The sequence below is a fragment of the Podarcis tiliguerta genome (genome assembly GCF_965153285.1).
Source record: "Podarcis tiliguerta genome assembly, chromosome: 1".
Taxonomy (NCBI): domain Eukaryota; kingdom Metazoa; phylum Chordata; class Lepidosauria; order Squamata; family Lacertidae; genus Podarcis; species Podarcis tiliguerta.
In genome coordinates, this window is record NC_139534.1 from 58,993,665 (window position 1) to 59,123,358 (window position 129,694).

At 43.9% G+C, this 129,694-nt stretch overlaps 1 protein-coding gene and 3 long non-coding RNA genes across 8 annotated transcripts; 2 read left to right on the top strand and 2 right to left on the bottom strand.

Annotated features, from left to right (window-relative positions):
- Nucleotides 1-33,085: 33,085 nt before the first annotated feature.
- On the bottom strand, nt 33,086-86,830 carry LOC310671445. Its single transcript, XR_014508011.1, has 2 exons — nt 86,768-86,830; nt 33,086-33,734 (listed from the first exon to the last, which is right to left on the bottom strand). It is a non-coding gene; the product is annotated as an uncharacterized lncRNA (long non-coding RNA).
- LOC310671436 (uncharacterized protein C11orf24 homolog) lies at nt 35,535-61,541 on the bottom strand. Of its 3 annotated transcripts, XM_083427498.1 has the most exons (5): nt 61,328-61,466; nt 53,805-53,856; nt 42,070-42,313; nt 40,153-40,266; nt 35,535-37,593 (listed from the first exon to the last, which is right to left on the bottom strand). In XM_083427498.1, exons 3-5 carry the CDS (start codon nt 42,224-42,226, stop codon nt 36,425-36,427), a joined length of 1,440 nt encoding a protein of 479 aa, XP_083283624.1. In that variant the 5' UTR covers nt 42,227-42,313; nt 53,805-53,856; nt 61,328-61,466; the 3' UTR covers nt 35,535-36,424. The 3 variants fall into 3 exon arrangements, with proteins under 3 accessions (XP_083283624.1, XP_083283623.1, XP_083283625.1); XM_083427497.1 differs by lacking the exon at nt 53,805-53,856 and having other exon boundaries at nt 61,328-61,541; XM_083427499.1 differs by lacking the exon at nt 53,805-53,856 and having other exon boundaries at nt 60,671-61,437.
- Nucleotides 67,577-101,958, top strand: LOC310671459. Of its 3 annotated transcripts, none has more exons than XR_014508020.1 (3): nt 67,577-67,727; nt 83,944-84,033; nt 100,881-101,958. It is a non-coding gene; the product is annotated as an uncharacterized lncRNA (long non-coding RNA). The 3 variants fall into 3 exon arrangements; XR_014508021.1 differs by lacking the exon at nt 67,577-67,727 and adding an exon at nt 73,762-73,911; XR_014508022.1 differs by lacking the exons at nt 67,577-67,727; nt 83,944-84,033 and adding an exon at nt 98,943-99,185.
- Nucleotides 90,893-92,466, top strand: LOC310671469. Its single transcript, XR_014508024.1, has 2 exons — nt 90,893-91,241; nt 91,792-92,466. It is a non-coding gene; the product is annotated as an uncharacterized lncRNA (long non-coding RNA).
- Nucleotides 101,959-129,694: the final 27,736 nt, after the last annotated feature.

Genomic DNA, 129,694 nt, shown 5'->3' on the forward strand with positions numbered 1-129,694 from the left:
AAGTCGCCTACTCTTGAATGTGAAATAACTGCTGGAGAATAAGGAGAAAAGTGACCATCACATGAAGCTGGGGTGGCGGCTGCCCTGAGGAATGCATAGGTCAGAATTTGGTCGATCACATCTGTGCAAATGTTCTAAAACAGAACTGTGGAAGGGAGAGGAGGGACAACAGGGCACGCAGCAATATTGCATCATGCTTCACCACTGGGGTGGGTAGAATATAGTGGGATGTGCACCAAGAGGACAATAGCCCCAGCAGTGTGGAAAGTCAACTGCAATTCTGCCCATAACTCACACCGGAAAAGCCATGATTGTGTAGTACTAGGAGACTTCTGCCTACAAAGCATCCACAGTTATTACATTTAATAACAAAATGTGTGAGGAACTGAATTTTCCCAAGGGCTTGAAATAACCTGGAGGGAGGTGCCCAGCTGCTAGCTACAGTTTCTAGCCACAACTATACATTCAAGAGCAGCTGTGAATGGCATTAAAAATAAACCTGTCAGGATGAAATCAGCAGTTTGTTTCCCTAAAGGCCAGATGGGAGTGGGTAACATTGGTGCACCTATATTTTTTGGAGGGGGGGAGTTGGAGGGGGTTGTGTGCAGGTGATGTTTAAATTAAAAACTAGTTGCCAGCCTTCAGTTTCCCCCTCCCTTTCTGTCTTGCTTTCTCCTCTGGGTCAGGGAGATGCAAGGGTCCCTTGTCCGCGGGTCTTTCTGATGCACAGGACATAATGGGAAGCAGCTGAAGCAGACATGGCTGAAACAAAGGCTGCGTCCACATTCCTGTTGAGCCTGCCTCCTCCTTACCACCAAAACCCCTGGACTTATATTTACTACAGAACACTGAAATCATAGTCACTGTCCTTCCCCAACACTGTAATTTTCCTCCCAGGCAGCCCTGTCAGATTTTAAGATTGGATGTAGTACTATTCTTAACTACACTCTCTCCTTCCTCGCTGACCCATAGATCTGTGTGGCTGACAGGCTTCTAGCACACAAGGCCTGCCCAAAGAGTGGGGGGGGGGCACGTGCGGGCAACACATAATTTGGCAAAAGCGAGCTATCAACATTGCAAGGTTGTCCTTTGTGCCACCAGAATTTGTGACGAGGTCATAAACATTTCTGATAAAACATTTGCACCACAAAAAAAGGGTTTTACCCTTTAGGGAAGCAGGCCCGTACAACAAACCAGTCCACATGCAATCCTGAAGCCATGTACGGTGGCTCACGAGGGCCAGCATAAACCTTCTGGTTAGGATGTCCACCTAGGTGAGTGAAAAGCATTATCAGTTGCAAACACGCTGGGTGGCCTTAGGAAAGCCACTTTCTTGAAGTCTTGTTGCTCGTGGGATCTGATCTGCCTTTCAGGATTGGTGCATGGAGCACCATAACCCTGAACTGTATCGGGATGTGTTTAAACAAAGTAGTGTTTCTGAAGGCTCAGTGGCCTAGCTCAATATAACGCACCCTCTGATGGCATGGTAACTTCTCTCTAGAACCACAAAACCAAGCTTCTAACTCAGAGGGGTAATTGCTGTTCTAATTGCTTTGAAAACATTACTGCCCTGATGCCTTAGCTTCGAGGCATTTAGGTGGGTGGCCCTGAGTTCACCAAGTGTTAGTAATTATAAGGAAACAAATCTGCAAAAGGTCCAGTGGTCATTCCTGGTCTGCTTTATTCTCCTACCCATATCTTGACTTTACACAGATGGACTGCTACACAAGTTTTATTTATTCATAAAACTATTCCTATACCACCTTTCACTCCAGAGAGTGAACAATACAAAAACAACAAAAGCAATAATAAATCACAAAATGTATTAATTAAGCATATCCATTAAAAAAAATCCTTGAAACAGTAGTGTGGAAGACAATAAACTAATGATTGCCCATGATGATAACCTATCAATATTAGCATCCATTTCAGTAATCAGGGTGCTAAAAACTGGCATTATCGGCCTTGGATATAAATTCCATATATCTCACACTCCCTTCAAACTCCATGATAGTAAACAACTTTTTCCTCTTCTAGGTTGTCAGATACTGAGAACAAGGAAGACAGGGAACAGAACCTGTCTGCTCCATTACATTTATTAATTGATATTCGACATATTGCCTTCAGCAGCCCTTTCATTCTTAAGACACACCGATAAAATTAATAATTGAAACTGAATATACAGGGATTACAATACGTTAGGATTAAGGAACTACTGCAGGCATTCAGGCATTTAGCATTCAGCCTGAAAAGAACTGCCCCGTGACAGAGATTCACACCGACACTTGTTTGAAGAGCACAGGTGCAGCAGCTTTGTCCTTTTGTTTGAGAGGTGATGGTAGAGCTTCATGCTGCTCCATGCCAAACTGACTCTTCCTAAGGAAAGAGGACATAGGAAAGTGAAAGCTATCTCCATTGTCTCCTTCTTTGGAGGTCTTTAAGCAGAGGCTTGACAACCATGTGTCAGGAGTGCTCTAATGGTGTTTCCTGCTTGGCAGGGGGTTGGACTCGATGGCCCTTGTGGTCTCTTCCAACTCTATGATTCTATGATTCTATGATTCCCTCTCCCCCCTCATCTGAGGTACCTCTAGACTGGTGGGGGTGTGTGTGGATGTATCCTGTGTCATTGATGCAATAATAGTTCATTACTGGTCCATATGCACATCATTCTGCTTCATTAGGTCTTCTGCAGTGCTTACCCACTGTTGCCATATTATTGCCACCTGGAGGGCTCTCGTCCACTATAGTGCAAACAAGTCCATTCCCCACTTGCCGTAACATTTGTTCAGGAGGAAGCCATGGGACATGGGATTGGAAAGGAAAAGAGTATGTCTGCCCTGAGGGGCAGCTGGAGTGGGCCTGAGTTACCTTTTGTTAGTTGTCCACTACAGACAAGTACTGTGGGATGGGATATACGGAATATGATGCCTGTGGGTTCCATGGCTATTTAGATATGGATTTCAAATAGGAGTCTGTAAAGCAAAAATGCTATACATTGTGTGTGTGTGTGTGTGTGTGTGTGTGTGTGTGTGGTCCTGGTCCTAGCAATTTCCTATGTGAAATCCCAAATTGTAACTGACAGTGGCCTCTTCTAGATATGAACTCTAGGTTGTGTCTAATACATTTTCACAAATACCTAAATCACAAAGAGACAGACTAGGCAGATCCACCTGTCGAAAATGTTATTCCATCAACTCTCTCTCTGTAAATGTATTACAAAGCTTGGTACGCTTGTGCCTTTGGCCACAGCATTCCCACCCCACCCCACCGCCTTTGCTGTGTTAATTGAAAAGGTAAAGCCCTACAGGAACAGATTTGTATCAGTCACTTATAAAACATCACAGACATTTAATGGTATGATACAGATGGCAGAATACTGGATGCTTGAAGTAGCACTGAACGTATTACCATGAGACGTAGATGCTGTTTGATGCACTTATAGAGCTCCATTGACTTTTTGCAGTAATCAAGTAATTAAAAAGCCTTATCAGAAGCAAATATCCCCAGTTCCTTTGACTGATGATGGCAACAGTGAGTTGTGCTAAATTTATTATTTCAATTAAGCAGCAGCTGCTTTGTGATTCCTTAGCTTTCATATTTCTGTTGAGACAGTGTAACCCAACCAAATACACTTATGAACCACTGTGTGCTGAAGGAGAATCTCTCTCTCTCCCTCTCCCTGTTTGTGTGTGTGTTGTAAATGTTATGTAGAATTTATGTCTGGTTTGTGAACTTCCTCTGATGCCTCCTGAAGTCAACCAGCATTTCTCATTCATTTATTTGAGCCACAATTCTAGTGACTTGCCTTTATCATTTGGTTTTGGGTACCACCAACAGGCTCCCATTGTAGTAAGCCAGACTGCTTGCAGGCCAATGGATGGCTGACTCTCACTGCTGCCTGCACCTCCACTTTTGTGCTTTGCCTGGTCTCACTGGTAGCTTGTTATAGGGGTAAAAAGACTGAGAGGAAAGGAGGCAATCACAGTACATACATGTGTGAAAAATGCAATGTGAAAAGCTTCCCAGTGGCAAGTCCTTGTGCACACCAGTAGAAAAAAAAATAGGACTTAATCTGAAGTCAGATCACTGGTTTGTCTAGCGCACAGCTATCAACAGTAGGGCTGCCATACGTCTAGGATTACCAGGACTTAAAAGGTAGAATTGATGTCTGGGAAGTATTTCCAAAATGCATTTATTTATTTATTTATTTATTTATTTAACAAAAACAAGCTCAACAACTTTCGGGGTGTCCTGGTTTTTACTGTTTAAGATACGGCAACCCTAATCAACAGTCCTTACCTGGCAATGATGGGGACTGAACTAGAGCATGTGGCCTAATACTCTGCCAAAGTCCTTAGTTTGGAGAATCATAGCCCTGAGTAAGACTCCAATTCTATACACACCTAGACATATGGTAAGTCTTAGTAAACTCCTTAAGACTTATTTCTGAGTAGACATGCATAGGACTGCGTTGTAAAACTGCAGCCCTCAACATATTACGAGGGATTAAACCCCACTGGATTTTCAGTTTTAATAAATTGTTCTGCTCTTCGAATAAATTCACAGCACCTTATCTACAAAAGATAAGCGCAATACAATAATATAATAGAAAAATAAATGAAAGCAGCATCAAAACCAATCTGCATTCAGGTTAAAAGTTCTTAAGAGACTGGGGAGGGTAGAGAAAATGGCTTTGCCTGGTGATGAAAGGCTGACAGCATAAGCAGCATCAACCCCTAAGATGGCTCTCATTGAACACAGAGACGCTTACTTTTGAGTCAACTTGCGTCCAATTGCACTGTTAAGCTGCACTCCTATGACACTTACCTAGGAGGGAGCCCCACTGAACACAAGATTTACTTATGTTCAGAGTAAACATGCATAGGATTGTGTATACAGTGGTACCTTGGTTTAAGGACAGCTTAGTTTATGAACATCTTGGATTAAGAACGCTGCAAACCCGGAAGTAGGTGTTTGGGTTTGTGAACCTTGCCTTGGAAGCAGAACATGTTTCGCTTCCTGTCGAGTGTGTTCCATTTGTAAATTGAGTCCCCCGCTGCTATGGGAAAGCATGCCTTGGTTTAAGAACACTTTGGTTTAGGAACAGACTTCAACAACGGATTAAGTTCATAAACCAAGGTACCACTGTTTGTATTTATATATACCTACACATTTACAGGCATTTGAATTGTGTGCCTCTGTACTAGACAATATACACTCATACAGTCAAGCTCGGATTCAGCAGAAAAACGCAAGGGGCCAATGAAATTAAGTGACATATATGTTATCCTGCTACAGGCCATTAGCTACCATATTGGGCCGAATATAAGCCGCACCGGATATAAGCCACACCTTTATAATTGGAGGGGGAGGGGAGAAAAAAAGAAAAAAATACCAGAATATAAGCCGCTCCATTCCTCACTGCTCCTGGCTGCATACTGAGCGGGGGGGGGGGGGAGCTGTGCTGCATTGCCAGCGGCCTTCCCCCTTCCTCACTCTTTCCCTTCCTGGCCTTGGAGGAGAGGACGGGGACTACTCACGGGGCGGGCACCACTTTGCCATGCTCCTGGCTGCATACCGTAAGGTCACAAATATAAGCCACACTTTAACTATTCACGGTCAGAATTTGGGGGGGAAGTGAGGCTTATATTCAGGCCAATACGGTAAATAAAGAACAGAAGTAAAATATCCCAGGGCATATGCCAACTGATTGTTGACTAATTCTTGCCGCTTTTCATTATTTGCTTTTGGCCATTTGTTTATTCCAAGAAAACACTTTACTCATTTTACTCTGTTGAACAAAAAGCACCACAAAATCAAGGATGGTGAAGGGCTAATAGAACAGCGGCAGAGAATCTGCTTTGCATACAGAAGAGCCAATGATAATAATAATAATAATAATAATAATAATAATAATAATAATAATAATAATAATAATAATTTATTATTTATACCCCGCCCATCTGGCTGAGTTTCCCCAGCCACTCTGGGCGGCCTCCAATCACGTGTTAAAAAGAATACAGTATTAAATATTAAAAACTTCCCTAAACAGGGCTGCCTTCAGATGTCTTTTAAAGATAAGATAGCTGCTTATTTCCTTCACATCTGAAGGGAGGGCGTTCCACAGGGTGGGCACCACTACCAAGAAGGCCCTCTGTCTGGTTCCCTGTAATCTCACTTCTCGCAATGAGGGAACCGCCAGAAGGCCCTCAACGCTGGATCTCAGTGTCCAGGCTGAACGATGGGGGTGGAGACGCTCCTTCAGGTATCCAGGACCGAGGCTGTTTAGGGCTTTAAAGGTCAGCACCAACACTTTGAATTGTGCTCGGAAACGTACTGGGAGCCAATGCAGATCTTTCAGGACCGGTGTTATGTGGTCCCGGCGGCCGCTCCCAGTCACCAGTCTAGCTGCCGCATTCTGGATTAATTGCAGTTTCCGGGTCACCTTCAAAGGTAGCCCCACATAGAGCGCATTGCAGTAGTCCAAGCGGGAGATAACTAGAGCATGCACCACTCTGGCCAGGTTCAATCCCCAGCATCTCTAGGTCAGTCTGTGCCTGAAACTCTGCAGAGCCAGTCCTTGTAGACAATCCTGAGCTAGTCTGTCTTAGTATCTTATGTCTGTCTCAGCTTCATATGTAACTGAACCTTCCCATTGTCATGAGTTAAAACAAAGGAGATAGTAGTCTTCTAGATACAGCTGTAAGTCCTGCACCTTCCACCCGCTCTCCCTTTTGCATTTTAATGCTAAATATTCTTCATATCCCATGCACTCCAGCTGCTTGTGGTAACTCTGGGAAGGATGTGGTTGACCAAAAGTCATATTCTGCCTTTGCCCTCAAATGCTCAATTAATTTCCCTTCAACTTAAACACAAGGAATCATTTTCCACCTTCCACTCAGCATCTATTTTTAGTAAGCGGCATTTGCCTTCTGCTTAGTTACCAGTATTCCCTCCTAGTGCAAATCTGGCAATGATATCCAAGTAGTAGGCAAATGTTCTAATTAAATCTACAAGGAGAGAGAGGATATCTGAAAATCAGAAACTGGGTGCTAATTAAAGAAGGGAGGGGGAGTAAGCTACAAATTAATGTTAGAATGAAAGAACCTTCATTTCCCCTGCCCTACCATTTTTCATGTTTTACATTCCCCCCCCCCCCCCGCACATGCTCACTTCCTCTCTCATCATAATACTAGAACCTAGGACATCCAGTGAAGCAGAATGGTGGGAGATTCAGGGAAGGCAAGAGGAAATACTTCTTCACAAAGCACATAGGCAACACAAAACGTTTGGCCACCAGTTAAACAGCCATGCATTTAAGATGGGTTTCAAAGGGCATTGCCCGTCATATTATAGGAAAGGGGCAATTCCACCCAGAATAATATCTTCCTTGCTAATCAATAGTTATTCAATCAATCAGAAAAAACAACAAGTTAACAGGCAGTAAGTTCCACTGAAATTAATGGCATGTACAGCAGTTTGAGTAGAGATTTAGCAATCTGGATATTCTACATCAATGGATGTAAACCTAATCTGATGACTTTCCTCCCACCTTAAGAAAGATACATCCTGTGACCTGTTTATAAAATATGCTGCTTCCATCAGGCCTCCTCTCCCTCAGCTGTCACCTGGGGCAGCCATTCCACCAGACTGCCTCAGTGGGAGAGATGGGAAGCAGGGCTCATTCCATCAGCTTTGCCAAAAGACCAGCTCTATCAGCACCTCCTGCCCCTGAACTGTGCCGCCTGGTCATTGTCAGAATTTGTGCCCGAGTTTGATTTTCCCCTCTTCCTTCCCTGCCCTTTTTCCTTTATGGGCCTTCCCCCATGCCCATATTATAAGCCTTCGGGCAGGGACTGTCTTTTTAAAAACTGATTGCATATACAAATGCTCTGAGTAAATAAAATAAATAAAGGTGAAGTGTGATTACATTATTAGATGTGTGAACAACCCCTTTTGTACGTAAGCCTCAGAATAGCTAATTAAAATGGCAGACTTTATACTATTCTAAATTAAGACGGTTAATGTTATGTACTGAAGTTCTCACCCTGGGCCAGCAGGGGGATACTGTAGATAGTTTTCACTCAGGTCCACGTCAGTTATTTTAGGCGGGAAACCCTGGGTTGTTGTTGCTACAATGTTGACAGCCGGCTGCCTATAAAAGCAGGCCGGCTGAGCTGTTTGCTGTTCAGTTCTGTTCCAGCTTACAAAATAAAGAGCTGCTTTGGAGAAATCGCTGTGTCGTCTGCCATGTCTACCCACTATTCTACAGTTAACACAAAACAGATTGACTAGATAGTTACATAAGAGCCACATCTTTGCATACATATGGTATATTCGAAAACACTGGTTTGCTGGGATAACATGAATGTAGATATTGGTGATGGCATTAACAGTGAAGAATTGGGTGAGAGAGGGGCTGGTTATCTTCTTCTACGCCCAGTGATTTTTCTCTGCATTTGCCATCCTGAACAGTAGCTGTTGTGCCTTCAGATCCTAGTTTGGAGGAATAATTTAAACAGCTGGTGGGAAAGATTTTCAGGAAAGATTCAGGGAGGGGGAATACTTCACCCTCTCTGGCCTGCAGATTCTTGCCAGCAAATGGCTCTCTGCCCCCTCTTCTTATTAGCATTATGGAGGTTCACATAGAGGGGAGGGACCCTGTGTCTCTCTGGTAACATTTAATTCTGCTCTCAGAAACCATGAGAAACATTAGGTTTCGGCTAGCCTGAAGATCTGGCTGTGTAACCTTCAAAATCAAAGGACACCATGGTTTATTTTGGGTCGAATAAGGTGGTAAGGTGACTGCTTACAGGTAGGAAGATGATGTACAAAGAGTGATGAAGTGGGCCGAAATGATAATGATTTCTTAATCATTTATGGAGAAAGGGAAGAGATGAAAACGAAGCTGGGCTAATTAGGCTAGCGTGTGCTACTCAAATGTAATGGGACCGGCAAGTGTAAAAGACCAAGGTCAAAATGGAGATTCTTAAGTGATGAGACAGGAGCAAAGAGAACTCAAGATATGAGGGAAAGAGTCCCTTGGCACCTTAATTACACAAACTACTAAAGTACACACTCCAAAGTTAAGTTGGCTGCCTTTGTCCTTTTAGAAATAATAATTGTCTCCCCAACCCCCTCTGCATGGCAATTAGGCTTAGAAAAAACGGTTCTCTTTGTGTGAACTGAAGATTTTTTCCTAAGCATTGTTGCCATGCAGTGGGGCAAGGGGAAGTGAGAGAGAGGGAAGGTGTTTGCGAATGCAGAAAGAAAATGGGCGGTCCATTGCCAACCCAGACCAAGCCCCCTTTTGGTTTCTACCCTATCCACCATTGCCTTTGCCCCCCACCTACCCTGATATGCAATCTCCATGAAATTTCCCCTGTGGAAGTGCAACCCTCAATATAACATAACCGCTGCAGTAGGCTGATCAAGTTAGTTTCCTAAAATAGATTCAGATTAGAATCAAATTAGACTTTTTTTAAAAAAATGACTGTGTCACTCTTCTCAGACATCATTCTAGTTTTCTGAATGGTTGGGCGCACACACTCAGACTTCCCGGTGTCGCTTAGCCTATGACTCAAAAACTGGAACGCTAGTCAGCATAAAAGTATGGGGAGCAGGGATATGGAGCTTAAAATTATTTGTGCAAATCCCCCATTGTGGCTGACTAGTATGGTAGGCATGACTTGCAGCAGGGAGGGCTAACCTGTGTCTCCTCACTTTGAATTAGCTGGACTCTGTCTCCCATCATATCTGACCATTGTCCATGCTGGCTGGGGCTGATGGGAGTTGGAGTCCAGCAACACCTGAAGGGCCACAAGCCTCTTTCCCCACCCGCTCCAGGAAGGCAACATCCATCCATCCATGTCTCTCCCTCCCTCCCTCCCTTTCACCCCGTGTGTGTGTGTGTGTGTGTGGTGCTTTTTTTCTATAAAAATAGGTGTTGGAACTCACCATGAAGTTGCTACAGAAAGTCACCGGGCAACTCTGGTCAGTCCTGAACAGATGCCGGCTTGACAACAACCACATTCACTGCCCGCGTAAGTGATAAAAACTGTGGCAAGCTGTCTCCCTAGCTGGTTTGGGGGGTCGCCCCTGGGTTTGGTGCAGGTCAAATAAATACGTCTCCACCTCCCTAGTTCTCTTAGATTCAGAAGGGCCCTCACGCAAACACACACATGTGCAACAATAGAGGCCAGGCTATAAGGCTTAAAGCCCGCCATTGCTACACATGAGATGGATTGAAGAAAAGGAAATACGAATTTGCCCCACTCCGTAGCTTGACCAATTATGGCTAGCAGCTAGGTGGAGTTATAGATTAAAAGAAGTGTAGACTCACACGCACTGACCAGCTTCCATTTCGACTTGAAATGTTTGCTTGGGGCTTCTCAGAAGTACATAAAGGCAATAAGTGAGCGGGGAGAGCACTGGCCCACAATGGTGCTCACCTGAAAAAAAGCATAAATCCAGAAAGGCAGGACTCTTTAGCATGGTTTGAAATTATGTGATAGATTGCTATGATAGGAGCAATCATGCTGCCTTACTTATGTTAACTTGTGTAATTTTGTGTGTGTCATGGTTTCGACAATAAAAACGACTTGTTTGCTTGAAGCAGCATTCCTTGGTGTTTCACCTTGTTCAGTTTGTGACTCAAATATACACAGGCCACATCCATTTTTGAGAACTAACCCAAAGGAGGTATAGCCATTCTGTTTGACAGGTGTTTTTATAATTCTTTTAGACGTCCCTACCTCTGAGCAAGAGTAGCAGAAGCTACTAAAGCTAAATCACTGTTGCTGCTGTTGGATTTTTAATTAGGAATTTAATGTGTGCGACTTAATTACCTCATGATCTTTATTACCACCTGCAGCCGTGCTTTCCCTCAGGCTGCCGTCTTGTGAGATTTCAGAAGCTGAGCAACGACAGGCCGAGCCACTACTTGAATCAAAGGCACTGAAGGAAAGCCTTAATGCTTCAAGAGGGGATTCAATAGGTGGCACGCTTCCCAGACATGATTATTTATATAATGCTATGAAGTGGCCTTTCACAGTGCTAGGATCTGCTTGGCTGCAGCATGAGCCAATTTTGGGCGGATGAGATGGAAAGCTGAGATCTCAACCACTTGTGGCACTTCTCACAGGAGTTAGGGGGTTGAAGTCTGCAGACTGGGCCAAATTCCGCTGTAACCAATTCCAGTTCTTTTGGCCTAGTTAAAATTCTGTTCAATTTCCAGCTGGATTCCATTAGTATTCCCTGCTTCCCAACACTATTGTGCAACACAATGCCCAAGGTCTGTTTACACTGCAGAACTTGGCATTCTCCATACTGGCCCCAAGCACCTGGAATCAAGTTTAAAGTGCTCTGTGTCAGCAACACACTAAAATGGCGCTAACCTTTCCCAGACTTTCTCTCTACCAATATTGTTAACAATATTGTTGTATGGGGTGTTAGTGAGGCTTCATTTTGTGTTCCTTCATCAACTTAAGTATACAGAAGGAACACAAACAGGCAATCAAACTCTAATTGAATTGTTGCAGAATAGCCCCATGCACCTTATTATTATTAATTATCAGGAAATTAAAAGAAGAATTCAAAGTGACTTACAAAGACAAAAAACAAGAGCAAAAACAACTTAAGATACAATGATATGCATAAAAGAGCAAATCCAATTTCACCCCGCCCCACTAAAAATAAGCTTCAAAGGGCTGGATGAATAAAGATGTTTTTTTACCATGAGCCTAAAAACAGATAGTGATGGCTTGAGGTATCCCTCACTAGGAAGAGCATTACACAAGTGGGGAGCCACCAGGGAGAAGGCCCATTTGCTTTTCACCACCCTCTGCACCTCCTTCAGAGGGGGCACACAGAGAAGGGCCTCAGATGACAAAAACAGGATCTGGGTTAGTTCATGTGGGAAGAGGTGGTCCCCATCAATGCCAATCATCCTGCTCATTCCCCTCTGCTTCAGCCACTGAGCAGCAGGACCACAGTTGTGATGGCAATCTTACCACTCCACAAAGCCCTGCCAGAGGGACGGGGGGTGGGGGTGTTCAGATTGTGCTGGAACGCTCTTCGTATGAAGCTACCTTGTCAGACCATTTTATTTAATCCAGCCTAAAAAGTGTAGGCTACTTCCTTACCTCAAGGCCCCTCAAAGCAGTGTAAAACAAGCATACCATACAATAAAAATACATATATGGAGTTTGCCAGGCAGTCTCACAAGCAGACACTTTCCAGGCACAGACCTGCTTAGCTTCAGAAATAGAACTGTATCCATTGCTCAAACAGTATTCAGTGTGGCTGCTTTAAAATCTGTTTTCATTCTTTTAAAAAATATAATAGTATTACATGAATAGCTACTGGCAAGATAAGCCCAACTTAGTCAACAGATGGGGAAGATTCTCCCCAGCTTGCTGCCGCCACCCATTTTGCCTCATTCCAGAGAGACATTTTGCACTGCAAGATCTGAAGGCTCGAGGGAAGCAGTCTGTGGTTAACTAAGCAGTCACGAGATGCACTCCCCACAATCCTCAGACACCTTTGGGGTCAAACAGAAGCAGCTAGGAAGCACATCCCACAGCTGCCTACTAACCACAGTGTGCTTTCCTCCAGTCCAAGCAAAGCAAAAAAGCTAGGCAGGCAGGAAATTGAAACCCCACCAAGAAGGCAACAACAATATGAGGCTGTGGTGGTGATGCAGACCTAGAAAGGATAGTAAGAAAAGAAAAAAGGCTAGCGAGCATGTGACCCTCCAGATGCTGATAGACTACAATTCCCATCATCCCTGGCCATTGGTTGCGGTTGTTGGGAGTTGGAGGCCTGCAAACTCTCAAGGGCCACCAGTTCCCCTTGAGGAGGAGGTGTTGAATGGCAAGAGAGGAGATCATAGAATTCTGGAGTTGGAAGGGACCCAGAAGGTCACCTAATCCAGTGATGTGCCCTTACTGTTGTTTGCAGGTCTGTTTGAAGGAGGGAAAATGGAAACCTACCAGTCATTCATAAGTTCGTACTCCACCCTTAATAGAAATAATCTGATTTACGCTCATATTGTGAAATAAAAGCCTCATTAGCCCATCTCATCAACATGCAAGCTTGCATACCCCATTACAGTAATGAGGACAATATCTTGTGGTCATTAAAATAGGGAGAATAAAATGCATTGCCTATGGATTTGTCCTGTCTTTAAAACAATTCTCAAACCCATCACATATTAGGTGAATAAACTGACTTAATGTTATCATCCACCAAAGCACTGTAACATACAGGAAGGGGGAATGTGTAAAGGGCAAGTAACGTTAATTATGTCATTTAGCCACATATTGCATTTGTATGCAGTGCACTAGTCTATTTTAAATAAAGAGTAATTATTTATTACATGTTTATTCCATGTTTCCCCTAAGGAGCAGCATATATAGTCTCCCCTTTATTTATTCTTAAAACAATCCTAGGTCACTCAATGAATGAGCTTTCTGGTAGAGTGGGGCTTTGAACCCACATCTCCCTGGTCAATACTCTTAAGTATGATACTGAGAAGAGTGTGCATTCTGAATCAGTCTTCAAAGGCAACTCCACAAACATCATAGAATCATAGAGTTGGAAGAGACCACAAGGGCCATCGAGTCCAACCTCCTGCCAAGCAGGAAACACCATCAGAGCACTCCTGACATATGGTTGTCAAGCCTCTGCTTAAAGACCTCCAAAGAAGGACCACACTCCTTGGCAGCAAATTCCACTGTCGAACAGCTCTTACTGTCAGGAAGTTCTTCCTAATGTTTAGGTGGAATCTTCTTTCTTGTAGTTTGGATCCATTGCTCCATGTCCGCTTCTCTGGAGCAGCAGAAAACAACCTTTCTCCCTCCTCTATGTGACATCCTTTTATATATTTGAACATGGCTATCATATCACCCCTTAACCGCCTCTTCTCCAGGCTAAACATGCCCAGCTCCCTTAGCCGTTCCTCATAAGGCATCGTTTCCAGGCCTTTGACCATTTTGGTTGCCCTCCTCTGGACACATTCCAGTTTGTCAGTGTCCTTCACATTACTGTAATCAAATTTGGATGTGACTAGAGCATATCTTATTGTGGTTAGGCCTGGCCTCTCCAAACAGGGCTGCAGTTGGCATACCAGTCAAAGCTGGTAAAATGGCTACCACTGCCAAGTGGGCCTACCTAGATAATGCCAGGTCCAGGAGAACTCCCAAATGGCGTATTTGGACTTTCAGTCCCACCATCTAAGAATATTTGTAAACCATGTTGCAGAGCAAGTGATCTCCCAAGCCATAGCATGTCTTGCATGGTTTGCTTGACCATAGCCATTTCATATTTACCTCCAAGCATCAGTTTAGAATTTCTGCAACTTTCCTGGGATGACAAAATAGAAAAAAAGAGGTGGAGCTGAGTGTCATCAACAGCCCCCTCCGTGGTTTCATGTAGATGTTAAAAATATAGACCCTTGTGGAAACCCTGCGAAAGCTGGTGGCCATGGGGTGAAGTAAAGGTTCCCCAGCACTGCCTTCTGAGAGAGGCCATCCAGGAAGGAATGGAAGCACCATAAAATGATGCCAGCTGAGTCCAGGTCCAGAATGATGTCACAGTCAATAGTATCAAAAGCTGCTGAGAGTTTCAGGAGAACAAAGACTAGCCTTCCGTCAATCTATCCTCCAGCATAAGTCATCCAAGGCTGGAAATTCAGGTAATATTTCTGCTGCTGTGTAGCATTTCCACATGGATGCAGTAATATGATTGGTTTATAAAGTCTGCACTGAAGATTACAGCAGAATTGTCAGTAGCAGAATACAAAACAAAGGACTCCAATCCAGCAAAAGTTAGTGATGACATAGGCACACTTGCTGGAGAATAAGCCTCGTTTAATTTATTGGGGTGTACCAACAAAGGTCTGTTGTTAAAGCTATGGTTTTCCCAGTAGTGATGTATGGAAGTGAGAGCTGGACCATAAAGAAGGCTGATCGCCGAAGAATTGATGCTTTTGAATTATGGTGCTGGAGGAGACTCTTGAGAGTCCCATGGACTGCAAGAAGATCAAACCTATCCATTCTTAAGGAAATCAGTCCTGAGTGCTCACTGGAAGGACAGATCCTGAAGCTGAGGCTCCAATACGTTGGCCACCTCATGAGGAGAGAAGACTGCCTGGAAAAGACCCTGATGTTGGGAAAGATGGAGGGCACAAGGAGAAGGGGACAACAGAGGACGAGATGGTTGGACAGTGTTCTTGAAGCTACAAACATGAGTTTGACCAAACTGCGGGAGGCAGTGGAAGACAGGAGTGCCTGGCGTGCTCTGGTCCATGGGGTCATGAAGAGTCGGACACGACTAAACGACTAAACAACAACAACTTCTAAGTAAGCATGCATAGGACTGGGCTGTGCTTTGTACCATTGCTTTCAGTGAAAGCAATGGAACTTAGTAATTAAGAACTTTAGCTGGCTCAGAACCAACAGTTTCCCCTACACCCACCCCAATGAACCCTGTATTATTTCCTGAGGAAAATATTGAACTCTGCAGCATAATAAAAAATGTTTTGAACTTTACTTGGCCTAGTAGCGTCCAAACTTCAAGGTAGTACATCAGCCTGATGTACCTTGATTAATTTCTAATTGATTAATTGCAACACAGTTTGGGAGTTGTTCAAAATTAGATTCTATGGGTTGTATCCAACAAAGTCATTGCGCAAGTGGAGCATTTGCATCCACACAGTGGAATTTGTTGTCTCTCTCTCCTTCCCCGGAATGCCCCCTTAAATCTGTTCTGGGGGTTCCCCCAACCTCCAGTTGTGTGTACACCAGGAGAAGAATACCAGTTGCTGGAAACCAAGGGAGGGGAAAGTGTTTTTGTGCTCATGTTCTGCTTCCACATTTCCCACAGTTATCTGACTGGCCAGCATAATAAGAAGATGCTAGACTGGATGGGCTGGACTGAAAAAGCATACAGTGGTACCTCTAGTTACGAACTTAATTCGTTCCGGAGGTCCGTTCTTAACTTGAAACTGTTCTTAACTAGAGGCGTGCTTTCGCTAATGGGGCCTCTTGCTGCTGCTGCACCACCGGCACACAATTTCCATTCTCATCCTGGGGCAAAGTTCTCAACTCGAGGTAACTCTTCCAGGTTAGCAGAGTTTGGAACCTGAAGCGTTTGTAACCTGAGGCATTTGTAACTTGAGGTACAATTTTTTTACTATGGTTCTTCCTCTGCGATTACCAAAACAGTGTTCCCTCCGTGGTTCACTTGCATCACCAATAGTTCTGTACAGAAGATTGAGTAGAGATGTTAACGGCAACAACGTTAACTGACCTCTTTCCCTTTCCCCCACTGAACTGTTCAACTGTCTGAGGCTGGCAACACAGACGAAGAATGTTGTCTGGAGTTTTAGTGTAAGAGAGACCTACAGAAGTAGTGCCAGGACTCTGGGACTGCGTCCAGTATTTGGGCATCCACCCAGATAAGAAGGAAAAGGTCTCAGCAGCAAGATCGCTCTTGGGTTTCTAGGGTAATGTTCCATCTGTGAACCTTGTGTAAACTCCTAGGGCCAGATTCAGTTAACTTGCTCTGTTAGTGAATACCCACACAAGGACTCTCACTAGTAGTGCAGTGGGTCAGGATAACCCCCAGAACAGCACATGGGGCAGGGGGAGAAGCAGGAGGATCATTATGTCAGGCAAGTGGAAATGTTTGTGCTGACCAAACAATCACTTTAGGGCTACATTGAAGTCCACCCCTTGTGCTCTGCACCTCTCAGGAAGGCCTGTAGCTCAGTGGCACGGCACGGGCATTGCAATGCCAAGTACCACCTAGTAGGGCTGAATAAGATTCTTGTCTAAAGCTCCAAGGATAAATGTGTCTTGACTTATTATTTTCACCCTGGCTTTCTGCCTACGGACACACAAGAGTAGCTTGCAAGGTGAAGAGAACAATGCCCTTCTCTTTTCTATGCTGTCATTGGCCACCAGTCTCCATTGCAGTCTATTGGTTTCCTATCCTTTATCCAAGTTTGTTGCCTCTTCTGACTGGAAAGTCCAAACAGCCTCTTGGTCCTCTCCCTGTTTTGTAGTTTTTTATTTCTTTAGCTTGTTCCCAGAGAGCTATACCATGAGCCTTGAAAGTTTGAGACAAGAGGAAATGCACATGTAGGCACACAGAGATATGCCACCTTTGCACATGAATTGAAAAAGAGATGGAAGTATGGATGTAGCATTGTGGGAAGTGGACTGTCCTGAACCCCTGTCTTACCTGGTGGCAAGTCAGTATGTCAAGTCCCCAGCCCAGGGTCAATCCATGCATCCAAAGTCCTGCAGAGATCCTGAAGCATCCAAACTGAGGTCCATCGACGTCGGCAGCTGAGCAAGCACAGCACCTCAGCTCTGCCACACTTTTATACCTAGCATGCTGATTGCAGCATCTGGGCTTGATGAGGCATGTGACCCTCACCTGTCCAAGCCTACTCCAGCTGAGGATTCATACTCCTCTTCTCAGAGCTAGTGAGCTGGGTGGCTGTGGGCCCTCGCCTGCCTCAGCCTCCTAGAGCACCACGCCTGCTGCTTCCCACGCCTCAGAGCCCACTGTGTTTGTGGAAACAGGGGCCCCTCTAGTTCTGGTGATGGGTCCTGCAGCTGTGGCTCCTGTGCACTGACCCCCATCCCCTCCTTATGCTCCCTCATTCTGTGAGTACTTCCTACACCAACCTCTCCTTACCCATGCCCTGCTTGCCCCAGTGTGCCCAGTCCCAGCTACACCTCCTTGCTGGGATCCTCTTCCTCCTCCCCATTGTCCTGCCAGCGCATGACATGGATGCATAACCTAGTGCCATTTCTTCACATATGAGTCTAATTGGGCATCTAGTTGACTGCAGAAAAACAACACACTCTTAGAGCGAAGAGATCCTTGGTGGAAATGTCTGTATACTTTCGGGAATGATTCACACGGGTCAGAACTTTAATTCAAATGATTCGATCCTGTGCCCTCTTTTTATGTAATAGCTACCATCTTGCACCATGCAGCTGTCACATAGGTGTTTTTTTCTTTAGTAATGGTCTTAGCTTTTATTCTTGCTTCTGTGTCTTTCACTGGAGCTTAAGCACTCTAGCAACTTATGTTAACACCACAAGTTAAAATAATAACAGCTGTTGGCAGCAGCCTGACCTCCAAAGGGCTACAATCATTAACCATTTGGCTGCCAGCTACAATACCCAGCAAACCAAACAAGTAAAACGGCTGCCTCTGTGCATGAAGTTGCCCTGCCAGCTGCTGAACAAAGGTGTGTCAGCTAAGTTATCCTTCCAAACCACTCCAAAAGGTCTGCTCAGTGTACGAGACAATCATGGCTGCATCCCATTAAGGAAATGCCCCCTGGCAGTTTTATTTGGATTCTGCTTGGTTTTGATGAGAAACTGACATATTGTGGAGAACCTGGAGACCCTTTTCAGGTATGAAGCTTAAAAAGGCTTTGAGTCCCTCTCTCTGTCTCTCTCTCCACCCCCCTTTTATCTGAATGGTTGGTTGTTGTTAATACAAGAGAGGAAAAATAAGGAATTTGTAAGGCAAATGAACATTCTGGTTAGTACAGATTTTACATCTGAATTATCAAGCAAGTATTGCTTTGAACGGGGATGTGGGTGGTGCTGTGAGTTAAACCACGGAGCCTAGGGCTTGCTGATCAGAAGGTCAGCGGTTCGAATCCTCACGATGGGGTGAGCTCCCGTTGCTCGGTCCCTGCTCCTGCCAACCTAGCTGTTCGAAAGCACGTCAAAGTGCAAGTAGATAAATAGGAACCGCTCCAGCGGGAAGGTAAATGGCATTTCCGTGCGCTGCTCTGGTTCACCAGAAGCAGCTTAGTCATGCTGGCCACATGACCCAGAAGCTGTACCCCGGCTCCCTCAGCCAACAAAGCGAGATGAGCGCCGCAACCCCAGAGTCGGCCACGACTGGACCTAATGGTCAGGGGTCCCTTTACCTTTTTATTGCTTTGAGCATTATGTGCAAAGATGCCAGACATCAATATAAATGCTGTTCAACTGTTTTCCTGTGAAGAGAAGCACCTAGGGGGTTAGGGTAACTTATTTGCTTTCTGCATTTGTAGTGCTGCACCATAAAGAAGAGCTCCAGTCTCCTAGAAGGAAGCAGCATGACAAACCATAGGTCTTCATAAACATGTGATTGTCGGTAAATAAATATATATTTTTTCCTATTGAAAAGTACATTAGAAGTGTCCTGCTGTCTCTAACAGTAGGGGTAGAACAAAGTGATCACAGCTAGTATTCTACCTGCTTTGTGCATGCATATTTTAAGTCAGATCAGAAATGCTAAATGCACTGTTTATAAGGCCATTTCATAAGCCACATGGATGCAACCCATCATCCTTGTCCGTACTAGGGAGCTGCAGTTCAAATATGGTTCCCTAATGGTCATGTTCCTCCTGGATGATTGATTTCTAGAGGGTAGCCATGTCTCTTGCTTTCACTACAATAGTCTGAGTTCTGTAACACCTTAAATACTAACACAAGTATTATGGCATAAGCCCCTGGAAGAGAAGGCTATCAGTGGCTGCAAGCCGCAATGGTCATGCTCTGCCTTCACGGTCGGAGGCAGTATGCATCTGAACACCAGTTGCTGGAAACTGCAGGCCACTGTGAGAACAGAATGCTGGACTACATAGGCCATTGGCCTGATTGCAAACTTTCACATTGAACCATTCTTTGCAAAGAGGCAGCTTAGGAACAGAGAAGAAGGAAGGCAAAGTTCTCTTTCCTTCCTTCCTTCCTCCCTCCCTAAAGGTTAATAGGCATGCCATAACCTCTTTACTGCACCATGCATGTTTCAGTCGCAGCTGCAGCTGGGATTGTTGCTGGAGAGTAATGCGACTTCCTCCACCTGGTTTCCTGTCATCAAGCTCTCTCTCTGGCTCACAGATGAGAATCGCTTCCTTTCCCTGTGCTCTGGACAGAGAGGCAAAGTGGACAAGACCATGGTGACACATTTGTGGCTCTGGAGCTAGGGAAGAAAGCACAACTGCTCCTGAATCTGCATACCTTCATTCAGTGCATCCAGACAGGTTGCGCAGAACAAGTAGGATGGGTGGAAGACAAGCATGACATCACTAGAAGCTTATACAGATAAAAGAATCCATTAGTGAAGCTAATAAAGAGCAACAGCTGTGGCTGTGGCTGGGGGTGTGAGTAACAGATGTCATTCATCCTCTCTCAAAATAGTAACACACACTTTCCCTACATTATCTGGAAAGAAAGAAACATTTGTCAACTAGGGCAGATTTCAGAAGAGGAAACTGTTTTTTGAGGCGTTACCCACAATTCCTCAGCTAGAAAACAACTTGGACATGCTGACCCAAATAAAAATTCCTCAAACGATGTCCAAGGGCAGTTAACCACAGTTTAGGTCTGTGGTGTCTGTGAAACTGGTGCAAAGCACGTAAATATTGCTTAGATGGGGACCGTTATCTTCTACAAAGTTTCCACTGGCTCTAGAACTGACAGGTTTTTGTACTAGCCTCAAAATATTTCTAACCAAGCTCAGGTGAGCTTTAACTTTAAACTAACTTCTTTTGATATAGATATTTGTACTGTATTTTGTTAATTGAAGTGCAAGATATATATCAATAAATAAAATCAATATGTTGACAATTTGCATCAGTTTTGTTTTGTTTTGTTTACTGGCAGTGTGAAGCTTAATAATAGCCAGCCATTTTCTATATTTAAGCCTCACACATAAATAAGGCAAATAACATGTTAATATGAAATTGTTTTGGTGGTTATAGAAGCGGCAGTAGTTGAGGTCAGCAAAAAGCTTTAAGGGAAATGATAACATGTCACACTTGCTGGATCACAGGCACATTTATGGTAAGTTGCAATTTGTATGTCTCAAATTATTCAAACAAGGAGCCATTGTTCAATAAATTCATAATCATAAAACATACATAAGACATACCAAAATCGGGGCACTAGATGCAATACATGAATACACACCTGATTGGATTACTATTCACAAAGAGCAAAGGGTAGTGGATCAGAATACAGATCTGAAATGACTTCCTTTTGTGCTGTGTTTCTAGGCCCAGGACAATGCTTTACAGCTAGATGTCCAATCACTTTTCTTTTGCCCTGGTGCTTTCCCCACAAATACCATCTACGGTATGTACTGCTGAATCAGAGCAAACAACAATCTGCAGAAAACCCAAATTGCTGTTTGTTCCGATTCAGCAGTAAAAGGCAGGTTTTCATGGGGAAAGTGCCAGGGCAAAATAAAAATAAAGGGTGCTTGGACACGACTCTTTAAGGCACAGACATGTGCCTAGAAAGCGCAGGAGAAAAGGTAAGTGTGGATATTAGCCTTAGAGTAAATACCTTATAGGTTTGGTTGCGCATGAACATATAGACAGGTGGATGCAGAGACATCACTAGTCAATCCAGCCCTCCAATGTGCGGCTCTTAATGGCCATTCCAGTTGGATGCCAAAACAATATGAAGAAATAATTGGTAGAGTTTTTTTGTTAATAATTTATTGTGTGACTTTATCTCATTTTAAAATGGTCACTGCATGCTGACTTGAGGGAACTTGTGCTGAAGGTGGCTTATAAATAGTGTAAGTAAGTTTCCACAGTGCCTCACTGCCACCCCGTGCCATCTCAGCTAGTACCTCTTCTCTGGAGGATTATGTGTTGGGTGAGCCCGGCATTTAGGGGTATCTCTCTTTTCAGGAAATGCATAGCATAGTGAGAACAAATGGGAAGAGGGTTATCCTTGTCATGCCCTAGCTGCTCCGCTGTTTCTGGTTCCAATTCAGACAGGCAGTCTGGACACACACACACACACAGAGTCATGAATGGTATCAAAAACTTATAAGAGCTCTAGGACAGGAGGTACCACTTTTCGGGAGGGTGAGGTGGTAGGCATTGTGGAGGGCACCCAACGAGTTTTTGTATACATCAGTTGAAGCACCAGGTACATACGAAGGCCAAATAATTATGACTCACAGGTCGTAGCTCCTTTCAGATAATCATTTTTGTAAACATTCTTACTTTGGCCCCAAAGATGTCACAGAAACTGCATCATTGGGACCATCAAACCAGTGGCGTAGCATGGGTTGTCGGCACCCGGGGCAAGGCAAGTAATTTGCGCCCCCTAAGCCGTGGATTTGCGCCCCCTAACCCTAACCCCCAGATGTTGCGCCCGGTGCGGCCGGCCCCCCCTGCACCCCCCACGCTACGCCACTGCATCAAACACACACACTTGGTTGAAAGGAAGAGATGGCTGGTGGCTATCAATATCAAACTGATATTAAATACAGAAGACAAGACACACACACATTCGAAATAAAAACAATCATAGAAGCAGACAAAAGCAAAAATTCACATACAACACAATTTCTATGTGTAACAAGCCTTACAGAAAAGGTGTTCACAAACCTAAGAAAGACCAGCATACAGAGCAGCCCACTCCACATATTTAAAACCTTCACATTCTTAGGGAATGAAAGAAGTCAAGGTATGCAAATTTGACTCAACTCCTCACCTCCCACACACATCTGGCAGAACAGGATGCTGGACCAGACGGGCCCTTAGTCTGTGTTCATACATGAAAAGTAGCAATAGCAACCTTTAATGCATGACAATGTAAATATTAATACACAATAACAACACAAAACGTTACAAGTTTGGCTGCCTTGATTATTGTGAATGGGTCTGCCATTATGCTTTTGCATACCCTGGAACCTGATGAATGAATGATCAGGGGCTTAAACAAAAAGGACTTAAATACTTCTCTCAGCCTTCAGCTGGTGGGTGAGACAAGCAGACAGTAAGTGTGCTATAAATTTAGGAGCTGTCTTGCTATGGGCTTCAGGGTAAGCTGTGTAAGCAGGCCATCCTTGGAACTTCCTGCTGCTTGATGAACTGGGATGAGATAGACATATGCCCTTTGGTAACAGTATATTTCATGACTCCTGCACATGGAAATTGAAACTATTTCACTGAACTAGGAATAACCTTTTTACCATAGCTTCTTTCCCCCAGATATAATACGTGTTTTATCTATCAAGAACATGGGTCTCTGAGGAATAAAATGTGCAGACTCAATCTGTTCAGCAGACCTCCTACATCCAAGATCTGTGGGTGGGTGGCAAGCTAGCTCTGGACAAAGGTTGCAGGGAAATAGTTTGTGTGTGTGTGTGTGTGTGTGTGCAGAAGTCTGTAAATAGTATTTGGCCAGTTGACAATGTGAACTTAATTCTAAGCTATTCAAAATCATTGATGACCAGGACATTTTTATTTTATAATTTGAGCAGATTGTAGTAAAACCTACCCATAAAATCCTGGAAACTGTATTCAGCAGTCCTTGAGGGGTTCAAGATATCATAAAGAGAACTTAGGGGTTTGATGACATATAAAAATTTATCACGCAAAATGAGGTTCCATGTGCTGGGTAGTGCTTCTGCTAAGCTGCATCTCTTATACTTTTGGGGTGACCAGTAGATTTTTTTATCAAATAAATCTGACTGACCGACACATTGTGAAGCCCGGCAGGTACCCATAACAGTACGACTGATCTGAAGACATAGATTGTCACCTGTCTTCCCCATGACAACCTCAGATTACTAGTCATACTATGGCTGCCTGCCTGGTTCCACCTAATGCCACCCATCATTCTAGAATATTCTTCTTCCTTTTCACAGGCCTTGGGTGGTAAGCCCGCCCTTGCTTTCAAGGAGCCACCTGACCTCAACTACAATGGATCACCTAATGGAGATACAAAACCTGCTGCTAATGCAGGCACCCCATCTGCTCAAGCGACCCTATGATGGCACCAACCAGCCCCAGCTATTCATTTAAGCCTTCACTTACCTGCACATCTTCTAAGGTGATACATTCCATCATCGGCAAGCAATGCCCTTTTATCATTAGCATTGGTCAAATTGGTCAGTATCTACAGAAGACAATGAGTGCAACTGAAGCTGGACATTATAATGATAAGTCTCAGAAACCTATCTAGGAGCATTTGCTGTAGATGTGAAAACTCAGGATGCTCCAACAAAAAAAATATATTCAAAAGTGGGACTATGCTGGCTGTGACAGACAGGAGTTGTAGCTCAAAACATCTGGAGGGCGCAAGGTTGGGGAAGGGTTGGTTTACGCTGTTGATCTTGCTATGTCCCTGTTAATCTCCCCTGGCTGCTTATTAGTCCTGTAACAGGTGACAGTTAGCTTGACTGGATCTTGCTTTTGTTTGTTTGGATTCCGTATTCATGTGTGCTCTGCATGGTATTGTGATACACCTACTGCTGTACCTTTGCATTTCTCGGGACATTTTGGAGTCACTTTGTGCTAAAAAATATTATCCTCGATACTCAAGATACAAACACACATGCACACACTTAGATGACTCTTTCATGCATTTGGCAAAATGATCTTCCACTCCCACAGTCTATGCCACCATAAATGTTTAAATATTTAAGCTGCCCCAAGTCTTTGTTGTTTTTACACACTGAACTTTTATTGCTTTTTAAAGGTCTTTAACATGATGGTGAAACACACACACACACACACACACACGTGGGGAGAAATCAGTTTTGGATTTTTACCAATAATAGTGATAACAATAGAAAGTTTAACATTTTTTTCTAATTTAGAGTGCCAGCAAGTGGTACTGGCCCACGTTTTAAAAAGATGCTTCGGAGTTGGACTAAACTGTCAGCTTTAGCAAACTGGTTTGAATTCCCTGCATTGTGGCAAATTTGTCCACACCTATATAGAGAAGGACTCAGTGTTTACTAGCTTGAGCTTAAACACAGACCCCTATATTTATGTAGATCTCACAACTGAAAAATTGAACTTTTCAGGCTGGGTTACCGCCACACACATATGGCTGGGTGATTATTACAACATATTCCCATCTGGTTGCTTCCTTCTTGTTGGGCAAGGAATAACAGGCAAGATATCAAATATGACAAATCCTCAAAGCCTGAGGACAGAGAACCACCTAATAGCAGACTGCATCAGTGGGAGGGTAGCTATTATTTTTGTGTCTGGTTTTTTTTTAAAAAAAATTCATTCTGATTAATCTAGACACACTCTGCTTTCATTGACATGAAAGTGAGCAAACAGATACTGGCTCACGAAGTCTATTCTCCTGCCAGTGCAGGACGCTCTCTTCCGCTGCAGTCTTTTTGTTTGTTTTCAGAGGCCACAAGATTTGGTCCACTCGCCTTGGTAGGCAGGGCCCTGACATTGTCGTCAGCAGCCTGAGATTCTCCAGAAGCCCCCACAGGGCCCAGCTCTGCTTCTGTGATAAACATCTGAAGAGACCTTCTCTCCCTCCGATCCCACACAAGTCGAAGAGGGTGTTGTGGTTAATGTCTCACGAGAGACATGCAGTGTCCCACGGGATCAAGGCTTCCATGTGGTCACCACACTTCCTTTCTCTCTTGGCTCATCCACATGTGTTTTCCAATGGATCAGACTGCAGACATCATCCCAGGGTTGGCTATGAACAGAAACTCCAGCTGCCAGAGGGGGTTCTTTTTTGGGGTTGGGTGGGGTGGATGCCATATGAATCAATATTGTTAGTATTTCCTAAAATGTTGATATCATTGTTTCATGATGGAAAAGGATTTCGTCCTTAACATCCCAAAGTAACATACCATATTGGCCTGAATATAAGCCACACTTCTTTTCCAAATTCCGACCGTGAAAAGTTGAAGTGCGGCTTATATTCACTACCTCACACCGCCGGCAAAGCGGTGCGGCTCACCCCCCAGGAAGCAGCCTGGGTATTGTATTTTTTCTCTCCCCCCCCCCTTCAGTTTTAAAGTTGTGGCTTATTTGCGGGTGCGGCTTATATTTGAATCAATACGGTAGTTTGGATACAGCAGTACAGTGGCCCAATTCCAATTATAGGAAATCCAGTCATCAGTTTTCTTTCACTTGACATACACTCCTATGCACCTTTTTTTCCATCCCTTTGCTGTGTTGTGAGTTTTGACACAATGGAAGTGTTATGATTTGGTGTGTTGTCAAGAGCTGTTGGGAGCTTATACTAAGAAGTTTTGTTTCTGTTTGCTGCCAAGCCCTGTAGTGGGCTACTGAATTGCATCATCTGCATAGGCCCAACATCCTCAGGCCATGGCTTGATCATACCCTCCCAGGCTGGTCACTGGATCCACTAGGACAGGTAGGACTATAAGAGGGATTCTTGTTCCTCTTAAGCGAAACAACAACTCCCTGAGCTCTGGTGTGGGCCTGGCTTGTTTCTTAATCCCGTCTCCTGCTTTGTCCTTTGGTCCTTACTTTTGGCTTGCTCTAGCCTCCTTATTTGGACTTGCCCTTCAGCCTAGGCTTCACCTAAGACTGCTGCCCATGGCCCAACCCTAATATGCAGCAGAAGTAGGCAGCTCTGTGAATAGAATGTACAGACCTGCGTTGTCTTTTTCTTTTGCTGCCCACACTGGGCTCAGAATACTCAAAAGTCCTGGGAAGAGGAAGGAAGTAAATGTGCTTCTCCATCACCCAGGCACCTGGCTTTCCCTGGGGATTCCTCACTCTGCCTGCTCTGAGCCTGGGGCAAAGGACCGGAACAATTTTGGCCCACATGCCCACATAAAACCTTCCTCCTTAAATAGGTTATTACATTTTGAAAACCCTATCAAAAAGAACTGCACGGTTGTCCAGAATTTACAAAGAACTTTGTAGCTACAGAAATCTGCTTTGCAAAAAAGTGGGGCAAACCTGGTACTTGATTGTTCAATAGCATCAAGCAAAATGGATGATGGGAGCAGATAAAATGGGATGGGGCACAGGGAGAGGCTGACAGATGGGAACAGCAATGGGTGGATGTCCACTTCTACACATTTTGATGCAGACCTTGCTAAATTTCCCTAGAACCATATGCCTCTCTTTTAAGCAGCACAACATGATCACAGCAAACACTGTTTCATACGCCCACCACCTCCCAGGTATTTTCTGTATTGCAGGTCAGCTTAGTCAAGGCAACTGACCCACAGGCATGTGAGGGTGATCTGGTTGTGACATCTCTCATCCCATTGATGGCAAGGGATGATTCAGTTGTTCTGACTGGCTAGACCAGGTGCCCCCCTCCTTTCCTCCCTGATCCACATGTATCCCCCCAAACTGACCCACAGTAAAACTCCAGTTGTAGAAAAGCCCTTAACTGAGCAGAAGATCCTGCATGTGATTATTATTATGTGACTAGGCCTGTTGTACCACAATTTGGTTCTCATACAGCTTCCCCCGCTAATCTTGGTGGTCATCGTTTCTCTGAAATTAATAAGCACACTGAGCTGCACAGACAGACTAATTACTGTCCTTTGCAATTAAGTTGTTATTCTTCACTAATGGATGACTATAATTGGGTTCTAACTTTTACGAGCTATTTTGGTAACCACATCTCTGTCTGAGAAACACGTCTGAAAGTGAATTTCGAGTAGGGAATTAAATTTTACATCCAGGTCTCTCGCTCATTGCTCGCTTCTGGTAGTTTTATGGCTGGATTTCAGAGCCATTAGCCATGAAAGTTACTGTCTCACACAGACTTGGGGACTTTCTGTATGCATGCAGATGCCCTTCCACTGAATTATGGCCCTTCCCCAATAAAGTAAAAACTACAAACCCCAACCTGATCTCAGGGCTGGCCCATGTTATTTGCTACCTAGGTGGGTGGCAGAATCACTATTGCTCCTTTGACCTAGGCAGATTGCTACCTAGTTCTATCTAGGCTTCCAGGGACTTCTGACCTCTCAAGAATTAGACCAGTCAGGATGGGCACAGAGGCTGATGGATTCCCAGAGAGTGCTCATGGCCCTTGAAGATTTTCCAGTTTGGCATCATTAGATATCCTGTCAAAACTCTGACTGATCCCTGGAATGGAGAAATATCCCAGGTGACTGGCACAGGGCTCAAATAATAATAATAATAATAATAAATTTTATTTATATCCCGCCCTCCCCAGCCGAAGCCGGGCTCAGGGCGGCTAACAACAGTGAAACAGCACAAACAACACTTTAAAATCATTCATTATAAAATTAATTAATTCAAGCCACTGGCAACCATTGGGCCAGAGCTCTGCGAAGATTGCCAATGGAGGGAGTCAGGCTGTGCCCTGGCCAAAGGCCTGGTGGAACAGTTCTGTCTTGCAGGCCCTGCGGAAAGATGTTAAGTCCCGCAGGGCCCTGGTCTCTTGTGACAGAGTGTTCCACCAGATCGGAGCCACGGCCGAAAAAGCCCTGGCTCTAGTTGAGGCCAGCCTAACTTCTCTGTGGCCTGGGACCTTCAAGATGTTTTTATTTGAAGACCGTAAGTTTCTCTGTGGGGCATACCAGGAGAGGCGGTCCCGTAGGTACGAGGGTCCTAGGCCGTATAGGGCTTTAAAGGTTAAAACCAGCACCTTAAACCTGATCCTGTACTCCACCGGGAGCCAGTGCAGCTGGTATAGCACCGGGTGAATGTGATCTCGCAGCGAAGACCCCGTAAGGAGTCTCGCTGCAGCATTCTGCACCCGCTGGAGTTTCTGGGTCAGTCTCAAGGGCAGCCCCACGTAGAGCGAGTTACAATAATCCAGTCTGGAGGTGACCGTCGCGTGGATCACAGTGGCTAGGTCAGGGAGAGAGAGGTAAGGAGCCAACTGCTTAGCTTGGCGGAGATGGAAAAATGCCGCCTTTGTTGTAGCTGCAATCTGCGCCTCCATTGAAAGGGAGGTGTCGAAGATTACACCCAAACTCTTAACGGACGGTGCTGGCACTAATTGCACCCCCGCAAGAGATGGGAGTTGCCCCCTCAATCCCATATCGTCCCGTCCCAGCCACAGGACCTCTGTCTTCGAAGGATTTAACTTCAACCGGCTCCCACGTAGCCATCCAGCCACAGATTCCAGACATCTGGTCAGTGTGTCTGGGGCCGAGTCAGGATGGCCATCCATCAACAGATAGAGTTGGGTGTCATCAGCATACTGATGGCAACCCAGCCCAAAACTCCGGACAAGCTGGGCGAGGGGGCGCATAAAGATGTTGAAAAGCATCGGGGAGAGTATCGCACCCTGAGGTACTCCACACACCAAGGAGTGGCGCGATGACAATTCCCCCCTAAGCGCCACCCTCTGTCCCTGACCAGAGAGAAACGAGCGCAGCCATTGAAGGGCTGTGCCCTGAATCCCCACGTCGGCAAGGCGGTGGTCCAGAAGTTCGTGATCGACCATGGCAAAAGCTGCTGACAGATCTAGAAGAATCAGCAGCCCCGACCCACCTCGATCCAGCTGTCTACGAAGATCATCTGTTAGGGCAACCAGAGCCGTCTCGGTCCCATGACCAGCGCGGAAGCCGGACTGGAATGGGTCGAGAGCCGATGTTTCATCCAGAAACCCACCAAGCTGTTCAGCAACCGCTCTCTCAATCACCTTACCCAGGAACGGAAGATTCGAAACTGGGCGGTAATTGGATAGATCTAAAGGATCTAATGATGTTTTCTTTAAGAGCGGGCGCACCACTGCCTCCTTCAATTCTCCTGGGAATGTCGCCGTGCCAAGGGACAAATTGATGATATCCCCCAGGAGGGCCCGCACCTCGTCTGGACACGCTCTAATCAGCCAAGATGGGCACGGGTCGAGAGGACAGGTGGTGGGCTTTCCAGCTCGGAGGAGTCTGTCCACATCGGCTGGGGATATCCGGTTGAAGTGGTCCAATACTGGACCCGAGGACAGTCGAGGGGCCTCCAGTTCCTTTATTGTATCCAAATTGGCAGGGAGGTCATGGCGGAGCAACAAGACCTTCTCCGCAAAAAAGCTCGCAAATGCCTCACAGCTATGTGTCAAATTGTTATTTAAATTTGGCTGTCCCTCAAGGGACGTTAAAGACCTGATTATCCTAAATAATTGCGCCGGGCGAGAGCTAGCGGATGCAATGGAGGCCGAGAAGTAAGACTTCTTAGCAGCCTTCACCGCCATCTCGTAGGTTTTCATAAAAGCCCTATAAGATGTTCTTGAGGCTCCGTCACGGGCACCCCGCCATACTCGCTCTAGCCGTCTGAGGTCCCGCTTCATTTTCCGGAGCTCCTCGGTAAACCAGGGAGCCCGGTTTCTGCGGGGTCGCAGAGGGCGCTTAGGTGCGATCTCATCGATGGCTGCCAGGAGCTGGATATTCCAGCCCTCAACAAGCTCAGTCAATGAGTCGCCAGGGGGAGCAAGGTCCCGCAAGGCTTGGCGGAATCTATCAGGGTCCATCAGCCTCTGCGGGCGAGCCCAAATTGGCTCGCCACCTAAGCAGGGTGGGGGTGGAAAGTCAATCCTGGCTTTCAGAGCGTAGTGATCAGACCATGGTACCTTCATCGAAGGAGACATGATCACATCTATACCTACGCCAAAGATCAAATCCAGCGTGTGACCTGCTTGATGTGTGGGGCCCGAAACAAACTGGGAGAGCCCTAGTGTCGCCATGGAAGACACCAGGTCCAGAGCCTGTGAGGAGGGAGTGGCATCAGCATGGGTGTTGAAGTCCCCCAATACCAATAGGTTAGGGAACTCCAAGGCCCAGCCGGCCACCGCCTCCAATAGGCCTGACAGGGTGGCTGCTGGTGCGCTAGGTGGCCGGTACACCAGCCAGACAGCCAAGCTCTCCTCGGAGCCCCACACTAGGCCAACACATTCAATGCCGGGGATCGATGGCGATGGTAGAGCCCTGAAAGGACAATCTTCCCGGATTAATAATGCCACCCCCCCCCCCGGCCCACAGTCCGCGACTGGTGGAGGACAGAGAAACCCGGGGGCGCCATCTCTCGCAAGGTAACTGTTGCCCCTTCGCGCACCCAGGTCTCCGTCACACAAGCCAGGTCGACCCCCTGCGAGATGAAGAAATCTCGCAGGGTGGCGGTTTTGTTGCCTATAGACCTGGCATTGCACAACACCAGTGACGGAGGTGAGTTATCCTTGCTCACCCTACCCTCGTCCCTCGGGATGGGGCGCAGATTGGAAGGGGTACGAGCATATCCATATCTCGATCCCCTTCGCCTATAATATCTGCCCCCACCGCCATACCTCCCTCGCCCCTCCACGGTAGGAATCCCAAGCCTCATAGTGGCCTCCATTGATGGCAATTAATGTTATTCTTCCGCAGCCTAACACAATAAAACCTTAAAACAATAAGTACAAAAAACAAAAACAGCCCAGAAACAATAAAACAATACAAATAAAAACTGCCAAAATTACAGATTCGTCAAAAACTAACAAATTCCCAAGCCCACCCAAACATCCATCCCACCCCCATATATAAAAAATCTAAAGGGAAAGGGAGATTTAAAAACATGTTAAAAAGAACTCTGGACCCCTCCGGGTCCTCCTGGGCAGTAGCAGCATCAGAGGCAACAACTGTCCTTGTGAGGCCCCACCCTGGGCCAGATAGTAGGTGGCAGGAACAGTCCTTGTGAGGCCCGTCAGGCCCCACCCTAGGCCAGGTGGTAAGTGGCAGAAAGGAGCAGGGCCCTCAGGCACTCACTCAGGGAAGTCCTCCTGGGCAGCAGGCCGCAAGCAGCAAGCAGTCCTTGTGAGGCTTCAGGCCCCGCCCCAGGCCAGATGGTAGGTGGCAAGAGCAGGGCCCACAAGCACTCACTCAGGAGAGTCCTCCTGGGCAGCAGGCAGCAAGCAGTCCTTATGAGGCTTCAGGCCCCACCCCAGGCTAGATGGTAGGTGGCAAGAGCAGGGCCCACAAGCACTCACTCAGGAGAGTCCTCCTGGGCAGCAGGCAGCAAGCAGCAAGCAGTCCTTGTGAGGCTTCAGGCCCCGCCCCAGGCCAGATGGTAGGTGGCAAAAGCAGGGCCCACAAGCACTCACTCAGGAGAGTCCTCCTGGGCAGCAGGCAGCAAGCAGCAAGCAGTCCTTATGAGGCTTCAGGCCCCGCCCCAGGCCAGATGGTAGGTGGCAAAAGCAGGGCCCACAAGCACTCACTCAGGAGAGTCCTCCTGGGCAGCAGGCAGCAAGCAGTCCGTGTGAGGCTTCAGGCCCCGCCCCAGGCCAGATGGTAGGTGGCAAGAGCAGGGCCCACAAGCACTCACTCAGGAGAGTCCTCCTGGGCAGCAGGCAGCAAGCAGCAAGCAGTCCTGTTGCTGTTCATGACAAGAGCTTGGCCTGGAGTTCCGGAAGCTTAAGGCAATGGCTAGAGCATAAATAGGGGAAGACCTGCAGGGAGTACAGCTGATCATAGTGCAGAGTTCATAAGGCCTATGCTGTGGGAGAACCTTCTCTGGGTGCCAGGTGAGGAGCAGCTGCTACTGAAGAAGCTGTTTTGGTGGTAGCCTGCCTGGGGGGAGGACGAGGACTGCAGTTTAGTGGCAGAACATCCGCTTTGCATGCAAAATGTCCAAGGTTCAATCTGCAGCATCTTGAGATCGGGCTAGGAGAGACTGTCTGAAATCCTGGGGTGGGGCTGCCAGCCTGTGTGGGCAATGCAGAGCTAGATTGGACTGATGGTCCAACTCTCTGTTATGAAATGTCCTCCCTAGAGATGCTTGCCTGATGCCCATGCTGCCATCTTTTTAGCACTAGGCACTCAACAGGGCTAAGTTAAGTTTTCACTCTTAGTTTCTGGCCCTTGAGTTTTAGACTACAGTAAAACTGCCTGCCAATGTTTATCTGTTTTATGCCACCTGGAAAACATTTTGCTGTTGGGTGGCCTATAAAAAATAAAAGGCACATGGAACTGAAAGAACTGCATTCTCTTTCCTTGTGTACTCGCCGCCTCAACTTCTTTCCCTTCCTGTGTTCGATCTCCTGCATTAGATTTTAGATTGTAAGCTCCTAGGGGCAAAGACCCGTCATCTTGCACTTTGATGCCAAATGTCAATCACACTGACAGTGTTAAAAAAATGCTGACATAATATGTTGCTGGAGGGCTTGGGAAAAGGTGACAAATCCAGCAGCCTGGAGGCTTCAGGCATCCTGATTCCTCATTTATGGTATCTTACTTGCTGCCTATCCCAGCATGGCAGACCTAGTGCATTAGACACTGAACAAACTATGTACACAAATGTTTTGCTTTTTATATATTTTTTAAAAAATCTGTACATTCCTAACGAAATAGTTTCATTTATTTTTAATTGAGGTCAGCAGGATGTTGGGTCATTTCAATGCAATAGTGGAAAGTCTCACATTCAAACGTAGTCATAATTAGAGTTATAGTTACAAACACACATGAAGAGTCCTCAGCCAAGAAAATAAAGAGAAACAGCAGGCAAGGAATGCAGGAAGCTCAAGTTCTGGAGACATCGCCTGCTTTCAAGAATCTGTTAGGCAAGAGAATCCATATGTTTCATGAGCAGCACAGCAGTGCACCCTATTGGCTTATCCCTGTCTATACAACTAAAAATACAAATTAACTCGAGAAATCACTGGGAATTGCAATAATTAAAAATGAACAAAACAGATCGCTTCCCCACAAGGCACAAGTGGACACCTGCAATACAATTAAATAAGGAATGGCAGTGGTGGGTTAGCTTGACTGTAGTGGCTCCACTTTGAGAAAGGAAGTGTGAAGTGGTTTGGCTCCCACTTGGTCCCCACATTCTGCCTTGCAGAGGAATTCAGAACGTGTATTCCATTAGGACCCCCTCACTTCAGTCTAGAAGTAAGAGCAAGGCTCCATCAATAAGACACATATATACAGTGGTACCTCGGGTTACATACACTTCAGGTTACATACGCTTTAGATTACAGACTCCGCTAAGCCAGAGAAATAGTACCTCGGGTTAAGAACGTTGCTTCAGGATGAAAACAGAAATTGTGCTCCGGCGGCGCAGCAGGAGGCCCCATTAGCTAAAGTGGTGCTTCAGGTTAAGAACAGTTTCAGGTTAAGAACGGACTTCCGGAACGAATTAAGTACTTAAACCAAGGTATCACTGTAAAGTCATATCATACTATTTTAAACAGCCATGGCTTCCCTCAAAGAATCCTGGGAATTGTAGTTAAGAGTGCTTTGTGTTGTTAGGAGACCCCAGAGCTCTCTGAGAAGAATGACCAATCGTTAACAACCCTAGGAGTTCTAGCATTGCAATGAGGTCTCCTAACACCACTCGGCACCCTTAACTACCAAAGTGTTTTGACACAGCTTTAAAGGTACAGCACAGTTACAGGTTCTTTCTTGATGGTTATCCTTTAACAAGGTCATACCGTATAACTTTGGGGTCTACATAACTGCCACTAATATGGAACAATTTCAGAAAACTTATATGATGAGAAAATATAATTTAAGCAAATTAGGAATGGTGAGGTTAGCTCATTCAGTCTCTTTCGTTCCAAAGCTTCTAAGAAGCCCCCCACCCTTCTGCCCACGTCTTCATTAAACTAACTTTCCGGTTACAAAATTTGGCTAGCCTTTTGTAATTGGCTATATTCATCTGATTCTTCCTTGGCCAGAGGCATTAAAACTCCCCACACACGCACTGCAAATTCTGTCATATCCATAGATGATCTCATAGGATGCTGTCTTACACCAAGTCACACAATTGGCTCCATCTAATTCAGTGTTGCCAACACTGACTGGCAGCAGCTCTCCGGGGTTTTGGGGACATTCCCAGCCCTACCTGGAGATGCCAGGGATTGAGCCTGGAACCTTCTACATGAAAAAAGCAGATGATCTACCACTAAGCTATAACCTTGCCATTTATAAAACATTTGTTTGAACCAACAAGTTACATGTTGAAGAGCTGCTGGAAGAAGAAAGTGTATAGTGAAGGCATTATTAAAATATTAACACACTCATAAAAGATGGGGTGGGTAATCTAAATAGTAAAATATGATAGGGCAAAGATCTCAGGAGGACTTCCTATCCTGCCCAAGCAGCAGTCAACCTCATCCAAAAGAAATCAAGGTTGGTAGATAATCCAGTCTCTGTTCTATGAAAATGGGAATGTCTCCATGTGATTGTGGGGCTCTCTGTTAGATGGGCACACTGTAAAGTCTTTCAGGTAAATTGCTTTACTAGCTGAACTAGCCTTGTCACCCAGGACCCAAGAAGATCAGACCCCAAACTCTGAATGCTCATAAGACCTTTATTTAACACAGTGTGAGGGGGCTTGGACTTGTTGTCAAGTTCACTCCCAAGGCTGTAGCTAAAGGTTGTTTCCATTAAGCATATTCCGCATGACTTTTGCATGATGCATGCTGGTCTGATGAAGACTTAAACCATTCACAAAACTGGAACCTTTTGCATTCATCACTGGGAGTCATGATTCAGATTGGGAGCCATGAAGGCTCAGCAGCCCTGAAATCAAAGACTGCTTATATACCTGGCCTGTGCCCTAAATGCACTGGGAACAGTACACAAGACTGAGATACACAGGGAATGAGGCAGGGTGGGGAATCACGCAGCTGAGAAGAAAGTATATGAGGGTCTTGATCGAGGCAACAGGAATTACTGGATCTTAGAAACTCAGTATACTCAGTTTGCTTGCACATTCAGGTTATCAGAAGGCCTTATATGAGGAATGGGGAGTAGCAGAGGAGTGGGGAACACAGTAAGCAAACCTTCACATGCCCTCCAGGGCCTCATTTATTGAGTGGGTACAAAAATAAAATCATATAAAGATGCAGAAGCACCTCAGCGAAGAACAGTCACGATTAGGAAACAGCACAGCCATGAACATGGCTTAGTACACACATTTTAAACAAGCAGGGAGCTCACTGAAATAAGATGCCTGTTCTGCTAACATTGCCCCTGACAGGGAGCATTAGGAATGCCTCATGGCTCTAAAGAGCTTTCCGTCCAGACACTTCAGAACTCATAACCTGCAACAAGCATCGCTCCTAAGGTTGCATCTCAAGCCAGCAGCGTCTCCCGCAGCTGGTTCAGTGCTGTAGCTGGAAGCAGAAAAAAGGAAACGTACCGTATGGAAGGGGTCGCCACCTAGGCCAAGGGGGGGGGGTTTGCACCTGTTACTCTTTAGGGTTCTGCCACCTGCACCAATGCTGCCAGTCCTCTGTAACCCATCTGGACTGGCAGCAGTCAACACAGTGCCTTGCAGGCAGAGACAGCCCCTTTTTGCTCTTTGTTATGCAGGGATAGGCAGGGTATTAACAGAACTTGAGGAACAGGAGCCTAGGAAGCACCACAGTCCTCAGAGGAGGGCTGCCTGCAGCATTAGCCCCTCTTTGCAACGGCAAAACAAAACTGGCACAACAGAAGCAAAAACTGAGAAATAATATGTCAGTGGCAACCTGATGGTTAAAAAAAATACTTTTAGAAGTAGAATACATGGCATTTCTCCTACATTGCACCAAAGGTTATTTGGAAGCACTTTCAGTTGGTCTTATAGGCAGAACAGGGAACTGAAAGACAAGCCACCCATGGCTTTCGACCTCCCACAAGAAGTAGATGTATATATTGAATGCCTGGCTTTGGATTGCTATTGCTTTCACATCTCTGAGTCTGCATACATCCCATTGATGAGGTAGTCCACTTGGGTGTAGTCTTTCTTCCTGTAGCTCTCATAGGCCTGTATCACAAACAATACTACAATTGTTACAAAAAACAGGACTCCAAACAGAAGCACTGCTAAGAGCAAACTAACATCTACTGGACGATAGCTACCCTCACTACCTGTGTCCTGCTGATCTTGGCCTTGGTTTACGGTTACTGATTTGGGCGGTGCCACTGGACTTTTCGTTGCAAACACTGACAAGGGATTTGTATAAGTTGTGACAAGCACTGGTTGACTCGTAGCACTCGCAGGTTGCTCTGCAGCGGTGGTGGTTTCAGCACCCTTTGCAATCACACGAGGCGTTACCCTATCTGGAGTTGTCTTTACAATTGTGAGTTCAGCTGACTTTGTTGCTACTGTGGTTGGTCTCTTGGTTGTTTGAGATATGCCAGTGGCTGTTGAAGTTGGTAGATTCTGGGTGGCTGAAGCTAGTGGGTTCTGGGTGGTTGAAGCTAGTGAACTCTGGATGGCTGATGCTGGTGGATTTGGGGTGGCTGCAATTGAAGATGAGTTTACTGGGCTTCTTGAGCTGTTTCCAACACTGCTAGAGTTCACTGGTACAAGAGTGCCGGTTGCCATACCTGTTTTGTGGGTTGTGGGAAACACTGAATTGTTTGCTGCTGTGGCAAAAGTAGTAGGAATAGTCCTGGGAGTTTCCGTTGTTTTAGCAACTCCCAAAGTTAACTTACTGGTCTGCGCCCCTTTTGAACTTGATGTACTGTTAATAGTAATAGCACTTTCAGTTAAATGGAAAGGTGTGGGAGGCAACGATGGTTTCTGAGGGGGAGTGCTGGGGCCAGAAGTCACATTTGGGATGCCAAGAGTTGTATTACCATGAGTTGTGGTTACGTTGTTACTAGCTGTGGTTATGGCTGTTGCTCTACCTTGGGAGATGGCAGCGATCGTGGAAGTGGCGGTGGTAGTTGTGCTGACCGCAGTACCTTCTGCTACCTTCCTCTCTGGAGCTTTTGGCAAAAGAGGCACTTTTGTTTCTGTCTCAGCAAGTCTTGTTTTATTCAGCAGCTCCTGCTCTTCAGCAGACTTTCCTGTGTTGTTTGTTTGAAGGGCTCCTTCATGATCTCTCCTTTTACGGATCACAAATTCTGGCCAAAAACAAAACAAAACAAAAGACCAGAGACACAATCAGGATTGGGCTGCAGATAAAGAGTAGATCAAATGGCAGTCAATAAAAGAGTCCCAGGAATTGTACTTTTGTGGTGCCACCTCCATTTACAGTGAAGGAGAGCTATAGAATCTACCAGCTGTAATACATCATTGATTTCCATCTATAGAATTGCATAGATTGACACATATAATACGCACCCCAAATACAACTTGCAGTAAGAGAGCAGATATTGCTTTAAATAATTGGTTGCATAGATCTTTTAGACTAGTTATGACAGAAGCGAACATCTTCAGTAGCATAGCTTCATTACCACCAGTTAGCTTTATATATATGCTGCTTATACTCCGATATAACCATTCTCCATCCCCGTATGATTAACAAAACATTTTTAAAGCAGCTGCCATATTGCAAAGACTGAACAAAGGCTGAAGGACTGGTTCCACTGACTGACTCCCATACAAGTCAAGGGATCTTTAACCCCCCCCCTTCAGAGGGGACAGTAACAAAGACTTCGTTGGAGACCCACCTGATACACCTCATGTCTTGTCTGCTCAAGGGAGTGGCTGAGGCACACAAGATGTACATATATAAAAAAGAGAGCCTTGTCTTTCACACAAGGGAAGAAGACTTTTTAGAAATCACTTAGCCTTAGCCTGTGCCACAAGAGAAAGTTGGCGGAGGTGTACAGCTGAATGTCTCCAAGGAAGTGATTGAGCTCCTGGGGCACCAGTTGTTTATCCTTCTGTCACTCAAGCACAAAACACATCTTAGAAGTCCTTTCTGGATTCAAACTCAGCTAAATATCAGAGAGAAAATAAAGAAATGTATTTCTTGTCACAACTATTCGCTCTTGGCTGCAAGAACCTGTTCAACATAACATGGCAGCTAAGTTCCTGAGAAGTATTTAAAGGCCAGAAACAAGCATGAAAAGCTGTCCTTTCAAAAATGCATGTACAGCAGAACTTTCTCACACCCTTTACAAGACTGATTCCCCAGTTCCTAACATGCTTCGTTTTGTTATGGTGTCACTTGCAATTAGAGCAGAAGACTCTGCTGTTGCAAAATCCAGTGTTAGCTACGGATGCTAAAACCACTCCAATTACACACAGAGCCTCCAGTTTCTGGCTTGAAAACCAACAGGAAAGAATGCCAATATTACCTCCTTTCCTCAGGAAACAAGGGTGCAAGGATAAACAGAAAGAGCACCCAGAAAAGGAATGGTAGAGGCACTTTTAAAAGGGGGACAATCTAAATCAAGTTGTTTCAGAACCGCACAATTTCATTTCTGAGCCTTGTGTCAGGCAGGATTGTCAGACAGGGTTTTGGTGGGACCTTGGACAAAGTACTGACAGTGCCAGCTCCCACTTCCCTCCCCTCTCACAGGAGGATTGCTTCATGATCCTCAATTCCTGCTGGCCTCCCAAGCATCAGAAGGCAGGCGGACCCTTCAGTCACCCACAGGCCTTTGATGGTGCAGACCATGGTGTCATGATCCCACCCTCTGCCACTCCCCAGGAAATAATCAGATTCATAGTTAACTGAGCTAACTTTCTCTAGGATTCATGAGTTGGTCATGAGTTGGAGAGCCAGTGTGGTGCAGTGGTTAAGAGCAGTGGACTCATAATCTGGTGAACCGGGTTCGCTTCCCCGCTCCTCCACATGCAGCTGCTGGGTGACCTTGGGCTAGTCACACTTCTGTGAAGTCTCTCAGCCCCACTCACCTCACAGAGTGTTTGTTGTGGGGGAGGAAGGGAAAGGAGATTGTTAGCCACTTTGAGACTCCTTCGGGTAGTGATAAAGCGGGATATCAAATTCAAACTCTTCTTGGTTAGACCCTGGAAGGGATTCACCTAACCATCCCTGCCAGTGGAAGCCCTGAACAAGGACCTCTCTCCTCTCCTCTGCACACTGAAAATGGATTGGGAGACACCCCCCACCAAAAAAAGAAAAACAATGTGCAGGGGGAGGAGGGGGAGGAATCATTACACCTGGTAGACTGAAATGCTTCCACAGATGGGAAGATTGAAAGAGCGTGGCATTCCTAGGGTGGGTTGGGGAGCCTTTTCTAACTTGGAATCCAGATTATGGAATATTTCCCTCAGAGTATTTTCTTCATTGCCCACTGTTATGCTGAAAACTGTATTCTTTTGGAAGGGTTTTCCCCCCTTTAGTTAATTCTCTGCCTGGCTTTTTTTATCCTTCTGATTCTGCAGTTTTTAATTGTTGCCAGTTTTTTTATATTATACTTTATATTGTTACATTAGACTCCTTTGTCTTAAGACACCTTGAATATTCTACCTAGAAAGGTGGGGTATATGTTTTTAATATAAATAATCAGTCTCACAAAATAGCTTATAATCACATCAAAAGAATCTTTACCTCTCAAATGAAACTTGTGAAAAATCTGATAGAGCCCCCTTTAAATACTGTAAACATCTGGATGGTGAGGTAAGATAATGTTGCCTTTAGTAATAGCAATAGCTGCTGCTGCAGCAGGTTTTTTTAATCATGAGCAGTTCCATTGAATCCAAATTACCTCCCATTAGCTCTTTAACATCCTGTGTGCTGGCATTCTGACATGCACTCAGCTGAGGACAGCGCAAGAGGACACAGCGGCTCTGATACAGCACTGACCAGCAGTAGAGATTACCTAGAATATCACACAGGAAAGGAAGATCATCACTCTCACTGGTATAAAATGAATCACATTTTATCCTATTTGCAGAGTTTTAGTATGGTAACATTTTTACTTATTTTATTTCATAAAATGCACATACAGCTTGATTGAAGAACAAAACCTCAAAGTGGTTTACTAAAAAAAGGCAAAACAATAAAATCATTACCCAAATTTTACAACTGTGATTTAAAACATACAGAGAATGAAAACTGCAATAAAATAGACTAAAACAAATTAAAACTCCTACAAAGCTCTAATCATCTGTGAAATGAACAGCACAAATACTAGACTGCAACAATTTGTCAACAATATTATACTGCTTCCCTGAAAAAATGAGTAAACAAGGACAATAATGTCACAGATAAGGGCTAGTGTGCAAGTAATGAGTGAGGATTCAAAGGGGTCCAGTTGCAAGAAGAGTTTTGCTGTAAACAGTGTTAGTGGGACAGAAAGCTTACAACATGGGTAGGCAAACTAAGGCCTGGGGGCCAGATCCGGCCCAACTGCCTTCTACATCCGGTCCGGGAATCAGCGTGTTTTTACAAGAGTAGAATGTGTGCTTTTATTTAAAATGCATCTCTGGGTTATTTGTGGGGCATAGGAATTTGTTCATATTTTTTTCCAAAATATAGTCTGGTCCCCCACAAGGTCTGAGGAACAGTGGACTGGCCCCCTGCTGAAAAGGTTTGCTGACCCCTGGCTTACAAGCTCCAGGCAAGTCCCTTCAGATAAAAAGTAGAAGCAAGATACAAGGAGAAGGCAGCTACAAAGACCTGCATTTCAGCCATGAGGGAGGGGACCAAAGCTAAGCCACACAGCATGTGCTTTGAATGCAGAATGTTGTTGGGGCCGACCTTTGAACTGTCAGTTAAGAAAACCTCCAGCAAGAAAACTAGGAAAAGACCCACATCTGAGGACTTGGGAGAACCTCCCTGCCAAATGAAGTAGACAATGCTGGACTGGAACTTGTGTCTTACGATAACTGGGCACATTTTACTTAGAGAAGATTGGTGGTAGGGGCATGATGAGCAGCTTCGGGGTGGGCGGAAGAAGACACAAGAGAGCAAACCCAACCACTTCCTAACTTATAGCAGCATCCATAAAAACTAGGTAATGTGAAAAGTTGCTTTGGGAAACTGAAGTCCTCTTCCCTTAAGGCTTTTAAATAAGGAAACTGATGAGGATCTGTCAGGGATGATTTAAACCTAGAATGAGGTGGGGTGGGCAAAGCTGTGACCCTCCAGATGTTGTCAGGCTCCAATTCACCACAGCCCCAGACAGCTTGGACAATTGTCAGGGATGTAGTCCAGCAACATCTGGGGGGAATAATTTAGAGTCACCCCGAGTCTAGAATCTCCTAAAGTTCCGAGGGGTTTGATTAAGTCACCCGTGAAGCTCATGTCAAACTGGATTGCAAATCCATTCCGAGGACCTCTGGGGCATTCAGGTAACAGGGCAACAAGGACACAGAAGAATGTGAAACTTCGTCAAATACAGAGACATCTGGCTGAAGGGTATGTTAAGTAATCTAACACAATTTCCTTGCTAGCGTTACACACAAAGGCTCTTCTATGCTTTCTGCATTGTAAAATTGTAAAAAAGAAATAGAGAAAAGGCAGTCCCTGGAAAACGGAGGCTGTTTTCAATTTGACTAAGGTTGTGAAGTCATTTAGCTACTGCATATGTAGCAGCCATAATCAGAGATGCTGTGAAAGACCTAAGCAGACGCCTACTGCCCCAAAGGAAAAGATTCATGGTCAGGTGAGGTAATCTTACCTGATGCTGTTGGGCCTTTACAAGCTTGCTTGCAATGCTTTTCACTGCTGAGCAGATGTACATGTGTTACCTGGACCCCCCTCTCCTTCAAGATGGAGCTGCCATTTTCAGACACACATAAGGAGATCAACAGAAAAGACCCAACAGCTGCCCACATCTTGAAGGCCTGCCTTGGAAGGAAACGAAACTTCTCTGGATAGTACCTCCAGATTTAAAAGCTGCTGTCGGGTCTTAAGTAGCACATCTGCAAAAGAAAAGAAAAAACACCACAAACTTACACTTTCCAGTCATTTCCAAAACATTTCCAGGCCTTCACCCAGCTGCCTGCAAAAGCCCTCTCTTTCTATGGGTCCCGCTACACACTGGGGTGCTATACACATTGAGAAGACAAAAGGCCACAGGTGACTTCAACAATGGTAGTTTTCTCGAGTTTGGAACACTCCTCTTTACTTTCCTAGCACACTTAACAGAATGGCATATGACTTGGGCTGATGGGAGCAGTGATTCAAAACATCTGGAGGGCGCCAGACGAAGCGACAGAATGGTCTGCAAACACGTGACAGGAGTCAGCTATTGAGACCAAGGTATACAGGCCAAAGCGGAGCCTGGATTAAATTTATTAATGAACCATTGAAGTTCACAGTTGTGGGACCAATGAATAACTACTTAAGATTAGACTGACCCCTAAAGAAAAATTCTTAGAAATATTAACAGCTACAAGCAGTATTATTAACATAACCACCACGTAACGCAATCTACTACTACCTCTCTCTACTCTTGCTCAGCCACCTCCACAGTTGATGGCCCATGGAAGGCCAAGTGTCCCCACAAAAGAAAAAGCTGCCTGAGCACCTCATTGCAAGTACAGTGGTACCTCAGGTTAAGTACTTAATTCGTTCTGGAAGTCTGTTCTTAACCTGATACTGTTCTTAGCCTGAAGCCCCACTTTAGCTAATGGGGCCTCCTGCTGCCACTGCACGATTTCTGTTCTCATCCTGAAGCAAAGTTCTTAACCCGTGTTAGCAGAGTCTGTAACCTGAAGCGTATGTTACCTGAAGCGTATGTAACCTGAGGTACCACTGTATTTTCATTTTGCTCATCTGGAAATCTACACTTGGAACATAAATAAGGCCTAAGAGATCTTTTGCTTCCTTGGCTAAAATACTGCAGAATGAATTTTGCTGCTGGTCAGGGAGCAGAATTATACCACCACGGGAAAGGTCACCTCCTTAACACCTGGGAAACATGCACTGTATTAAATATCTTTTTATCAGAAAGCATTTTTTCACTCCATTTCCCATAATTCTGATAGTTTATGTCTCTCTTTGGGGTTGATTGCACTGCTTCCATAAAGTTTTAAGGTTGTTTTTCCCCTAAAACAAAACCTTTAAAATATTTAAAATTCAGATGCCCAGAAAGATGTCAATCATATAATGAAGGATTAAAATATTCTGCATAGGTGATATATTCCATTTGGAAGCTGTATTCATATCATACCTTCCTTTAACCTCATCACAAGACAGAGGCAGGATTGTATTTTGTTCCCATGTGTGAGACAGGTAGCCCACTCACTATAGGTGTGACTTATGAAATCTCCTCCTCTATATATGATTGTTTTACATGCTTTTAGATGGTTACAATCATTTTAAATTTCTTTGGATGTTTTAAATTGTTTTATGTAGTTATTTTATTTTTAATTCTCACTTTTGTGTTTGCTGTCCTGGACTCCTTTGGAAGTAAGGGCGGGAAGCAAATTTAATAAAACAATAATAACATAGGACAGGCTTGCCACCCTGCCATGGTTTTAGCAACTCTTTTTATTCTTTCTTTATAGGAGAAACACTAAGATGTACTAATGTTTACGATGCAAGAAGGGCCTACTTGCTCTGTGGCTGCATTGAGACTTTGAAAGAGACATCTGGCCTTCTTGCACTGAAGTCTCTCCAGTGTCTTAAACAGCAGAGAATAAATCACTGCATGAGACAAATCCTGAATTCAACTTCCAGGGGCTTGCAGTAGCGATATTAACCTTTTCCAGCAAAAACAAAGTGTCCTGTAGCACATTAAAGTCTAACAAATTTATATGGCAGAAGTTAGTCCACTATACCCTGGGTGTGGATGTGTAGAAAGGGTGGTGGGGAGATTATGTTTCTGAACAGAAGCACAGTGTTCAGGCTTGAATATCAATCTACAAAATGTTTCAGCCTTAAAGAGTAATAGAACAAGTCTTTGCAGACTTAATGAGGGTAGACATTTCCCATTACAGTGGTACCTCGGGTTACATATGCTTCAGGTTACATACGCTTCAGGTTACATACTCCGCTAACCCAGAAGTAGTGCTTCAGGTTAAGAACTTTGCTTCAGGATGAGAACAGAAATCAGGCTCCGGCGGAGCAGCAGCAGCAGCAGGAGGCCCCATTAGCTAAAGTGGTGCTTCAGGTTAAGAACAGTTTCAGGTTAAGAACAGACCTCCGGAACGAATTAAGTACTTAACCTGAGGTACCACTGTACGGCCTCTTTTGTGGAAGCAGCGATATAAAAACTAGCAAGCGATCTGACTGCTGGACACAGTTAAATTGACAGCTTAGTTTTACATTAGGCTCAACACCAGGCCTCCACTTGGAAACAAGGGTTTACAGTGTGCATGGGCATTATATCCTCTGATCTTCTATTTGAAGATTTTGCTGTGAACCACTAAAATTTGAGAAGGCTGTGGAAGGAGACATGCACCCTAACTTGGCCTACAGTTCCGTGGGTATTCTGACTGGAAGCTGGCCTTTAGCAATACAGGAAGCTGCTTATACTGAGTTCAGCTAACTCAGAACTATCTAAACTGATTGGCAAAGGCTCTCCAGGCTTTTCAGGCAGGGGATTTTGCGCAGCCATACCTGAAAATGCCAGGGAGTGAGCCTGGGACCTTTTGTATAAAAAGGATGCGCTTTTTAAAATTTCATAACATGCCAGTATTCCAGAAAACGAACAACGCCTCCCCCATCAGCATTTGGCTCAATTTGGTTGATCCAAATTTAAATTTAAACATAAATTATGTTCACTTTGAACCTCCCTCCTATGTCCATCAATAAACCATTGTTTCATTGGTAACATAAGCGGAATAATGACTACTACTCATACTTAATCTAAGCACAACCACAAGGGCTCCTGATTGGGTCTTTAGCTATGTGATGTTTAATGTTCTCACTTATTTCTGTTCTATCCTGCTTCTCCTTTGTTTTTGTTCAAATCAATTCACGAACCAAGAACCTATACATTGACCACTTATGTTGCAGATATTACTGAAAATTAATTATGCTAGTTTTGTGATATACAAATGGCATGAGATAACTTGGTCTATTTATTTGTATCCTACGATCCTTGTTCCTAAAACCCCAAAACAAATTGTTATTATTTTTTAAAGCAGCATGTGATCTTCCACTGGGCTGCATGCCCCTTCCCCCTCAGGACCAAGAGAATTCCATCTTGCAATCTGACAACTTTTCCATTTATTGTTGCACGATAAAGTCAATGTGCACTAATAGTTCGGGAACAAAACATAGCTTTTAGAAGGCTGTATTTAATTTTGTGCTCCATTATGCCATTAGTTTTATGCTCACTTTTCAAGGTATTTATAGAGTTGACAACCTTTGTTCTTTTTCTGAATGTTTAACTAGGTCGACATTTCTAAAATAAAAATCACCAAAGTAAGTGAAATCCAGAGCTGTGATATTAAGTAGAACTCACAATCAGTGCTTTTTTCCCCCCTAGAGAAAAAGGTGCCGGAATGTACCTCCCTTGGAAAGTCCCACCCTAGAACCCAAAGAGGCGAAGGAAGCCTTCTGTGCCTCAGCTGAGCAGCTTAACAAGCACCCAAACTAATGGTGCATTTTCACATGCATAACTGACCTACTCCTATAATTGTGTCATCAACATTCCGCTGGTTCAGTGAGTAGCTTCTATAAAGGTAAGGCACCCATGATCCATTTTCAAATACAGAAATGATCTACTCCTACAGGATGTGCAAAAACAATCAGGACTTCACGTTGAGCAACAAGCAGAATCAATATTTGCATTGGGAGATGGGATGTCAAGCAGCGCTGAAAGAAAAGTCAGAGGAGTGCATAGGAATTTGGCTCAACACTGCAGAATCTATTAGCGACACATAACATTTCAAACGTCTGTGCGGAGCGCAGTGTATTTACACGTTCATAGCCAAAGTTATACTGGATGTGGGAGAGCATTTCAAAAGATCTAATTCTTGCACACCATAAATAGCCCTGAACAGCTTTACAGCATGCCTTTAACTAAGCAGTAATCTTTCGGTCATATAACTCAGGCCCAACAATACTACAGAACATCTGCCCTTGCTGCCGGTGGATTATTTCCAAAAATGCAACATCTGCCTTTTTGGATCAAACTGTGCATGTACTGGGGAAGGGCTTGGCTGGTGCTTACATAATGTTCAATAACAAAATCTATAAGGAAATGCTATAGGACAGAGAGGACAATGAATGCAACTAACCTGCACATTGTTGTTATCTACGTAATAGCAGGGGGAAGTGGTTTTATCCTGCCCCTGCCATGGTCCTGACAAAAATTGCTCCCCCAGCTGCTATTTGCATCAGGAGGGAAGCCTTCTTTGGCATCCCATGCACAGCATAAGATAAGCCCTGCTCAATTGGGCCAAAGGCCCATTGAGCCTAGCACCCTGATCTCATAGTGGCCAACCAGATGTCCTTGGGAAGCTCACAAGCAAGACATGAGCAGAACAGCACTCTTCCCATTTGTGACCCCCATCAATGTGTATTCAGAGGCAGACTGACTCACAACATTGGAGGTAGTACACAGCTGCCACGATTAGTAACTATCAATGGCCTTCCCCTCCATGACTTTGTCAGATCCTCTTACAAAGCTCTGTCAGTAGCCATCACTACATCATGGAGCAGCAAACTGGTGCCTCAGGTTTTCTGAACATCTTTTCCTATGAAATGCTTGCCGGCTTTGTTGCTCAAGGCACAGGAAACCATGTACTCTGTTAGCACAATGCCCCTTACTTTAGTGCACAATGGCCTGGAGTGTGTAGGCTGATCTGCACTGGGTTTGGAGTACAAGAATTTAGCTAGAAGGTCTTCTGGCCGCTTCCCACTCTGGTTATAAGCCATTGCCAGCTAACATGATGTCCTGCTTCCCAGGAGGTGGCAAACTAAGAAAGGTCGCTGGGAGAAGTTAACTCTGCTTTCAAGTCTCAATTTAAAAATCTAAGGGTGCATGTGACAAATGCCTAAATGGATTCCAATACTACTAGATCACATATCCTTTGATTTGGTAGGTCAGGTCATATAACTTGGGAGAGCCTTCCTGAAGTCAGAGTTTAAAAAATGTCAAAATCTTATCTCAGATATAGCAACCACTCTCCTTCCCCCTTCAAAATAAACGTTCAGAAGTTAAATTCACCCTAGTTATAATAATAATAATAATAATAATAATAATAATAATAATAATAATAATAATATTGTTTATACCCCAGCCACTCTGGCAGCTTCGAGTTAAACAAAATAATAATAAAACGTCTGACATTTTATTATATATTGTAGTCAATGAACTGGTGTTCCTTTAGCAATATTTTTATTCCTCAGGCTTTTTTTAATTAGTTATTGTTTTTGATGCAAACGAACTAAAACAGCTACCCTCTTGCTGATTTTCTCCACTATTGAAGAGACTGGCATGTGTCAGGAAACAACTCACATGGATGCTGTGTGACATCTGGCTCTCCCAGCTGCCTTTTCAAGTTTTTCTCAACTGAGATGGTTCAACTGGTTTCCCTGGCTTCATTCCCTAGTTCATTCACCTTAGAACTTCTCTAAAGTGATCTCTCTTAGCAATGAAAGAGGAACTTTCTGGACACCACTAGAGTTTTTTCTAGGCACTGTTTCCCTAGATGGAAACAAGTAAAAAATAAGTAGACGGTAATTTGCACAGGAGAACAGCATCCCACAAATTTGCATCATGGTTGTTGTTGTTTTGGCCTTATTTTCCCTAATACTGTGCCATACCAGCCTTTTTATCCTGTAACAGCATTAGTCACTCACTCAATAATTCAAATCCTGTTCCTCCCAAACCCACTGCATTCCTGCATTTCCCGGCTGCTGTTCCATTTTGTAGCTTTATTTTTTTGCAGCTTCCCTTGCAAATGTAGCACAAGCCTTGAGGTAATGAACTGATTAAGGAAGGCAATTGTCTTGTCAGATGCAAGGAGACTGGAGCTGTAACTCCACTTCCTTGCAATACCTGCCCCCACTGCCATTACAACAGAACAGGTCTTGCCTTGGTGTAGTATCTTTTTAGAAGACAACCCAGTCAACTTGACTGCAGGATAGTGAGGAACCACGGTGCAATTCACATTCAAATATACGCTGCTTGTGTTATTTTATGCAACATACTATGGTATATTGTCAACAGAATTTTAGATACAACGTGTTTTTCAAAAATAGGTTTCACATACCTAGCTCCTCTAAATTGCTACTTTATCGATGGATATTCTCTCGCAAGGAGTGGTACACACTTGAACATTCCCGTGGGTCGTGCTGGACCATTTAATGGTTTTCCACCTGTTGTAGCAATTGTGCTGTGCTAGATGCTGTATGATATTTAATAGTATTTTTTCAGAAACACACCATGAACCACCTGAATGAAACTAACAGACCACCAGGTCCACAGACAAGAGTTTGGCAACCCCTGGCCTAGAACATACCTCAGAAAGGCCCTCTGCAATGCACTCCATGTTTTGGACAGATATTCCACAGCAGATGAAAAGGTAATCTGAGAAACACTCATAATGCTGCCAATTATGTCTGGGAAGGAGAACTATAGAAAGTCACATTGATAATGCAACCCAGATGCACAACTGACAGCCTCCATAAGAACAAAGCACTCAACCTTCACAAAACAATGCAAATATCACCACCAGAATAAAACCTTGGTTATATATATGAGGCCTATGGAAACCTCACACATGTTAATAGAGAGGGTGCATGTAAGGTTTTGCAAATGTCAAGCTTAACATTGTTCAAAGCAATGTTCTCTCTTGCTCCTTCCTTCCCCACTCTCCCAGGACACACACACACACACACACACAGCTTTGTTCCCCCCAAACACTCTAGTAGCTGCTATGGTAGACTGCACTGCTCTTTGAAGGCTTCCGTATGAAAAATTACAAGGCTGAAGTTCCATTTATGAAATGTCACTTCATTTGGAATATCTGAAACAATCCAATTTAATATAAAGAAAAATGAACTGCCAAACCCCACGTATAAAGTCAGGATTGGACAATAAATCTGTCAATGTAAACGCCTCCAAGGAATAGAAACCTGCCTGGAAACTGGGCTGTTGCCTTCCAGGGCCTAATCAGGAGTGAAAGGCACAAGTGAAATTGTAAATGCACAGCCTCCATGCCAGGACGAGAAGCTCTTTGCTTTTCACACACTGTTGCAGATTAGGAGAACTTTTAAAAGCTCCAACTCAAAGCTCAGTTCCCCAGTGGCCTCTGGGTGAAGACTGCATTCAAACAAGCAAGAAGAAGAAACAACACAGAGGGAAAAGTACTACAAATCAGGGTGGATTTAAATCACGATTTAAATCACTAGTCAGTAAGACTTGATTTAAATCATTTTTTACAGAAAGACTGATTCTTGCTGGTATATAAGGTTTCGTTTTTGGAATAATAAATTTTCAGCGTAGTTTTTACAGTTATATCAAAAATTACTGATTTGGTTATACTGTTAGAAATACAAAGATAATTATGAAATTATTGTGGATGCAAAAGGGTACTTGGCAGCCAAAAGAGCAATTAGCCATTTATGAAAAATTTCCCTAAAACCCTGCCATTGTAGTCTTAGAGCCTGCTCAGTAACCACTCCTACAGGAGGGCCACTTTAAGAAGGAATGGGGTGGACTAATCCATTCCTCATCATTCAAAGCTTCCGTTTCAGCAGACACCAGTACCACTACCCTGCCTGTCAAGCAGCAACTGGCAGACCAGGTAAAACCCCTCAGGAGGCCAGATTTGGCCCAGGAGTCTCCAGTTGCTGATCCCCACTTTAAAGAGACCCATCTCAGGAAGGATGCATATTGCCTCTGATGAAACTTGTGCCTTCACCCTCAAAAATAACTATATTTCCTAAGAGCCTCATGCAATGCTAGATACAACAAATCCTTTTGACAAGCGTATGAATGCAGGAGGTATTAAACGCAAGGAACAGGACCGATGAATGTTCACTCTTCTTTTAGGAAATACTTTTGTCCCTTCAAAACATTTGGCTCAGTTCTACTTCAAAGCGAGTATGAATAGGGTCAGACTGCAGAAGAACTATGCTACAAAACAGAGGGTCTAGCACAGGGGTCGGCAAGGTTTACCTCGCCTGGGCCAGTTCACTCCAGCGGAGATCCCTCTGTGGACTGGATTGCACACGTGCATGAGAGCGCACACCCACGATTTCCAGCGTCTGCGCAGACGCGATTTCAGGCACAGCAGAAGCGAGTCCCTGCGCTGTGCTGGTTTAGCGCAGTGCACAGGGACTCGCCGAGCGGGTGGCTCGGCTCGTGGGCCGCTTGTGGCCCATGGGCCTTAGGTTGCCTACCCCTGGTCTAGCACTATGTTACCGAATTTGCTACACCAAGATGTGTTTGGAACTGTTTGCAATTCTTATAGAGTTTATCCACAACACTGAATGCACCAATGTTTGTGAATGCTGACGAGATGTGCATACTCTGTTGTTTCACAATGCAGCTACATTGAAAAAGAAAACCATCATTCATGAATCAACCTAACCACTTTATTATGTATTCTACTGTGGCATAGGCTGCAAGGTGTATGCTGACATAACAGGACTCTGGTGACTGAAAAGTCATTAAGATGATGCATAAGCCCCAGTCAGCTGACACCAATCACATCCTTTCTACACTCAGATTCCTTAGGAAATGCAGAGCCTTTAGTTAAATTATTGGGGGACCCCACAAAAAATGGCCGGGGGCACATTTGGGCCACGGATTAGTTACTCTGCTTTAATATCTGCAGGCAAGAAGGAAAAGCAGCCTCCATCTGGATCCCGGCTGACGTCAGTCACCCCCTTTCTTCACTCTGCTCTTTCCCCTAGGATGGCGTCACGCTACAAACCCTGCCCTCCACCATCCTTCTGCACTGAACAATACTGCATCCCCACATTCAGCAACTGTGATCATTATTTGCGCAGTTGCCATACAATGCTAGAGTGACACTGCAATATCCTGGATATGAACTCAATGCTGATACAATGCTACAACTAGCATTAGGCCAACACTAGGGGGGTTGTGCTATATGCACAGAGCTGTTGGCACACATCAGCCCCTGTCAGCCCACTTCTCAGTAAAAATCTAAACCGCTACAAAAACCTGGCTTAGGGAGGAATTGGATGTTGCATTAGTTGATGGAACAACCCCCCCATCTCCTGCCCTTCCCACTGTTCTGGAGGTTCTTCCAAGCCTCCCCCACAAGTCAATTTGAGGGTGAGGGGGGTAAATCCATGTTGGAAGACTCGTTAGCTAAATTCCACCTTTGATGTCTAGAGCATCCCTTTAAAAATTAAACCTCAAACTGGTTCGCCATAGTAAAGCTTTTCATATTCGTCTTGCAAGTGCCAGTTCTCTCATTAATGAAACTCCCAGCTGCCGTGTACTAAACAGAAAAGTGCACTCCATGTTCAGACTCCGGCAGTGCATCAGTCTGATCGACGAGCAACTGTGTGCATCTTAAGCTACGTGCTTTCTCTGTTAAACCTGACAGCCTTGGGTAAATCAAAATTGCTGTCTGCAACCACTATCTCGCCTTGCTTCTTGCTCAATGAACATATTTCCATTAGCCTCAAGTACTGTAACAACCTTAAGTGGCTATTTTGTATACTGTCAGGGACAGCAACATATACAACAGAGATGCACACCTTGCACTTCTAAAAATATGGAATCTTGATACAATTACAGGGGTGGAGGAGGGGAAAAGAAAAATACTGAGCATGGCTACAGATGCATTGCATTCTTACGCCTGTGCAATGGAACGTTAAAGAGAAGTTTGCAGTATTTGAATTATTAGAACTAACGTGCACACAAACTCTGAAGCCAGGGGATGCATATTCAGTTGTAAAGGAATGCGACCAGATGAGAACTTTGGCTGTGCACTTTGAACGCGGGCTCCTGCATCTTTGCGATGCAGCCTGTTTACATAGATCAAGAGTCATTTGTTGACTGTGGACTTTCCCCGCCCCACACACCCTATAATCACAAAAGAAAATCGCTGATGTAGTGTTCCAACTCATCCCATCTTCCTTCCATGTCACCACTAACATTCCTGTAGCCAGTTCAGACTGCTGCATGCTGAAGTTCGACGGCTTCATGAAATCACTTCATGGGTCCCCACACGTTCACTTCCTCGTGGCAATGGTGCAAACTACATGCACCAACAAGCAGTCAATATCCCTGGCAGACACGGGTGGGGAAACTGGCAACTATCAAGAGTACAAGGGCAGTTTTCTTGCCAGTTACCAGCAGCGGTGAAAGACAACCATCCCTACTACATAGCACCTGTAAGGTACTAGGTGTCTTGAACTGGGGATTCTGGCAGGACACTGGAGGCAGAACATAGCCATCCTGGCTTGTGGCTATTGATAAGTCTTATTTACCATGAATTTGTCCAGCCTCCTTTTGAAGTTGGGGGTCATCACTATAGCCTGCAGGGGTGAATTTTATAGCTTAACTATGTGTTTTGTGAAGCAGTACTCCTTTTGTTTGAATTATTAGAACTAATGTGCACGCGGGACGCGGGTGGCGCTGTGGGTAAAAGCCTCAGCGCCTAGGGCTTGCCGATCGAAAGGTCAGCAGTTCGAATCCCTGCGGCGGGGTGCGCTCCCGTTGTTCGGTCCCAGCGCCTGCCAACCTAGCAGTTCGAAAGTACTCTGAGTGCAAGTAGATAAATAGGGACCGCTTACTAGCGGGAAGATAAATGGTGTTTCCGTGTGCAGCTCTGGCTCGCCAGAGCAGCGATGTCACGCTGGCCACATGACCCAGAAGTGTCTCCGGACAGCGCTGGCCCCCGGCCTATAGAGTGAGATGGGCACACAACCCTAGAGTCTGTCAAGACTGGCCCGTACAGGCAGCGGTACCTTTACCTTTACTCCTTTTGTTTAACCTGAATTATCCAAGGGAACTGAATGCTGGAAAGTCTAGGGTTCTAGTATTTATGAGGGAGAGAAAAAGTTCTCTTTCTCCACACCATGCATAATCTCAAATACCTCTATCATGTCTCCCTCCCCTTATTCTTCCCTTTTCCTAAACTAAAAAGCCTCACATGCTGTAACCTTTTCTAGTTGCTCCAGCCCCTTGTTCATTATACCAGCACACTCAGAGATGGCACCTTGTTGAATCTGCATTCTGTAGCAAACCCACAAATATGTAAAATGATCTCCCTAATGTAGGTTCTCTACCCCACTTCATGCTGTTCCGAGTTAATACTCATGCTCAAGCAAAGTATCCTTTTTGCCTCTCTAAACAAGCCAGAATTCCCTCATACAAGATCTCTAAGAGTCTAAGGGATCACATAGTAGAGTTTTCCCGTTGAAGGACTGTCTTCCTGTGTACGCTTTTCCATATATTTTTATCTGATCTCCCAGAACCTGATACAGGCAGGTACCAAACCCCTTTCCCCCACAAAAACTTACCCCATCAGCACTTGCAAAAGACATTCCCAATAGCAGATGGAGCTATTTGGTCCTGCAACAGTAGGGGTGGGGGGTAGGGAAAGGGAAAGGGAAAGAGAGAGAATATACCGTAAATCAGCCCTTTCTGGAGTCTTTCAAGACAGAATAAAAAAGGTGGGAATAATTTGATAGGTCAGCTGACACACTTTAAAAAAAATTACAAATTGTGTTGTACTTATAATAGGCGCCTGATAATCAGAAACTGCCTTAAAAAGGCATGCACGTTCTCCAGATCATTTTTATCATTAAAGGAGGAGAATACTGCTGGCACAAATACAAACACATGGAGAATGCAGCTGGCATGTCTAGACATAGGAGCACTTTAGCACTCTAAGCTGCTGAGTGCTGCAAAGCTTACGTGACTCACAGGTCTGTGTAGTTGAAACGAAATACACTTGGGGAAAGTCAATAAGCTATTGCATGTTGATGCTACATGTGTCCAACTGAAATATCAATCATTTAGCCCAAATTGCTAGGAACGCACATGGTTTTCATTTTATCTTCAGTATATGCATATGAATTAGAAGAGCTGTATTTACAGCTTGAAAATGTAACAGCCATCTATTTGTTTTGAATTTAAAATGCTAAAAGCAGAAGATTCAATACACAAATTCATTCAAAAATAACTGTTTTTGCTTTATTTAGCAGGAACAAGCCCTAATGTGATATAGTTACGTCTTTGGGAGCTTAGAGTACAACCTAAGTGTGGATACACATCTATCCAAAAGTAAGCTTTGTTGACTCAAGGGAACTTCCTGTGTGTATGTTAGATAGAGAGGTATATGCAAAAATCCTTAGATGGCAGAAAGACAGGCAAGTATGCATGGGTAAAGAGCAGCTGTAAGGGAACCTATGGCCTCCAGATATCATTGGGACTATAACTCTCATCATTCCTGGCCGTTTCCCATACTAGCTGATGGGAGCTGGAGTCCAACAACATCTGTAAGATTGCACTTCCAATCCAATTGCCTTGGACACCTTCAAGTTTTTCTGCAACCTTGCCTCGAACAACATCACAAGCTGTGCGCTTCTGAAGGTTGCTTGAGTTTCAGGGACAACTTGTCAGGTGATGGAGGGAAATGCAGTCACAAAGGGGCTGGGTCTAGATACTTGACTGCAGGCACAAGTGCCCAGGGGCTCCCATGTGCACCCGCTATGCCACTGCTTTTGAAGGTTAACACGTGGCAAGGATCAGCTGCTACACCTTGAAAACCAGCCTTCTGCTGACACCTCCAGCAGTCAGCTCCAGCCACACTAGATGGCACACTTAAGTTTGACAGCACAGCAGTCAGCTTCATCCAGGTAGCAGCAAGGACAGATATACATATCGGGGTTCCTCAACCAGCTAAGTCTTTTCTCCCATGTGCCAAGAAAGTCAGGAATCCCTTTCTTACAGCTGCTGGTGATGCTCTGTATACCAGGGGTGGGAAACCTGCGGTCCTCCAGATACTGTTGAACTCCCAACTCCCATCAGCCCATAGCTGTCAACGTTTCCCTTTTTTAAAGGGAAACTTATTCCAAATAGGATTCCTCGCAAGAAAAGGGAAAAGTTGACAGCTATGCATCAGCCCCTGCCAGCATAGCCAATGCTCAGAGACCAGGGGAAACTGTGGTACAACATCATTTGAAGGGCCAGATTTCCCACCCCTACTGTATATGGAATGCCAATAGCTGCATCTTTCCCCAGGCACCAAAACAGTCCCTTCATCCATAGCACATCAGGAAGAGCAATGCCCCACTTCCTCTACTCACCAGAGCACCTTAAGAGACATTGCCTCATTGGCTTAAAACAATCAGCAGGAAACTTGGTGTGTTTATGGCCCAAGTTACGAGGGATTATGACAAGCCTAACTTGTGGCAATATCAGGATAATCACTGAATCTTGCAGACCAAAAAAAACAAAACACAAGGCTTTTTCTGTAGAATATGAGCTCCTAGAAGCAGCTGAATATATTGACATTATATTGTTTGCCAAAGGGGTGTGCCAGACTTTGAGGCCACCACGTCTTCCTTGTCCTGTGTTCTCAGTAGCACCCCACGAAAATACCCTGCTATGCTAAAACATCTTTCCAACAGAAAGTATTAAGAAAGGGCTTCTGTTGCCTTGTAACAGTATGAAAGTTGCATCCAGCACCTCCTCTCCAACCACTGCTACCTGTTCTAATTCTAGGTGCCTGTGTTTTGCTGAATGCATCTATGCCTCAGTCGGTTGCTTTCTGGCCAAGCTGGTTGTGGTGGAGCATTCGCGGCCTACCTTGGTGTTTCTTGTAGGATGAAAATAGATAATACAGTGGTACCTCGGGATGCAAATGGGATCCATTCTGGAGCCCCGTTCGCATCCTGAATAGCACGAAAGACACGACTGCACGGGTTGCGTTTTGCTGCTTCCGCGCATGACGTCATTTTGACTCTCTGCGCATGCGCAAGCGGCAAAACCCGGAAGTAACACGCTCCGTTACTTCCAGGTCATCACGGAATGCAACCCGAAAATACTTATCCTGAAGCGTATTTATCCCAAAGTATGACTGTAATTCTCTCTTGTTCTCTTAGTTATGCAAATATATACCCTAGCAGCACACAGCCAAGGCCCTATGATTAGGCAGAGTTCATCATCCACCTGAGGAAGCAGAAGCTGTGGATGGGGTCAAAGTGTTGGGGAAGACAGAGCTGTGTACCACATGTCCCCAAACCAGCTTCTTGCTTTCTTATGTAGTGAAGGATAGCCTCCCTGTCTAATTCAAGTGCCAGCCCAGTTGGCTTCTGTACATGGAATGGGGAAGTGACATCTTGTCCATTGCCTCAGGCAGCAAAATGCCTTGACCCAGCCCTGTTGACTAGTAAACACACAAGAGAAAGATCTTTCTTCTCCACAAAACGATTGCTAGTAGAACCTCACACAATGGTTAGACTCAGCCTTAAAAATTATGCTTGTGACATACAGTATGACCCCACACCGCTTAAAAGCTGTTCTTAAGAGGATCACACAAACATTGTAGGGTTTTCTTTTAGAACTACTGACCCATCTTTTTCGTAATGGCTTTATTTTTCTTTGGAAATTGTCATTTAATATGTTGTAATCCGCCTGAGTGGCGTACTCGAACAGCGTGCTATAAATGTTCTAATAAATAATTAAAATGAAACATTTTTTTTCTAGCGCTACACTGTGACTTTTAGATATGAGTCTCTAAAAATCACAGTACAAAAATACCCCAGCTTCTGCAAAGCAGACTTGCGGCTGAACACCAGATGTGTGTAGGAGGATGGAGGCCATTCTGAATAGGAGTACAGGGGGAAGCTGTTTGACAGAAATTTTCTATCTTTTGCCCAATGAAGGGCTTGAACCCACAACCCTGAAATTAAGAATCTTGTGCTCTATCAACTGAACTCTTGCTAGCCACCCTTATGATTTTAGAGTGTTGTTTGTGCTGTACTTTTGTACTGTTTTATTGTTGTTAGCCACCCTGAGCCCGGCTTCGGCTGGGGAGGGCGGGATATAAATAAAATTTATTATTATTATTATTATTATTATTATTATTATACCACTGCCCAATGTTCTGTGGCTCCCACTTCATGAAAAAAGTTTTGCTTGAAGTGATAAGACTCAACCATAAAATGCAATTTAAAAGATTCTAAACACAAGGCGAGTGTGCTTGGCTTGCAAATGTACATACACACTCCAATACACACCTTAGCACTCTTATAGAAACAGGATGCAGGGAAAGGCTGTGGCTCAGTGGCAGAGCATGCTTTGTGTGTAGGTTGTAGAAGACCCTGGGTTCAATCTCTGGCATCTCCAGGTAGGGTCAGAAAAGACCCTTCTTTGCCTAAAATCCTTGTCTGGCAAGTGCAGACAATTCTGAGCTACACAGAACAATGGTCATAAGAATAAAAACAATTATCAATAAAAAAACATACATGTCACTTTCAGAGTCTTATTCTACCTTGAGAGAGAAGAGAAATACTTCTCCTATGTTGGTGTTTACCATTTTCAGGTGTGTTTTTTAAATCAGGACTTCCGCTAAAAATGTATGTGTGTATGTTTTAAGCCTGTTCTCTAATTAGAGACACCTTTTTAGTCCTATAAACAACTCAATTGATAAATCTGATTGAACAATTGAAAGGTTAAATCTTCTTCCTTTGGTACTGAAATCCCAACAGTGGGGGCAAGAGTCCTCATGGCCACTACTGTACTAAGCTTTTAAGAAACTGTGGGTGGTCCAAATATAGATGCCCCAGTATCACATCTAATTTGGCCCCCAAGCTTCACACACAGAAGTAGGAATTTGAACTTGGGTTTCCCCATGTCCAAGGCCAACACTTTAGCCATTGTGACTACATGACTAAATGAACTGCACAAAATGAAGGCAAGGTTCTCTCTCCCCCTCCCCCCAACATCCTCACCCCATAGCTAAGAGGCATATTCATGCACTGGGTGGGGGGGGGGGGAGAAGTGCATCTTCAGAAGTTGCACATTCTTCTCCCAGGCCCCACACTAGATCACAAGGAGCAAGAAATTAAAAATACACAACTAATCACAAGCAGCAACATGATTTTTCAAAGCCTGAAGGAATTTCAGAATACTTTAAAAACTTGAACTAGAGAGAGATGATTAAGCCCATTCATCTTTTGTGAAGGGAGTGCCTGTGTACACTAACAATATAGCTTTAGAGACATGCCATCTTGTGAATTGACCTTGCAAACCACAGATTTTTACATGCAGAGCAGGATACTCTCTCTCTATAAAAAAAAAATAATGCATGAGGTTTCTGGCAGTTTCAAAAGGCCAGTGACATTGTACCTGCCCTACAGGGATATGAATAGGCTAAAAAAATAATCCAACAAACATCCTTGTCCTGCAAGCTTTTGTAAAGCACATGAGAATGTATGTATTTGTGAACACCCCCCCCCCCGAGGCATGACTGGTATTAACCAATATCTTTCAGGAAGGCTTCTAATCACAATACAAAGATCTCTTGAGAAACCCTTGACCACATTGTTCAAAGTTCCTCTTAAATACAAACCATGAAGTTGGAAGGGAGCCACCTGGACCTGTGGCTTAGTCCAGCCTTCTGGCACAAGTCAGGACAATTAACATAACAACAATATACCCCTTACAGATCAACCCATGCAACTCAGCCCCAAGTTGTCCGGAACTGCAAGTGGGAAGAGCAGTGTTGCACTTAAGTCAGCTTGTGACTTAAGCACCTGCTTGGTTGACCACAGCCAGAACAGAGTGCCTAGCTGGGCCTCTGGCCTGATCCAGCAGGACTCTTATGTTCTTGAGCATCTCCTAGCAGATGCTCTGGCGGGGAAAATCTGTTCTGGGAGGGAGTCATCTCCAGATGGCACAAGACAGCCAGCCAAGCCATGTGTTAAAAGAAAGGCAAAACTAGCCCAACATACAGGCGAATGAGGGGTGAGAAACAGGGATCGTGCTCAAAGCAGTAAATCAGCTTGGAAATTTACTTGGGTGGGGAAGGGGACCAACCTAAAAAGCAGACATATGAGTCTTGCCAGCTGAAAGGCAAATAATTATTTCAGTCTTTTCTGTTACGAAGTACAGTGGTACTTCGGTTAATAACTTAATCCATTCTGGAAGTCTGTTCTTAAACCAAACAGTTCTTAAACCGATGCGCTTTCCATAATGAGGCCTCCCACCGCTGGTGCCCTTCCACTATTCAGCTTCCGAGGTAAAGTTTGTAAACTGAGACACTACTTCCAGTTTTGCAGAGTTCTTAAACCGAAGAGTTCGTAAACAGGGGTGTTCTTAAACCGAGGTACCACTATAGCTGCATGGGCAAGTATAGTCTTCAATTTGGATTCATAATGCACTTTTGCTGAGCTGGATGAACTGCTTGCAGCTTCTCTTACAAACAATATTTTCTGTGTACACAGGCAATCCTACTTTGTCATCACTCAAATACATATTGACATTCCTGGATAGAAATGCAGCCAATCACAGATGTAGCCAGCAGGAATTCCCACAATTACATCAATCCTCCAATCAGAAACTGACGCCAATTGAACCTGTGTTACATTCACCCATGTGCAAATTCCACAGATCCCCTGCCCTGATTCTATGCCATTAGATAAATTACTGTATGAACGTACAAGAACACAAAACCGATATGGTTACTGTACCTCATTAAGTTTTTCAATGGAATGCAAAATCAAAATCTATGATCATAGGACCTAAACACTGAACTCAGAATTAAAAAGGAAGTATCATCCAGACAGACTTGTGGCAAAATGCTTGCAAATTGGCCACAAAGCACTGCAATCTAGGCACTGGTTGGCAGCCCAATTATCAGTTTTGGGATACCAGTCTGCACAGCAGATTGAGTCAACTGCAGCACCTGTGCAAAAAATAATAAATGCACTGGCTCAGGCTGGCCACAGTTTATAGAATTTTGGATAAAACATCACAAGTTAGAATTCAGTGAAGTATTACTATACAAACTAGAATTCTAAATGCAATCCTATTATATCTGACCATATAATTCCACTTATATACAGTCAATTCATTTAAAGAGATACAGCATGCAATCTGTGCTATGTCTTTAAAATTCAAGTTTAAAGAGAGAACATGCCTGAAAGAAAAAGAAAATCAAGAAGATTTTCCCTGAGTGACACTTCCCTGAGTGTCATTGTATCTTCTAAATTTTCTTTAACACCCAACTTCCACTTAAATTAGGTGAAGCAGAGTAAATGTCAACAACCAAAATGTCTTTTTATCAGGCCAACCTATCACTATTCTCCTATTACTGTTATCCACAGGGAATAGAAATAAGTTGGATAAGGTAACATTTCACCTGTATAAGACAGACCTGTGATTTCAAATGCTACTTTTAGAGTTGCAGTGACACACTTTTGAGCCAGTGCAAAAATGCTCACTCAGCAGCTAGGGGCAGTCTGCAGGCCTGTCATCCTCTTCCCCCCAAATCGCATTCCTCCTTCCCCCGCCCAGGACTTTTTGAAGGAACTTATTTTCATAAAAGGCGGGGGGGGGGAGTGGGAGGAAAGATGGGCGAGAGAAGCGAAAGGAGCTGCGCTCCTGTACCCCAGAGCAGGAAAGGAAAGGCCGGCTTGCGGCTGTGCCAAACCACGCTTGAACTCCAACCCTCAGCCAGCGTAGGAATGGCATGGTACAAACTCCAAGAGCAACATCCACGCAGGAGGGAAACGGGGAGCCAGCCGAGCAAAGCTGAGTCAGGGGGCAGGTGGCACTTCGCAAGCAGAGGAGGCGCTCGCTTAAAGGACACGGGATCCCCCGCCCCACAAAAAAACCAGCAGCCCCGGCAGGGGCGAGGGCTCGCCTTTCCGGGGTTGGGCCCTCGAGCCCCCTCAAACTTGGCAAGGCACCACCAGCCTCAGTCATGCCGCCCGACCCCCCCTCCCGCCCCACCTGAGCTCCCACAGGTTGCAAAGCCGGAGAGTAGCTACGCGCCCCGCGGAAAGAACCCGAAGGAAGAAGCCGCCATTACCCTCCCCGGAGCAGCAACATCCCACCTCCGCCCTCCGGGCCCGCCTGGAAGGAGTGCGGCCGCGAAAGCTGATGGAAAGAGAGGCGGCAGCGGCAGCCCCCACCGCTGCGGGCCCGCCACATGCCTCCGCAAAGCTCCGCCCCCGGCTCCCCCTCAGCCCCGCCCGCGGGCGGGACGGCCGCGCCCACGGGCCCTATCAGCAGTGGCGCCGTCCGGCGCTAAGGCCCGCCCACCTCCCGCGGCCCCGGCCCCTCGCGTCCTCCCATCCCTGGCCCGTGCTTCTCGAGGGAGGACGTCATCAGGCAGAACCCGGAAGCCCCGGCTTCCACGGATGGACATTCTGCTCCCGCCTCCCCCCTCCTGCCAGCTCTTTCGCTGCCTCTCTATTCACCAGTCGCGTTCCCTGACGTAGAAGCGCCGCGTTTCGTAATGCAGGGGGTGTCGCTTTAGGTGTCGGTCCTTGTGGGTTCTGCCCTTGCCCGGCTGCTCAGTGTCAGCGGCTGCTTCTTCAGCTCCCGCGGAAGACGGGCGGCTGCCGCGCCTTTTGCGTGGCTTAATGTTGGGGATAAAGCGGCTTTTTGCTGTTGGGGAACGGAAAAGAGAGGAGAAGCATTTCCATGCCCAACTCTATTAAATGTTTATTTACGCAACGTTTTTTAATCCTAATCCTGAAGGATTGTGGCTTCTTTCCACGAGCACAGCGTTTAAAGTCCCATCATTCGAGCATTATGGAAAATGTACAGTGTCTAAATCCACGTAAAATCAAATCCGCCTTAACGACTTTTAAATCCATGGCACTGGTTTATTTATTTATTGCTTCTCCTGCACGATTAGTGTAATTATATAATGTATAAAGACTGGGATTTTGTTGTTCAGAATGTAAAAGCAATGTGATTCTAAGGGCAGACCTGTGGTTCAACTAAAAGCGTGGGCCGAGAATCTCCTGTTCTCTATTTTGCAGAACAATCTCGCCTCCTTGAATACACAAAGTATAGACTTAGTTCTGTCTAGGAGGGAGAAAGACAAATCCAGTGGTATTTACTGCTGTTAATTTAAGGAGGCCAGAATCCTGTTTGTAAATAGTTACAGTAAGGAAGAATTGAACCAAAAGGTTCTGTTTGTTATTTTCTTGAAGCAACATTTAGCCTCTTCCACTTGTCCTTTTTCTTTACTTTAAAAAAAATTGTCATAAATTTCATAGATGTGTTGGAGTCCTTGGGTGCATTTGTGCCAAGGCTGGATTAACCATTAAGCAAAATAAGCACATTATTGGGGCATCAAGAGACGGGGAGTACCACAGAAATTTTCCATTGCTGGATTTTTAACATTAATGGTCATAAATTGCTCAGCTGACCATTTTCTCAGCTGAAGTATATTAAAAATCCGAGCAGAACAGCAATGCAACAAGGCAGGTTGGATGCCTTATTTAACCTTATGTAACACATCTTCTATACTTAGTAGAGATAGTTTTGAGGATCTGATCAAAGACTTTGCAAGTGGAAAAAAGGAGAAAAAATTCCAAATATAAAGTGGAAGTATATTGTTTATATTTTGAATTAGATATATATGTGGGGACACCAAAATCTTAATTGCTTAGGTCCTCTAAAGGTTTTAATCCGGCCCTGATTTGTGCCAAACCTTGGACTCCAACCTATCACATGCCTAGTTACTTGGGTCATGCTACATGTGTGTATAAGCTGGGGTTTGACAGAGACGAGCAAGCTACTTTGGTCTTGGGAGAGACAGATAAGATGGATTCTAAAAAATATTTGCTTTTGGTGTTCCAAAAGCACCGAGAGCCAGTGTGGTGCAGTGGTTAAGAGCAGTGGACTCATAATCTGGTGAACCGGGTTCGTGTCTCCGCTCCTCCACATGCAGCTGCTGGGTGACCTTGGGCTAGTCACACTTCTGTGAAGTCTCTCAGCCCCACTCACCTCACAGAGTGTTTGTTGTGGGCGAGGAAGGGAAAGGAGATTGTTAGCCGCTTTGAGACTCCTTAGGGTAGTAATAAAGCGGGATATCAAGTCCAAACTCCTTCTTCTCTTCTCGTGTTAAGGTTAGAGGGAATGTAGGGGGTGTGGAAGCACAGCTGGAGTTGTAGAAGGAAGGGAGTACAAAATTATTTACCCTCTTATGTTAAACTGTCATCTAATCTGATTGTTTTTTACTTTTTTGTTTGCTGCGCTTCTGACTGCTGGCAGCTGTTTTGTTGATTTTGTCTATTTTTGTCTTATTGGAGTGACTTTTTGCAAACTGCATTTGGCTTTTTAAATAGAAGAGCAGCATATAAATAAATACAAATAAAGTTGATAGATACCTTGAAAAATAGACAATTGTTCCTTTCCTCAGTATTTTTATGGCATAGGTTGGGATGGGGTTGTAATGAGTTGCCTTTGTTTGCTTGACCTATGTAAGGCTTGCAGTGGCAAGAGTCATAAGACCTTGCCTCCCCATATGCTTATTCTTTTAGAAAGGTTTGCCCATTAGTAATGAGGAAGGGGTATCATTGTTTTTTAGGTCTGTTTCTTGAAATTGTTTTGACTTGAAACTCTTTAAAATCATAATCTAGGTGAAGCTTTCTGCAAGGCATTTGACTGGCTATAATAACTTGTATTGTTTCCGTAACCTGTATTCTGACCTCTTAGAATAACCTGCAACAGAGACTTTAGGTCTATATTAAGATCATGTGTGGGTAGGCCAGTTCCAGAACTGGATGGACAAATTGTAAATAGAGCTGCAGAGTTCTCATTGTGCTATTTCTTTACTTTTTATCTGCAAACATTTTTTTTGGACAGGAAATGCATTGTCTGCCAACCTTCACTGTCCTCAGAAAGCCATCCAGTGAACCTGGAGCCAGTTACTTATCCCCACAATTTAAGAACTACAGTAGAATAAGAGGACTTTAGGCTGCACATCTATACTCTCTTACCTGGGAGAGATAGGGATATGATCGCCACATGCAAAGAAAAAGCTATTTTAGTTTGTGGGAGCAACATGAGTACTATTTAAACCCCAATGAAGTATGTCACTCTAAAACCAAAGGACGCTAAAGTCAATCATATCTAATTTAGAAGTCTGTACAATAAATAGCAGGATCTGGATTAATGTGGCACCCAACCACCTAATTCTTTTAAAAAAGAAGCAGCAGCAGCAGAGCAGTTGAAGTTTTACATTTTGGATGGATAGCATATTTTTTTTCCTGAAATAAAGCCACAGAAGTGAGAGGAAGCCAAGGTGGAACCTTTCAACAAACAACTGTGGTGGAGGATGCAGTGACTGTCTCAATGGGATTGTCTCTTGCAGGAAGAAGCAGCCCCAGGGAGCAACCAGAGCAGTAGCAGGGAACTTTTAAAAAACCATGTCTAATTCTTAAAAGGTTGCAAAGTAACTGGAACAATGCCTGAGGATATATCTGAAAGTGAGGTGTGTGTGTTTATGGGGGAAGAGACAGTCTTTCCATTGGTCAGGGCTGGGTAGCCAACATGGTGCCCTCTGGGCAGTGTTGGGCTACAGCTCCCATCGTCCTTGATCACTAGTATCCTAGCTGGGCTGATGGGAGTTGTAGTCCAACAATGTCCGGAAGACACCATCTTGGCTACCCCTCGGTTGGGGCGGTGCTTCACTCCCCTGCCTACTTCTCTGCACGTGCCCCCCCATGACTTGGAGAGGTGGAATAAATTACGGAAAACAAACTAGGTTCGTGAAAGGAACCTCTGCTTCAAACCTCTCCAGTGTCTAGTTCCAGCTGGCCCAATAATAGTTCCTTTATATAAGTCGCAGTGGCTCTGATGATTTGTGGGCATCATGCTGACAAAGGAAGCAGCTGCTGTGCGTCCTGCCTGGTTCATCCATGGCTGGTTCATCCTATTCCCTTGGCTTCTGTGGCCAGCATGTTTCTAATTCTCCCTCCCAACATGTAGGGGAGAAGCTTGGGAAAAGGGACCCATGAAACAACAGGGTGGAAGGCACAGCAGTAGGACATTCTTTCAGTGTCTTGGAGAGCTAAAAAAATACAATCCTTGCCGTTTCTGGACAGGCATTGTACCCAAGAGTGAAAACGGGTAATACATTTGGCAAGCTGAGTCAAGGCCTATTTAAAGCACCATGATCAATCCAGGAAAAATCCCAGGGTCTATGCATCCCCATGGAAAAGTCCCTGTGCCAGAAGCAATAACTGGCATCAATTAGGTTCAGCATTCCCACCCATCGAGGTTTTTTGGTGTGGGTTTTATTATTATTATTTTTGCCGTTTATGCAAAGTTAGTGTACCATGTACAGCAAATAAGAAGCAGCCCAACTCCAATCCAGCAAAGAAGGTGGGGTGAGAAGGACAAAAGATGTACTGTTCTGAGAGTTAGAATGTCAGAAATAGAAATGACAGGGCGTTGCAAAGGAATGGAACTGCTCAGAAGTGTTGGGTGATGTTTCCCTGAGTTGCTGTTAACCTGTCAGATTCCTTGGGATAACTTGCAATTTATAGCACTGTATAAATGAAGCTTAAATTAGAGGAGCTGGGGATAGTGGTTTTTTTATGCTGAAAACTAGGGCACTTTGAATTGCTTGATGGCTATGTTGTTTTAGTGCAGGCCTGTCCAACCGGTTGATCATGATCTACTGGTCGATCGCGATCTACCGGTCGATCGCAAGCTGCCCCTGGGCCCCCCCCAAAGCTCAATAACTCTGGTCAATCCAATGGGTAGATCACTGCCAGTTTATTCATAGTAGGAATAGATCGCAGTCTCTTGGAAGTTGGAAACCCCTGCTAGTGTATTGGTAGCAGGGCTTTGCTTAAAGCTGAAAAGAGGTCTAGAAATGCATACATCTTCTGCCATAGCAGCCCTTTGAGAAGATGCAATGGTATATATGGTAGGCTTGTGTTACCAGCATACATAGTTCAGCCAAGGGAAGGGGCCTGTGGGGGACTTTGGAACCATGAAGCATAGAACAGCCAAGACAATCAGAACATGTGAAATTGATTAAATTGACCCTGACTTTAAGGCCCATTAGCATCAGGACCATTAACATTAGGACCTACTAAATAGGAGTTTGCGTTGCTAAAACCATGTTAACGAAAGACAATCTTACTCAGCTACGAGTGATTTCCAAAGAAAAAGAAGCATTTTCCCTTGTTTTTTTGCTCACATGTACATTGAAATAAACGCGAGTGCAGTCATCGTTGCACATTAATTTTCCAGTATCCTCTTCTCCAAAGATAACCTGTCCGTAGGGACACGGGAGTGGCTGAACAGCATACAACAGTTTTAAAACCAAACATGAGAAAACTGGGAAGGCTGTATAAATTTATAATGAATCTGATTCATGAAGAAGGAATATGATTTAAGAACTCAAAGTTATTTGTAAAAATACAAATATTACTTACTGATGTTTATTCAAATATCCTCTGGAATACCAACCAAAAACATTATGTGTGTGAAAATACCAACAACAACAACAACAACAATATCTGGAAGGATTTATTAGTACTAGATTATTTTTATTTATTTAAATAAGAAAACAAGGGAGAAACTACCATGAGAATGGAGCAAGTTTGCTATGGAATCACTTGGGACAAAGGAATGAGCGGAGTCACACAATAGTACTTTGTGACCAGAACAAAGAGAAGCAGAACAGCATTCACAATAGCAAGTAGAATTATGACATAGTCTCGAAAATGTTACATTCATATTTTGGTACGTGCAGACCCAAAATGAGCTGCTGCTGCTTAAAAATAAATAAATCACACATGCTTCTATTCCTCCTTTTCCAGAAAATTATGTCTGGAACTTGAATGAGCTGATTATCTTCTGAAGTATCCTGATATCTAAATATTGTTAGTTATCTGTACTGTTATATGTATTGATCAGCTTGGCAAAGGCATTTTCCCTGCAAGTAAATTGCCGTTCTCAGACAATCCAATAAAGATACTACAAAATAAATGATCATATCCTTCCTGCCCAAACAGGCCTTAGGTTGACTTATGTTACAGTCTTGTGCCAACATCTAGGAATAATATCTCAGAAGCCACAAGCTTCCTACCCCAGAAGCAGAACAAAGCAGGGAGGGTGGGAGAACAAAACCCCTTTGTCGTTTATTTCAAAGCACCACGTGCATCTGGTCTGATTACTTATTCACTTCCCTGCCCCCAAGTGGTGACAGGAAAAATTCTTGGATGCTTTGCAAGATAATCTAAACTGGCATTACATCCTGTGAGACAAAGCAAGCAGCTGCCGCTGAAAGACCACTCCATCCCTCCTGCCTCAACCCAGCCCCCTTAGCTCAGATCACAATCAAAGTAAGGTAAAGGAGAGGAACGATTTTGCCCAGGAGTGCCCCTCACAAAATCTCCTTCCCCTTCCCTAGCAGACCTCTGAAATTGGCCAGTGAAAACACACTCCAGAAGGTTTTTGGCCCCCTGATTGTTTACAACGGGTGAGTAGAGACTTCACTTTGGCTGCATTCACACTGTAGTTTATTCCATTTTCACGTTAATGCTGCTGAACGTAGAGGAGGGAAGCTTTTAAAAGTAGTCAGAAATGTGGCACAGTAATAGTTTGACAGAGAGCAAGAGAAACCTTTCGCTGACATCATGCTACAAGTTGTTTGGAGATCACAGGCTGCCTGGGCAACATGCCATGCTGGGCAGGAAACCTCCGCGGGCAGGAGACCAGGTATATTTGAACTGTAGTAAATGGATGTGTATGGGAGATAGATGGAGCAGTTAAACTTTAACAACAAAAACCTTCTGTTGATGTTCCCATTTCATTTGCTCACCGCCTGAAATTCCAGTAATAAATTTACCAGGCAAACATCACAAGTGACAGGTTTACACATCATAATGCCACACCTCTGTGTGACCCATGAGGTTTTTGGGGGGTGTGGGAGCCACATTTAGCAGTAAACAAAGTATTTCCAACTTTCTTGCCATCCTCCCTTCCCTGGGCTGAGAAGAGTACTGTTCAGGTTGTGCTCTTCTTGTCCTGCTCAAATAACCTTTAAAAATAAGCCCAAAACAAATGATTTGCCCAGATGTGGAAAATCCAAACTACAGGACCTAAAGGCGTCATTGTGAAATTAACTAGGGCATACTATGCTTGCGTGTGTGTGTTCTTTTGAACCTTGTTGAACCTTGAGGCTGACTATAGAACTTAATTCCTTCAGACAGCGGCCCTCCTCCAGCAGCTTGCAAGACGTACTAGCTTCCCTGCATGCCTGAAAAGATGTGGTCGATTGCCTGTTGAGCAACACATCAAATCCAATAGAATAATGCAAAGCTATATGAATAAAACCACTGCTGCCCTTTGCCTTAACTGTTTGTTTAAGCTTCCTTTCTTTGTGGTGTCCTACGGAAATGTCTTGCTCCTCTGGCCAGCTTAGCAAAAGAGAAATGCCTGGCTGCCAGGATGCAAAGTGTATAAGACATCGACTTAATTAAGGCCAGGGTTGCCGTTGCAAACCACAGCAGGGCAGTTAGTTGCTAGAGAGGTCAACATTTCACCTGGAGCTGTTCAAGGGTTTGAACCAGGGGTCAGCAAACTTACTGCGTCTCGAGCCGGTGTCTCCAGCACCAATCGCGCTGCGGGCCGGAGGGCGGGGGAGCGTGTGCTCATACGCTATTTCGGGCACACTTCCGTGGCAGAGGAGCACCGGAAATAGCTTGTGCGCATGTGCACAGGCCTCCTCCAACCTGGATGTGCACCGAAAATAACGCACATGTGCAAATAATGCTTGCGCATGCACACAAGCTATTTCCGGTGCTCCTCTGACCTGGAAATGGACAGCCGCATACCGCAGCGCTGGTAAGAGCGGGCGGCGGCAGCAGGCAGTGGGGGTCGCCACGAGCCGGATAAGAGAGTCCCCCGGGCCTTATCCAGCCCACGGACCTTAGTTTGGGGACCCCTGACATGAATCTCACCAGGTGACCTTGAGCCAGGCTATCTCTCTTGGCTCTAATACACCACATTGGTTGTTCTAAGGTTAAAACCTGAGAGAATCTTGTGCATGCTGGAGGAAATAAATGGGTACAAATGGGTACAATGTACAAATGGGTACATTTGACAAATGAGCAAATGATGATGCTGACAACATTAAGCTTTAATTGAACTTAACTTCCAAGCAAGGGTATTGGGAATCAAAATTTAAGACTGATCAAGAGTAGGCTTTTTTTCATTCTTTTTTAGTATTAAAACTGATGCCTGCATGCAAATGGGGCATTCAAGGAATGCATTTGAACAAAAACATGTTTCAGTAATCCACACTATTAAAAAGTCCTGATGTGAGGGTGCAAAGAGACACGCAGAGTCATAGGGAAACGGCATGCAGCCGTTGTGTCACATCAGAAATGAAAGCATCAAGTTGCGAGAAAACCACTATAAGACCTGCTCTTCCACACCTTCCCTTCCAAAGAAAAAAAACCAACCATCTGCCTGCCTCTTCAGAGATGGTGCTTAGCTCTAATTTGTAGTTGTGGCTGTTTTAATTAAGATTTCATTTTACTTACGTTTGTTTCCTGCCTAAGGCTCAGCATGGGTAATGGTGCTTTAAACCAGACAAATATATAAAATACAAAACCACAACCATCTCTCTAGTTATTTCAACACAGCCACCAAATGCCACTCCATATAAGAGCAGCAATATGTACTGCCCAAAAACAACGAAGGGTCACTTCCCCTGCCAGACAGCAGCATCTCATTGTTTTCCTCCCATCAACTAATGGTGGAGAAACACACAGTAATATCACAATATGGGGTAAGTGATCCCTCATTTTCTTGCCTTGCCCATCATTGTTTAGGTGGAGGCACTGTGTCCAGATGTTAGCTCTGTTTTGTACTGTGTCTTCTAGACGAGACCATGTCCTAAGGCAAGAAAGTGACGCTGATTTGGATTCAGCTTCTCTTGCCTTTATATGTTTCAGTTTCCATCTTCCTGTTCTGGAAAAAGGTTGCTTTCTACCTGCTCTCGTGACACAGGCTAGGTACCTTTAACAGTTGCCCTAGAGCCTGAGTTCATTCCAGCAAGTTATCCATCCATAGAGGGATGGAGAAAGCTAAACCTACTGGATTTCTTTGTGTCATGCAGCTGTACGTGTGTGTCATGCAGCGGTTAAAGGTGCAAAGCCTCTGTAAGGAAAAATGTGGGAATGGCAATCTGGAACTCTGAGCTCTGTGTTATGCTAGGAAACAGTATTTATGAATCCTTTTCCTTTGGATAGGGTTGCCAGATTCATTAAGGGGCAAGGCTTCTGTGCTAATAGCAAGATAATTTTTTTTTTTGGCACAGCCAGCTTCTCTCACCATTGCAGTGCTGTGATGGAAGAAGCAGTAATTATTCTTGATCACAAGGCCAGAGTGAATCCATTTTGCCATACCACTCACTATGCATCAGATGAGGGTGAGATCCGAAAGCTGGGGCTGGACACAGAATTGCCAGACTGCATGTGGAACAAGGCTCATGTCTTCTGCACTCATTGTATTTTAAAAGCGTACACCTCAAAATTGCTCAGTGTTCATGTGATCAGCAAGCGATTGCAGGCAAGTGCCTTCCACAGGTACCCTCACCACAGAGCTTACTGTAAATCAGATGTGAGAAACCTGGGATTGATGGGAGGTGGAGTCCAACAGCAACTTACAGAGGCCTGCAGGTTCCAGCCCTGGTTCCAGGTTCCAGCCCTGGCTTAGATTGTTTATTGAGTGTAGCTCTGTGACATGAAGACCACCTAGAATTTCAGAATTACTAAGTAACTCCTTGCCTGTGATGAGGCAGCAATATGTAGTTGCCATTATGCACAAGTCTGTGCTCAGAGCACACTGCCAATAACTTATATTTAGTACAGGTGGTGGTGCTTTGCATAAGGCCTGATCCTTTTTTGTGGTGGCACCAGCACATGTTCAGCTCCATCTCAGTACTGGGCAGAGAGCCAGATAAGACAGCATTTCTAGCAGCTGTTGTGTGGTCCTGTGAATCAGCCTTTTATTCTCCATGAATCAGGAATGGTCCATATGACGATACCGGCAGGGCGAGGGCAGGTTGTACTAATTGGTTGCATGAAACCCAAATGTCTTCCCGCCATCTAATGCTTTTGGTTCTGTTTGGAAGTTGACCTGTACCCGCACATGCCATACTGTTCCAGCCAATACCATTTAAAGAAGTTGGTACACACACAAATATCTGCACCAATGCCACATGCCATTTAATGCTGTTTGATCTACTTTTACAATGCTGTTTGGAAGCCATGTGTGTCTCCTCTCCAACCATATACTTACCCTAGTATTCAAAGGGGGCCAACGTAATTATTATTGTTTATTAATCACTTCCCATCAAGCATCCTGAAGCAATTTAAAATATAATAAAAACATATACAAAACAGCTGTGTGGCTGTGTGTGTATGTTTGAAACAACTGCATATATACATTTAAAGAAAAAAACAATCATTTACAACACACACACACACACAGAGAGAGAGAGAGAGAGAGAGAGGGTTAACAACCACACATACCGTATATTAAATCAATTCAAATCCTATACTGATACTAGCTGGGATAATGATCTCTATATCTACCTTCCAGCAGCTCGCCTACCTGTTAAATCTGGTCAGGATATTGTGCCATATTTGGAAACCTGCATTTATAAGGCACAAAGTTTAAAATAAATCTGAGGGCACATATTTATTTGTGGCCTGGATACCCTTTGAATTTTAACCTGGCAAACATTGCACTGGAGGCATATCCGATGCCTATTGTGTCTACAACAATGTTTATCAGCGCACAGTCCTTGCTCAGTGGTAGAGTGTGGGTGTGAATACAAGTTGATGCCACTTTTGGCACCAAATCAACTTCCTCTTGCATGAGTAAGAGAGAGCAAGAAGGGATTACCAAAGCAGAACAATCACAATCCAGGAAGCGGTAGTTCTTTTCTCTCTCTGCTCAGCAGAGTGGTTGGTTTCCCTTATTCACCGACTCCAAGAGGGCAGGTGAAAAAGTCTACAGGCCCCCTGCACATTTAACAATAGTGCAGAAGAGGAAATGTCAACAGCTGTACAAGAAGTTGCACTTGCTGAAATCCCCTCTTCTGCATAACTATTAAAGCTGCAGGAGCCCTGTTCTTTTTTTATCTGGCAACCCTACTCCCCACACCCTTGCTCACAGGAGTCTGACTGGAACTGATTCAACAATAGGTGCAAACTAGGCAACTGCCCATGGTGTCAAATCTCTAAATGTACTCAGTTGCTGAAAGTGGACAGAGGCAGTTGAGCTTTGCCTCCCTTCTCCCCAGTAACACAGTAAAAACGAACCCCTCCCAGCTTTTATCATCCAAAACTGAAATCTTAAACCCTTCTTGGTTCTACCCACTAACACACACACACCTCCTTCTCTGGCTTGCCAAACCACTTCCCAAATTGACACTTTCTCCCCTGTTCACTTACATAATTCTAGCCCAAAACTGCTGATCTTTTTTATCATAATTTTAATCAAGTTTTCCAAAAATTTAACACATACATTTCAATACATAGTAAAACATTTTTCTTTGTTATTTTGGCCGACTTCCCACCCCCTTTCCCATGGTGTTTTAATTTCTCTCCCTCTGTTGCACCCTGTCTTCTATCTCTTACATCTTAACAACACTACTATAATCTTTAAATTCTTCTGTGGCTCATAGTTCAAATCTTGTTTGTGCATCATCATATAATAATATTTCTTTAAATTGTCAGAAAAAGGCTTCCATTCTTCCACAAAACCTTCGTTATTAAATTCTCTTATTTTGGTTGTTGACTTTGCCAGTTCTGCATAGTAAAAAGTGCTGGTCTTCTGTCTTACTATCCTCCGTTTGTGGCTGCCATAGCCTTTGCTTGGCTGATGGACTGTCTTGATGGGTCATGACTCGTGTCTTTGCTATGTCAGTGACTCAGCCGCTTGATGTCTGCCAGGCAGTTTCCTGGATTTTGAAAAATTGGTTTAAACTCCAGCCCCCACTAGACCCAAGAATTCAGGAGTTTGCTTAAATTCTAAACTTTTAGTGAATCCAGATATCTTAGGGCAGTCTTGCATGCCCCTGTGAACTTATAATATTAGGTTAGACACTCCTGTTTCAATGCTGTGATTAATCAAACTCTTTGGTAGTTAAAAGCTGAAGCAGGAGCCCAGAATGGACCCATATGCATGTTTGCATACTCAGATTTATGTCCAATGGGATTCAGTGGGATTTATTCCCAGGGGGTGTTCATAAGGTTCACATTGGCTTTGTTGGGTGGAGCACAGATTTCAACCATGTAGCTTTCTTTTCTTGGATGTCATTTGCAGAGACAATGTACACTGGGAAGCAAACGGAATTACCTTGCAGTGTTGGGCCATTAAAAATAGAAGGAAGAGATTTGTAGAGAGCTGAATACCTACGACACCTAGTGGTTAAAGTCCAGAAATGTCTAAGAAATTGAAATGACGATGAGGAGGGTAGGACACTATTAAGAAAGGAAGAAGGGTGTTGACAAAGATGTAGACAAAGGGAGCTCACAGCAAGTCCCTCATCTGCAGAGAGGCCTTCCCTTCATCCTGGGGGCTCAGTCATCAGTCTTGCTTCTCCCCATGTGTCTGGTGAGCTGTGTATCTTTTATTTTCATGGATTATCATGCATTTGTCATCAGTTTATTAATTTTGTTATATATGTAGGGGGAAAACAAGGAACTGGGGGTATACATCCCAAAATAAGCTTTCAATCACCACACACTCAGGGCCAGATTTAGATGAAGAGAGGCCCTAGGCAACTCCACTTGTGAGGCCCACTTGGGTGGTTTTCCCTTTGTGGCCCTTTCAGATCTGCATACTATACACAAGTCTTCCATGCTAGGCTTCTCCTCTTTAGGAGAATGATGGGCAGGTCACAGGCCTGTCGTCCTCTTATATACCTGCTGGGATTGACAGGGCATCTGACCCTCACCTGAATCTCATAGCTCTCCTGTAGCTGCCTCTGATGAGTTATCATTTAACTCTTGGGGAAAATAATTAGCATCACACATTATGTCCATGGAAGTTGCCAAACCAATTAACCAACTAGAAGGATTGCTGTTAATAGCACCAGTTTTCCTGTAACTTGATATTGCTGGATAGTTTTGATGAACTGCAAAAGCATTTTTAGTTTGCTTTCTGTTGCCACCCTGGAACTTTTATTTATTAGTGCCACTTTGTTTTGTATGATTCCTTGCAAATGAAGGGAAACAACTTTTTTGCTTGTATATGTTGATAATATAACTTTGGTTACTGAGGACAAACAAGATTGTACAAAAACAAGATTGGGTGCAGGCCTGGCCAGGACATAGGCGTTCTGACTGTGACAAAGGTGTTTGCTTGCTTGATTAACAGCTGTTGGGAACTTCAAGGACCCTACTCTCCCTTCTTATTGTCTTTGCACTGGACCTGGAGACTCCAGTAGAGAGCATTCCATGTTAAGAAGGAGGGCAAGTGGGCACTCTATCAAATGACAGGACAGGAGTTACATGGAGCAGGGCATTTCACTGGTGGTGCCCACTGTATGCTTCGCTCTTCCCAGACCTGCTCTCTTTTGGCCTGTATTTTGGAGCTTTATAATTTGGATTTTGGTTGACAAGTCTTATCAGTTGCTGATGTATGAGTGGATTTTATTTGCTGCTATTCTGTGCTTCCGGTGCACCAGGGTTTACACCAGCGTAATAGAGTTGGCCAGGATGCCAGAAGGGATACAATTTACGAGCTTTCTCCATTATCTGCACAGCAGGGGGTGTTCAGTCAACAGTGCAAAGGCTGAGCTGAAGCATTCCCTGCTGGTTACCTGCTTTCAGCAATAGGGGTCGCTGTCTGGTAGTACCCGATTAGTTAGCTGTCAGATTCTAGAGCTCCCTATTGGTGGCTCTTAGGTAATGTACAAAACACAGAGTCCATTCATAAAACACAGTGTTCATTCATAAAGCAGTAACATAATCGCCATTGCTACATATTGGGTGTATATTTCAGCAGTTGAAAGTACAAGTTTATGGTCATGCTGTAGTGTAGTGCTTATGCGACTGTGAATAAAAGGTGGCTAGACTCATTGTCTCAGGGTTGGGGGGGGGGGAAGAGGTGACAAAACTGATTTCCAATAAGTGCCCCCCCTTTATTTCCATAACAAGTCCTTGAGTCAGGGACTCCCCTGAGAAGGAGGCTAGTTCACCAACACAGGAGCCCGATATGTGGAGAAACGTGACTCAAAGAAGTAGGAGGCCCAGGGTTCGCTCTGATTGTCTAGAAATACACAATCGCTTTGAGGTCCTCTCCCCTAGCATGGAAGACGAAGAGCAGACTCCATTTGAGGATCTCTCCCTCATTACAGTCGATCACGTATATGAAGATGAGCAGCAAAGTCAGTCCTCAGGGAATGTGCAGGCGACCTTGGAACGGACCGCTCACGGAAGAACCCTGACCAAACCTAAGAGAAGGCGTGTAGTGGTGATAGGGGATTCCCTACTGAGGGGAACAGAAGCAGTGATCTGTGGGCCTGACAAGATGTCTCGGGAAGTGTGCTGTCTCCCCGGGGCTAAGATCCAAGATGTAACTGAACGACTGCAAGGAATCATAAAACCCACTGACAAATACCCCTTCCTCTTGGTTCATGTGGGAACCAATGACACTGCAAGCAATAGCCTCCAGAAGATCAAAAGAGACTACGAGGCTCTGGGCAGGAAATTGAAGCAATTAAATGCCCAAATCGTCATCTCATCTGTCCTCCCAGTTGAACGACGTGGCCCAGGGAGAGAGAGGAAAATAGTGGAAGTAAACAGCTGGCTTTGCAAATGGTGTAAACAGGAACGGTTTGGATTCTTAGATCACGGACTGCAGTTTCTTGAGGATGGACTTCTGGCAAGCGATGGGCTGCACCTCACAACGGTTGGGAGGAATGTTTTTGCCAAAAAACTAAGAAACCTCATCAGGAGGGCTTTAAACTGACTAATGTGGGGGAGGGAGACAGTGCTCCTGAAGGTAGGAGTCTATTAATTGATGAAGATGATCATCCAAATGTCATAGACCAAAGGGAGCAAACAGCAAGCAGACCTAGTGGTGGGAGGAAAAAATCCTTAAATAAGAGACACGGGGGAATGACTAATGGACTTCAATGTCTGTACACTAATGGACAAAGCATGGGAAATAAACAAGATGAGCTTGAGCTCTTGGTACAGCAAACTAAATATGACATAATAGGCATCACTGAAACCTGGTGGGATAAGTCCCACGATTGGAATGTAAAAATGGAGGGATACAATCTATTTCAGAGAAACAGACCAGACAAGAAAGGAGGAGGAGTGGCGTTATATGTCAGGGATGTGTATACCTGTGAAGAGATCCAAGATTTAGAACCTCAAAGCCAAAGTGAGAGCATTTGGGTCAAAATTAAGGGAGAGAAGAATAATAGTGACCTCATTGTGGGAGTTTACTATAGATCCCCAAGCCAAACGGAGGACATAGATGATGCCTTCCTGGAACAGATGGCCAAGCATGCAAAAGGAAGGGAGATAGTAGTAATGGGGGACTTCAATTACCCAGATATTTGTTGGATGTCAAACTCAGCCAAGAGCATAAGGTCAAACAGATTCCTCACTGGCCTTGCAGACAACTTCATTGTCCAGAAAGTGGGAGAAGCAACAAGAGGAACAGCCATTTTAGATCTGGTCCTAACCAATGTCGATGACCTGGTTAATGGGGTAGAAGTGGAAGGATCATTAGGCGCAAGTGATCATGCTCTTCTGAAGTTTACTATACAACGGAAAGGAGCAGCCAAGCATACTAGGACTAAATTTCTTGACTTTAAGAAAGCCGACTTCATAAAACTTAGGGAAGTGCTGGGTGAGATCCCATGGACAGTAATGCTAAAAGGAAAGGGAGTTCATGATGGCTGGGAGTTTGTTAAGAGGGAGATAGTAAAAGCACAACTTCAGGCAATACCAATGAGACGGAAACATGGAAGGTGCCTAAAGAAGCCAGGGTGGCTATCTAAAGAACTTTTAACTGAGTTAAGATTAAAAAAGGATGTGTACAAAAAATGGAAAAGGGGGGAAACCACCAAAGAGGAATTCAAACAAATAGCCAGCACGTGTAGACACAAAGTCAGAAAAGCTAAAGCACAGAATGAACTCAGGCTTGCTAGAGAGGTTAAAAGCAACAAAAAAGGCTTCTATGGGTATGTTCGTAGCAAAAGGAAGAACAAAGAAACAGTGGGGTCACTCAGAGGAGAAGATGGTGAAATGCAAACAGGGGACACAGAAAGGGCTGAACTCCTCAATGCCTTCTTTGCCTCAGTCTTCTCCGATAAAGAAAACAATGCCCGACCTGAAGAATTTGGAGGAAATGATTCAGCAGAGGAAACACAGCCCAGAATAACTAAGGAGATAGTACAAGAATACTTGGCTAGTTTAGATGTATTCAAGTCTCCAGGGCCAGATGAACTGCATCCAAGAGTATTAAAAGAACTGGCAGATGTGATCTCAGAACCACTGGCAGTCATCTTTGAGAATTCCTGGAGAACAGGCGAAGTCCCGGCAGACTGGAGGAGGGCAAATGTTGTCCCTATTTTCAAAAAGGGGAAAAGAGAGGACCCAAATAATTACCGCCCAGTCAGTCTAACATCAATACCAGGGAAGATTCTGGAGCAGATCATTAAGCAAACAATCTGTGAGCACCTAGAAAGGAATGCTGTGATCACCAATAGTCAGCATGGATTTCTGAAAAATAAGTCATGTCAGACTAACCTGATCTCATTTTTTGACAGAATTACAAGCCTGGTAGATGAAGGGAACGCAGTGGATGTAGTCTACCTTGATTTCAGCAAGGCATTTGACAAGGTGCCCCATGATATTCTTGTAAAGAAGCTGGTAAAATGCGGTCTTGACTATGCTACCACTCAGTGGATTTGTAACTGGCTGACTGACCGGACCCAAAGGGTGCTCATCAATGGTTCCTCTTCATCCTGGAGAAGAGTGACTAGTGGGGTGCCACAGGGTTCTGTCTTGGGCCCGGTCTTATTCAACATCTTTATCAACGACTTGGATGATGGACTCAAGGGCATCCTGATCAAATTTGCAGATGACACCAAACTGGGAGGGGTGGCTAACACCCCAGAAGACAGGATCACACTTCAAAACGACCTTGACAGATTAGAGAACTGGGCCAAAACAAACAAGATGAATTTTAACAGGGAGAAATGTAAAGTATTGCACTTGGGCAAAAAAAATGAGAGGCACAAATACAAGATGGGTGACACCTGGCTTGAGAGCAGTACATGTGAAAAGGATCTAGGAGTCTTGGTTGACCACAAACTTAACATGAGCCAACAGTGTGACGCGGCAGCTAAAAAAGCCAATGCAATTCTGGGCTGCATCAATAGGAGTATAGCATCTAGATCAAGGGAAGTTATAGTGCCACTGTATTCTGCTCTGGTCAGACCTCACCTGGAGTACTGTGTCCAGTTCTGGGCACCACAGTTCAAGAAGGACACTGACAAACTAGAACGTGTACAGAGGAGGGCAACCAAAATGGTCAAAGGCCTGGAAACGATGCCTTATGAGGATCGGCTAAGGGAGCTGGGCATGTTTAGCCTGGAGAAGAGGAGGTTAAGGGGTGATATGATAGCCATGTTCAAATATATAAAAGGATGTCACATAGAGGAGGGAGAAAGGTTGTTTTCTGCTGCTCCAGAGAAGCGGACACGGAGCAGTGGATACAAACTACAAGAAAGAAGATTCCACCTAAACATTAGGAAGAACTTCCTGACAGTAAGAGCTGTTCGACAGTGGAATTTGCTGCCAAGGAGTGTGGTGGAGTCTCCTTCTTTGGAGGTCTTTAAGCAGAGGCTTGACAACCATATGTCAGGAGTGCTCTGATGGTGTTTCCTGCTTGGCAGGGGGTTGGACTCGATGACCCTTGTGGTCTCTTCCAACTCTATGATTCTATGATTCTATGATTCTATGATTCTATGAGTCTGTACAGTGGTACCTCGGGTTAAGAACTTAATTCATTCCGGAGGTCCGTTCTTAACCTGAAACTGTTCTTAACCTGAAGCACCACTTTAGCTAATGGGGCCTCCTGCTGCTGCTGCGCTGCCAGAGCACGATTTCTGTTCTCATCCTGAAGCAAAGTTCTTAACCCGAGGTACTATTTCTGGGTTAACGGAGTATGTAACCTGAAGTGCATGTAATCTGAAGCGTATGTAACCCAAGGTACCACTGTACTCTTAATGGTAATACCAGGGACCTAGAAGGTGCAGGGCTTGTCAGTCCAACCCCTGCACAGTCTCATCAGGGCTGAACTTAACGCAACTGGAGCAATTTGGCCAAATTGGGTCCCGCGGGCCGCTCCTAAGGGGGCCCCTGCACCAGGGCAATCTAGATGAATTTTATTTATATCTATAAAATTTTGCTGTGAACTGGGACCCTACAAAAAAAAAAAAAAATCAAGTTGCGCCCCACTGCTTCAAATTGAGCCCCACTGGCTAGCCCTGAGTCTAATGGTTGCTGGGCCTGAGTTGCCCTCCCTAGCATGAAGCCTTGGGTGTACAATTTTGGGAGAGGGGAGACTGTGGCACTGGGGAGAGGGCAGGCTGGTGAGGCCCCCTAGACTTAGAGGCCCTCGGTTTCAGCCTACTTAGCCTATACATAAATCCAGCACTGCGCACACTAGAGTAGCATCTTGAACCAAGGCAATCATAAAGATAAAGCAGATGAGAAATCAAATAGTTGGCCTCACTGCATCAACACCTTCAAAAAAGCCTGGGCAAAGATGTGCGTCTGAAACCAGAGCTTGAAAATAAGCAGTGTGGGGGCCAGACATATCTGGGCGGGGAGGGCATTCCAAATCCTTCTAATCCTGTTGATTAACGTCTGCTGGACAATAGTATTTCTCTCTTGTCTAGACAAGTTATGAGTTTCAAACGTTCAAATATGTGCAAAATTTCATCTCAGCTTTTCTTTAGACTCTGGAAGAACCAAAGACAACAAATTAAGTACATCCCAATTTTCACTCCAAGAACAACTGCAGCTAAAGCAAAGTAACAGAGAACAGAAATTCCTGAGTGTGCTTTCCACAGGAATTGTAGCAGAGTTATATATATAAAAAAAATGAATGCTATATAAAAATATGGCTCACATTGAATTTTTCAGTCCTGGGGTGAACCATGGCTTCCTCTTAATTTCAGAAATGAAATGACAGATGCACCTGCACCCTGGTTATGTCATCTACCTGGACTCTTCCCCCACGCTTCAGGTGGACTGTGCCTTTTAAAAATGTTTGAAGCGTCACATGAAGATCTATCTATTCATTTGTCAAATCTTTTAAGCAAAACAAAAAGATTTATTTCTCAAAACGCATTACTGCCAGAGGCGTCCAGTTCCACCCAACATTTTTGGGGGGGACTCATCACATGACATCACACATGCGACAAACACGTGTGACATCATGTGCATCAGGAGGAGGTCGTGAGGAATGCTGAGGTCCACTGCCAGGAGGCCTGGGTCTCCAAGACTGGGGGTGGTGGGGCTCAGCTCCATCCCAACATACCGGTACTTTGTTGGGGCTGAGAACACCTCAGAGTTGGCGCCTATGATTACCGCTCCAATGACATGAGGACTAGGTTTTCTGGCGACATCAAGTGGGGCTAACCAAGCAGGGTCGTGCACTGCCTGCTTCTGCTTCAAGCTTGCAGAACGGTACTTTTTGGAGCTTAACCCTACTGAGGAGTAGGCACATTGGCCAGGAACGCAGTGAGGGTGGTTCCAGATGGGACTCGCTGCTCTAAATATGTGACATCTATCTTCAGCAAGATTGTGAAGCTGAGGCTCCAATACTTTGGCCACTTCATGAGAAGAGTAGACTCCCTGGAAAAGACCTTGGTGTTGGGAAAGATGGAGGGTGCAAGGAGAAGGGGACGACAGAGGACGAGATGGTTGGACAGTGTTCTGGAAGATACAAACATGGATCTGACCAAACTGCGGGTGGCAGTGGAAGACAGGAGTGCCTGGCGTGTTCTGGTCCATGGGGTCACGAAGAGTCGGACACGACTAAACGACTAAACAACAACAACATCTTCAGCAAAACTCTGTTTGAAAGAAAATTAGCATAGCAAAAATGTACTTGGTTTACATATTTTTTTAAAAAGGCTGCCCACATACTGTTTTAACAACAGGGGGGAGGCGAGATTTCTCCATGCATAAATTGGTAAACATGTGTTTGTCGTGTTTCCATTTCAACTAGTGACCTGGACAGGGTTATTGTGGCGCATGGCCAGGAAGTTGTGCATGGGAGAAGTTCCCAGCTGAACTGAGTTGTGTTAGGAAAGGTCACATTCATCGGACTCCTTGCAGCCACCACTCCAACTGAGAAGAGAGCTCTGGGCTGTGTACGCAGGTTTAAAGCATATCCTGCTCCCAAGATTGAATTCAGGGAACTGTAGTTCATAAAGAGCACTGGGCATTGTAGCACTGTGAGGGGTAAACTACAGTTTCCCAGGGTTCTTGGGGGGCTTGCTTTAAAAGTATGGCTTTTACCTAGCCATAGAAAAGAAAGAGTGAGGATTTCTGCACAGGCAGCTTGTCCTCACTGCCCAAGCCCCTGTTGCCCACTTGATAATTAGCTGATTTCCCTACACAAAATAATCTGCAGAGTTCACTTCCTAAACTGTAATTCAGATTAATTTAATTCCTCCAAGTACGAGTCCCAGTTCCGTAGCAGTTGAGTAGCAAAGGGTTCCATGGTGAATTACTTCAGTAAGTGCACACAGCCAAATTCACATTTGCTGAGGTAGCACAGGTGTGAGAGCTGCATTTGAAGGGATTATTATGTTTGTTTGTTATATTTATATCCCACCCTTCCTCCCAAAGGAGCTCACGACAATAAAAACATGTTAAAAACAATTCAACTGCACACGCAGACTGGGAAAGTTTACCACTTACAAGTCTTGTTGGAATTAGTAGGTGGGAGTACAGGGGACCCTTAACTCTTCTATAGGCCACAATTCTCATTGGCATATTGCCCCCCCCCCCCCCCGGAGATGATACCCCTCACTTAGTCTCTTAAGTCCAGCTTTGGGGGTGGGGGTGGAAATGTGCTAAAAATGGCTAAGGTATGAGATCTGGAGGAGAGAAGTGGTAAACGAGTTAGCACTTCAATCCGCAATCTCCACTGCAAATATTCCCTCCACCTCTGCATTCATGTTACCAGGTAAGCACTGGATTGGGAGCCCCAGCTTTACCTTGTAATATGCTTTCACCTGGACGGCCAGGTTAGAAATGAAGAGGCGGCGGCTGTACCTTTAATAATTGCACAGAAGAGGAAATTTCAGCAGGTGTAAGATTGCAGGACCAAGCTGCACTTGCTGAAATCCCCTCTTCTTTTCTTGCCAGCTACCCAAGATGCAAGAGCCCGCCCCTCCTTTTCCCCCTTAGCCACCCTGGTCCTTTCGATGCCTGAGCTATAAGCCACGAATTTCCCTGTTTGAAGCTCGCCTTTCCTGTGAGCTCACAAGGTGGCCTTCGACAAGCCTCTCTCTTTCTCAGTGCTTCCTTTGCAGCATGTAGTTAATGAATACTGACTTGTAGGGTTGCTATCAGGATTACTGCCAACGTGTATGAAGTGCTTAAGTGCTCAGAGATGCTATGCAAGTTTATAAACTCACCACAGCTCTCTTAGTGTCACTAAGACAAAGCAATGATGTAAAAGCCTTGTTGTTATTTTTTAAAAGCTAAAATATTTAATTGTTTGGTGTGCATTGAAAATATTAACTCCCACCCACCAAGAGGCAACACTCGCTCCATTGACATAAGATACAGTGTAATGAGGAGAGTTTTGCATCATCAGAGAAATTAGTGCAGCAGACTAGAATATTCCATGGTACAGGGCAATAGGATAGTTTTGTTGCTCTTCATTTTTGCTTTATAACAACAATGGGCTAGTCCATGGGTAGGCAAACTAAGGCCCGGGGGCCGGATCCAGCCCAATCGCCTTCTAAATTCAGCACGTGGACGGTCTGGGAATCAGCGTGTTTTTACATGAGTAGAATGTGTCCTTTTATTTAAAATGCATCTCTGGGTTATTTGTGGGGCCTGCCTGGTGTTTTCACATGAGTATAATGTGTGCTTTTATTTAAAATGCATCTGTGGGTTATTTGTGGGGCATAGGAATCCGTTCTTTTTCTTTCCTTTTTCAAAATATACTTTGGCTCCCCACAAGGTCTGAAGGACAGTGGACCGGCCCCCTGCTAAAAAAGTTTGCCCTGGGCTAGACAAAACACAACCACGGTTGCAGAAAGTCTTTTGGAGAGAGCTCCTTCGCGAGCAACCATCCAGCATGATTCAATAAGGTCCTCAACAAACAGCTTCTAATGAATGAACAATTGTAGCACTAAAAAGTGTATGAAGGGAATGTGAAAATGTGTTTTGTTTGTTTGTATGCATGTTGATACTTGATTGAAGATGATCAAATTGGTTTTATTTATTTATTTATTTAAAAAGATAGATGGAAATAATGTGTTTGGGCCAGACTTTGCATATCTTCATACATTCCCAAAGATGTGGATTGGTGAAGTCAAGGTATTTTGAAAGGGGAAGAACCAGCTAACATTATTCCTATTGACAGGACTGGTGTAGGATGGGGCAAAGTTCTCACCAGTGGGACTCTCCCAGTGTGCAGTAATGGACTTGAGAACAAGGGAGGACTCGTCAAGTGGTAAGCCAGAAGCCTAGGAATATTGAATGGCCTTTTGTTGGAAGTGATATAAATAGAAAGGATTGTAAACATTTTTTATATGCAGTAACAGCAGCTAGAATACTACTGGCCCAAAAATGGAAACTCCTGACGATTGAAGAATGGAGGATGAAGTTAATGGACTATGCTGAATTAGACAAATTAACAGGAAGGATCTGAAACCAGCGAGACCAGAAATTTACCAAAGACTGGAGTAAATTTATGAACTATTTGAAAAGTATTTGTGATGACCAGACGATGTTTGTAGGTCTGCAAGAAGTTCTGTGAGGAGTATAATTGGAAGTATTGTAAAAATGGAGAAGGGATGATGGTATGTTAATAGATGTAAAGACAATACAAAGTTAAGAAATGCATAAGAAGTGGTTAAGACGGAAGATCATCAGAGGTGCTGATGGAAGTCCAATAAGATTGTATTTGTAAAAAAATGTGTGGTATGTTTTATAATTTACATGTTAAAACTAATAAAAATAAAATAATAAAAATAAAAATAAAACTTTTTTTAAAAAATGAATATTAAATGGTCTTTAAAATCCCAGCTGGAAAAGCTTGATAGCATTAGAAACCATGGAAAGAAAGTCCCTTAATAGGAAGAATTATTTAAAGGTATGCAATGATGGCTATTGCTGCTTATATCTGGTCTGGCAATGTACTAGACTGCATCATGACTATAGAGGTTACATTGCCTTCTCTTCCACATAAGATATTAATATTTCTGTGTAAATTAAAGCAAAACCTCTAGCTGCTGTTACCTATTGCAGTGTAACCAAGTGCTACACAGGGTGACATGTGGAGTCAGAAATTTCTTTCTCATCCTCTTTACTGTCTAATTACTCGGCACACGATTCAGATTTTAGTGTCTGGGGTCCCCCCCCAAGAAGATAAATGACATCCATTTTATCTTCATTTACACCTAGTTAAATTATGTCACCCAAAAGCTTTGAAGTCCCATAAAGGAAGAAGAGAGTACAGACCACATTTATGCGCACTTTATTTTTTTAGGCATTCATTTAAGACATCTTTTGTGTACATCTGAATAATGTTATTTGTGAAACAGCCCTTTAGCTAACCTGGGAAATGCCAACCTGTATGTTAAATACATCCTTTGGGCAAGATTCAATTTCCTTACCTTTCTAGGAGGAAGTATTCTGATTGTTCTGTTTGTTCGTCCAGCTAGCACATATATACTGGAAATTACATTTCTGAATTTGTTTAGTTTGCAAATAAGACCTTGATTTGTGAGAAGGATTTTTGTTTTTGTTTTTTAAGAAACCTCTCCTCTCCCCTCTATATATCTACTTCCAGCAGAGGGAGCACAAGTGGCGTTGTCCAACAAGCCACTCATTCATTGCTTCAGTGACTGTAAGCTTCTCAAAGAAAAGAAAAATATATCGGGCTGAAATCCTATGCACACCCTTAAAGTGAAATCTGTGGGGCTTGGTTCTGAGCTGACATGAATAGGATTGTGATTTGAATGATGTTTAAGGCCACATATGTTCTGATGGACTCTTTTGAAAGCAGATGTGTTGAAATGCACAGTGTGCTTTATGTGGCAAGCATTTCTGCAGGGTGCAAAACAGATGCTTCCGTGCCTTGAATAGAAAATAAAATAAAAAAGAACATTGTGAATGTTGAATGATATTAATGAAGAAAATCTGGAAAACACAATAAGTAAAGTGGTCACAGTGTTTGCCTGTTTTATGATTTGCATTATTTATTCATTTTTAAAGGTGTTTTTTTTAAAGGAAAGATAATCCCAGAGGGTCAAAAAACAATAAAATCTAGCATTTACTTTATGACTGGACCCAACATATTAAACTTATTGAGATATGCATTTGAAATAGTACTTAAAAGACCTTTGTTGGGTTGAGGAATATGTTACTGGCAGATGTAATAAAACAGTGTAGAGAAGCTCTTATTTTAACACTTTTTTTTTTACTCTGCCACTTCTCTATCCTCAGTTGCCCTCTCTCAAAGCAGCTTTTCTTAAAAATAAAAAGATTTGTAAAGTTGCACCATCAATGGATGAACATTCCTGGATGAGAAATGCCTCACCGCAGCCAGTGTGCCTGGTCTACTGGGCTGGTGTTGGCGTTTGTGTACCCATGATGGGGAAATGGCTCCTTAGACGAGGATCCCTGGAAGTCCAACTACGTGAATTGTGAGGACCCCGCTGCCCTGAGGAAGTTCACTTGAGGAAGAAATACAGGGAACACATCCTAAATGGAGACATGTTGCTCTATTTACTTTGCTTCTCCCTCAGTCGGAAAAAGGCAAAGGCAAATGATACCAAAGGGTGGGGAGATTCAAGTGGAATGCTCCTTCACAAACTGTCTGGCTTCAGTCACTACCTATGCAGGCATAACCATCACCACTTATCCAGAAAGGGGAGGATCTTGAGGTTCTGCACACAGCGCACCACCGTCCTGTGCTCAAAGCTTCTAGAAAGGCAGAGCTGGAGAGGTGTTGTTGAGCCCACACGAATCAATTGCACATGGAAGAATATGAAGAGGGCCATGCAGCAGAAGGTGCAAGGACTTGGGGGCTGAGGGATTCGGAAGCCTGGCATCATTTTTGATCATGAGGCCCTGCAGAGACCCAATGGAGTGCATTTTTGCCACTGGGCAACAAGGCTTGGTAGCTGGACATTTATAATGTACAGTGGTACCTCGGGTTACATACGCTTCAGGTTACAGACCTAACCCAGAAATAGTGCTTCAGGTTAAGAACTTTGCTTCAGGATGAGAACAGAAATCGTGCTCTGGTGGCACGGTGGCAGCACGAGGCCCCATTAGCTAAAGTGGTGCTTCAGGTTAAGAACAGTTTCAGGTTGAGTATGGACCTCCAGAACGAATTAAGTACTTAACCCAAGGTACCACTGTAAGTGGTTTGGCCGTGAGTCAGCAGAAAGTGGCCGACTCGGGTGGCAGATATGGCATTGGGTCGTATCCTCGTGCATGAGAACAAAGGCCACATATGGTCTCCCTCACACAAAACACAGCGTGGCCCACCATGCCTAGATGCAAACCCAGGTTTTGAGGACAAAGTGAGTATAAATAACTGGAGTGTAGGAAGCAGGCTTGGCTGGAAAGGAGCAGAAAGGAGCATATAAAAAGTAGGGAGAGAGGGGAGAGTTCATGGAGAAAGGAGCAGTGTGGTTCTCTCTGGTCAGGGAGAGAACCAGGAGCCAAAGAAGAAATAGGAGGAGAAGAAATAAGACGTGAGTAGGATTTGGCTTCCTCTAGCGATGAGCACCTAGAAAAGCACAAACTGTCTTTCGAAGACAATTATTTCCAAAGTGGAACAAATATGAAAGGATTAGTAGTCTTCACAGATTTCCTAAGTGCTCGTGCATGTTTACATATTTACATGGGGACTGGCGTTTCAGATTCTGTGAGGAATCAGAGATAACAGATCTCCCCCCCTCCCCCAGCCATGATCAATGCTGCACACTGTGTGATGAAACAAATCATTTGCATATGTTAGTGATGGTGGTGATGAGCGAGAGAGGGAGAGAGGTCCCTGCCCTCTTCCTGTTCCACAATGCAACAAGCCTTTTAATTGAAATGAAACCACAGCATGATATAACAGCGGCATGATGTGGCCGTAGGAAATGCAAGGCCAAAGGCATCACTTGCCATAGGCTGGGTCCAAACCAGAAATGCCACAAGAGTCCAAAAATAGCACAGAGTGTCTGTCTCGTCAACATGACTGAAGCAGGAAGACAGCAGACTGCATGCATAAAAACAAACTTGTTTATCTGGTCAGGATCAGAAAGGAGGGCATTCAACCAAGAGGCAGGCTGGTGGCGGAAACAAACCTAAGAAGAGCTCGGCAGGATTGGATTAAAAGTCCTTGTAGTCCAATATTCTGTTTCCAACTATTGGCCAGTCAGATGCCTCTAAGGAGGAAGCGTTCAAGCAGGGCATGAAGGCACCAGGCAGCAGCCTCCCCTTATTGTTTTGGACACAGCACATGGGGTTCATGGGTCCTGCCTCTGGTGTGGAAGAAAGCAACCAAGTGCACCCCAGTAGTTTGCACACATCAAAGGTTCATTTCACACCATACACTGAGAGGTACTGCAAAACAGCAGGAAGCATTAAACCTAGCCAAACACATTTTGTAAAAAAGAAAACTGACATAACAATTTGGGAATGAGCAGCTTTATTCCCTGCTGTCTAACCCTGGCTTAGGCACCCAAGCCATGATTTTAGGGACGGGGGAGGCTTTATGTTAGGGAGAGCAGAACCGAGTTATCTGTGATACAATTGATCAGTGAGTAAAGCATTTGAATGAATGAATTTTATTATTTCGGTCACAGACCAGTTCCAGCGTAAAGTATTTTTATTTATGGTATTTACTTGATTGCAGGGGGGCAGCTGCCTCTCTGGCTATGCCCATGACCCAAGCTTATTCATCTGTACAGCCTTTTCATATGATCTTTGTTCTAAAAAACCAGACAGTTGTTACTCATTTGTTTCCGAGGATGCAGATTAGAGCTGTGTTTAATCTTAATGAGCAAACATTTTTACCATGAAAGTAGCATGTGGGACAGAAACACACTTGAAATCCTCTCTTACTCAGCTTCTTCCTAGCCATGTTATCCCAGCCAAATGGGTCTCAAGTACTCAATATGACAGCATAATAATGTCACAAAATCATAATGTAGCATTGTAACCATGCCAATTCAGAGAGAGGACAGTGCTTCCCAGTGGCGTAGTGTGGGGGGTGCAGGGGGGGGGCAGCCGCACCGGGCGCAACATCTGGGGGTTAGGGTTAGAGGGCGCAAATCCACAGGTTAGGGGGCGCAAATTACTTGCCTTGCCCCGGGTGCTGACAACCCACGCTACGCCACTGGTGCTTCCTGCCCTTTTTTCTGAAAAGGCAGACACCATATTGCCAATCTGATGATGATTCCTGCGGAACATATGCAGAGAGAGGGCAAGAAGTATTGCTTTCACTTTGAACAGGGAAATACTTTTCACACCTGTTAATAGAGCTCACCCCAAAAATGAAGGAAATTTTCACAAAGTATGGACTTTTTACAAAAAAAAAAAAGAAGAGAAGATACTCAGCTCTAACATGGACATCTTTTTTCCAGGTAGTACTTCTTTTGTGGGGATATTCAGTTGTTTTCTCATCATTCAAACCAAAATATTTTATTGCTAGGAAAATGTGATTTCCTTACCAGCCTGTGCACTGGTTACAGCCATGTGAGATCTAGGTCTCAGATGCTGGCTGTGCAAGCATGAGCTGCTCTCAACTAAGAGCTCTGGCTTGGCCTAAATATTCAAATGAGCTTACAAAGACATTTTCATTTTGCTGGCACATGGGATGCTCCCTGGGTCTCCCACAAAGGCCTGTTTCCAGACAGTCACTTGATTAGCCCATCAGCTACTCTGCTGTGTCCAGAGTTCCCTTAAAATACATGCTGCCACTGCCTACTAACTTATAGAGAGTAGTACAATTCCCTTTATGTTGTTAATCAAGTACACATACACAGTGCTTTTTTTCTTTAAAAAATGTCTAGGGCTACTCTCATTTTGACTCAAGAAAGCCACCATTTTATAGTGCAAATTGTGGGTGGGGATACAGTAAATGGACAAAAGTACAAAGATTCACAAAATGCTTATGGGTATGCGTCCCCCTGCGTCCCCCAGAAAAAAAGCACTGCACATACACAAGGCAAGTGAAGTGAGACATTTACCTCAGAATCCACCCAGATCATAACACAGCTATGAGAGGCAGAGAGAGAAAGAAGGAATGAGATGAGAGACAGAATGAATGCAGGGGTTGTTCCAAATTGATTGCCATCTAGGATCTGCGACTGTGACCCCTAAGGCTTTCCCCCATGTTATATGGAGGCCTTTCTTGGAGGTTTCTAAGCAGAGGCTGGATGGCCATCTGTCCTGTATGATCTAGTTGAGATTTCTGCATTGCAAGGGGTTGTACTAGATGAACTTCACAGTCCCTTCCAGCTCTACAGTTCTATAATTCACTGATTCTGGGGGCCACTAGGGGCGCATTGGAAGATGGCCGACAATACCATCTCTCTGGAGCACACAGGGTAATTAAGAGGCTGTTATGGGAGTAGGCAGCCTCCCTTGTTGCCCCAAGGGAATGGGGAACACTGCCCTTGCCTGCTGTGCCCATAAATCACCCCCAAATTCGAAAGAAGGGGGTGAGGGCACTAGGCAGAATGCCCCCGTGTGGACCCCGGTTCTCCTAGACGCTGTCTCTGATCGCGCACTAGCTGCAGCAATTTGGAATAATTAATTACGAAAGAAGCAAATGCACATATTTCAAGTGAAGAAGGGGAGTGAAGACTGCTAACAGAAGGGACCTCTGTGAAAGAAGCCGACGGGTTGGAGCAACAGGAATATTTTACGAAGAAGACATCAAAGGCTGGGTATGTCGGCAACGGAACTGGATGGGGGGGGAACCTTTTTTTTTTCTTTCTTCTATGTGATTAACCAAGAACCCCCCCTCGTTAGAACCGTTGGTTAACTGACCCAAGCAGGATGATTAAGGACTGTGTGGAAATAAATTTTAACCAAAAGTATGCTTTATGGAGATTGAGTAAAGAACAAGAGCTTTTGGAATGGCGCAGCAATAAATACAGAATCGCCATCTTGGCAGGTCTTGCCGAAGGATTTATAACCGGGAGAAGGAATGGATTTGTTTTCAGACTGCATTCCTGGTGAATCTCCTCAGAGGTTGAGAAAGGTGACAGATTTGTGAAGATTAACGACGCTAAGATTGTTTTGAGTTATGGAAGTGATGTTATACGGAAAACGTCTGGATATGGCTATTGGATATATATATATATATATATATATATATGCTTTCGTAGATTTTCACGGGTACAGGAATGCAGGTTTTGGTGTCCTCGGGTGTCTTCCCGTGTAAAAGTTGGGGTGTCTAGGCGACGTTTCGACGAGGTCTCACTCGTCATCTTCAGGCTGGTGCTTTCGGCTTCTTGTTACTGGAACAGAGCAGGATCTCAGTGTTTGAGTTCCTATAAATACTGTTGAGGAGGTGTGGTGTATAGCCTCCAATGTTCTGGGCAGAGAGGAGGTTCCCAGGCTGGTGTGCCTTTTCTTCTTTTGTTCCTTAATTACTTGAGGGATATCTTGAGTGATTTCTTGAGTGATTTCCTGAATCCCACTTAGGTGGGTCATTAGGTGTGGATTAGTTGCTAAAGCCTTCGTGTCTTGAACTCTTGAACTTTGTGAAGAGTTTTTCTGAGAAGATGGCTGTACTGCACTTGGTTGTGCTCTGGCTTGGCTTCGTGTATAGGGGCGAGCTGTGGAACATCACCACAAGAGAATAATCATGGAAGCCATCGAGATAGAGAAACACCCTCACAACATGAACAAGCGTGACGACACATCCCGCTTGCCAGACATCTGGAAATTAGCCCTCCCCACAAAATCTGACACCAGATCCAGAGGCACACAGAACGCCATCACCAATCAACCACACCAGACCCAAACCCAGACCCTCTCCACAGATAAATTACAGACACCATCCAGTAGCCAAACCAGGGTGGCACCTCCGGATGCTGCACCCCCCTGCAATCCCTACACAGATCTGGCTGGCACAGGCCACAAAACCACAGCTCGCCCCTATACACGAAGCCAAGCCAGAGCACAACCAAGTGCAGTACAGCCATCTTCTCAGAAAAACTCTTCACAAAGTTCAAGAGTTCAAGACACGAAGGCTTTAGCAACTAATCCACACCTAATGACCCACCTAAGTGGGATTCAGGAAATCACTCAAGAAATCACTCAAGATATCCCTCAAGTAATTAAGGAACAAAAGAAGAAAAGGCACACCAGCCTGGGAACCTCCTCTCTGCCCAGAACATTGGAGGCTATACACCACACCTCCTCAACAGTATTTATAGGAACTCAAACACTGAGATCCTGCTCTGTTCCAGTAACAAGAAGCCGAAAGCACCAGCCTGAAGATGACGAGTGAGACCTCGTCGAAACGTCGCCTAGACACCCCAACTTTTACACGGGAAGACACCCGAGGACACCAAAACCTGCATATATATATATATATATATATCTCCACACAGGATTACAAACTGTTTTAACCCGCTTGTGGAGACTATCAGAGGTCACAAAGAGAAAGGAAAAATATATGAAAATAACAAGAAGAGATGTGGAAAACCAATAAGAAAGGACTGGACAGTACTGTGAACATCAAATGGTCAGATTTCTGGATATTAAAAGCAGCAATAAGAAGCAAGAAGATGATTGGATCCCCTTCGGAACTTGAAATATGGGTACCCCCAACAAAAATTTAAAATTCGGCTTTGTAATTTGTAATTTATGTAATTTGGTTTGATTTGATGTGATTGGTCGGTTAATAAAAATTATTCTATAATTCACTGATTCTTTTATGTGTGCTTACATTCACAACTCTCATCTCATTCCCTCTTTCTCTCTGCGTCTCATAGCTGCTGCACTCTTTTCACTTTGGCACTGTCAACCATTCCTCTACTCATTCTTTCTGTCACATGGCCTCCTTTCAAACAATCATCTGAATTTGGTGTCCCACAACAAGCAAACAGGATAGTTTTGCTGGAAACATGACAGCTGCAATTATGAGACTTATAAACAAACAAGGCATAATAAGAAAAGGATACACACTCAGTCATGGTTGTAACCATAGCAATGAGTTCCACAGGCCCATTTGGTGGGCTCATTTTAAATAACCTCTCTCCTAGATCAAATGGCATCTTCTGATTTAATCAAGTCAGTATAAAAAAACACCCGCTGAACCACTGTCACAGCTACAATTCCTTTTAAGAAATATGAGGCAATCTTTTTTTTCCCCTCTTGCCAACCAGTGTGCTGGAACAATATGTCTCAAAACTGTCTGAGTCTTGCCCCTCATTCTGAGTAGCTCTTTCTTCAGAAACAGGAATAAGGTCCTCTTGTAATCCAAAGTTCAAAGAAAAGACAGCACTCTAGGAGTCACAGAATCATTCTTCAAAGTTCTAGCAAGGTTTAAAAAAAGCACGATTGAGACTTCTGTGGGGCAAGTTTATTCTTGGGCCAACCCTTAGGACTACCACATTTTCAAAAAAACTTGTATGAATGAACATTTGCTGTAATGCAAAAATGCAATTAGGTATGACTTGGGAAAACATGGCTAGAAAAGCAGGTTCTGCTTGTCCTGTAAGATTTCACACCTGCTTGCTTTTTAACATACTGATAGCTGAGAAGGCAATTCAAGCAGTGCAATATTGTACATGTCTACTCAGAAATTTCATTGTTTTCCGTGAAGCTTGCTCTGAGCTAAGTATTATGGGATTCCGAATGAATAGAGTTTCCTCCAACAGTAGCTTTGTTGATGATTGACATTCCTTCTTCAAAGTGCACTGATCACTCACTCACAAACCACATTTTTTTGAAGTGATCCTCATTCTGACTGGAAAGCGTTTAGAATAGGCAAAAAGTGGGTTCTGTGTACTAGCCCTTTTTTACTGCTGCACACCACCCCAATCTCTGAGCAGTGTGAGGTTCCAGGTGCTTACCAGGGTTCATGCCTCCTTTGAAATGAAGGATAGTGGAGACTGTAGTGTCTTTATGATATACAGTTTATTTACACATATATACAACCTGAGCCTACAATGGAGGGGGGTCACAGCATTAACACCCCGTGAGTATTGTTGTTGTTGTTGTTGTTGTTGTTGTTGTTGTTGTTGTTATTAATTCAATTTATACAACACCCTATACCTGGAGGTATTGCTTCTCCCATACCCACAGACTTGGATTCAAGCAGAAATCAGGCATGGCTATAACTCACAGGCTTCAGCCTGCTTCTTCCTCCAGCTTCTAGCTTACACATACACACACCTCAGCTCTGACTGTTGTCTTTTCTAACTAACTACCAGTGAGTTGAGGGAGGGGGGCCCACCCATTTGCCATATGGCACAAAGCCACTTCCTTTGTTACTTTAACAACCCATATTTAGAGGGCCATTATCAAAAAGCTTGTCTGGCTGTTCTGACAATTTGAATCCTTCCTTAGATGTTAACCCTTGCTGGAGCCATGAATTAGAAGGGTCTTGGCATACAGCCTACTCCCCGCACCCCACCCCCAAGTCATAACATTACATTTGCAAGGATTTAAAGAACGGTAGCTTTAAACCCTTGTAACATGAAAATTCCTCTTTAATGAAGTACTTCCTGTTTTCCAGCTACTGTGGCTCATCACAGTAAAACATGAATGTGCTCTAAGTGGTACCTAATGCTTTTGAAAACATCCTCAGCCTGGTCTAGTGTGTACAGAAGAGTCCTTTTAAAATCCTGATTCTGCTCCCAAAATAATTCAGCTTGATTAGCTAATGTCTACAGCATCTGTATGGGGGAAAGGTCATAGCTCAGTGGCAGAGCATCTACTTTGCATGCAGAAGGTCCCAATCCTCGGTATCTCCAGATGGAGCTGGAAAAGACTTCTGCCTCAAACCCCAGAGAGCCACTGTTAGTCACTGTAGAGTTGACCAAGTATCCCCAAACTTGGCCCTCCAGCTGTTTTGGGACTACAATTCCCATCATCCCTAGCTAACAGGACCAGTGGTCAGGGATGATGGGAATTGCTGTCCCAAAACAGCTGGAGGGCTGAGTTTGGGGGTGCGTGCTGTAGACAATACTGACTCGGTGGACTAGTGGTCTGGCTCAGTATAAGGCATATTCCTGTGTTTCTATCTGTACATTAATGGAAAGGAAGCTCTACCCAACACTTTCTCTTCTGGAGGACTAAGATAAGGAATATTCAGACACACACTGAAATACACAAGGAGGGTCACAATGGGAGGGCGCAGTGGATTAGCACTGCAGATGTGTGCAGCAGCCGCTCCCCCCCGACACAGCTCCCCTCACATGTTCATCATCACCCCACGCCAGCTCTGCTCCCCATTAATCAAAGTTTGGAATTATTTTCACTAACACAACAGTGGGGAGATTGGTCAGTCTCACTTCCAGCCAAGGGCATTGCTAAGCACTTACAGGATTTGAAGCACAGGAATCATGGCAGATTTGCATAAAATTTGCATATGCTTACTTATCTGAACAGATGCCTCTGGGCATATAAAGATGGCAGGTAGCTGCCCAGCGTCTCTATAAGCAAAGTAAATAAAAACAACAGTAAGGCTACACTCACAGCATACATCTAATGCACTATGGTACCACTTTAGCCAGTCGTGGTTTTGCCAAAGAATTATGGGAGCTGTAGTTAGTTAAGAGTGCTGAGAGTTGTTAGGAGACCACTGTTCCCTTCCTAGAGTTCCCAGAGTTCCAGTGGTTGCTTTAAATGTATGAGGTGAATATGGCCTAGTTCTTTAAAAAGTGAGGGATGTGGCTGCCAGTTCATGTTGGTTGTAGAAAATTGTGGACCACGCGAGCCTGTCCTGGGCATTTGATTATGCTCCATGAGCAGATCTTGCAACGTGTACTTTCTCCAAAAATTACAGCTAGGTCTGAGGAGGTCTAAGAGGAGAACCAGATGTTTCTGGGTTAGTTTCAGAGTTTAATTTTCCAAATGAGAGGTGCCAGGCCTCAGGCCTGTCTGGAAATCAGGCCCTATGCTGTTCTGAAAGCCGTTACCCATAATTCCTGAGCAGGTGATGCCGGTGACTGTGATTCTCAATGACAAGGGAAAGGCAACTCATGCTCCAAGGCACATTCTCATTACTTTACCTGTTACAGGGCTAAGCATTTGTATGGGAGAACAGTTTCCAGAGCTAAGCTCTGATGAGCTTTGCTGGATTTATTGCCACCGATTCTCTTATTCCTTTATTTTGAGTTTGAGCAACGTCTCCGTCTCACAAGTGCTTGGATGGGACTAATATGTAGCGACAAGAGTTAAATACCCACACGAAAGCTGCATGGAATCATGCAGTACATAATGCTGCAAACGGCTTCAGGAGGCACATTTTACATTTGCTTCCATAGACTTTTTAAGATGGAAAGCAATCTGTTTCCACCATCGGAATAAAATGCCACTCTGATTCTTGTTTGGTGCCCTGTTAGCTACTAGACTTGCTAGAGGGTTTCTGTGAGGCTCTCCCCACAAAGCCCTGAAGCTAAGGACTCAGTGAAGCTTGCTAACATTTTGACTTGGTAGGGCTGCAATTTTTTAAACCTTTTTTTACCATCATAATAGGACTTGTATGGCACTGACTTAAGGAAAGTGTGTCATTAAACATGTACAGGGTCCCATTGTCTCCTCTCTCCCTGGAGCAGTCCAGGCAGTTGCTGCTGCTGTCCCTGGTCTCTGAGCTCCTCACCCCCATGCCAAAGAGAGGTGCCTCCTCACACTGCCCTACAGAGGCCTGGGAAGCACCCCTGGCCAGCTCCAGAGGGAGGGAAGGAAAGAGGGACAGAGGCCAGTGATCGCTGCAGCACCCCTGACCATCATTCAAGGCACCACAGGGTGTCACTGATTGAAAACCACTGGTTTACACCTACACATCCATAGCAAAAAAACTAAACAGAAAACATATTTAAAACGTGATGAAAACTTGCTTCCAGTTGTATAGTTTTCCTCCTTCCAAATATCAGTTTAACGATTCATTATCCTAAACATTTCCCCCCTAAATTAAAAGAAAAAAGTATTCCAGCCAATAGACAAAAATGATTGTGCATTCAAGCTGTATCCCCTGTTAGATCTTGTGTCACCTGCCCTGCCTCATCCAGCAGCTGCTGCAGCTTTTAATGAATGAATGTAGGGAAATGCTTATTACAGAGCTTGTTGCAACACATACACAAGCCATCCACCATTGCAAAAGCAAAATGATTAAGTGAAAAACAGATATTTATTATAGAAAAATACTCGCTGTTGCTTGCTTGTTCACTCTCACTAGCAAGGTCACCAAAAAATACTAAACTAAACAAATGAACAGCTCCGCAGATTAGGAAATATTCCCTGTTTCTTATCTGGCCTTCAGGGAAACAGCTCAGTGTATGATTCTGATATGCTAATCCTACCACATAAGGTTGTTTCTGAAGCAGCTCTAACTCCTTCCCTATCTGCTATAGTAGTTGTTCTGGACAGCCCTCCTAGCAACAGATGGAGCAAGAGCTTTCCTACTAGGGCTGACTTTTAGACAGCCCAATCTGTCACTTTTTTTCTGCTTAGAGACACATGGGCAGGACATCTTTGCCATAGCTGTACTTTTGGATTAGGATTAGCCAAGTAGTAGAGAGATCTGTTTGCCCAGAGAACAGACAGTTGAAAGAAATGCCTCTGTAAATATAAAATGTATACACTCCTGAGTATTTAGACGTGAGCAACAGTGAATGAGAGGGGGGACTCTAGTTGTGTGTCTTTCTCTTACCATAACCAGAACCTTCACATCTCCAGTTTGGAGAAAGGGCACTCAAGCAGGATCATGAATCTGCCATTCCTCATTTTGCAAGCTGAACCATGGTAAATATCAAACTAGTTTGCCTGGGAGATTTGTGCTCCACTAGATTCACCCGACCAGGTAAGAAGCTGCTGCCACTGAACGTCTGTGAAAATCAGCCCACCAGTACGAAATCTGCCCAAAGCGGAATGACCCAAAATCATGCTTCAGAATGAAAAGCCCAGTCAGAGAAATGGAGGTGTCCAGCTGCAGGTCCACCTCACTGCTGAAAGACCTGATGTTGCCCTCTGAGCACCTATTATGGGGTAGATAAATATTAGTCAAGTCTGATGTGAAATTTAACCACATGCCGACAGTCTGTCAACAACTGTGGATGGAAAAGATGGCCTATATATGTACGTATTTTAACTGAGAACACCCTAAGCGGAAAATATATGGAAAAATGTTTTGGCAGTGTCCTCCTATAATATGTCTCTATTTATTTTATTTTGCCTCGGCACTGAACAGCTTGACATTACTTATGCTTAATCATGCTGATGAGAGATAGAATCAAGTGTGCTGGGAGGATGGCATGCAAGCTGTTCCCAGCCTGGGTGTTGCAATAAACACAGAATACTGGCTCCAGCCCCACTCCCCTTTCCACTATACTTTCAGTGCATGCGGCAATTAAAACAGCATATTGCATGTGCCTCTTAATTACGGCAGAGGAGCCCCAGGCCTCTGTCTCTGCTACACAGAGTCTTTGCTGGATGGGTTTGCAATTATTTTTGGTCCCTTGTCAGTTCTCACTCTGCTACAGAGGAAAAGATGGATTTGCAGGAGTGTAAAAATCAGGTGCAAAAGAAACACTCAGTTGGGCAGGTTTATAAAGGCCCTTAGATCAGAGTGAACAACTATATATATTCAAAAATTATCAGTGAAATATGACTGAATCTAGACATTAAGGTGAGTGCTCCTCAAGCTGTTGTCCCTGTGCCATTTGTGTTCAGTTGCATGCTTGTGAATTATATCGGTGCACCATTCTGTAGTTTAGCCATCCAGCCGTTATCATGGCAGAATGATTATAGCATGCACACCACCCCAATCTCTGAATGGTGCAAGATTCCAGGGGTTCCAGCTGCTTATCTGGGGTTCAGTTTCCTCAGAATGAGGGACTGTGCGGACGGTGATGTCTTTATGATATATGGTTTATTTACACATATATACAGCCTAAGCCTACAAATGGGGGGGGGGGGGTTCACAACATTAACATCCAAAGAGGGTCTTGCTTCTCCCATAGCCACAGCCCTGGATTCCATTGGAAATCAAGCATGGTTCTGTTTCCCAGCTGCTCAGCCTGCAGCCTTGCAACTCCCAACTCTGCCCTTTTGTCTTTCTAACTCCCATCTGCACAGGGCCACTTCCTTGGTTACTTTACTGGCCCATATTTAGGCTATTACCTCACCAGGAAGCTAGCCTGGCTATTCCAGGAATTGAATCTATGCTGGATCCAGGAGTTAGAAGGGGGCTCAGACACACTGTACATCTTACTCCTCCCTCAGCTCATAACAATATGTTCAGTACATGGATGCATCCTCCTTTGTTGACGCTCACAGCTGTATTCAAAGATAAAATCCCGGATGGAGCTTCAGGCAATATAGCTTCCAAGGACATTTAAGAAATGTAAAGAATTGGTTGTGTTTTCTTCAGTACATCTGCTGCCATCAAGACAGAGCTTGAGTGAAGAGCAGGTGAGAAGTCATTTCCATGACAGTGCTGTCTTGAGTACCGGTACATAATAGAAGAGATGCCTTGTTAGATCAGCTCAAAGGTTTGTTTAGTCCAGGTTTTTCTTTCGCAGTGTCCAATTCCAAATGTGTGTGGGAAGCCCACAAGCAATATCTGTTGCTGTTTTTCTTTTAATTCTTATCATTCTCTTATTTTTCTGTTTATATTATTGTTGTTAGCTGCTCTGAGGATCAGAGAAGAACTGACGGCAACAATAACATGAACCACATGACTAGGATACTGTTCTATCCCACCTTTCCTCCATGGAACTCAAGCAGTCATTCATTTCCCTGTGTTGTGTCTTCACAACAACCCTATAAAGTAGGATAGGCTGAAAGAGTGTGATTGACCCAGGTTTTCTGGCTAATTGAGAGTTTGAACTCTGGTATCCTAAGTCCTAGTCTGGAATAATAATAATAATAATAATAATAATAATAATAATAATAATAATATATTATTTATAACCTGCCCATCTGGCTGGATTTCCCCAGCTACTCTGGGCGGCTTCCAACAAAATATTAAAATACAATTAAATATTAATTAAATATTAAAAGCTTCTCTAATCAGGGCTGTCTTCAGATGTCTTCTAAAAGTCTGGTAGTTGTTTTTCTCTTTGACATCTGGTGGGAGGGCGTTCCACAGGGTGGGTGCCACTAGGGTGAGAAGGCCCTCTGCCTGGTTCCCTGTAACTTGGCTTCTCACAGTCAGGGAACCACCAGAAGGTCCTCGGCACTGGACCTCAGTGTCCGGGCTGAATGATGGGGGTGGAGACGCTCTTTCAGATATACTGAACCGAGGCCATTTAGGGCTTTAAAGGTCAGCACCAACACTTTGAATTGTGCTCGGAAACGTACTAACCACTCTACACCACGATGGCTAAAACAAAGGAGGAAATAACTTCCACTTACACTGTATTCTTACCTAGTGAAACACATTGAAGCTGTTTTGTTGCCAGAATAGCCAAAATAACTTGATTGAAATTGTGCTTTCCTTCCCCACTGTGCGTAAGGGGTCTGGGCTGATGCTAGCTAAACTGAAGGTAATTAATCACAACACTTCCTACAGGTGCAATCCCTCCATTGCCCTTTAGTCCTCTGCCAGGCAACTGCTTGCAGTAATTATTGGCTATGGTTGAACTGTCACAAATCATTTGGATGCTGCATTGTTTCTGGCAGAAATGTGGGGGCTGTCTAGCTAATAAGCAATACAGATACTTCCCTTGTTATCTCTGACTCTTTTTAAACTGATCCATTCAGTGTATGTGTGATTATATACATCTGCTCGCGTACACACACATACAGTACAGTATGCTGTACAGTTTCAAAGGGAGTCAGACTGCATTGGTGTTAAAATGAAGACTTTGATGTACCCCAGTGTTGACCTATGAAGTCATAGGCCAATGGATTTCTTGCTATTCACTGCTATGTCTGCCTTGCTTTAGGTAATGCCTTAGGAAAATGGTATAACTCTAGTCATTGAGCATCTCCTTTGCTCAGTCATAACTGGATACGTAATACATGCTATATTCGAACAGTCCAGTAATTCATCATGTCAAAATCCTAGCTGAGAGATCATTATCACATTACAAATATTTTACCATCTTCTTCTTTCCTCCCTTCTCTTCCTCATGACAACCTTGTATTGTTCCCATTTTGCAGTGGCTTCCTGACCCCTCCTGGTTACACTACACTATGAATACATATGAAGAAGAAGAAGAAGAAGAAGAAGAAGAAGAAGAAGAAGAAGAAGAAGAAGAAGGGCTCTTTCTACCAATCAGGGCAATAGCTACTGCAGCAGCAGTACTGGGAAGTGACTGGATAAACTGGTCCATGCAAGGAAACATTTCAATGTTGTCACAACACCTCAGACTCATTCCTGTAGCATGAAGAAATTGATTGCAGGCAAAGTTGATACCAGCTCTGTGCCTTATACATGGCCCCTATGGATGGAGCTACTTACTGGTGTGGGAGTTAGGCTGTGAGGTCAGGTGCCTGGGCCAGATAGCGTATCTCCTCTGCTGAGAGGTACTTCAGCTAGTTTTCCTTTTACTGTCTCCTCATAGCAACTGGAAGTAATGTAATCTTAATGTAGCTAAGGGGTAAAAAAAATGGTCATTTTCAAAACATAGAAATGCACTTCTTCTCCACCACATGAATTTATGCATCCCATACAGAAAATGCAAAATTTACATGCATGTGACGTGTCAGTTGAGGCCCACAAAGTAAGAATTAAAGAGAACAAACCACATCGTGGAATGCTAAATGTGCAGTTCATAACCTAAACCCGTCCTGGAGCAGATACAAATACTAAGCAGCCAATAGGGCATTCAGAAACAGAACAATACTCAATCACACCAGAAACAATGGTATCTTGTATGGAGAGAGGGCCTGAGAAAACTAGCAGGTATGATTCCAAGGGGAAGTAGCTGCTCCTCCAGTTTCAATCATAGTATATTAGATTTCCTATACTGCATAACATTTGAAGCATATAAGCATTTAAATCCTTGCTTTCCTAATTATACTGTGTTTTGTTAATTTGTCACCCCTTTGCTTTTCTAAGCTAGTCTTTATGGAGCTGCCCTGGAAACTGGTCATAACTAAACATTTCCCCCCAATTACAGTTTCTCAAAGCAATGTAGAAAATCAGAGCATGGGAAAGTAAAACTGGAATAAATTACGTTTTCACCTTTGTGAATGGAGTAACATGCTCTCGCTCATTCTGTGATCAGGTTTTTTTTTTAAAGTGTCAGTGGTTTGTTTGTAAAACAGCTCCCTATGAACCACATTGAAACTGTTAGCTGTTTAGAAAAAAAGAGAGTATTGCGTCATTATTCTCCTTCCCTGTAGACAATGGAGATCTTGAATGCATGTGAAATATTTCACTGCAACCTAAGTACTAGATCTACTGTGTCAGTTCTGTGTCCCCTCCAGCTTCCTAGTATCTAAATGCCAGCAATGGAAAAAAAGAAACTGGTGTCCACAAGAGTCAGATCTGACAGGCTGCCTTTCTGTAACTTGTTCCTGGCCTACAGCCACACTTCCATTGGCTCAAGTCTTCTGATTCAATATCATATAAGCTAAGCAGAATCGGCCTGAGCACTGTTATGAGTTTAGACTATTTACATTACTGTCAATGGGCAACCAGCCAAGGAGTTTAACAAAAGAACAGTAATGTTCCTTGAAGGCTGGAAAGGTTTCTCCAGCTTTTGGGGAGGTGATACTCTTTAGCTAGGGGGAGGGGGCAAAGAAACAGTTTGGAACCACAGTTTCCATTATAATTTAGAGATGGGGGTGGGGTGGGGGGACAGAGAGATAAATATTTTAGTTGGACTTAGCTACAGGGAGTTTAGATCAGTACTATGTCAGAGTCAGTCTTACCATTAAGCAGGGTTAGACAGCTCCCCTCCGGTGGCAGGATTTGGGGAACTATTAAGCAGCAAGTTGCCAATTGTTCATCCATCTGTTGTTACATTTCTACCACAATCACAGGTTCCATTTTTGGCTGTTCTTTAGTACTTGGTATTAAAATTGTATTCAGAGTGTTTGGCTTTTGTGCACATTTGATTTGGGTTTCTGGACAAGACGGCTTTCTTTCTGTCTGAGTTTAAATTACAGCATTCCTAAGTGAACATTCGGGTAGAAACTAGCTAAACAAAGCGTTCGCATTCCCAAACTATTGTAATTTTGCATGATAAAAAGTGTGATGTTACTCAGCTGTCATGGAAAAAGGGAGACATATTATCTGAAGGAAGAACTTCTGTTGCATGGAAATTGCGATTACCCAACAGAAATATACAAAATGGTGGGGGAAATGCCCTCCCCCCCTCTGCCAGTTAATGGGCTCGTTGTGACCATTTGTGCAGCTTGAAGTGTGGTTGCAAAGACATCACAGCCACCTTGTGGCTAATGCTATGACACCACAGAGACAAGCAATACAACTTGGCAGCCACACCCAAACTTCTCACCAAAACAGTAATTAAAATGACTGGCTACTCAAGAAATTTTTAAATAACGTCTTCAAGAGATGCCTGAAAGCCCAATATAAGGATCCAATTTCTGTTTCCCAGCCTAGTCAGGACAGGACTCTGGTCAGAAATCCAGCACCCCACTCAGGAGAATGACCAGGAAACCCCCAAAGAAGGCCACACTAGCTTACCACATTTTGAAGTAATTGATATAATACATGTTACTATCTAAAAAGAGAGAGGTGGGCATTACCATCTGAAGGAAATGGTGGCATAAGCTCAGAGTCTGAAATGATCTAACTGCTCTACTGCCTCAGCCTATGGGTTATTGTTGCTGTTTGCATGTTGACTTATTTTTTATTTATATATTTTACAAATGCAGCATGGGGGTAACTGTGTTTGGCAAAAAAAATATCCCAATCAAAATAAAAACCTGAGGTTTAAAAGTGGTTTTAAACATACAAGAAATTGTGTATTTTGAACTGGCTATTGAAGACCATCTTGGCAGCCTTCCGAGGGCTCAACCCCTCTGCCTTCCTTAGAGTCATAGGAGCCAGCACCTGGGGGCCGAGGTCCCTTTGGCTTCCCCAGTAAAATACTTGAGATGGCTGGGACCTCACAAAGTTGATGGGCATTGCCATTTAAATGGTGTGTGATAGATTATGCGGGGCAGAGCTTACCTGCCCCCCCCATATTTTACTCAAGCTGGCACCTCTGCTTAGAGTTATAGTCAGGGGCATGCCTAGGGGTTGGCTTGGTTGGCCCCCTCCAAGGGCCCAGGCCCAGTGGGGCTCAAAAATCACAAAAGAAAGATGAAGAGAGCTGTGATTGCCAAGGACACAAGGGACTGGAGCGCCACCAATACAACTCTTTGCCAAAAGTGCAAGGGAGCCTAGGTATGACTCTGGTGAGATTTTATGCCCCCTCAGCTGGTTCCCCTCACCTGGCACACAAGTCTCTAGCTTCCAGTGCACATAGTTAATGCACCTATAACACAGGGTGATTGTAGTTTTCCTTTCCAGATGCTTTGATTTTAAAAAGAGAGAATTACTCTAAGCATTGTTACTCTTTCCTTTGATAACAAATTAAACTGTAGAAACCACTCAGTAGACTAATCAACCCTTTTGTTGCTTCCTTCAAGTGACTCTCCAATTTGCAAGTTGCTAAATACATGAACTTAATACCTTTGACCTAGATATTGTTTGTGATGAGGGCTCAGTTCAGAAAAATGTTGTTTTGAAATGTAAAAGCTCTCAGGCATTCATAGCAAATCCACATCCTCCACTCCCTCTTCACCCATTATTCTGCCACCAAGTTCTCTTTCCATTTCAGCCAGACCGCCATAAAGATGCACTGAAAGCCCATCTATTTCACTGGAAAGGAAATAATGTTGCTGGCAAGCATTCTCTTAAGGAAAATTCATGGGGTGTTTAGTTGGACCAAAAGTCTGTCCATCTGTACTGTTGAGGATACATAGGAGCCCCAGACACACACACACTGAAGATCCAGGTAACTGCCAGAGACCAGGAATGTAAACAGAAAATTGCTCAACGCATCCTAGTCTCTCCTTGTTGATACTACCCATAGCTTTCTCTCTGGTGAGGAACGAAAGCCCTGCCTCCTTGCCTTGAAACTCCTTGTCTGCTGGGGGAAAAGTGAAGTTGATTCTCATATACAAATACGTTTGGGTGTGGGCTACTTTGATCGAATCTGAATGTGGAGGGAGTGGATTAATAGCTAAATAATGCTCAGATGTGGACATGCCCAAACCATGGTTCATATGTCTCTTATCAGCCTGTGTGGGCTGATGTGACAAGAAACACAAAAGGAAATGAAAAGCAGTGTGCATTTGCCTTTACTGAAGCAGGAGACAGACCCCCTGGTGTAGCAGCCAGTGTCTCATAATGAAAAAGTGGCAAGGGAATGACTGCATGAAAGAAGTGGTGACATTGGAAGACTTGCTTGCCAACCACCCCCTTTCCTTTACTTATTGACAAAGCATCAGCAGCAGAGAGCTTGTGGACTTCTCCAGATGAGCTGTTTATTGCGCATTCATTCCAATTTGCTTGCACAGAACTTACAGGGAGGTTATACATATGATGCCTGCTCTTTATTGAGCTTTCCCTCTGATTTGCTGGTGTGGAAGTTATACAACAATGAGCATTCATCTTGATTTCATCCTGAATTGTGTGTGCAGAAGTCATATATCATCCTGTCATCCTAATCGCAAAAAAACCCCACATTTTTTTAAAAAAATAAATTTTAAAAAATCAGCAAGTGGATTTGCTGCACCAGGGTGCTTTAATCCACTTTATTTGTGCAAACCTACATTCTCTAAACCTAAAATGGTGCCAGTCTGGAGCAGAGAGTGCCTTTTCACTTTTCGAGCTCCTTGCATTCGATTGGGATATGAGCCAATTTGTTTCCACTTTTGGGAGATCATTTCTAGGTCAGCCTGAGGACAGCCACGGGAGTATTTATCCATTCATCCATCTCTATATAGCAGTGAGGTGGTCTTCTTGAATGGATCATCCATTCCTTTTGCTTCGATGCACCCAGAGGAACCAGACCAGGAAACATCTTGTTTGCCCTAACTATTACATCAGAGCTGGACCACAGTTAGTTTTTGCAGTTTCCTTTGGGAGCTTGGAACATCAAGTCTGCAGAAATGTTTTCAGAGTAACTCATGAGGAAAACACTAGAGCCTGTGACCTTTCATGGGGAGGATATCCTGATTAATTTAGAAGTAGGCTAGGACCTTCCTAATTCAAACTTCCTCGGGATTTTGATTGTTTTAAAATTCCTTCTCTGTGCAGAAGAAGTTTCTTGTCCATGAAAAGTCCCAGCAGGCACCTTGCCATGGCCTATGATGTCATCTCCGTAAGAAAAGAGAAGAAATGCTTGGAAAATAATGCTATGCATAGGAGCAGGAGAGAATGGAGTGAGGCAAGTTACTCACACATACCGTATTTTTTTGCTCTATAAGACTCACTTTTTCCCTCCTAAAAAGTAAGGGGAAATGTGTGTGCGTCTTATGGAGAGAATGCAGGCTGCACAGCTATCCCAGAAGCCAGAACAGCAAGAGGGATTGCTGCTTTCACTGCGCAGCCATCCCTTTTGTTGTTCTGGCTTCTGAGATTCAGAATATTTTTTTTCTTGTTTTTCTCCTCCAAAAACTAGGTGCGTCTTATGGTCTGGTGTGTCTTATAGAGCGAAAAATACGGTACATATGCACTCTCCTCAGAGATAAATGGTCATGAGCCCTGAATTTACCAGTTATCTGGACACAGAGTCGGAAGCTGCAGGAACACCAGATGAGGTGCTGGATCAGATTCAGGGCTCAGAGCTGACTGCTGAAGATAAGAGACCATTGTGTCTTAGGCTGCTGGACAGGAGCCCCCAGAGGAACCTCCCAGACCACTCCAGCCTATAGGACCAGAGCCCAGACCCACATGCACACTTTCTCCTAAGCCAGTGATGGCCAAACTTGGCCCTCCAGCTGTTGTGGGACTACAAATCCCTGACCACTGGTCCTGGTAGCTAGGGATGATGGGAGTTGTAGTCCCAAAACAGCTAGAGGACCAAGTTTGGCCATCACTGCCCTAAGCCCAAGGAACCAGATGCCTCCCACCACTCATCAGTCTGGTGGAAGCCCACCAGGAGGAAGGCAATGGAATGTAGCAGGAGTGCCTGCCTTCACGCCAGAGAGCTGGCCCTTTAAGGCCCTGAAGTTCTCTACAAGTGGACGGGGGGGGGGGGGCTGGAGGAGGTTGCCTGGAGATAAAGCCTTAAAAGGCCTCACACAATTCCCAACCTTTGATGGAGCAAGTTGCTCACTCAGAGTTACATACCTCCAACATTTTTCTGATGAAAATAGGGACGCCCCGTTCCATAATGATAACCCACTACATCTTACTGCGGTTGCCCCAACATTCTGGGCAGCTTCCAATATATATAAAAACATAATAAAAGATTAAATATTAACAAAACTTCCCTTTACAGAATTGCCTTCAGACGGTTCGGGGGTTGGATAACTCCATACCCTCCAACATTTCTCCCATGAAAATAGGGACATCCTAAGGAAAAGCTGGGCATTCCAGTATCAAATCAGAAACTGGCTTCTTTAAACCAGGGACGTCCCTGGAAAATAGAGACACTTGGAGGTTCTGGAGTTATCTATGATCTGGCAACCTTTGACCAGCCTCACTGCTTTCTCTGTGGGATCTGTCATTGGACCAGAACATGATATGAATTCTTGTAACGCAGAAGGGTTTCATTGATAGGCAGTATTCAGTAACCGCATTCAGGAATTCTTCAAAAGCAAATGGTAAGGGGTGGAGCCAGTGGGGATATTATGGGTGAGGATGGTGCATAGTCCCACTCCCTCTGTGCTTTTTTAAAAAAAAACAAGCTATATTTTTATTCTTTTGTAGGTACAAACAATGAAATATTTACAGCCATTGGGAGAAATTTCAACACAGAATCTCACCCAAAACATACGAGCCAATGTTCTAAAGTTAGTGTTGTTGTTGTTTTTAAGTAGCTCCCACAAGCCTAGCATTTGCCCACCTTTGATTTAGAATGGTAAGTACAAGAATGGGAATGGAATTAGAATGGTTAGTATGTCTGAAAAGTGAGATTAGTAAAATATGTATTGATTGCTCAAACAAGTAAGTCATGCCATATACTAGAGGGCGGGGTATTTTTTTTAAAAATACATATTTTAGGATCACTGGTTAGTCTGAGTGTTAAGAAAATTCCCGTATGTGAGATAAGGAAGGTTTCAGTTGGATCTGCGATGTAGAAACAACACATGTTAACTGAGGTTCCCCAAAAGGAAATAGTATAACTCTTATCACAGAGCCATACTGTTCCACATCCTGTTCTTGTCCCTTTCTACCTTTGCTTTCTTACAACTCTTTTTGCATTTAGACCACAGTCTCTATGGGAAGTGACAGCCTCCCACTCTCTTATTTTGTAAAGCTCAGATGCTTAAATTTAAAGATTTTTCTGTAAAACACAAGAAATGCAAGGAAAAGTCTGCTTCTGATCATGGCTTGTCGCCCAGTCATCGGTCTACGGTGGGGCTGCCAGTTTTACCTACTTTTTCACGAACAGAAAAAATGTCAACAGCATCCTTAAAAACAAAACAAAAATAGACTTCCCTAGCCGACAAGTTCTGTCTGCATCCTGCAGCCAACAGCTAGAAGACTGTTGTTTAAAAACAAACTTGTCTTCAGGTAGGAAACACTCCTTACTTTCTTCTGACTGCAAAATTAAATCACTTGGCTGCTGCGCTCATGGGATTAGATCAGAGCAAGTACAAGGTTCTCTTTATAACATGTTTAGGTTCTTAATACCAGTGTGTCAAGCCCATATAAACTAATGCACAGCTTCTATTGCCTTCTTTCTGCTTGTGTTACTGTAATTGGACTGGTGGCATTAGATATGGTGTGTTATGTGCCTTATAGAGGCATAGCTGTCAGCTTACAGATTTGAAAATAAGGGACCAGCAGCCTTGAAAATAAGGGACCAGCAGCCAAAATAAGGGACCTGCAGCCTCACCTGTTTCAGGCACTCCAGTCTTCCTGTCCTCCTGCAGTCTGGTCAAACTCATGCTGGTAGCTTCGAGAACACTGTCCAACCAACTTTGTAACCAGAGGTTCAACTGAATAGAATCTGAATCACATGCACCACAAGGCCTATGCAGCCTCAACTTAAGATGGCTTCCCGGCCTGGCTTTGCACTGCAAAGTTTGCAGCAGCACATGCAACAAAATGGCGTCCAGCATTCAAAACCCCCCTCAGCTTGCATTAACTAGCCACACACAAGGCATGCAAGCTCCACCCCCCCAGTCGTTCTTAGACTCCTTATTGGGTGAGCAACACAGCCAAGCAACACAGTTGGAGCCTCCCTCCTACCTGGCCGGCAGGGAGGGAGGGAGAGGAGCTGCTTCCTTTGAAATTTAAGGGACATCATTTAAGGAACATTTAAGGGACATCTATCAATAAGGGACAGCAGCGGGACATGGCGCTGGAATAAGGGACTGTCCCTTCAAATAAGGGACACTTGACAGCTATGTATGGAGGCACCCTGGGTGCTGTCCTTTACCTAGAAAGAATGTATTATATTATGGCTAGTGCTTCAGTCTGTAATCATTCTAAATGTTAAATTAATAAACAAAAGTTATAATTGATTATTTTTTTTAATCACCAAAGCGTTAAAGGCACAATTGCCAATTGTGAGACTCTTTTGGTTCCCATAATAAAAGCAAATAGATTAAAAGTGGTTTTTCCTTCCAATAGTGAGAGGTAGATTTTGTAAGTTACCTTTCACCTTCTTCAGTATTCCAGAAATACACCTATATTGAAGTTATGGTAATGTGCAGAGTTATTTATGGTAAATTGAATTGAATTAGGTGGCAATCCTGTGCCCACATACTTCTGAGTAGATATGTGTAGGATTTCAGAGTTAATTCACTATAAAGGTAATGGTCAACTAAGCACTTTTAAAATAGTTGACAGACTTATGTCACAACAGACAGCATGAAGCTATTGCACAATGTTTTGGGGGGGGGTGTATGTGTGTGTGTGAGAGAGAGATTTCTACAGTCACAACCATTTCCTGTTGGAATCGTGGTAAGTTTCCTTGAAGCATTTTATACAGCTTACCCAGAATGTATTCTAGCATCAAAAGGCAACACTATGAGATGAAGTCACTGTGCAATTAAAGGGGTGTGGTACAATCTTGCAGTGGGGGTGGCTGTATGGCTGTTTTCTGCTTTTCAAAAATATTCAGGATATATCTGTGCTCCAGTACTGGGGGAGCTGAAGTGCACAACCTTCAAATAACTAAATAAAATAAAAGAACAAAAAGTCAGAAAGGGATAGCTTTAATAAGGAAGAGACGTAGCACCTTAAAGACTAACACATTTATTGCAGCACAAACATTTATGGACTCGAATCTACTTTCTCACATGCAAGGAGATGGCTCTGGATGTACAGCAGAGCACACATGCGCTGGAAGAGTAAAGAAATGCTGAGTGTCTAATTGAAATAAAATCTGTTATAAAAGGTTTATAGCATTGGGCTAGGCAAGGGGATTGTGTAACATTTCACCATGCAGATGCAACTTGCTTGCTTTTATTTTTTGCAGTGCCTTTCTTCCTGTGTGAGCCCAGGGGTCATACAACATAACAAAATACAATGCATATAGAAATGTTAAAAATCTAAGCATGCAGTGCTAAAGCCCTCGGCATATACAACTAGAAAATCCAGAGCTGCTTCAGTTCTGTGTCAACATTCACATCTCAAAAGCCTGGGCAACAAAATATATATTCAGTTGATGTCTGAAGGTCATGACCGTGAGAGAACAACTACACTTCCAAAGGGGGGAAGTTCCACAACCGGGGTGCTGCCACAGAGAAAGGCCTGTCCAAACCACTGCTCCATGGGGCACCCTCTTTTGAACATATTCTCAGTTTCATTAGCAAATCAGTTCTGCTGCAAAACCACATCTGGGCTGATTTTGTTGTGAAACTCCCGGTTGTTGATGGGAAGATGGAACATCTGACACAAAGATTAAATCTCTGCAACCGTAGTAAAGGCTTCAATGAGCTCACCAAGTTTATTCAAAACTGTGATTTCAGACTGTGCAAGTGGTATTGGTTGCTACACTTTCCTTTTCCTTTTCCGTCTCTTGACTCTGCAGCTGCGACTTGCAGACCTGCCCCAAATGGCCATCTTTTACCAAGAAAGCAACACAGACATGGGGTGGGTGGGAAGTCACCTGCAGCTCCAGTGAAGTTCTCTGACGTGGAAACAACCACCTTGTTTGATGATCTCAATATATCAGAGGATATGCATTTTCCCAGGTACAAAATATAGTGGATATATAGTGCTGGGAAAGTGCAACACACCAAGAACTGTTGTTTGGACAGTGTACAGTTGGTAACAGCTGCATGTTTTTTATTACTAAAATAGTAGCGACTATGAGCACAGACATAGCTTTCCTTTGTGTATGATTTGGATATTCATAGTACAGAAGTGGGAGTGGAAGGAGCTGGTGACGGTGATGGGCAGCCCTGCCTAGAAAACACATTACACTAACTGGTGGAAATGTGCCAGCACTAAGTTGGGAGGCATTATTTGCTTAGTCAACGGACTGGACTTGCATCCGTTGCCAGACCGCAAATAGGCCTCCACTCAGCATATGTCCAGCTTTGTATCCTGCTTACTAGGGCCACACCCTGACTAGAGCACTGCACGATATGCAGCCATCTAGGGATCAGGCAATAAAAAGGAAACGAAAACCGAGCTCTGCGCTATACTTTGCACTGTTATTGAACTGTAATCCCTTGGTGAAAAGGCACAGGTCTGGTTGAAGTTTTTAATGGCGCAGCAGAAAAGCAAAACCTCTAAGAAATGCATTGGCTTGCTTGTTGAATGAAAGACTGGATAATGCTTTTGTCATGTGGCAAGCACGCAGGTGCATACCCCAGGCTGGCATCAGAACTGGGTCAAGGCCACCCCTTCTGTCAGAATTCATAAGGATTCAGTCAATTACCATGGCCATGTAGGAATCACAACACATACAGAGACACAGTCGCTAGCTCAGGGCAACCAAGGTGGAGAGAAGCTGGAGGTTGGGAGAAGAGTTAGAGGCCAGGTAAGGCTGGGCAGTCAGGACAGGCGGAGAAGAATCCAGCCAGACATACACACTGGTCTGTTATTAGACTACACAGCTGTGGCCAAAATCATTTTCATCTCTGCTCTAATGTACTTTTTATTGTTTTCATGATTTTTGTGCTATTATTTGGCTGGCGTTTTATTGGATTTGTGAGTTTATATAGTTTTGTCACCCAGAGAGCCTTGGTTGTGGGGCATCTAATAAATGTAATAAATAAAAATGACAGAAAAGACAACCAAAGACAGTTAGACATATCCTCAACTGAATAAAATCAAGAGGTTTATATGGGACTGGGGTGGGGGGCTTGCCACAGCTCCCAGTTTGGCCCATGAGGCCACTTTCCACAAGTCCTGGCCACCTGCCCCACCACTGGTACCATAAGACGTTAGGTGTGGGGCAGGCACAGCCACAGCTACAAAGGAACAATCAGATTTTTAGCTGAACAGGAGGGGAAGTCGAAAGCCACAGTGGACTAGGGAAGATAAGTTGCCACATGCTATGGCCTTGAGGCAGCAGGCCGGCCAATTTCTAGGGATCATTCACTTCTCTAGTCTCCACAGCTTTTGTGTTACTCCTGAAAACTCAGCAAACGGTAGTGTATCCCTCACAAAACTATAACTTCCAGCACCTGTAAAAACTAACCTCTCAGTATATTCTCTGATGGGGCAGGGGAAAGTAATGTGCTTTAAATGTACGGTGTGTGTATCACATTGCAATTTAGAATCATAGAATCATAGAATCATAGAGTTGGAAGAGACCACAAGGGCCATCGAGTCCAACCCCCTGCCAAGCAGGAAACACCATCAGAGCACTCCTGACATATGGTTGTCAAGCCTCTGCTTAAAGACCTCCAAAGAAGGAGACTCCACCACACTCCTTGGCAGCAAATTCCACTGTCGAACAGCTCTTACTGTTAGGAAGTTCTTCCTAATGTTTAGGTGGAATCTTCTTTCTTGTAGTTTGGATCCATTGCTCCATGTCCGCTTCTCTGGAGCAGCAGAAAACAACCTTTCTCCCTCTATGTGACATCCTTTTACATATTTGAACATGGCTATCATATCAGTATGCGGATGATACCCAGCTCTACCTCTCTTTTAAATCAGAACCAGTGAAGGTGGTGAAAGTCCTGTGTGAGTGTCTGGAGGTGGTTGGAGGATGGATGGCAGCTAACAGATTGAGGTTCAATCCTGACAAGACAGAAGTACTGTTTCGGGGACAGGAGGTGGGCAGGTGTGGATTCCCTGGTCCTGAATGGGGTAACTGTGCCCCTGAAGTACCAGGTGCGCAGCCTGGGAGTCATTTTGGACTCACAGCTGTCCATGGAGGCACAGGTCAAATCTGTATCCAGGGCAGCTGTTTACCAGCTCCATCTGGTACGTAGGCTAAGACCCTATCTGCCTGCAGACTGTCTTGCCAGAGTGGTGCATGCTCTGGTTATCTCCCGCTTGGACTACTGCAATGCGCTCTACGTGGGGCTACCTTTGAAGGCGAACCGGAAACTACAACTAATCCAGAATGCGGCAGCAAGACTGGTGACTGGGAGCGGCCGCCGAGACCATTTGAGACGAGTAGAAGCAAATGCAAGAAAATAAAAGGCTTCCCATAAAAATGATGGTGTCACAAAGAGACGATGCAAAAGTAATGATTTGATATTAATCTTGCAAATCAATTCCTATATTGGACTTGATAATGGAATCACACCACATGATACGCCAACCGATCGCTGCCTTTAAAACAAAAACAAAACACTATAACTTTTATTTTTTTATCAAAACAACCAAGCAGCTATTTTATGCCCATGCCCACCATTATTATTATTATTACTATTATTAGCTTTAATTCCCAGCTTTTTTGTGGCAAGCTTACGTTTTCATGTGAAATCCCTCTGTCCTTCAGTGGAAAACATCAAATTACAGTGCCACGTTGAGGATTATTTAAACAACCCCAGTAAGTAGGTCACTCGGTAATTTACTCTTGGTTTATTAGGGTGCTGCAGAAGGAAAGAAGTGTGTTGCGACTGTATTTGTTAGAGAACAGCTGGAGCTATGTGGCTGGAAGTGGGAGCACAGCAGCGCCCCTGGCTAGGAAAACATGTTGTTTTGTCAAGATAGGACTTGAAGGAGAGTATGGGAAAGTCTTCCCTCTCCCCCACTCCGCCCTCAACCTCATAATTGTATGCAATGAAGAGTTAAGGTTGGAGCTCTTTCCTTTGCAAGAGCTGCTGAGATAAGGCATTGCCTGGAAGGATGCTATGAACAACGCTTTAAAATCCCAGTGATAAAATGGAGGACTCATTTGAGCTTGAACTTGATTGCCTTAAGTACTGAGGGAGCTGTTTATGATTCAATCAAAAGAAATCTGAATTCCCCCCTCCCCTAAAGGAAAGCACTCCTCATTAAGTCGCAGTTTTCACATACATAAAAATGGTACGATTAACTCCTCCTTGTTAAACCAGAATGTTCTCCTGGGGCCAGACCTTGGGAACCTCTGCTTGTGAAATAATCTCCAATTTCCTAGTATTCCCACTGGGGATTCTTTCTGGTTCTCAGCTGTACTGTAGGAATTTTAAAGAGGCAGGCTATCGATTTAGGAGCACTGTGTGACATAAGCAAGGCACCACTGCAAGATGGATTGTGTGCCAAAGGGGATGGCTGCTATGTGGCACATGAAAAGACAATTAAAGAAAAATAAAAGTGTTTCCCAGAACCTATTAGAAGGAAGGGAAACAACACAAATTCTCCCCTGCTCCGATCTTAGAAAAATGAGCAAGTCAAGACATGTCTGAATGGTCAGAACTGTTGTCTTGCATGTTGTGTTCGCAGGCTTTTATTTCCTTTTATTCCTTCTCCAGTCAGTTTTCTTTCTAGTGTTGGGACCCTTTTCTTTAAACTCATGACACCATGATGGATGTTTTGCCAGGAGTAGGCTTTTTATTCTTTCAATATAATAAATAATAATAATAATAATAATAATAATTTATTATTTGTACCCCGCCCATCTGGCTGGGTTTCCCCAGCCACTCTGGGCGGCTTCCAACAAAGATGAAAAATACACTAAAATGTCACATATTAAAAACTTCCCTGAACAGGGCTGCCTTCAGATGTCTTCTGAATGTCAGGTAGTTGTTTATCGCTTTGACATCTGATGGGAGGGCGTTCCACAGGGCGGGCGCCACTACCAGGAAGGCCCTCTGCCTGGTTCCTTGTAGCTTGGCCTCTTGCAGTGAGGGAACCGCCAGAAGGCGGTTGGACCTCAGTGTCCGGGCAGTGAGCTGGACCTCAGTGTCCGGGCAGAACGATGGGGGTGGAGACCACCAACCTTATCAGACTATATACTTCTGCACACTGCATATATCTATATCTATATCTATATCATCTATATCTATATCTATCTATATCATGTCCAACAAGAAGCAGCAGGAGGAATGTGTTGTACCTTCTCAAAGACAAGTATTGGGCAACCTGGTATTGTCACAGATTCTATCACTGTGAAAAATCCCAACCCCGCGATCACACCAACCATCTCGCCCATCCGTGGTACAGACCCCATGACTAAATGGACTTTAGTGCTAAGGATGTACAACATACCCGTGGCACAGTTCTGATTACAGAGGGCAAATTTCACATCCTTGTTAAGCCAACCCAGTCCTAATGCAAACAAAGCCATCATGCTTCGATGTTCTGCTGCTGTTGCTTGCGTAAGCAACAAAGAAAGAGCTGCATAGTCATTTGGGAATCAAGTGGGTGGGCACTGGAAAGCTGAGATAGTCAAGAGTCCGTACTCAAGGCACAGATCTGTAATCTAAACTAAGTACATTAGACCGATGATTTCAGAGGCTTCTTGCTCAACAGCAAATAAATACTTTTCTAACATGTGGTAGCAGTTTCCAATTTATAGTAGTGCAAGCAGTAAAGCTGGACTAACCTCCATTCCCCACCTATTTACCATTCCCACCCTGAGGGGCCAGAATGAGCTAAGGAATTTGTACTCTCCATAGAACTCACAGTTCTGTGACGCTTTATTTTGTACTTGCTGGCTCAGATTTGCAAGCTTTGTCCTCCTGGAGAAAGCTACCTTGTGTGGGAACTCCTGAGGAAGATGTAGGGAAACGGCAAGATTGTCCCAGATTTCGCCAGCTTCAGACTGAGCACACCCCATACATTGAAAGCACATTACTCCCCCCACACTAAAGAATCCTGAGAGCTTAGTTTGTTACAGGTGCTGCTGGGAGTTATAGTTTTGTGAGGGATAAACTACAGTTCCCAAGATCCTTGGGGGGAGCTGCTACTCCTACTACTCCTACTACTACTACTACTATTACTACTACTACTACTACTACTACTGTTATTTCAATCTATTACCTGCCCTTCACCTTTAGGTCCTAGGGCGGCTTACAACCATTTAAAATCAATATTAAAAGTGGTTTGAAGCAATTGCAGTCACAGGAGTAGGATGGGATCCAAAAACGCGCAATGGAGGAATTGCTGTTCTTTGTTTTATCAGGAGCCCTATTGCTGAATCATTGCAGCTTGAATATGGGAGGTTTGAGACATGGGTTCTGCTGCTTGTTTCATAATCTTTAAATAAGAGAAGAGGCTTGCATCATGTCTTGTTGCAAAATAAATGGGAATTAGAAAGCAAAGTAAAATAATTATGGAGCTTTTCTGTTCATCATATGAGTGGATACCATATCCAAAAGTCTGCTTATTCTCTCTCTTTCTCTCACTCATCCACCACAGCAGTGGTACAGATAGAGATGCAAATTATGGGAGAAAATGGCAGAGGGGGGGGGGTTTAAGTGTTTTCCTCCAAATTAGAATTCTTATTTTCCCCTCAGACAGGGCCTGAGGCAGAAAAGCAAATGACATCCGCTCCCCCAAGTCAAGGTGCATTGCAGCCAAGGGCAGGCAAGTTATTTTGGCATCTGAAGCAGAAATTCCCACAAACACCTTCCCCCTCCCTAGCAGTAAAACTGCAGTAATAATGAGATAGGTAACAATTTGCTGCCCTTTCATGACAACCCCAAGCCAGCTGCCTGAGATAGCTGCCTCACACTACCTAAATTTTATTGTAAGTAGCTCTATTATATTGGAAAGTTAAACCGACTGTGCTAAAAATGCATAATAAAATGAACTGAACTGATATGAGGAACAGAGAAAAACTCATTCAGAACTACCGTACTTTTCCCTTAGACTCAGGCAACTGTCAAATCCCACCTTCCTTTCTTAAAGCTAGCTCCCAAATGACTGGAAACTCCAGCCAATCAGAGTCTGCTGTCATCCAGACCAATAACAGAATTGATCCCTTAAATCACACACTGAATGGTCCCTGCCTTTACATTTCCAACACTTTTAAATGGGAGTTCATAGAATCCCTTATGCTGCTATTAGATTATATGACTTCCGAGTTCCAGAACACAAGGAGGGACAAAAGAATTATGGTAGAAACATTTTGTTAACAGTCTATTACTCAGTTGATGGTAATGGAGTGCTTCTTAATAAAATCAGAGGCAAATGCTAAGCAACATTTCATATAATAGTTGAAGAGCAGCTCTGCAGATTTAAATTCCAAAGGAGAGGCAAAAGGGATCTGGGAAGAAGGCTTTAGTTTTATGTTTAGAGTATATACACTGAGGTTAATTAAATGTTATCTGGCCCAGAGTGCATTATTCATTCATTAGAACAAATATTCAAGTTCGGTGGTTGCATTTTTTTACAACAGGAAGAAGAGATGCAATCTGGAAGAGGTAGTGATTGTATTTAGAAATTTGCATTCTTAAAAGTCTGAAACTCAAGCAGGGCTGGTCCAACCATTAAGTGGAATGACACAGTTTTCTCAGGCAGTGGGTGAGTGTGCCAAATTTGTGCCCCTCTGCCTCAAATTTAGCTTGGCCAGCCATCTGCCCATCCAGTGATGGAGGCTCGTCACTTCTCCCTCCACTGTCTTGCCCATCTGCCTTGCCTCACTTGGGGAAAGGGCCAGCGGGATCTTCAGAACAAGGACTTCTAGGCAAAGTGGCCAGGAAAGTGCCTTAGCTACCACCATGTTTTGCCAAAGTGGCGAGAAAGACTGATTCGGCATTGTTTGCTATTGTGGGATGTTTCCATTGCCTATATATTAACAGGAAGGGAGGGTGGCCAATGCTACATGGGTGCTTTGAATATGGGGCATTATTGTTAAAGCAAGAGGTCGGCAACCTTTTTAGGTTCACGGGCACATTTGCAAACCGGGCATCTCACACACACTGCAGCCAAGCACACGCTGCAACCAATTTTATTAGCAACAATACAATGCTTCTTTCAAGCTAAATTTCAACAGGGAAGGGGACTTTGTGGGTGCCTGGGAAGGCCACTGTGGGAACATGTGAACCTGTGAATGCCATGTTGGCAACACTTGCTTTAACTCTTCCCACAACACATGTATTTTGGCCTACTGTCTAGGAATAACTTGTTTTCATTTAACCCATTTAGTTTTTTCATCTATATCTAAGGAAAAATAATAAGACAAATCCGTACTTTAGAATCTACCCTCAGGTACCTTGGTGAGCAAGGTCTGGAGACTTGAGAAGGTCTTCTAATCCATTCATCCAAAATCCAGGGGGAACATTAGAACTCCAATTCCTGTTTATCTTTTCATACATTTTAATCTACTTCATTGGATGCACTAGGTATGGATGAATACTAAGCTACTCCTACGTCAAGCAGACACTTCTGGCTGCCTTAATTGTTTGGTGTTCTCTCCAGGAAAAAAAGAGAAAGAAAATTCCAAATGCCCAAGAGGGCTACAGCAAAAATCTCACACATGTGGTCCTTTTATTCCTTGCATTCCATAAGGAGAACACAAATACAATACTTCATAATAAGCTGTTGCTGCTGATTGTGGTGAAGAACACATCATCGTAAGCATTCAAGATGCTAAAATTAAGCTCATCAGCCAAAGAAGAAATGGGTAGAAAGAAAACAAGAATGGCTAACAGTTACATATCCCAGTATATTAATCTTTCATAGCTAATTTACAAATAAGTGAATTATTTATGGACAGTGTTTTACATTTGACTGATCTCTTCTAAAAAGCAGAGGTGGATTAATAAAATTTTAGGTATTAGGGAGGCGTGAACTAGTAGGGAAAGTGTCTTGATTCCTGATCAATTATGTATTATCCTCCTACAGTGTATCACAATTCTTTCTCTATGAATCATATACTTTATTATAGTTTATCACTCATCAGTTTAGGATCCAAAGTAAGGCCTTATCTAGGGGGGAAATGATACCATAGCTATAGACTGTCCAACTTCAGTGTGCAGACAGCAAATACCATTTTTGAATGGGGGGGGGGCAACAGTAGAGGTATATAAAATTATACATTGTGTAGTGCAGGGGTGGGGAACCTGTGGCCCTCCAGATGTTGCCGAATTGCAGCTCCCATAATGCATAGCCAGTAGCTAGAGATCATGCAAATTGTAGGTCAGCAACACCTGGAGGGCCAAAAGTTCCCCACACTTGATGTCATAAAACCTGAGACCATCCACTGAACCTCAATAGTTGGAAATCCAGGACTGGCAAACAGAAATAGCTCTTCACACATCACATTATAATTTGAATGCACCTAGAATTGGGGGAACCATAGGGAAGAAGCAGTAGGGATGACCAACATCTGAGAAATAAAATAGGTGGGAACCAGGTGAGGACCTTTTGTGTTACACAGGATTTGAATCAGCTTCCCAAAAGAAATCTACCTAGCCCCTTCAATGGAAACTTTTCTTTTTTTAAAAAAAAGACCATGTTATTTAAGTACGTAAACATTTTTAGCATTCAGATTTTATGTTTTCTGCTGCTGTTTTAAATTCCTGTGCATTTTGCTGTGAATTGTTTGTTTTATACTGAATTTTATCTTTTCATTCTTGTTTTGATTTTTCTGTAAACCATTTTGTGCTTCTGTACTTTGTTAAAAAGAAAAAGTGGGATGTGCGCAAGAGAAATATATAAAGCTAGGCACTTTTGAGTCCCACTAATATCTGCTGGAGAATTAAGCATGCACTCTCATTGAATTTAGGAAAGGTCAAAGTTGCAATCTGTGCACATTTTTCCTGGGATTAATACACCTCAGAGTATTTTACCTCAGAGTACTTTATCTCTGAGCAAAGTTGCATAGGATTGTACAGTGGAAGTGCAAAAGGACTCGGTCCCCAGGAGCTGGTGCCCCTGAACGTTTTACAGATTTTTAAAAAAATTCTAAAATTCATACATTTGAATTTCAAAAATTTTCCTATTTTTATTTTGAAATTCTTCTTTGGTGCTTGTGACTCTTAACTCTGGCTAATGGATTTTAAGAGAATTGTGTTGCAATTTTGCAAGTCCAGTAGTCCCATTATATTCTTTTCTATAAAACCCTTCAGTATGACCAAATCTCTTTTGTTATGCTCATTTTCTTATTCATGCTAGCCAGAAAACCTAAAGCCGCAGAATCTCATCAGTAGCAGAGGAATAAATGCTGCTAATAGTTTTCAAAGTGCCTTAAAACTTCCAGATGGTTCACACCTCAATTCCTTTCATGAATGCTCTGGGAGTATCAAATGATTCACACCAATTGTTTCCAAAGGGCAAAATCCATTGGGAAATTTCCATAAATTTCACTGAAACAAATGAATGAGAGCTACACACACATCTAAACTATAGGAAACTAGAGTTGGCCATAAGCAGCTGGAAATTTTACAATTTATCTACTAGAACAATGTGGGTCTGTAACATGTCCCCACTCGAGGCAGCAGCGGAGCAAGCCAATTGGGTGTCTGGGGTGGCGCCAGCCACCCATGGGGCAGGGCGAGCCGGGGCAGGACGCTCCGCGGGGCCTCCGAGGAGTCTGCCTGCCTCCTTCCACTCAGCCGACCTACAGCTGAGGGGCAGGCAGCGGGCGGACTGTTTGGTCCAGGAGAAACTGTGGCTCGGGTGCGCTGCAGGTCCCGAGGTGAGAGCCACCCGGCATTTTGTCACCTGCCTCAGTGGTGACACCGTGGGCGACCTGCCCCCACCACACCCCTCTTCCTCTGCCCCTGACTGGAGGTGCCCGCAACCATGAGGTTTAGATCAATGGCTGTGCCCTTTTTTTGCCTCTGATCCTGCCCACCACTCGCCTAGAAGAGAATGCAACAGTTCTTCACCCATAGGTGAGATGAAGCAGTGGTAAGGTTTCCGTCACGATTGATCCAAGTGCTCGGTTAATTTCATTGTACACAGGTTGTACATTGACAATAAAGGTACTATTATTATTATTATTATTATTAGGTTGGAAGCTAAATTGGGAACATCTGGAACAAAGAGTCTGTCATATTTGTACCATTCTCCTTCCCATTTCAAATCAGGGACAACTTCTCTGTACCCCATTTCTTGATATCTGTGTGGACAGAAGATAAAGCCTTATACAAGCATTCATAGAGCCCCTTGGAGAAGAAAGTGTGACGAGGGCACGACGATGCCACACATGCCAGCATGTCCCCACCCATACTGGCTCCACCCCCAACCTTCCCACAGCGAGCAAGAAGGTCTGAAGAGAGATTATTTCTGCATTTGGCTGAAAGTATTCAGATTCCTCCCCACAATGAGGAAATGTGCAAAAGGCCTTAGGTCTCAGTGTACGTTGGTCAACGCTGGCCTTGTGTCCCCTTCACCCTTTATTTCCCCACATGTTTTTTGAAAGTTCGAATAGTTACAGTTAGTACCGTAACTGTATTTCTGTGAGAAATTCGATCCCAAATGCGTCATGCCTTTTCATTCAACAGTAGCTGAAGCCCCATCAACAGCAGTGGCTGAAATACTGAAATAAATAATGCAGCAACACAACCCAGTTATAAACCCAATGCAATTCATGTTAGGTTTATAAACCATTCCTGAGAAAAATGATTATTTCTCAAAGTTTACAGCATGGAAAAAAATGCCTTTATTATTCCCCCCCCCCAAAAAAGCCGCATACACCACTCTAGTTCAGAGCCTTATGTGCACACCATAGACCTCTTACATGTGCACTCTGTCTCATCCATGGATGGAGCAGCTCTGCGTTCCTGAAGAAATGAGTACAGGGATTCTTTTTCTGCACTGTAATGAATATAACAGTCTTTGCCAGGTCATGATTTTTGTGGTCACAAAGCGAAACATTCCTGTCCTTAGTTGCACCTACATAAATGGGGTTTAATTTATTCCTGCTTATTTGGGTGCAAGACTGATGCTAAGGACTGGTTTCCCATTAAATCTTACTGTCCATAATATGAGAAGCTACCTGAAGAGGAAATAAGGATTCCCATTTGGATCAGCAGTGGAATATTTTAGACCAGGATCTGATGTTGAACTAGTTATTCACCACAGGCTTGGACTGTCATCAACAAGCCAGCTCCTGATGATGTTCTAGGTAGAGTTTTATACATTTTCTCCATCCTCAACTTCAGAAACACATTTAATCCTATAGGAAACAAACGAGGTGATGGCACCTTCCCATTCCACATATAAGAGCTGAATGGACTGGAAGCTGAATCCTACTTAAACACTGGCAATGGGTCAAGGTCCTCTACTCTACCTGGATGAAGCTGGCTATCTCAGAGAGTGCAGTTACAACTCATTGTCTTGGATCCTAAAGCACAGAATGAAGCTATCCCCCCCTCCCCGAATTCATACCGACAGCCAAGTACTTGCCATGGAATCTAGAATGGGTATTGAGGGATAACACGTCACACAGACTTCAGGATTCTTCCTCAGTGTGCCTAGAATTGCCAGAAATCTCACCAGTGGCTCTAGGAACTGTCCTATCCTATGAAAAATTTAGTCTGAATTAATTCATCCCATACAAAAGTGCTTAGTAAAATATGAGAGCGTATGTTGTTGTTGTTTAGTTGTTTAGTCGTGTCCGACTCTTTGTGACCCCATGGACCAGAGCATGCCAGGCACCTCTGTCTTCCACTGCCTCCCACAGTTTGGTCAAACTCATGCTGGTAGCTTCGAGAACACTATCCAACCATCTCATCCTCTGTCGTCCCCTTCTCCTTGTGCCCTCCATCTTTCCCAACATCAGGGTCTTTTCCAGGGAGTCTTCTCTTCTCATGAGGTGGCCAAAGTATTGGAGCCTCAGCTTCACGACCTGTCCTTCCAGTGAGCACTCAGGGCCATACATCACTACTGGGAAAACCATAGCTTTTACTATACGAACCTTAGTTGGCAAATGAGAGCATATAGTCAAAACCAAATGTTCACTCACAGAGCAAGGAGGAAAAACTGAAATCCCTCTTTGCTGTTTCTTTTCCAGAGCCCTGTAACATCAGCTCTCAGAATTATTGGGCCATTTTCCTGATCCCTTCTACAGCTGTTTGTAGGTGGTTATCATTAGTAAAAGAGAGGGAAAGAAAATTCTCTTTCTCTCCCCCCCCCCCACTATGTCAAGGGGGAAAAACTAGGAAGGCCACAAGTTAATCTCCTGCCGTCTGTCACTAACAACATCAGGCATGCACATTAAGAAGTGCGCCCAGGCTGTGCAACCCCTTCACTTGCACCTGCCATTTTTGCAGCAATGAACAAAGGGCACAGTCACAACTACAGAGTCCTTGAAAACAGAAGGGAAAAAACCCTAGAGGGTGCCCTGGCAGAAGTAAAAGGAAATTTGGTATCATAAAACATCCAGCCCAGATGCTCTGCAATTTCTCAGTTTCAGGTAGGAAGAAAGGCATGCAGCCTAAATCCATTAAGCAAGTTTAAAGAAATTTTGACTTAAACTCAACAAATCTGCCGTCGATGTTGCTATCCTAGTAAACCACAGGGACAGGGAATGTGCATTCAGTAAATCTTGTTGATCCATTTTTTGTTCCAAGCCAAGTACGTACATTTAACCCTGAACCCAGAATGGATTAACGGGGCTTATCAAATAGCGATCCTCTTCTTGAAGGTTAGTCCTGCAGTTTCCTGGTAGATCAGTAAAGTTGGCATGTACAGGATCAATGAACAGTGGTGAGAACTTGTGTTTCAGGATTTTCAATGTTTTCAAAAGGTTCTGGTAGATTGTAGCCATTATGACTCGTAAGACAAGTGAACTGAAGGATATTCAAGGAAGGAACGTTTCCCATCCCCTCTTCCCTACCCCACACTATCAGCACCCACGGAAAAATATTTCCAGAGACTCATCGGTCGCTTCTGAACAATGTGTGGTGGGTTACAGAGGGCTGTTGACCAAAATGGAATCATTCAAATTCAGGTCAACTGTATTTCCCTCTGACCCACCCATCCCATACGGTTCAGGAGGGGCTGTTTACAGAGAGGCTTTTCAGGGCTTGCAAGTATATGCAAGAGACAGAAGGGGAAAGAGAAAATGCTTTCCAATCTCTTACTTTAGGATCCAAGACAAGGGGTTTTATCTGCACTCTCTAAGATAGCCAGATTCCTCCAGATAGAGGACCTTGACCCATTGCCAGTTTTTAAGTAAGATTCAGCTTCCATCCCATTCTGCTCTCATATGTGGAATGGGAAGGTGCCATCTTCACCTCAGGCAGCAGAATGTCTTGGTTCAACCTCTGTTCTGTGTAACCTAAGAGATAGGCATGGGGTTGGAGAGTTGCCCTTTTCCTGCCAAGCCACTGTTAGGTGCAAATATTTGGGGATCCAATAATTCCTGGGATTCCAAGGGGCATGTAGCATTGGGCAGATTTTCTCAGCCTCACCTTTCAGTTGTTAGCTTGCATCAGCAGCAAGCTGCACTGTAAATTAAGAATTGCATAGCATGCAAGGCTGAGCTTCCATTGTCAGAAAAGCCCTGTATCTGTGCAGAAGCAATTGCACCCACTCAAGAAGGTCTTTGTAACCTGAACCAAAATCTTTTCTCTTCTGGCCAGTTAACATAAGCAAGCCTTGCTTTTAATGCCAAAGTAAATTCAAGAAAGGACAGGAAAAAAGAAGGAAGACTTTGCCTTGGGATTTGAAAGCTGCTTGTTTCCCCTCCATCCCTGTTCTCCAGACATTTGGCACAGAGGGGAGAGATGATTGGGGAGAAGCCTACAGTGGCTCCTGTTTGACAGATCAGGCTCCAGGAAGCTGTGAGGCAACAACGGCAGCTGCTGTGTGCTGCTCTGCCATTTTCAGACAAGAGACTGCAGCAGAAAAGAAGGAGCCAGCTGCAGTCAGGGGGTTCAAACAGATGAGCATTGTCTTCTTTAGGGTCTGTAAAATGTCTTCCAAGTGGGCCAGGACATCATTTTAAGGTGTTCTTCAGTCCATAATACCCAACACATTAAGACACTGTGTGTACTGTTTACAGTGTAGATAGTAAGAGAACGATTGCAGTATAATTCAGAGTGATAACGTGGAGGCTAGCTTCAATAAATCATAAATTAGTCATCATAATAAGAGCCAAAGTACAGCTAAACTTCTGTAATCAAACAATTCTCCAGAACAAATTAAGTGACATTACAGGGCAGCTATACATAACCAGCTATTGCCTGCAGCCTCTTTAGCTAAGTCGCCAGTGGCCCCGCCTTGTGACATGACTTGGAAGACGCATTCCAGTGGTGCAGCCTCACACCTGTGTATGATGTGTCCAAAGATTGGAGCAGTGTGAGCAGGGCTGATGGCACATTTCTTTTCCACCTGATTCCTGCCCTTCCTCCTGGAGGTGGGGAGGAAGACTTTATCTCACCCATATGGTAGCAGGATTCTCATATTTATTGCAGCTTTGGGAAAGTGGCTATGACATTGTAGCAGGAATGCAAAGAGGGTTTCTGAGGCAAGCTTTAAATACTGATTCCTTGTAGTCAAATATAATGCTGTTCTTTGAAGTCTGGAAAACACATCCTAAAATTTTGAAAATTATTAAAGGTCAGAAGCCCCACCCCCATGAGGGGAGGTTACAATGTTGGGACTTCCAATCTAGAAAAAAAGCTAAGTGTGGGGAGAAGTAAATGGACACAACAGGATTGTATAAAATTATACATAGTGTGGGGAAAGGGAATAAAAAAAGTTTTCCTCCGTTTCTCATAATAGTAGAACATTGGGACATCCAATGAAGTGGACAGTTGAGGGATTCAGAACAGATAAAAGGAGGTAGTTCTTCATACACCATGTAGTTCACTTTAAAAAATGCAATTGCAACACCAGCTTGTCCTATGGGGAGTGGCAAAGCACTCTTGAGGCTTCTCCAGGCTACTGGTACAGTGGTACCTCGGGTTAAGAACTTAATTCGTTCTGGAGGTGCGTTCTTAACCTGAAACTGTTCTCAACCTGAAGCACCCCTTTAGCTAATGGGGCCTCCCGCTGCTGCTGCGGGATTTCTGTTCTCATCCTGAAGCAAAGTTCTTAACCCAAGGTAATATTTCTGGGTTAGCGGAGTCTGTAACCTGAGGCATATGTAACCTGAAGTGTATGTAACCCGAGGTACCACTGTACTTTAATTAGTTATTTTCTCCCCCCGCCTTTTTTTAAAGAATCATTTGCTTCTGCAGGGATGGTTTTTCTACATGAATTTGCTAGTTCTATCATTTTTTGGAAAACTGAGTTGCTGAGTGTTAGAATGACTCCATGAAACTTGGGTACTGAGAAGAGTCATTAAGGGATTCAGAAACCATTGATATTATACAGGTACTCTCTTGAGTCAGAGAAGGATGTAAGTAGGGACAAACCAACCCCAGAGTTCTTTAAATACTAAATTGGACAAATCACTGCAAAGTGATAATGTTACAAACCACACTTTCACTGGGAAAATGCAAAGGGTTATATCAAAACTGGCCCAGATGTGGGAAAAGACAAAGTGGAATTATAATTGGATCTATCTCATTGTTTTAAATAAATGGCCCTATTATTGTTGCAGCTGATGGAATTGTACAACAGGGACTAACTAAGAGCTAAAAGAACTTTTAAAATCATTTAGCCTTATTGATTCACATGATGTTAATAGGTAGGTTTCAAGGAAGTAAATGACTAGAAGAAGAAGGGAGCAGGGAGGAAACCCTTCGAAGATTCAGTTATCCTTTCAAGAGTATGGCAAATGAATGGGGAATTCCAGTGGTAGATAATGGATTTTATTAATGGACAAAATAAAGGGTGGGTTGTGGGGCTTGCGCAACATGCTTAAGAAAACAATTGTGCAAAAGAATAACTCAACTAGAATGCAACAACCAAGCTGCAGAGAATAGCATGATCCAATAATGATCTAAAGAGATGAGTCCTGAACTGAAGAGAGGGGGCCAGTTGTGGTGGAGAATGAGGAAGAGGGAGGAGGATGTAAGAATTTGGGGGCTGCTAGAGGAGAGCTTAAGGAGCTGAGAAAAAGATGCTGGAACAAAAGGTGGACGTTACAGTGGAGGTTAGCAGGGATAGCAATTACATTGTGCAAAGGCACTGATAGGAATTAATCAGAATTGAACCTCCAGGATGAGATACGTACTAACAATTACCCATTGGCAAGTAATAAGCTCATGTTGAGTTTCAGCAGTCTTTGGGGAAAGTTTACAATTTGGAATTTCAGTTTCATTGTAAAAACAAACAAATGCTGCCCTTATAAGCTTTAGGTATTTTCTATCAACATATTTTCTTTTTCTCTTCTTATTTCTCAAGCAGATGCCATGCACTGACAGATTTCTTGATTTATTTGTAGATGAAGCGGAAACAAGGCAGTCCTTGTCTGCCAAATGAGGAAAAACAACCTGAGGAGAATTGCATGCTCTTGTAGACAAATGGAATCTTTTTCCCTCAAAGTTTTAAACAAAGAGTGATGGGTCAGAAGCAAAAACAAAATGCTATCTTTCAGGAAATTCTTTAGCTCCTTTAAGCCAATTTATACCCATTAGTTTCTAAAGTTTTGAGACTTACAAAGTAGAATTCTGTGGTTTGAATAGATAAATTGTGTCACTGCAGTAGGTGGCTATCATGAGAGAAAGTTTCAAACTTTCCCAGTTCCACAGCCAGGGTAGTTGTTGTTCCAGGCTGCCTATTCCAGAGAGAGAGTTCCTTATCACTCTCTCATAGTAAGTAACTACAGTGGTACCTCGGGTTACATACGCTTCAGGTTACAGACTCCGTTAACCCAGAAATAGTACCTTGGGTTAAGAACTTTGCTTCAGGATGAGAACAGAAATCGCGCAGCTGCGGCGTGGCGGCAGCGGGAGGCCCCATTAGCTAAAGTGGTGCTTCAGGTTAAGAACAGTTTCAGGTTAAGAACGGACCTCCAGAATGAATTAAGTTCTTAACCCAAGGTACCACTGTATTTTGTTTTGGACCTTTTGCGACTGCAATTCTGTTCACACCTACCTAGAAGTAAGTGCCAGTGAACTCAGTGGGACTTACTTGCGAGAAGGTATGTGCATGATTCCACTGTCAGTATTGCAAAATGCAGCTGAGGAAGCCAGGGGAACTACGAAAGCCAGGGGAAAAAGGTGAGATGCTCCTTCACCTTTAAGACATGTGCTGAAATAACCTATTTTCTATTAAAGGTGTAGGAGCCCTCTCTTTTTCAGCACACTGCTCTTAGTCAGAACTAACTTACAAGGAAAGTGTGAATGGAATAGTGATAAATACCTCCACATCTGGCATGTGGTAACTGAGCAAGAAATAAATGTCACTTTATAGGAAGTGACAGCATGGTATGTGGTCCTAACAAGACAGGGAGGAAGTGGCAGAATGATCAATGTGATGAAGAGAGAGCAAATTAGCTCTTCTATCTCCATCACTGCCATATGTGAGTTCTCTTTATACGAAATCTCCAAAAGACAAAACTGACCACTTAGTGAGAAAAGGAACAAGGAGTAAAAACAGCAAGAATTGGTTTAGAGACAAGGTACAACCACAGCTAGCACCAAAGACAATATAGTCAACTGGTTTATATAACTCCAAACGAGGATGAGCTTGTTTTGAATAAAACTTTGCGCCATATTTTAATATTATCACAACATTTGACAAAGGCCTCGAGGAGAACTGTGAGGTTCAGAGATCTTGTGTTTCAAATGTACACACTGCCAAAGAAGGCTGGCTCTGGAAAGAATTACTTCATCAAAAGGGCTTTCTCAGAGCTGCTTGCTGACAGTCATGATGGTATGATGTAAGAGAGGCTAGCATTTGATGACCCAACCGCTTAGAGTGAGTAGTGTTCACCTGTGTAAAGAAATAAAGGGAAATTTCTAGAACTCCAGCTATGAAATACTTGTGAGTAATATTACCACATGATCAGGCCTTCATTTTGGTCACATGATTGCTGTACTAATTATTTCCCCATGATCCCTGGAAGACAATTTCATAATCAGCAAAAAGCTTTTTTAAAAAATGACATTTTTTATTTATTTAAAATATTGATAAGCTACACTTTCTTATAAAACATCACAAGGCACTATAAAGACAAAAAACATAGTATTACAATGAAGCCAATTAAAATATCTAGCGCATCAGTAAGAGCTGCTTGATGATATTTATGTCAAGATTCAATGATGAGGGAGAAAGGGCAATTCAAAAGTTTGACTAACAGTTCATCCTGAAGCAGACATATTTTCATGCTTTGGATTCCATGCAAGTGACAACAGAATTAACTTGTGGATAGATTTTTGATTATTGCATTAGAGGATTGTGCAGCATGATTTCCAAAAGGAACAGAGACAGTCTCTTCAGTGGCCACTAGTTCCACTTCCCTAGTGACTCCAAACTTCCAATACAAAAGCTTGGCCAGTTGAGACCTGTCAAGTCATTGTATAGTAAGGCTTAGCTGGAGGATGCATATCCAGAAAAAATACAGTGGGTGGTGACTGTCTATTGAAGGTTAATTGCAGGGGGTTAAAAATAATAATAATCCATATGCTGAACTGCTATTGTCAGAGTA

Excerpts from the sequence above, each read along its gene's own strand:
- LOC310671436 (XM_083427497.1), bottom strand. The coding sequence starts at position 42,226 with ATGTGGGCAGCTGTTGGGTCTTTTCTGTTGATCTCCTTATGTGTGTCT. Across the intron at positions 40,267-42,069 it reads TAAAGGCCCAACAGCATCAG|GTAATCTCTACTGCTGGTCA; the intron begins GTAAGATTACCT and ends GTGATATTCTAG. Across the intron at positions 37,594-40,152 it reads TGTTAAAGAGCTAATGGGAG|AATTTGTGATCCGTAAAAGG; the intron begins GTAATTTGGATT and ends GTTTTTGGCCAG.